Source organism: Salvelinus namaycush, chromosome 13, assembly GCF_016432855.1.
Source record: "Salvelinus namaycush isolate Seneca chromosome 13, SaNama_1.0, whole genome shotgun sequence".
NCBI lineage: Eukaryota > Metazoa > Chordata > Actinopteri > Salmoniformes > Salmonidae > Salvelinus > Salvelinus namaycush.
Window position 1 is genome coordinate 13,169,768 of NC_052319.1, and position 144,179 is coordinate 13,313,946.

The window sequence follows — 144,179 nt, forward strand, 5'->3', positions numbered from 1 at the left end:
TTCCAACTTTGTGGCAAAAGTTTGGGAAGGCTCTTTCCTGTTTCAGCATGACAATGCCCACATGCACAAAGCAAGGTCCATACAGAAATGGTTTGTCGAGACAATTGTGGAAGATCTTGACTGGCCTGCACAGAGCCCTGACCTCAACCCCATCGAACACCTTTGGGATTAATTGGACCGCCGACTGCGATCCAGGCCTCATCGTCCAACATCAGTGCTCGACCTCACTAATGCTCTTGTGGCTGAATGGAAGCAAATCCCCGCAGCAATGTTCCAACAGCTAGTGGAAAACCTTCCCAGAAGAGTGGAGGTTGTTGTAGCATCAAAGGGGGGGACCAACTCCATATTAATGCCCATGATTTTGGAATGAGATGTTTGACGAGCAGGTGTCCACATACTTTTGGTCATGTACTGTATCTCTAGGTTAAACTGATAGATTTTTTTTATTTTTTTTATTTTTTTACCCCCTTTTCTCCCCAATTTTCGTGGTATCCAATCGCTAGTAATTATTATCTTGTCTCATCGCTACAACTCCCGTACGGGCTCGGGAGAGACGAAGGTCGAAAGCCATGCGTCCTCCGAAGCACAACCCAACCAAGCCGCACTGCTTCTTAACACAGCGCGCCTCCAACCCGGAAGCCAGCCGCACCAATGTGTCGGAGGAAACACCGTGCACCTGGCCCCCTCGGTTAGCGCGCACTGCGCCCGGCCCGCCACAGGAGTCGCTGGAGCGCGATGAGACAGGGATATCCCTACCGGCCAAACCCTCCCTAACCCGGACGACGCTAGGCCAATTGTGCGTCGCCCCACGGACCTCCCGGTCGCGGCCGGCTGCGACAGAGCCTGGGCGAGAACCCAGAGACTATGGTGGCGCAGCTAGCGCTGCGATGCAGTGCCCTAGACCACTGCGCCACCCGGGAGGCTAAACTGACAGATTTTGATGGGAATGGTTATATTATGTTAATTAAGTTAACGCACGGGTCAAAAATGTCTTAAGTTAAGCTTTGGTGTAGCTTAACTTCTTCCAGTGTGAAGTAATTGGTAGCTTGGTAAACTACATCTTCATAGTTGATTTCCCAACACTGCAGTGGGAACAACACTAATGGTTCATTAACAAATTAAAACTTGTTACAAATGATGGAGTCACGCATGATTCACCAAATTATATTTTGAAAGAGGAAGTAAAGTACTTTAAGAATACCATCTCCACTAACTGAAACTAATTGTATGGATTTTTTCCCTAATAATAATGTAAAATTAACATCTGTACAGAAAGACTCATGTGAAGGCCAAATTACAGAGGAGGAACTGCTTGATGCAATTGGGGCCTTTAAGGATGGGAAAACTCCAGGGCTGGATGGCATACCAGTGGAAGTATACAATTTTTTTTTGATATACTCAAAGGACCATTATTAGCTTGTTTTAACCACTCCTATATAAATGGTAGATTATCAGACACGCAACAAGAAGGTCTGATATCATTATTACTGAAACAGGACCCAAGTGGTATATATAAAGATCCAGTCCATTTAAAAAATTGGAGACCTCTTACACTTCAGTGTTGTGATGCAAAAATCCTAGCAAAATGCTTGGTGCATAGAATTAAAAAAGTATTGTCAGATATTATTCATCCTAATCAGACAGGTTTTTTACATGGACGATACGTTGGAGATAATATAAGACAAGTACTGGAAACAATGGAACACTATGAAATATCGGGGACACCAGGCCTGGTTTTCATAGCTGATTTTGAAAAGGCTTTTGATAAAGTACGACTGGAGTTTATATATAAATGCCTAGAATATATACATTTTGGGGAATCTCTTATAAAATGGGTTAAAGTTATGTATAGTAACCCTAGGTGTAAAATAGTAAATAATGGCTACATCTCAGAAAGTTTTAAACTATCTAGAGGAGTAAAACAAGGTTGTCCACTATCGGCATATCTATTTATTATTGCCATCGAAATGTTAGCTGTTAAGATTAGATCAAACAATAATATTAAGGGATTAGAAATCTGTGGCTTAAAAACTAAGGTGTCATTGTACGCTGATGATTCATGTTTTCTTTTAAAACCACAATTAGAGTCTCTCCACGGCCTCTTAGAGGATCTAGATACTTTTGCTATCCTCTCTGGATTTAAACCAAATTATGATAAATGTACCATATTACGTATTGGATCACTAAAAAAATGCACATTTTACATTACCATGTAGTTTACCAATTAAATGGTCTGACGGAGATGTGGACATACTCGGTATACAAATCCCAAAAGAAAGAAATTATCTCACTGCAATACATTTTTATAGAAAGTTAGCAAAAATAGATAAGATCTTGCTACCATGGAAAGGAAAATACCTGTCTATTTGTGGAAAAATCACCCTGATTAACTCTTTAGTCATATCACAGTTTACCTATTTGCTTATGGTTTTGCCTACACCTAGTGACCTACTTTTTAAATTATATGAATAAAAAATATTAAATTTTATTTGGAACGGCAAGCCAGATAAAATTAAAAGGGCCTATTTATATAACGAATATGAATTCGGAGGGCAGAAATGATTAAATATTAAAGCATTAGACCTCTCACTAAAGGCATCAGTCATACAAAAGTTATACTTAAATCCAAACTGGTTCTCTAGTAAATTGGTACGAATGTCTCATCCTATGTTCAAGAAAGGCCTTTTTCCCTTTATTCAGATTACACCTGCTCACTTTCGGTTGTTTGAAAAGGAAATAATCTCCAAAATATCTTTATTTTTTAAACAAGCCTTAGAAAGTTGGTTGCAATTTCAGTTTAATCCACCTGAAAGGACGGAACAAATAGTACAACAAATAGTGTGGTTAAATTCAAATATAGTAAAAAAACTGTATTTATCAAAGAAATTTTTAAAAAAGGTATAATTTTAGTGAATGATATCATAAATAGGCCTGGTGGAGTTATGTCACACATGCATCTAACACAGACATATGGAAATGTCTGCTCTACCCAAAATTACAACCAATTAATTGCAGCATTACCACAAAAACGGAAGAGGCAAGTAGAAGGGGAAAAAAGTAAGGAACTTGTATATCGGCCCTATATTAAAGAACATAAATGGTTAAAGAAAAGTGTGATAAATAAAAACATATACCAATTTCATTTAAGGACCAAAAAACTGACAGCTGTGCCATATAAATTGCAAAATAGTTGGGGAGAGATTTTCGATGTACCCATTCCATGGCACATGGTTAATGAATTGATACGCAAAACAACGCCGGATTCAAAACTTCGAATTTTTCAATTTAAATTACTATACAAAATTCTTGCAACTAATAGAATGTTATATATATGGGGGATACAATCTTCCCAGCTCTGCAGATTCTGCTGTGAGGAGGCAGAGTCATTAGATCATTTATTTTGGTATTGTCCATATGTAGCTCGTTTTTGGTCACAGGTCCAGGAATGGCTGAAGAATTGCAACATTTGCCGAGAATTAACGCTACAGATAGTAATACTGGGTGATTTGAAAAGCCATAGTCAATCAATCAATAATAATTATTATTTTAGCAAAAAAATGTATTTTTAATTTACAATCTGTAGAAGCTATGAGAATAGGAAGGTTCAATTCTTTTGTGAAGCATCACAGCACAGTTAAAAAATATATGGCAAATAGAAATCCGAAATGGATGATGTTGAGAGATAGATGGGAGGGGTTGAATGGAGCTGAAGGGTGGGACTAATAACAAGATAAACAATGTAAAGCATAGGGGATCTGTAAAATGTATATACGTTCGGGAACTTTTGTGAAATAGCACAGTTACAAATAGAAATCAAACTGGATGGACATCAGAACTAGAGGAAGGACTAAGAACAAACAAAAGAGAACTATTGTAAAGTAGACTGTGTCTGTAAAATGTGTATAAGATGTATAAATTGAAGGTAAAAGCAGAAGTGTTTATTAGTTTACTCCAATTGGGGGATCGGTGGTAGGGTTTGCGGGCAATAATAATAAAGGTATATTCTTTAAAAAAGTATGTATGTCTATATAGGTATGTGTATGTATATATGTGTATATGTATGCATACGTGTATGTGTAACGGATGTGAAATGGCTAGCTAGTTAGCGGGTACGCGCTACTAGCGTTTCAATCAGTTACGTCACTTGCTCTGAAACCTACAAGTAGTGTTGCCCCTTGCTCTGCAAGGGCCGCGGCTTTTGTGGAGCGATGGGTAACGACGCTTCGTGGGTGACTGTTGTCGATGTGTGCAGAGGGTCCCTGGTTCGCGCCCGGGTCGGGGCGAGGGGACGTACTAAAGTTATACTGTTACATATGGATATATATATTTATCAAAAAATATGGGGGATTGGAAATGATGCAGACAATTACATTGGAAGCAACATTCTTTCCGCAATATTAAGCTGATCCACCCCTTAAAAAAAAAACTAAAAAAAAACACTAATGTTTCAGGAGTAGATAAAGATAATTCATTAGTGGTCGCTCTGGCAACACACAAGCATTCCAATGAAAAGTCTATAGTTATGTCAAAAAACATGTGTTTTTATGAGGAAGTTTGACGACTAAAGAGCTGGATTGAAGCTAGTGTGTAGATTTAATCTAGAAATATGTAGTAGATACAGCCCTTATGGGACTACCATGTAGGTCTCACTGATGTTCATTTTGCACAGTTGAGTGGTTTCAAATTATGGTATTCATCTCATACAACCAACAGGCTCAGCAGAAGCGAGGGGGATGGGAACCATATCTGTCCAGCCGCGCACTGAGGCAATTAAATACTGAGAGGTTTTAAAAAGGAAAATCAGTCATCAACTCAGAATTGTGACACACAATTAATTAGGTCGCCAATGAATAGACGCAGTCAACAGATCAACATTCTTCATCAGTGATCTAATAAAGCTGATCAGAGGTTGGACGTGGACAGATCACAGGATCGCTGAAAATCAACAAAATACATTATGGTCCATGAGCATGTCCCTTAAACTGGGAAAATGTCTGACTTCCAGACTTCCTAATATATGTTGTGCAATATTTAATTGTAGTAATGTATTTCTATTGTTGATAACCCATGTGACTCGGGCCCTGGCAAACATGACCCTTGATCCAAATTTGGTTGTCCCTGTTTGGAATTCCAGGTATCCAGGGTGACCAATAGTGCCTGTTTACACTTCCAATGTTCTTTACAAAAGCAGCCATTCCTCTCATCAGGCAGAGATTCGCAGTGGGAGAGGAGAGGGAAAGACCCCAATGCCTAAATGGGTAAGGTTACTTTTATTAGTATGTTTTCATGTTGTTTATTTATCCTTTAAATTATTCTGAAGTTGGACAATACAGACAAAGGAGGGAGATTCAAATGATTTTTCCTGGGGGTCAGGCCCATTTCAGTGAAGAGAAATCTGTTTCTGTTTAAACTTTCAACAGAGAAAACACACACACACACACACACTATACTTAGTTGAGTTTGCAACACTTCAGTGACCAAGGACTGTTCGTGCACCTAACAAGATTATAGAAGAAAGTGGAGGATATGACTTTCATTGTGGTGCATTGTGAGGCAAATCAACTGTGGGCAACCCCACTGTGTTAGCTGGGTTCTCCTGCTGCTCTGAATACTCACTCACTCAGTGCTGAGGGAGAAGTGGTGCACAGGATCCCCATAAATCAACTGAGCCTGCCTGGTGCTAAAAGGCTTCTCTCTCCTACTGTGGAGTTCAAATCTACCATAACCTGAATCATACTGTATGAGACAATGACTAAAAGACAATGACTATAAGACAATGTCAAACATTTATTAAGGTTGAGTAATCTATAAGTGAGATCACTCAATGAATGCAGGCAGCTTTCGAGTTCAGTAAAAGGGCTTTGGCTGCCGTGTGATTCGCTGAGCCTATGTCTTGCTGGGAGTGTTGCAGCTATAGAGATCCTGTTAAATTGCTAAGTATTCTAATTCCTAATTCTATGGTTGCAGCATTCATCACCATGGCAACTCACCCTTGGTCATCCCGATGTTTATACATGGTTGATTTTATGGTTATGATATCCATACGCAACTGGTGACTTATGTTTCCCTTTGTCTTAGCACACAAAATTCTGAAAATGTTCATATTGTTTTGTTGATTAGTCAAGCACCAACTGCCATTTGAAAATGCTATTCATATGATTGATATAACCATTGGTCAAGAAAAATGCATGAATACCATTAGTATATGGATTTTCCTCAATGTACCTCACATATTCATGCATCCTTTGAACGTGGATACGATTTCCTCAACTGGTTTTTAGCTTTGTAAGACCATTCCTGGTCAGACTCTGGCCAGGGTAGCTCTCTGAGACTTCTGAGTTCCTCTGCTAGGTGGAGGAAGAGACTGAAGTTAATGTTAGAACCATCCATACCCGGGCTCTCATGATTGAGCACCTGTTTCCTTTGAATAAGTCATGTTGCCTTTTTTCAGATTTTTTTTTTAACAACAATAGCTTCAAATGGGCAAGATGCAGCTGGAATAACAACTGGAAGGAAGTCTTCACTTTGAAACAACCCTATAATTTAGGTTACCTTCTGAAGATTAAGTGATGTGTTTGAGTGCATATTATACAGCAGATAGTGTCAATATTGATTGGATTTTTGTGTTTAGCCAATTGACACTTTGAAAATGTATTATTTATTCACACAGTGCATTCATTTTGTGTATTTAAATGGTGAATATGTCATTGCAGTGCACAGGATATAATTATGTTCTAAATGTATTATATATGTATTATCATTTAGAATTAGCACTTCTTGGGGATATTACAAATTGACCTTATTACCTGCGATGAGCCTTACGATGCTATGTCAGAACAACCTGAGAGACACATGGAGAAATGCATGGCTTTGTATCGAGGGAAACACAATCCTGCAGTTTGAAGAGAGAACAAAGGGGAGTCCCCCAGAATTCCCTGCGTCATCTGCTGGACCTGCCTGAGAAAGAATGCAGCAAGGTCCCACTCCCCTCATTGTTTATTCAGAGGCACACCACCCTCCCAGGAGTCATAAAAGGGAGGCAGTCCTTTGTGAGGGGGACCAGAGCAGATTTACTGCCAGGGGTTTCTCCACAAAGGGCTGTGCCACTGTCACAACAGGAGTAGATCAGGAGCTCTCCCTTTCACACAGTGTGATTTAACACCACGATTCACACAGCTACTGGTGCCTCTCTGGCCATAGACTTTTCACTGGGGCTTTTAGTGTCACACACACTCACTCACCAGACGTTCACACACTTTCAATGAAAAGCAGTAAGCGCTCTGCGGCTCAATTCTTAATAGCTGTGACTGATGTTTGTGTTTTTCCAACTGCATTTCCTAAAATGTATAACCTTGATAACAAGCTTCAGAGTTTAATATTTTTGTTTACATATTTTGGATTATCTCAGAAATCGATTGATTTGAAGTGATGCAGGGAGAACTGTGCAGTGGGGTCACAATGGTATGTGAGTCTGTGCTCTCTGGAGTTTCATGGTGAATTTGTCTCAGGTGACACTTTATATCGCCTGTTGGAGATGTCAGACTGAATTAAGATGCATATGCAAACATAAGGATGATAAATCTGTCCAAGTGATGTTTTTATGAGCCAAAAGAACCACCTGATATGCAAGTAGCCCCAATATCTCCCGAAACACAGATGTAACAAAATCCTGTGAGAAATCATTATGATGCGATCATGTGACCATTTATTAGAGCTACACCAAAGAATCAAACTTAAAATGGATGTCATCAATTAGAATGCATTTAAATCCCTTTGAACCACACTACACTCCCACTTCCTCATATTGAGACTTGAAGACACAGAATGACAAGAGGCTAAGTGTGTAATAAATGAGGTGAACAGATGGCGTGGTAATGAATGAGGAGTGCTGTACTCCTTAGTGGTCTAATGGTGCATCTGTCATTGCATTGCATTGCAGTGACTAGTCCAGGATTGTTAGATGGGGTGTAACGGCAGTTGTCTAAATGCCTTTATGAGTGCCATGCCTGCTGTGCTCTTTGGGCTCTGTCCGATAACTTCTGGGTTTGGTTTCTTCAGCCAGTCAGTTTTGATTTCACCACTGTAACTTCAGAAGCCAGCCCTCCAATCTCAAAAGCAGCTTGGGTTCCAAACAGCACTGGTATTAAGACGCCTTAACAAAGCAATAAAGTCTGGTGGCAAAACATATTTAAAGTGGTAAAAAAAATATATACATAATAAAAAATGTTTTATGGAATATAAAGTATATAAAATGTACAGTACCAGTCAAAAGTTTGGACACACCTACTCATTCAAGGGTTTTTCCTTATTTTTACTATTTTATACATAGTAGAAAAATTATGAAGACATCAAAACCATGAAATAACACATATGGAATCATGTACTGTAGTAACCAAAAAAGTGTTAAACAAATCAAAACATATTTTATATTTGAGATTCTTCAAAGTAGCCATCCTTTGCCTTGATGACAGATTTGCACACTCTTGGCATTTTCTCAAACAGCTTTACCTGGAATGTTTTTCCAAAAGTCTTGAAGGAGTTCCCAGATATGCTGAGCCCTTGTTGGCTGCTTTTCCTTCACTCTGCAGTCCAACTCATCTCAAACCATCTCAATTGGGTTGAGGTCGGGTGATTGTGGAGGCCAGGTCATCTGATGCAGCAATCCATCAGTCTCCTTCTTGGTCAAATAGCCCTTACACAGCCTGGAGGTGTGTTGGGTCATTGTCCTGTGAAAAACAAATGAAAACCAGATGGAATGGTGTGTCGCTGCAGAATGCTGTGGTAGCCATGCTGGTTAAGTGTGCCTTGAATTCTAAGTAAATCACAGTGTCATCAGCAAAGCACCCCCACACCCTAACACCTCTGTGCTTCATGGTGGGAACCGCACATGCAGAGATCATCCATTCACCTACTCCGTCTCACAAAGCCATGGCGGTTGGTACCAAAAATCTCAAATTTGGACTCATCAGACCAAAGGACAGATTTCCACTGGTCTAATGTCCATTGCTTGTGTTTCTTTACCTAAGCAACTCTCTTCTTATTATTGGTGTCCTTTAGTGGTGGTTTCTTTGCAGCAATTCGACCATGAAGGCCTGATTCACTCAGTCTCCTCTGAACAGTTGATGTTGAGATGTGTCTGTTACGTGAACTCTGTGAAGCATTTATTTGGGCTGCAATTTCTGAGGCTGGTAACTCTAATGAACTCTGTGCCTTCCTTTCCTGTGGCGGTCCTCATGAGAGCCAGTTTCATCATAGTGGTTGATGGTTTTTGCGACTGCACTTAAAGAAACTTTCAAAGTTCTTGAACTTTTCCGTATTGACTGACTTTCATGTCTTAAAGTAACGATCAACTGTCATTTCTCTTTGCGTATTTGAGCTGTTCTTGCCATAATATGGACTTGGTCTTTTACCAAATAGGGCTATCTTCCATATACCACGCCTACATTGTCACAAACCAACTGATTGGCTCAAACACATTAAGAAGGAAAGAAATTCCACAAATTAACTTTTAACAACGCACACTTGTTAATTGAAATGCATTCCAGGTGACTACCTCATGAAGCTGGTTGAGAGAATGCCAAGAGTGTTTTCAAGGCTGTCATCAAGGCAAAGGGTTGCTACTTTGGAGAATCTCAAAAATAAAATATACTTAGATTTTGTTAGCAGTTGATGTTACTCTTCAATAACACAAACCCCAAAGCAAATCAGGGGGAGGAAAATAGGTGTATTCAAAGAGAACAAATCATGCGTGGAGGTAGATGGTAGATGTTCATGCTCCCCTGTCCTCAGTGATCCTCTGAGGACAGGGGGACAGGATGTAGTTTTATAACCCAGCCCTAGCCTGTGGTTGACCAATTAGAATTCCTTGCAATAAAACTGGGCCAATGGCCAAACAACAAGTACCCTATTTCAGATTCAATGTATAAACAATGAGAACTTGCCATGTAGCTATGAGTCCCGGACTGAAATTCCTCCTGTGTCTCTGACCCATTGATATCACAGAAAAAACCCTATTTCCATTGATCGTTAATTCTAGTCCTCTCGTCCTCTGCATTGCGTACTTATCTTTGACATATTCTTACAATTTGTTTAACACTTTTTGGTTACTACATGATTCCATATGTGTTAATTCATAGTTTAGATGTCTTCACTATTATTCTACAATGTAGAAAACAGTAAACATAGAGAAAAAGCCTTGAATGAGTAGGTGTGTCCAAACTTTTGACTGGTACTGTATATAATGAACATTTACAAATATATATGATGAATGAAGTCCCTCATATAGCACACACTCATTTTCAAACATGTCTGACATTTTACTCCACAGCTTGACGACAGAGGGGCCCATATGAGCCTCAAAATGTAGCACACATTGATAAGAATGTTATAGCAGTTTACTTGCGGTCAACCTTTGCATTCAGGTCTGACAGTTTTATTTTGAGCATACAAAGTTGCAAATGTTATGAGAAAACAAACCACATGTAAAGGTAACAGTTTCCTCTTGCGCACCATGGGACTTTTCTTCAATGGTACCTTAAAACAGGAGGCGTTTTTCTTTTACTTATACAAATGACTCAAATGTCAAAGCAAATCTGTGAAGAAAGGCTTTCTCACCTGCGGAGATCCACCTGTCTCTCCCCAATATCTCTCAGGTTACCCCATACCGTTGACCTGAGACAATCTGGCATAGCAAACTGACCTCTTCTGACATCTCCTATTACATACCCACCCAGGGCTATACTGGACATGAAAGCCCTGCCTGCTGTTTATGTGGTTTCTTTTTTTGGTTTCTATACTAGTTTGGTAATGGGAGGCATACCTCATAGGTCAAAGGCCCTGGTGACTTCATGACCCTTCATGACCCTACACATTCATTTATCAAATCACAATTCTGGACAGTAACACAGAAAAATAGGCTATAATTCTTGATGAGGATGCATAACATACAGTACAGCACATAGGGCACTATCAGTCGCCTTTTTTTATGTCACAAAGCCATGAATTAATTTGCCACCAAATTTGGTAAATTGCCAACATAGATAAAGATAAATAATTTCTAAGCACATCTTCATTTACAATAGCAATAAATTCAGTTGCATATAGCATATGAAACCGTAGACTTAAAATCTTGTATTCTGTATGCGTGGCTTGATGGTTTTCTCATGGGCTGATACCAGCTGTATGACCGCTATCATTAGCTTTTTTTGGCACTTCCTCTCTCACTTTACCTCAGCCTCCAGCCTGGTATCAACACAGCCTTAGAGCTCTATAGCAGATTCAAACAACACTGTTGGAGAATCTGCACATGCCTAGACTATTAATAGAGATGCTGGTTTCACATCTGTATTTGACTTAACAATTCATAGGCCCACAGCAGTTTTCTGTATTGTTCTTAAACCAATTATCATAAAATGTGAGCCATTCAATTCTAAGCATATACAGTAATTATATTCAACTGGCCTGTCAATTCTGTGACATTACATATTTATACTGTACAGTTATTAATCATTGCTCAGAAAATATCACTGTAAAGGGTAGTACTGTACACAGAGTGTACAAAACATTAAGAACACCTTCCTAATATTAAGTTGCACCCCCCTGTATTGCCCTCGGAACAGCCTCAATTTGTCGGGGCATGGACTCTACAAGGTGTTGAAAGCGTTCCACAGAGATGCTGGCTCATGTTGACTCCAATGCTTCCCACAGTTGTGTCAAGTTGGATGGATGTCCTTTGGGTGGTGGGCCATTCTTGATACACGTGGGAAACCCAGCAGCGTCGCAGTTCTTAACACAAACCAGTGCGCCAGCAACCTACTACCATACCCTGTTCAAAGGCACTTAAATATTTAGTCTTGCCCATTCACCCTCTGAATGGCACAGATACACTATCCATGTCTTAATTGTTTCTAGGCTTAAAAATGATTATTCAACCTGTCTCCTCCCCTATCTCTGCACTGAGTGAAGTGGATTTAACAAGTGGCATCAATAAGGGATCCTTGCTTTCACCTAGATTCACCTGGTCAGTCTACGTCATGGAAAGAGCAGGTGTCCTGAATGTTTTGTACACTCAGTGTATGCCTGAGGTGAAGATGCACAGACCATGCCGGATCAATGGAATCTTAGAAATACCTACACTGAAAACTTATTTGACTCATGCTTCACTGCCACTGAGCCAAATCACATTCTCCCAGGTAATGTAGCGTAGCCGCAGTTGTGGTGTATTGGGGTTGTGCAGCAGAGCATCAACGGAGTTGTGTGTGTTGATATGATCACGTTCTAGAAAAATGGTTGAACTGAATTCCTGTCTCCCGTTTCATCATTGTTGAATTGTTATAAAGACATGGTTATGAAATCCACGAGACATAACAAAAGATTGGCGACGAGTAAGTCTGAACCTACAGTGACAATTCTGTCTGTGTCACGTTCCTGACCTGTTTTCTGTTGTTTGGTATGTGTTTATTGGTCAGGGCGTGAGTTTTGGGTGGGCAGTCTATGTTTTCTGTTTCTATGTTGGTTTTGGGTTGCCTGGTATGGCTCTCAATTAGAGGCAGGTGTTTGACGTTTCCTCTGATTGAGAGTCATATTAAGGTAGGTTGTTCTCACTGTTTGTTTGTGGGTGATTGTCGTCCGTGTCTGTGTCTGCGCACCACACGGGACTGTAGCGTTTGTTCGTTCGTTTGTTATAGTCTGTACCTGTTCCTACGTGCTTCGTGTTATATGTAAGTTCTTATGGTTTAGGTCAGTCTACATTCGTTTTTGTTATTTTGTATTTCTAAGTGTTATTTCGTGTTTCGTCGTTTTTGTTTAATAAATCATTATGAATTCACACCCCGCTGCACGTTGGTCCAATCCTTGCTACTCCTCTTCGGATGAAGAGAAGGAGGAAGCCCGTTACAGTCTGGAAGAAGTCCGTTTTTACAAGTTTAAAACAGTTATTTTCCATGGTACTGTCTAGGCTAATGTTAGCACAGTGTATTGATAGCAGTGGCAAGTGCATCGTCAAGCTAGCTAAGAGAGAGTTAGCATTGTCATGGATGGCAGAAAATGATTCAATATGGACATCGGAGCGGGAAATCAATGTGGTTAAAAAGGGAGGAATATACAGTGAGTAAAGGAAAGGAAAATGTATTCAACTGTGAAGACGAACATGGGAAGGAAAAAAAACTGCTAAATGAGCGAATTTGAGGATGAAACGCTAGTGAGTGAAGTGAATGAAGATCCCGTGACTGAGGAAACTCTTGCTGTGGTTGAGGACAATATTGAAGTGAGTGACAAACAGGAGCCTATTGAGAAAAAAAATGGCTGGAATTGTTGGAAACATTTGACAGTTTGATGAAAGTATTGAGCAGTGGAGCTCATATACAAAACGGTTTGAGTATTTTGTTCTTGCAAATGACATTAATGAGGACAAAATTGTGTTAACAATTTACCTCGCAGCCTGCTACAGCCAGAGAGGCCCGGTAATAAGATGTATGGGGATATTGTGGAAATACTGAAATGGCACTTTTCCCCCGAAACCACTAGTTATTGCTGAAAGGTTTAGGTTCCACAGAAAAAAAATCAGGAAGAAGGAGAATCAGTGACAACATTTGCTGCTGCGTTAAAGAAACTATCAGTGCACTGTGAAGTTAATGATGTTCTAAACGACACCATTAGAGACAAACTAGTATGTGGGGTACGGAGTGAAGATACGCAGAAGTAATATGATCTTGACAAAGACCATTGAAGTCAGTGTGTCCATGGAACTAGCAGCTAAAGAGGCTCAGCAGTTAAGTTCATCAGGAAAAGTGCATAGACTTGCAACTGAAAATCAGAGACAGGGAAATCAAGGCACATGCTTCCGCTGTGGCAAAGTGGGACATCAGGCGTCTACATGCTGGTGTAAGGACATGGATTGCAGAGCCTGTGGTGAACTATCACCGTGAGAGTCCTCACTGATGTCACAGTTCAGTTAAACGCACAAACTGAAAAGCTGCCACTCTACGTCGTAAAAGGAGACTATCCATCACTATTGGGACGTTCGTGGTTGGAGAAAATCATACTGGACATCACTACAACGACACATGGAGACACAGACCTATCCTCCATGTTAAAGAAACATTGAGGAGTCTTTAATGGAGAACTGGGTAGTATAAAATATATTAAAGTGAAGATTAGCATTAAGCCAGACAGCAAACCAAAGTTTCCTTATGCTATCAGACCAAAAGTTGAGGCTGAATGGACGCTTTAGTCAAGAACAAAGTACTGGAGCCGGTCAGCGTGAGTAAATGGGCGACACTTATCATACCAGTCCTCAAGAAGGATGGTGGAGTCAGGATATGTGGAGACTTTAAAGTCACAATTAACCCGAGTTGTCCGCTGAGCAGTATCCACTGCTACATATCAACAATCCTTTTGAGGACTTAGCTGGGGGTCAAACGTTCTGCCAAGCCTATTTGCAGATGCACGTGGATGAAAAGTCAAAGGAGCTGCTGACCGATGTGATACACAAGGGGCTCTTCAGGTACTGTCGTCTACCGTTTGGAATCACAAGTGCTCCAGCACTGTTCCAGAGGGCGGTGAACCAGATCTTGAGTGGATTGCCAGGAGTACAGTGCGACCTGGATGACATCCTCGTTAGTGGGAAGGACAAAGAAGACCAATTGCATATGGCAATTGATCTTCTTCAATTCGGTAAATGGCACTGTATGCTCTTTTCAAAGAATGGATCCCAGTCGGTTCAGGGCTATGGGATACAGGGGGTCGAGGGTGGTCTGCCGGGCATTGGGATGACAAGCCATCTCGAGATGAGGCCTTTTAGCGGGTGGAATAGTAGGGACCAATTGGAGGTTTACTTAGTAGAAATGCAAATATCATGGTACAACTATATAGACACTCAATCATTATGTTACTTTTTAATAGTACGTTTACAAAAATATATTCTGATTAAAAGAATGAAAGGTGTGTCTCATTATGGTAAGTGGTGAAATAAGTATAGCCAGTTACAATTGTAATGGCTTAGCAGATAATAAGAAAAGACGATCAGTATTTACCTGGCTAAAAGAGAAGGATTATAATATCTATTGTTTACAGGAAACCCATTCAACAGTTTTAGATGAAGTTTTGTGGAAAAAGAACTGGGGGGGCAAAATATATTTCTCCCATGGGCAAAGAAATTCAAAAGGGGTGATGGTTTTAATTAACAATAATTTTGATCCAAATGTGCAAATTGTCCAAACAGATCCTCAAGGTAGATGGATTATTTTAAATATGTTATTGGACAATAAACAAATATGGCTTGTTAACCTATACGGTCCGAATAATGATGATCCAAGCTTCTTTGAAAATATATATAAGAATTTATCAACTCTACAAGCAACACTAGACTCTATTATTATAGTGGGAGATTTTAATACGGTCTTAAATACCTCTATAGACCGGAAAGGAAATCACACTACAAACTATCACCCTCAGGCACTTAAGGAAATCATGAATGTCATGGATATATTGGAATTAGTGGATATATGGAGACTTAAATACCCTGATTTAGTGAGATATACATGGCGGAGGCTGAATCAAGCTAGTCGTCTTGACTACTTTCTTATACCATTCTCTCTGGCACCAAAAGTTAAAAAAGTGTTGATAGGGGACAGAATGCGGTCGGATCATCACATAATTGGCATATATATTTCTCTTACAGAATTTCCACGTGGGCGAGGATATTGGAAATTTAATCAAAGTCTACTAGATGATAAATTGTTTAGAACTAGGACAGAAGATTTTATAACTGACTTTTTCAGACATAACATAGGTACAGCAGATCCCCTTATTGTATGGGACACTTTTAAGTGTGCCTTTAGAGGCCATGCAATTCAGTACTCATCTATAAAACAAAGGGAATTTAGATCAAAAGAGTCCATATTAACAAAGGAAATTGAAGGACTAACAGTACAGTTAGATAGCAATAAAAACGGTACCATAGAGGCACAGAATAAGTTAGAGGAAAAACAAAAAGAAATGGAGGAACTTATTCAAGAAAGATCCAGTGTAATATATTATAAAAATAAAGCGAACTGGATGGAATATGGGGAAAAATGCACCAAATTCTTTTTCAATCTTCAATATAGAAATGCTACCAAAAAAAATGTATTAAAACTTGTTACAAATGATGGAGTCACGCATGATTCACCAAATGATATTTTGAAAGAGGAAGTAAAGTACTTTAAGAATATGTTTTCGTTTCAGGCTCCTCCATCTCCACTAACTGAAACTAATTGTATGGATTTTTTTCCTATTAATAATGTAAAATTAACATCTGTACAGAAAGACTCATGTGAAGGCCAAATTACAGAGGAGGAACTGCTTGATGCAATTGGGGCCTTTAAGGATGGGAAAACTCCAGGGCTGGATGGCATACCAGTGGAAGTATACAAAACTTTTTTTGATATACTCAAAGGACCATTATTAGCTTGTTTTAACCACTCCTATATAAATGGTAGATTATCAGACACGCAACAAGAAGGTCTGATATCGTTATTACTGAAACAGGACCCAAGTGGTATATATAAAGATCCAGTCCAATTAAAAAATTGGAGACCTCTTACACTTCAGTGTTGTGATGCAAAAATCCTAGCAAAATGCTTGGCGCATAGAATAAAAAAGTTTTGTCAGATATTATTCATCCTAATCAGACAGGTTTTTTACATGGACGATACATTGGAGATAATATAAGGCAAGTACTGGAAACAATAGAACACTATGAAATATCGGGGACACCAGGTCTGGTTTTCATAGCTGATTTTGAAAAGGCTTTTGATAAAGTACGACTGGAGTTTATATATAAATGCCTAGAATATTTCAATTTTGGGGAATCTCTTATAAAATGGGTTAAAATTATGTATAGTAACCCTAGGTGTAAAATAGTAAATAATGGCTACATCTCAGAAAGTTTTAAACTATCTAGAGGAGTAAAACAAGGTTGTCCACTATCGGCATATCTATTTATTATTGCCATCGAAATGTTAGCTGTTAAAATTAGATCAAACATTAATATTAATGGATTAGAAATCCGTGGCTTAAAAACTAAGGTGTCATTGTACGCTGATGATTCATGTTTTCTTTTAAAACCACAACTAGAGTCTCTCCACGGCCTCATAGAGGATCTAGATACCTTTGCTATCCTCTCTGGATTAAAACCAAATTATGATAAATGTACCATATTACGTATTGGATCACTAAAAAATACACATTTTATATTGCCATGTAGTTTACCAATTAAATGGTCTGACGGAGATGTGGACATACTCGGTATAAAAATCCCAAAAGAAAGAAATGATCTCACTCCAATAAATTTTTATAGAAAGTTAGCAAAAATAGATAAGATCTTGCTACCATGGAAAGGAAAATACTTGTCTATTTGTGGAAAAATCACCCTGATTAACTCTTTAGTCATATCACAGTTTACCTATTTGCTTATGGTTTTGCCTACACCTAGTGACCTGCTTTTTAAATTATATGAACAAAAAATATTCCATTTTATTTGGAACGGCAAGCCAGATAAAATTAAAAGGGCCTATTTATATAACGAATATGAATTCGGAGGGCAGAAATTATTAAATATTAAAGCATTAGACCTCTCACTAAAGGCATCAGTCATACAAAAGTTATACTTAAATCCAAACTGGTTCTCTAGTAAATTGGTACGAATGTCTCATCCTATGTTCAAGAAGGGCCTTTTTCCCTTTATTCAGATTACACCTGCTCACTTTCGGTTGTTTGAAAAGGAAATAATCTCCAAAATATCCTTATTTTTTAAACAAGCCTTAGAAAGTTGGTTGCAATTTCAGTTTAATCCACCTGAAAGGACGGAACAAATAGTACAACAAATATTGTGGTTAAATTCAAATATAGTAATTGATAAAAAAACTGTATTTATCGAAGAAATGTTTAAAAAAGGTATAATTTTTGTGAATGATATCATAAATAGGACTGGTGGAGTTATGTCACACATGCAGCTAACACAGACATATGGAAATGTCTGCTCTACCCAAAATTACAACCAATTAATTGCAGCATTACCACAAAAATGGAAGAGGCAAGTAGAAGGGGAAAAAAGTAAGGAACTTGTATGTCGGCCCTGTATTAAAGAACATAAATGGTTAAAGAAAAGTGTGATAAATAAAAACATATACCAATTTCATTTAAGGACCAAAAAACTGACAGCTGTGCCATATAAATTGCAAAATAGTTGGGAAGAGATTTTCGATGTACCCATTCCATGGCACATGGTTTATGAATTGATACGCAAAACAACGCCGGATTCAAAACTTCGAATTTTTCAATTTAAATTACTGTACAAAATTCTTGCAACTAATAGAATGTTATATATATGGGGTATACAATCTTCCCAGCTCTGCAGATTCTGTTGTGAGGAGGCAGAGTCATTAGATCATTTATTTTGGTATTGTCCATATGTAGCTCGTTTTTGGTCACAGGTCCAGGAATGGCTGAAGAATTGCAACATTTGCCTAGAACTAACGCTACAGATAGCAATACTGGGGGATTTGAAAAGCCATAGTCAATCAATCAATAATATAATAATTATTTTAGCAAAAATGTTTATTTTTAATTTACAATCTGTAGAAGCTATGAGAATAGGAAGGTTCAAATCTTTTGTGAAGCATCACAGCACAGTTGAAAAATATATGGCAAATAAAAATCCGAAATGGATGATGTTGGAAGATAGATGGGAAGGGTTGAGTGGAACTGAAGGGTGGGACTAATAACAAGATAAACAATGTAGGGCATACGGGATCTGTGAAATGTGTATAGGTGCGGAGCTTTTGTGAAATAGCACAGTTACAAGTGGAAATAAAATTGGATGGACAACAGAAATAGAGGAAGGACTAAGAACAAACAAGAGAGAACTATTATAAAGTAGTCTGTGTCTGTAAAATAGGTATAAGATGTATAAATTGAAGGTAAAAGCAGAAGTGTTTATTAGTTTACTCCAATTGGGGGAGCGGTGGTAGGGTTGCGGGGAATAATAATAAAGGTATATTCTTTAAAAAAGTATGTATGTCTATATAGGTATGTGTATGTATATATGTATATATGTATGCATGCGTGTATGGATATATATATTTACCCCCCAAAAATATGGGGGATTGGAAATGATGCAGACAATTACATTGGAAGCAACATTCTTTCCGCAATATTAAGCTGATCCACCCCTAAAAAAAAAAAGAAGAAAAAAAAAAGAAAAAAAAAGAAGACCATCTCCAGAACTTGGATGCGACCTTACAGAGATTGACAGACTATGGACAGTGAGTTTGTAAGAACATACGTGCATTCTTCCAACCATGGGTTGAATACTCCGGACATGTCATCACCCTATCCAAGGTCAAGGCTATCTTGGACGCCCTAGCTTCTCAGAACGGGAGCCAACTACTTTCTTTCCTGGGCTTACTATGGACGCTTTATCCCGAGCTTAGCAACAAAGCTGAAGCCACTGCATCAGTCGCTTTGTCAGGACAAAACATGGTAATGGACTAAACAATGTGAGGAAGCATTCATGAAAACCAAGGATGCACTCCTGAAACCTCAGGCACTGACACACTTTGACCTGTCATTGCCCATCCAACTAGCTTGTGATAGTAGTCCATATGGTGTGGTAGCAATCTTGTCCCATATCATGCCTTCCGGTGAAGAGAAGCCGATCGCTTTTGCATTGAGGACATTGAACGAAACAGAAAAGTAACTAGTTATGCACCGATAGAACGAGAAGCCCAAGGGATACTTTTTGGAGTGCGCAGGTTTCACCAGTATCAGTATGGGAGGAAGTTCACCCTTCTTACAGATCATCGTCCACTAAGGGGTATCTTTGGACCGTATACTGGGATTCTGTCACTTGCTGCAAGGAATATGCAAAGGTGGGCTTTGTTGCTGTCAGCACACACCTACGACATCAAGTACCGCAAGTCAGAACTGCACTGAAACGCAGATGGACTTTCCAGATTACCACTACCTGTGGTCAAACCAGAGTCACGCCAAGTGGACATCTTCTACTTTAGACAAGTGGAAAACGCACCATTCACTTTAACATAAGTGTGGAGAAACGCCAGAAACGACCCGTGTTTTCTGATGTGATGGACATTATCATCAAAGGTAAAGCTGCAGGAGATGCTCCGGACCTGAAACCTGAGCTGTCGGGTTGTCTGCTGTGGGGAGGAGAGTTATCATTCCGCTTTCGCAAAAGAAACCAGTGCTTCAACAGCTACACTCAGGTCCTTGTGGAATGGTTCACATGAAGGAAATCGCACGAAGCTACTTCTGGTGGTCTAGATTGGATGGAAGCATTGAGGAGAAAGCATTGACTTTGCAGGTCCAATCAAAGACAGAATGTTTTTCATGGTCATGGATGCTTATAGCAAGTGGCCAGAGGTTGCAATCATGAGGTCTACGACTACTGAGAAGACCATTGAGAAGATTGGAGAAGTGTTTAGTCGGTTAGGGTCGCCACTCCAACTTGTTAGCGACAACGGACCGCAGCTAGTGTCCCAAGAAATGTCCATGTTCCTACATGTGAATGGCAGACAGCACATCAGGTCTGAAATGTATCATCCATCTACCAATGGGCTGATGGAGAGGTTCCTACAGACCATGAAACATGCCTTGAAAGTGTCTTAGGGTCAAGGGACGCTTGAACAGCTTTATGCTATCCTACAGGAACACGCTGCATGCAAACACCAAGGCTTCGCCTGCATCGCTACTCGTGAAAAGAGAGCTACGCACAAGCTTAAACCTACTCAAACCTCAGAACGCAAAAGAGACGAAGTGCGAAGTCAACAGAAGAGTCATGTCATACATTGTGAACTGAGAGCAAAGGACAGAGCTTTCAATCCTGGAGAAACGGTCTAGCTAGGAACTACCTCAATGGACCAACGTGCGTTCCTGCTACAGTCATTGCTCAGACTGGTCCTGTGTCCTACACTGTTCAACCTGCAGAGGACGTCATCTGGAGAAGGCACACAAATCAGTTACTGTCACACCGACAGAACCACCAGTCGTGAGTGGTCCAGAACTGTTGCTGGGTGACCCTTTGACCCAGCAGTCATCACCTGGGGGCTCACAGTCAAATTCTCAGGACATTGACTCAGCTGCATCCACGCAAGTGTGTGACGAGACTGTGACACAGGCTACTTGCATGCCTACACCTGTGACAACGCCACAGTCTAAAGACATTGTTATTGAGAGTCAGATTGACCGCGGTTACCCTAAGAGATAGGCGGGCACCAAGACGCTTGGACTTGTAAGAGTTCATAATTGTTGTTCATAATGGGGACAATTTGACTCAGAAGCTATACAACAAGTAATCTGGAATTCTTGTTCCTGACTTAGAATGGTCATGTAATTGACTTTGTGTTTCACAAGATTGTAGTTTGAGAGGATAAAGAATCAAGTTCCTTAGTATTGGAAGTCAATATCCTGCTTTATTACAAATATAAAGCATACATTGACTTGATGGAAACTATTTTTATATTTTTGTTGAGTAAATGCTGAGCATAACGCTACATACATACATTTTTTTATTTTTTTATTCACCTTTATTTAACTAGGTAGGCTTGTTTAGAACAAGTTCTCATTTGCATCTGCGACCTGGCCAAGATAAAGCATAGCAATTCGACACATTCAACAACACAGAGTTACACATGGAGTAAAACAAACATACAGTCAATAATACAGTAGAAAAATAAGTCTATATACAATGTGAGCAAATGAGGTGAGATAAGGGAGGTAAAGGCAAAAAAGGCCATGGTGGCGAGGTAAATACAATATAGCAAGTAAAACTCTGGAATGGTAGATTTGCAGTGGAAGAATGTGCAAAGTAGAAATATAAATAATGGGGTGCAAAGGAGCAAAATAAATACAGTAGAGGAAGAGGTAGTTGTTTGGGCTAAATTATAGATGGGCTATGTACAGGTGCAGTAATCTGTGAGCTGCTCTGACAGCTGGTGCTTAAAGCTAGTGAGGGAGAAAAGTGTTTCCAGCTTCAGAGATTTTTGCAGTTCGTTCCAGTCGTTGGCAGCAGAGAACTGCAAGGAAAGACGACCAAAGGAGGAATTGGCTTTGGGGGTGACCAGTGAGATATACCTGCTGGAGCGCGTGCTACGAGTGGGTGCTGCTATGGTGACCAGTGAGCTGAGATAAGGAGGGGCTTTACCTAGCAGAGACTTGTAGATAACCTGTAGCCAGTGGGTTTGGCGACGAGTATGAAGCGAGGTCCAACCAACGAGAGCGTACAGGTCGCAATGGTGGGTAGTGTATGGGGCTTTGGTGACAAAACGGATAGCACTGTGATAGACTGCATCCAGTTTGTTGAGTAGAGTGTTGGAGGCTATTTTATAGATGACATCACCGAAGTCGAGGATCGGTAGGATGGTCAGTTTTACGAGGGTATGTTTGGCAGCATGAGTGAAGGATGCTTTGTTGCGATATAGGAAGCCGATTCTAGATTTAATTTTGGATTGGAGATGCTTAATGTGAGTCTGGAAGGAGAGTTTTCAATCTAACCAGACACCTAGGTATTTGTAGTTGTTCACGTATTCTAAGTCAGAGCCGTCCAGAGTAGTGATGCTGGACGGGCGAGCAGGTGCGGGCAGTGATCGGTTGAATAGCATGCATTTAGTTTTACTTGCGTTTAAGAGCAGTTGGAGGCCACGGAAGGAGAGTTGTATGGCATTGAAGCTCATCTGGAGGTTAGTTAATACAGTGTCCAAAGAGGGGCCAGAAGTGTACAGAATGGAGACGTCTGCGTAGAGGTGTATAAGAGAATCACCAGCAGCAAGAGCAACATCATTGATGTATACAGAGAAGAGAGTCGGCCCGAGGATTGAACCCTGTGGCACCCCCATAGAGACTGCCAGAGGTCCGGACAACAGGCCCTCCGTTTTGACACACTATCAGAGAAGTAGTTGGTAAACCAGGCGAGGCAATCATTTGAGAAACCAAGGCTGTCGAGTCTGCCAATAAGAATGTGGTGATTGACAGAGTCGAAAGCCTTGGCCAGGTCGATGAATACGGCTGTGCAGTAATGTCTCTTATCGATGGCGGTTATGATGTCGTTTAGGACCTTGAGCGTGGCTGAGGTGCAACCATGACCAGCTCTGAAACCAGATTGCATAGCGGAGAAGGTACGGTGGGATTCGAAATGGTCGGTAATCTGTTTGTTAACTTGGCTTTCGAAGACCTTAGAAAGACAGGGTAGGATAGATATAGGTCTGTAGCAGTTTGGGTCTAGAGTGTCACCCCCTTTGAAGAGGGGGATGACCGTGGCAGGTTTCCAATCTTTGGGAATCTCAGACGATACGAAAGAGAGGTTGAACAGGCTAGTAATAAGGGTTGCAACAATTTCGGCAGATAATTTTAGAAAGAGAGGGTCCAGATTGTCTAGCCCGGCTGATTTGTAAGGGTCCAGATTTTGCAGCTCTTTCAGAACATCAGCTATCTGGATTTGGGTGAAGGAGAAATGGTGGGGGCTTTGGCGGGTTGCTGTGGAGGGTGCCGGGCAGTTGACCGGGGTATGGGTAGCCAGGTGGAAAGCATGGCCAGCCTTAGAGAAATGCTTATTGAAATTCTCAATTATAGTGGATTTATTGGTGGTGACAGTGTTTCCTAGCCTCAGAGCAGTGGGCAGCTGGGAGGAGGTGCTCTTATTATCCATGGACTTTACAGTGTCCCAGAACTTTTTTGAGTTAGTACTACAGGATGCAAATTTCTGTTTGAAAAAGCTAGCCTTAGCTTTCCTAACTGCCTGTGTATATTTGTTCCTAACTTCCCTGAAAAGTTGCATATCACGAGGGCTGTTCGATGCTAATGCAGAACGCTACAGGATGTTTTTGTGCTGGTCAAGGGCAGACAGGTCTGGAGTGAACCAAGGACTATATCTATTCCTAGTTCTACATTTTTTGAATGAGGCATGCTTATTTAAGATGGTGAGGAAGGCACTTTAAAAGAATAGCCAGGCATCATCTACTGACGGGATGAGGTCAATGTCATTCCAGGATACCCCGGCCAGGTTGATTAGAAAGGCCTGCTCGCAGAAGTATTTTAGGGAGCGTTTGACAGTGATGAGGGGTGGTCGTTTGGACGCAGACCCATTACGGATGCAGGCAATGAGGCAGTGATCGCTGAGATCTTGATTGAAGACAGCAGAGGTGTATTTGGAGGGTGAGTTAGTTAGGATGACATCTATGAGGGTGCCCATGTTTACAGATTTGGAGTTGTACCTGGTAGGTTCATTGATCATTTTTGTGAGATTGAGGGCATCAAACTTAGATTGTAGGATGGCCGGGGTGTTAAGCATGTCCCAGTTTAGGTCACCTAGTAGCACGAGCTCAGAAGATAGATGGGGGCAATCAATTCACATATGGTATCGAGGGCACAGCTGGGGGCAGAGGGAGGTCTATGGCAAGCGGCAACAGTGAGAGACTTGTTTCTGGAAAGGTGCATTTTTAGAAGTAGAAGCTCGAATTGTTTGGGTACAGACTTGGATAGTAATACAGAACTCTGCAGGCTATCTTTGCAGTAGATTGCAACACCGCCCCCTTTTACAGTTCTATCTTGGCGGAAAATGTTATAGTTAGCGATGGAGATTTCAGGGTTTTTGGTGGTTTTCCTAAGCCAGGATTCAGACACGGTTAAGACATCCAGGTTGGCAGAGTGTGCTAAAGCAGTGAGTAAAACAAACTTAGGGAGTAGGCTTCTAATGTTAACATGCATGAAACCAAGGCTTTTACGGTTACAGAAGTCAACAAATGAGAGCACCTGGAGAGTGGGAGTGGGGCTAGGCACTGCAGGACCTGGATTAACCTCTACATCACCAGAGGAACAGAGGAGAAGTAGGATAAGGGTACGGCTAAATGCTATACGAACTGGCCGTCTAGCACGTTCGGGACAGAGAGTAAAGGGAGCAGGTTTCTGGGCTCGATAGCATAGATTCAAGGCATAGTGTACAGACAAAGGTAAGGTAGGATGTGAGTACATTGGAGGTAAACCTAGGCAATGAGTAATGATGAGAGAGATATAGTCTCTAGAGACGTTTAAACCAGGTGATGTCATCGCATATGTAGGAGGTGGAACAGCATGGTTGGTTAAGGCATATTGAGCAGGGCAAGAGGCTCTACAGTGAAATAAGACAGTAATCACTAACCAGGACAAGTAATGGACGAGGCATATTGATATTAGAGAGAGGCATGCGTAGCCAAGTGAACATATGGGTCCAGTGAGTGGTTTGGCTGACTGGGGACACGGCGATTCAGACAGTTAGCAGGCCGATGCTAACAGTTAGTAGGCCGGGGCTAAACAAGCTAGCAGTTAGCAGACCGGGGCTGGCAAGCTAGCAGTTAGCAGACCGGGTTAGCAAGCAAGCAGTTAGCAGGGGTTAGCAGTTAGCAGACCGGGGCAGGCAAGCTAGCAGTTAGCAAACCGGGGCAGGCAAGCTAGCAGACCGGGGCAGGCAAGCTAGCAGTTAGCAGACCGGGGATAGCAAGTTAGCCTTTGGGGGATGTCGCGATGGGGGTAAGTCTGTTTTTGCCTCTTCGTGTGGTGACGTCGATAGACCAGTCGTGGAATTAGTAGGGTTCCAGGTAGCTCTAGGTAGCTAGCAGGCCTAGCAGGTTAGCAGAATGGGCCTTCAGTGGGCGTCGCGCCTGAGTGGCCTGTTGGAGTCCTCGGGCAGATTATGACGGTATTCTAGTCGTAGAGGATCGGCGGGGTTCCGTGCCCCGTACGGCAGTAGAAGGGGTCCGGATATTGTAGCCCAGGAGTGGGCTTCGGTGGTAGCACAGGAGCCCTAGCCGGGCTAGCTTCAGGCTAATTGGTGCTTGCTCCGGGATGGAAACATACATGCACTGTACTATTTGTTCTACCTCATGAGATAACTGGATTACATTAGTAAAGAGACTTGCCTAATGGTATCTTGCTTTGCTCTTGTGATCTCCATTATTGTAATCCTTGTGTTCTGACACATCTTTGCTGTAACCAGTAATGCTTCCATTATAATGACCTGGCTGGCATAGGCGCCTCCCAGTCATAGGCACCTCGCCCCTCTCGATTGAATTCAAAAGGCTTTATTGGATTGGGAAACATATGTTTAAAGTGCCAAAGCAACTGATATGGATAATAAACAAAAGTGAAATAAACAAAAAATGAACAGCAAACATTACACTCACAAAAGTTCCAAAGGAATAGAGACATTTCAAATGTCATAGTATGGCTACTGTACAGTGTTGTAACGATGTGCAAATAGTTAACGTACAAAAGGGAAAATAAATAAACATAGGTTGTATTTACAATGGTGTTTGTTCTTCACTGGTTGCTATTTTCTTGTGGCAACAGGTCACAAATCTTGCTGCTGTGATGGCACACTGTGGTATTTCACCCAAAAGATATGGGAGTTTATCAAAATTGGATTTGTTTTCAAATTCTTTGTGGGTCTGGGTAATCTGAGGGAAATATGTGTCTCTAATATAGTTATACATTTGGCAGGAGGTTAGGAAGTGCAGCTCAGTTTTCACCTGATTTTGTGGGCAGTGTGCACATAGCCTGTCTTCTCTTTGGAGCCAGGTCTGCCTATGGCAGCCTCTCTCAATAGCAAGGCTATGCTCACTGAGTCTGTACATAGCCAAAGCTTTCCTTAATTTTGGGGCAGTCACAGTGGCCAGGCATTCTGCCACTGTGTACTCTCTGTTTATGGCCAAATAGTATTCTAGTTTGCTTTGTTTTTTTTGTTAATTCTTTCCAATGTGTCAAGTAATTATCTTTTTGTTTTCACATGATTTAGTTGTGTTGCTGTCCTGGGGCTCTGTTTGTGTTTGTGAACAGAGGCCAAGGACCAGCCTGCCCAAGGACCAGCTTGAGTTTGATAATTAGCGGGTATTGGCCTAATTCTGCTCTGCATGGATTATTTTGTGTTTTACGTTGTAGGACATTTTTGCATATTTCGGCATGCAGTCTCAATTTGGTGTTTGTCCCATTTTGTGAATTCCTGGTTGGTGAGCGGATCCCAGACCTCACAACAATAAAGGGCAATGGATTCTATAACTGATTCAAGTATTTTTAGTCAGATCATAATTGGTATGTCAAATTTTATGTTCCGTTTGATGGCGTCTCTCAGATCGTTCACAGCTTTTGGGAGTTACCTGTGGCGCTGATATGTAGGCCTAGGTATGTATCGTTTTTTGTGTGCTCTAGAGCAATTGTGTCTAGATGGAATTTCTCTCTCTCTCTCTTTCTCACTCTCTCTCCCTATAATCTTTGACTAGCTGAAATGGGGACAGATTTAGCTTTGAGGTCTCTACAATGCCCACATTGTTTTGTTCTCTGCAGTGAGAATAAGGCTCAGGTCAGTTCAATCTGTAAACCATCTTAAAGGCATGATCAAACACAATATTTTGTGAATGAGAAATAGGCGGCAAACATTCCATTGAAACATGTTAAGACCATGTGTGTTTGATATGTGTGAACAAATGTACACAGGGTTGGGTTATCAATAACTTTTTTTAAAGTATTCATTGAGGCTAAAGTACACTCTACTCATCAATAATATTTTCTTGCAGGACATGCCAACAAACTGTATTCACACCTTTGTCCAACAGAGAGAAGACTAATGCTCACACTTTGAGTCAGAAGTCTCCCAACAAGAGTGTTATGCACAGTGTTATCCTCTAGTTCATCAGACTGAGGGCAGAGTGCCCCTTACATGCTGACCACACCGCTCGCGCGCATGTTGATTTGGTCCACCCACACCAGACACAATCAGGACACGCAGGTTGAAATATCAAAACTAACTTTGAACCAACTATATTAATTTGGGGACAGGTCGAAAAGCATGAAACATTTATGGCAATTTAGCGAGCTAACTTGCTGTTGCTAGTTAATCTGTCCTGGGATATAAACATTGGGCTGTTATTTTACCTGAAATGGTCCTCTACTCCAACAATTAATCCACAGATAAAAGGGTAAACCGAGTTCGTTTCTAGTAATCTCTCCTCCTTCAGGCATCTTCTTCTTCTTTGGACTTTATATGGAGGTTGGCAACCAACTTTAAGATGCATTACCACCACCAAATGGACTGGAGTGTGGACCTCAGTTCATCTTTCAATCACCCACAATCACCCAATGGGAGAACCAAGTTCTATTTTAGTGCCTGGCTACGCAGACGCTCGTTGATGCGCTCAAGCAGTGTGGGTGCAATGACTGAATAACATGTATGTGTACATTTATTTTTCACCGCTCGCGCACGCGACGCGGGCGGTGTGGTCAGCATTTTAGGATGTCCTCAGCTCTGACCCACAGTTGCTCTGACTCATTTTGGTATTTTTGGTATTTGGTATTTTATTAGGATGCCCATTAGCTGATGCAAAAGCAGCAGCTACTCTTCCTGGGGCCCACACAAAACATGAAACATAATACAGAATGACATAATACAGAACATCATTAGACAAGAACAGCTCAAGGACAGAACAGCTCAAGGACAGAACTACATGCATCATTCATTTGTTTTATGTTCCCAAAATGTATTGAGAAGATAGCAGGGCATGGCTGGCACATTAGCTGTGTTCTTCCTGTAAGGGGATGTGCCAAGGAGCTGGCATGGTTCCCTGGGAGAGAAGGATGCCATTTCATTTGAGACATACTGTAAGTGTAGAGACCGCAACATTTAGGAATAATTACTTATTCATGAACATTGTGTCCGCCAGGTGTTATGAGTCAGAATGGTCATACATATTTTAGAAGCCATTCTCTTATTGATGAAGGATTAGGATCCTATCAAATTGACCATTGTCTATCAAAAGTATTCCTTGTTTTAAGAAGCTTTTAAAATGAAAATCTTTAAGTTTTCTTATGGAGCCTGAATTTGAGAAGCTCCAATCCTTGCAGCTTAATGAACAAAAAAGGCTTGAGGCAAAGACTGGACAAGTCAGATTGCCAATTCTACCTACAGTTGAAGTCGGAAGTTTACATACACTTAGGTTGGAGTCATTAAAACTCGTTTTTCAAACACTCCACAAATCTATTGTTAACAAACTATAGTTTTGGCAAGTCGGTTAGGACATCTACTTTGTGCATGACACAAGTAATTTTTCCAATAATTGTTTACAGACAGATTATTTGACTTATAATTCACTGTATCACAATTCCAGTGGGTCAGAAGTTTACATACACATACACTACACTAAAGTTGACTGTAACTTTAAACAGCTTGGAAAATTCCAGAAAATTATGTCATGGCTTTAGAACCTTGTGATAGGCTAATTGACATAATTTGAGTCAATTGGAGGTGTACCTGTGGATGCATTTCAAGGCCTACCTTCAAACTCAGTGCCTCTTTGCTTGACAAGATGGGAAAATCAAAAGACCTCAGAAACAAAATTGTAGACCTCCACAAGTCTGGTTCATCTTTGGGCGCAATTTCCAAACGCCTTAGGGTACCACGTTCATCTGTACAAACAATAGTACGCAAGTATAAAGACCATGGGACCACGCAGCTGTCATACCGCTCAGGAAGGAGACGCATTCTGTCTCCTAGAGATGAACGTACTTTGGTGCGAAAAGTGCAAATCAATCCCAGAACAACAGCAAAGGACCTTGTGAAGATGCTGGAGGAAACAGGTACAAACGTATCTATATCCACAGTAAAACAGCCCTATATTGACATAACCTGAAAGGCCGCTCAGCAAGGAAGAAGCCACTGCTCCAAAACCGCCATAAAAAAGCCAGACTACGGTTTGCAACTGCACATGGGGACAAAGATCGTACTTTTTGGAGAAATGTCCTCTGGTCTGATGAAACAAAAATAGAACTGTTTGGCCATAATGACCATCGTTATGTTTGGAGGAAAAAGGGGGATGCTTGCAAGCCGAAGAAGACCATCCCAACTGTGAAGCACGGGGGTGGCAGCATCATGTTGTGGGGGTGCTTTGCTGCAGGAGGGACTGGTGCACTTCACAAAATAGATAGCATCATGAGGATGGAAATTATGTGGATATATTGAAGCAACATGTCAAGACATTAGTCAGGAAGTTAAAGCTTGGTAGCAAATGCGTCTTCCAAATGAACAATGACCCCAAGCATACTTCCAATGTTGTGGCAAAATGGCTTAAGGACAACAAAGTCCAGGTATTGGAGTCGCCATCACAAAGCCCTGACCTCAATCCTATAGGAAATTTGTGGGCAGAACTGAAAAAGCGTGTGCGAGCAAGGAGGCCTACAAACCTGACTCAGTTACACCAGCTCTGTCAGGAGGAATGGGACAAAATTCACCCAACTTATTATGAGGAGCTTGTGGAAGGCTACCTAAAACGTTTGACCCAAGTTAAACAATTTAAAGGCAACGCTACCAAATACTAATTGAGTGTATGTAAACTTCTGACCCACTGGGAATGTGATGAAAGCTGAAATAAATCCTTCTCTCTACTATTATTCTGACATTTCACATTCTTAAAATATAGTGGTGATCCTAACTGACCTAAGACAGGGAATTTTTACAAGGATTAAATGTCAGGAATTGTGAAAAACTGAGTTTGAATGTATTTGGCTAAGGTCTATGTAAACTTCCGACTTCAACTGTGTCTCTTTTTCTGCCTGGATTTGGGAGGTTCATTATCCAACTGGTTAGCTTCACAGTTGACCTGCTGTCCATCCATGTCCAAACATTAGTAATACTAAAAAGCCCTGGCCACTTTGACATTATTAGCTAGATGCCCTAAAACATATGGACCTCTTTTGATTATAATTTGTCGGCATAAGAGTGTGATTATTGGTACATATACATTGATGAATTGTAACGTCCTGACCAGAGTTCTTATGTGTTGTGCTTGTTTTAGTGTTGGTCAGGACGTGAGCTGGGTGGGCATTCTATGTTGTGTGTCTAGTTTGTCTGTTTCTGTGTTCAGCCTAATATGGTTCTCAATTAGAGGCAGCTGTCAATCGTTGTCCCTGATTGAGAATCATATATAGGTGGCTTGTTTTGTGTTGGGGATTTGTGGGTGGTTGTTTTCTGTGTCAGTGTTTGTGCCACACGGGACTGTGACGGTTAGTACGTTTGTTGTTTTGTATTTTGTCTAGTTTTCATGTTATTAAATCATGGAAACTTACCACACTGCACATTGGTCCTCCGATCCTTCTCGCCTCTCCTCGTCTGAGGAGGAGGAAGAGCTAGACTGCCGTTACATGAATAGACTACATGTATCTCTCAGTCCAGTCTCGTTACCAAATAGCCATTTCTGATCAATATTGGCTACAGTGAATACCAGTGGTTCTCAAACCTCTCCTCGGGGACCCCCTGCCGGTTCATGTATTTTATCTATTCCAGAACTAGCACACCTGATTCAAATGGTCAACTAATCATCAAGCCCTTGATTAGGTCAATCAAGTGAACTAGTTCAAGGCTAAAACAAAATTGAGAAACATATGGGTGTCCCCGAGGAGAAGTTTGAGAACCTCTGGGCTAACCTAACCAGGTAAAACTCCGGACCCTTGTATGACATAGTAATAAATTAGCTGTAAAATGGTTTTATATGGGCTAGTCATACAAGTCATATGTATTTTTTTTACTAAACAACAAATGCGATTGGACAATAGAATTATCAGGGCATCTGTAATTAAAAAGTTACTCACATAGTATGTCATCACTATTGTGTTGATTGATTAATTCCAGTCAATAATTTTTGGATTGAAAAGGTCTAGGTAGTTTAGCCACCTGAAGTTTGAATATAAACAACATTTTATCACATTCCCATTTTTCTTAGCACAAATAAATAGGCCTTTTTTAGGCTATAAATGCATAGCTTAGGCTATAAATACATGACATTACCGCTTAATTTCCCCTGGCCAGAGGGATCAGAGCGCATAGGCTTCTCTAGGCTACCTGCAGCTGTGGTGGTTATCAGTAAACTACAGTTGATCAGACTGAAGCACAGATTAATTGCGCGTGAGTTGACAATGAGGCAAATCAGTCTAAATAACAATACTTGCTTTTGTGTCCATATTTTTTTAACCGAATAAAAGTGTTGGGGCATCTACATTTTTGTTGTTGTTAGTATCTCGAAATTTCGATTTAGTATGTCGAATTTTTGACTTAAGTACCTCGACATTTTGAGATAGTATCTACATTTTATATTGTTTTTGGTGGTGGGAATGGGCTTCCATAGTTATTTGACCATGTCAAGGGGAAAAAATATCTAAAAGTAATGGTAAATTTCACACTAATAAACCTCAAATGGAAACTGGAATGAATGACGACTACTGAATGGCCATTGCAGGTAAAATGTAATTAAAATCAAACCCCAGAAAACTGTTGTGGGGATTTGCAAGGTGACGTAAGTAAAGGGTGGAGGACAGCAAAGGAGTGTCACTAGTCAACACAGCCACAAATGGCTAAACCCCGTTTATTTCTACAATTTCTCTTCTTAAAATGTGATTTAAACATAACCCTAACCTGAACTCTAATCGTAACCACACTGCTAATACTAAACCTAATTCCAACCTTAAATGAAAAACAAAAAGCTGATTTTTGTTTTCAAGAATGTTTACCATAGCCAATTTTGACTTTTGTCGATGTGTTAAGTAGTGAAAACCAAGCAGAGGAGGGAGGGGCGCTGTACTGCACGAACTTAATCCATAACCCCGGGAAAACAACAGTACCATTCAGCAGAGAATCCTGAGCGAGGTGTAGTGGAACGTGGAGACAGCGGCACAACATTGGACTATAGTGGTACCATTAGGTCCTAGCGCAATGGTTCTCTCAATAAGATATTTTCCAATTCATGTGGCACTTTTTTGTTTGCTAGAATGGACTCATATATCAGCCTTCAACCTGGATACCTTGAATGTCCTGAGGAAAGACGGGGAACCCGGCAGTTTATTTGGATTCTCTCTAGCCATGCACCGGCAACTTATTCCTTCAGATAAGAGAATGTAAGTTTCGTCTGTTTTGTTGTTGATATTGTTGTTGAATTAGTTATGTGACATTTATTAGGCTTACACTTCGTGTGGGTAGGTTAGGCTACTTATTGTGCGTCTCCAGTCTCCATTTTACAGTAACGTTAGTTGGAGCGTTCATCACTTGATGCATGGTAGCAGGTCCATTGATCAAATTCCTGTGGGACCGTTTTCTTGTCAAGGGAGGAGAATATTGTGCATTTAAAACGATACTGTGTATTTAAAAACGTTTCCTATTAACGCAACGTTCCACAATTGTTTCGTTATGGAGATAAATTAACTATTGCTATTCGTACATGGTTTTTAAATATTTTAAGGTCTTAAACATTTTTTTTACTCTCTATGTTTTGGAGACCTACGTGTTGAATGCGTGTTAATAGGCTAGAAGCACAATGAGTATTTATATTCAGTAGTGCGTGGGTCCAGTCATTGTGTGTTTCAGAATGCCCTTTGACAGCGGCCTTGCTACAAATTAACAATGGAAAACCAGAGGTAACGAGCTTTGTCATTGGAGAAATCATGCATGTTAATGACATTTATTCAAAAGAAAGTGACTCTATCCCCCAAATGAGAGCTTGAGATGGGAGCCTCTGAATATGAATAGGAAATATGTAAGGACATTAAAAAGTGAATACACACGGGATATCATACGTTTTTTTTTCATAGTATGGGACACTGTATTGCACACCCAGATGTTTATTGAAAAGTATATTATCACTGTTATCATTTCAGAAGAATTTTGGTAAATTCAAGTAACCAACAGCATTACTTCTGCTGTTTTTCATTCTTAAAAATAGATCTGCCTGCAACTCCATTCTTGTGCACTTATTTAATGAGTTCATAACATGGTTATAACCCCGAGTTTATAACAAATGGTTGTCGTTCTACTAAATAGCAACTCAGGCATCTGCTGTGGTGCAACCATGGTTTTATCTATTCAGCTGTAATCCATTCTCTGATAGTTTAGATGAATTCCTGTGAAAAGTGGAATGATTGGTGACCTGGTGTAATTGTCCCAACTGAGAGTGGATGAGTGTGGCATGGGTCGGGGTGAATTATTGGTTTAGAACAGGGTGCTAAGGGCAGTGGCCCAGACAGAACACACTGTGTGTGTGCAGTGCACTGTGCACTATTTAAAAACATTGCAGCCATAAACATTGAATATATTTAGATAAAGAACAATCCATGAAGTCCAACTTCATCAAATAAAGATGTATTTTAACTATGGTCAGCATTGCTGTATTACCGAAAGAGCAAAATATATTGACATACCTGACATTCAATAATGATTAGTAATGGTAATGATAGATAGGATGGGCACCATCCGTGTGTAACCTGTGATTCATTTAATTTAGCCAACCCTGAGGTGGCAGGAAAGTTAGGGGTGAGTGCAATGATCCAGCGCGGGACAAAACCATGCCTCACAGGTGTGTGTTCCAGCTACCCACCAGAAGAACAGAGCAGGGGGATGGGCTCTGCTGCATGTCACATCCACACACATACTGTAGCCAGGGTGAGCTTAGCTGAGCTCCAACAAGCAAGCACACATTTGGTGGCAGCCAGAGGGCACTTGCTGCAGTACATTAGAGATGCAAAGGCCCAGTCTGCCATGCACTGATAACAACATTTAGGCCAGGATTCCTTAGATCACTCAGATTGCCCTTCTTTTGCTTAGATCCTCACTTAGATCCTGCTTTGAGGAATGCAATGAGAACCTCTTCAGGTACGGCAGTTCTTGGTATGATTATTAACAAATTTACTACATGTTTATCACCTTCAACGCCAGAGATTTTTAGGTCAAGCAATATTATAAGTTAAATTCTTATAATTAGCATGTATAGTAGGAGGATGCAGTTAAGCATAACCATAGTGTCATTTGAAAGGGAACATGCTTGAGGTTAAGTGCTTTGAATAAAGGTTAGAATAAGACAGTTAAAATGCTTATCGGTGACAAAATCATGCCTTTGTGCCCATAAATGGATAGGGAGTGGAAACAGATGAACAACACAACTTAAAAAAAAAAAATGTAATGCTATTTTCAAAGCACATTTTCACCGTAATGGCTGCTGTAAATTACTAGTTAAAAAAAGTTGAATGTCCTACTTGTATGTTAATGTTTTACAAGTGTGTGTATCTCTCTGCCTGTCCAAGAAATAAGTTCAAGAGAAGCCTGCTGATGGCCCAAAGCAGCAGTCTCTAAAATATATAGTGAATTTCATGGTATTTGTTGGACAAACAGAACCTTGGTATTTCTCAGGAGCCTGGCAGTTGGCTGTGTCCCAGTCAATTTCAAAGGGTGGCTAGAATTCCTTGGTTGGGTAGAGAGAGAGCCACTGATTTATTAGCAAAGATAGAAGAGCTCAAGTCTTAGTGTTTTGAAAAGCCACACACATTGGGATCAGATTTACTAAGCAATGTCATTTCGGAAGAATAACAATTCAAACAAAATTCAAGTCAATGTTAGGAGAAAGACAAACATTCTAGTAAATCTGTCCCTGTCTTCCACAGAACTCTAATGAAGGCTAAGAAGACCTGTGGAAAATGAACCATTTGCCTTTATGACAGTTTCCCTTCCCTGTTGGGTTCTTGTCCTTGGTTGGTTGTTACAAAGAAGATAGTATCATAAAAAAAATGTGTAGGCCTATCTGTTTTAGGTCATTGAGACCAGAAGGGAAACACAGTGTCTTGTAAACATTTTGTCTGTAATCAAATCAAATCAAATGTATTTATATAACCCTTCTTACATCAGCTGATATATCAAAGTGCTGTACAGAAACCCAGCCTAAAATACCCCAAACAGCAAGCAATGCATCCGTGCTTTACTTGAACTGAAATAGGTGCCGGTACAGTTTATCTTTAGGTGCAGGAGCTCCACTATACTTTTGATGTAATATTCTAGGAACAGGAGCTCAAGCAGTAGAACATTTGAGGTACCGGTACTCAGCTCTGGTGAGCTCCTGCCAAAGTCAAGAACTGGCTGTGATCTCAAATTTAGATCCTCATGTGATCTTAGATAATGAACAAACCAAGTGAAAGCAGAGTTGAGCACAAAGATAGTTAATGTGTAGCCCTGGCTAACAGCTGTGATGCTCATTAACCCGCTATGTCATTACACAGCTTAGAAAACCAAATGTCAACGCAAATATTTGTGAAACCAATCGACAATTGACTCTATTTATGTTTTCCCCCACCTAGAGCACCTGATATTCACAGTCAGTGGTGTTAATGGAAAATGCACATCTGGCCAAATAATCAGCAACATTTAATTGGGAATATGAATTAATTAATAATGTTAGCAAATCATTTATTGGCTATTGCTTGTACTGAGTGACCACTTCCTTTTTAGTACATTGGGGCTTGGAACTATTTTTTTAAAGGAGCGTATAGTCTATTATGATGAGTTGGCCATACTTATTGGAGCAGCGGGTGTGGCTATATAACAGACTAATATCCTCACTATCTGAACTCAACTCAACTCAACCAAAGGGATTAACTCACTTACCCTTCCTCTCTAGTTAGATAACCTTCGGTGTCTAGCAATGATTGTGTAAAACTGATTTGAACTCAAAACAACCTCAAGCCCTTCAGGGTTTATTGCCAATGTTTCTGTGCACTTAAAAAAAAATGTTGTGTTGAAAGCCGCCCATCTAAAGTGAAAGAAGTGAACAGTCATTGTGTATCTTTGCAACTCCCCAATGGTTGCATTGAAAGCACAACCTCGTTTTAAGTGTGATACACTAAAGTATTTTCCTTCCTTCTAATTATATAGGTTCCGAGGGAGTGGAAGTGATGAGTAGAGATCTACCTTTTTCCATCTGACACTGTATATTAGGGCTCCCAAGTGGCGCAGCGGTCTAAGGCACTGCATCTCAGTGCAAAAGGCATCACTACAGACACCCAGGTTCAAATCCAGGCTTTATTACAACCGGCCAAGATTGGGAGTCCCATAGGGTGGCGCACAATTGGCACAGGTTTGGCTGGTGTAGGCCGTCATTGTAAATAAGGATTTGTTCTTAATTGACTTGCATAATAATATACACTACCTTTCAAGTTTTTGGGGTCACTTAGAAATGTCCTTGTTTTTGAACGAAAAACACATGTTTGTTGTCCATTACAATAACATCAAATTGATCAGAAATACAGTGTAGACATTGTTAATGTTGTAAATGACTATTGTAGCTGGAACCGGCAGTTTTTTTATGGAATATCTACATAGGCGTACAGAAGCCCATTATCAGCAACCATCACTTCTGTGTTCCAATGGCACGTTGTGTTAGCTAATCCAAGTTTATCCTTTTAAAAGGCTAATTGATCATTAGAAAACCCTTTTGCAATTATGTTAGCACAGCTGAAAACTGTTGTGCTGATTAAAGAAACAAAAAACTGGCCTTCTTTAGACTAGTTGAGTATCTGGAGCATCAGTGTAACGATGTGCACTGAAAGTCAGGAAGCAAGTTCAGGGAGTGAGTGTTTTTATAAATAAATGCAAAATAATACAGAACACGAACAACGCACAGACATGAAACAGAAACGGAAACAATGACGCCTGGGGAAGGAAAGGGAGTGACATATATAGGGAAGGTAATCAGGGAAGTGATGGAGTCCAGGTGAATCTGATGACACGCAGGTGTGCGTAACGATGGTGACAGGTGTGCGCCCTAATGAGCCGCCTGGTGACCTAGAGGTGGGAGAGGGAGCACACGTGACAATCAGCATTTGTGGGTTCAATTACAGACTCAAAATGACCAGAAACAAAGAACTTTCTTCTGAAACTCGTCAGTCTATTCTTGTTCTGAGAAATGAAGGCTATTCCATGCGAGAAATTGCCAAGAAACTGAAGATCTCGTTCAACGCTGTGTATTACTCCCTTCACAAAACAGCGCAAACTGGCTCTAACCAGAATAGAAAGAGGAGTGGGAGGCCCCGGTGCACAACTGAGCAAGAGGACAAGTACATTAGAGTGTCTAGTTTGAGAAACAGACGCCTCACAAGTCCTCAACTGTCAACTTCATTAAATAGTCCCCGCAAAACACCAGTCTTAACATCAACAGTGAAGAAGCAACTCCGGGATGCTGGCCTTCTAGGCAAAGTTCCTCTGTCCAGTATCTGTGTTCTTTTGCCCATCTTAATATTTAATTTTTATTGGCCAGTCTGATATATGGCTTTTTCTTTGCAACTCTGCCTAGAAGGCCAGCATCCCGGAGTCACGTCTTCACTGTTGATGTTGAGACTAGAGGTCGAACGATTATGATTTTTCAATGCCAATACCGATACCGATTATTGGAGGACCAAAAAAAGCCGATATCGATTAATCGGTTTTTATATATATATTTGTAATAATGACAATTACAACAATAATGAATGAACAATGAACACTTTTATTTTAACTTAATATAATACATAAATAAAATCTATTTAGTCTTAAATAAATAATGAAACATGTTCAATTTAGTTTAAATAATGCAAAAACACAGTGTTGGAGAAGAAAGTAAAAGTGCAATATGTGCCATGTAAAAAAGCTAACGTTTAAGTTCCTTGCTCAGAACATGTCACGGCCGTTGTAAGGAGGAGACCAAGGCGCAGCGTGTTATGCGTACATACTTATTTATTTTAACGAATGAACACTGAACAAACTAACAAAATAACAAAAACGAACCGTGAAGCTATATGGATAGTGCAGACAGGCAACTAAACATAGAACAAGAACCCACGAACACCAAAGGGAAAATGGCTACCTAAATATGATCCCCAATCAGAGACAACGATAAACAGCTGCCTCTGATTGGGAACCATATTAGGCCACCATAGATATACAAATCACCTAGACCTACAAACACTCTATACATACAAAAACCCTAGACAGTACAAAAACTAACGTACTCACCCTAGTCACACCCTGACGTAACCAAAATATAAAGAAAACATAGATATCTCAGGTCAGGGCGTGACAGAACATGAGAACATATGAAAGCTGGTGGTTCAATATTCCCAGTTCTTCAATTTTTATTTATTTTATTTTTTATTTCACCTTTATTTAACCAGGTAGGCTAGTTGAGAACAAGTTCTCATTTGCAACTGTGACCTGGCCAAGATAAAGCATAGCAGTGTGAACAGACAACAACACAGAGTTACACATGGAGTAAACAATAAACAAGTCAATAACATGGTAGAAAAAAAAGAGAATCTATATACAATGTGTGCAAAAGGCATGAGGAGGTAGGCAATAAATCGAATAATTACAATTTAGCAGATTAACACTGGAGTGATAAATCATCAGATGATCATGTGCAAGTAGAGATACTGGTGTGCAAAAGAGCAGAAAAGTAAAAAAAAAAAAAAGGCAGTATGAGGGTGAGGTAGGTAAATTGGGTGGGCTATATACCGATGGACTATGTACAGCTGCAGCGATCGGTTAGCTGCTCAGATAGCAGATGTTTAAAGTTGTTGAGGGAGATAAAAGTCTCCAACTTCAGAGATTTTTGCAATTCGTTCCAGTCGCAGGCAGCAGAGAACTGGAAGGAAAGGCGGCCAAATGAGGTTTTGGCTTTAGGGATGATCAGTGAGATACACCTGCTGGAGCGAGTGCTACGGGTGGGTGTAGCCATCGTGACCAGTGAACTGAGATAAGGCGGCACTTTACCTAGCATAGCCTTGTAGATGACCTGGAGCCAGTGGGTCTGACGACGAACATGTAGCGAGGGCCAGCCGACTAGGGCATACAGGTCGCAGTGGTGGGTTGTATAAGGTGCTTTAGTAACAAAACGGATGGCACTGTGATAAACTGCATCCAGTTTGCTGAGTAGAGTATTGGAAGCTATTTTGTAGATGACATCGCCGAAGTCGAGGATCGGTAGGATAGTCAGGTTTTACTAGGGTAAGTTTGGCGGCGTGAGTGAAGGAGGCTTTGTTGCGAAATAGAAAGCCGACTCTAGATTTGATTTTGGATTGGAGATGTTTGATATGAGTCTGGAAGGAGAGTTTGCAGTCTAGCCAGACACCTAGGTACTTATAGATGTCCACATATTCTAGTTCGGAACCGTCCAGGGTGGTGATGCTAGTCGGGCGTGCGGGTGCAGGCAGCGAACGGTTGAAAAGCATGCATTTGGTTTTACTAGCGTTTAAGAGCAGTTGGAGGCCACGGAAGGAGTGTTGTATGGCATTGAAGCTCGTTTGGAGGTTAGATAGCACAGTGTCCAAGGAAGGGCCAGAAGTATACAGAATGGTGTCGTCTGCGTAGAGGTGGATCAGGGAATCGCCCGCAGCAAGAGCAACATCATTGATATATACAGAGAAAAGAGTCGGCCCGAGAATTGAACCCTGTGGTACCCCCATAGAGACTGCCAGAGGACCGGACAACATGCCCTCCGATTTGACACACTGAACTCTGTCTGCAAAGTAGTTGGTGAACCAGGCAAGGCAGTCATTAGAAAAACCGAGGCTACTGAGTCTGCCGATAAGAATATGGTGATTGACAGAGTCGAAAGCTTTGGCCAGGTCGATGAAGACGGCACAGTACTGTCTTTTATCGATGGCGGTTATGATATCGTTTAGTACCTTGAGCGTGGCTGAGGTGCACCCGTGACCGGCTCGGAAACCGGATTGCACAGTGGAGAAGGTACGGTGGGATTCGAGATGGTCAGTGATCTGTTTGTTGACTTGGCTTTCGAAGACCTTAGATAGGCAGGGCAGGATGGATATAGGTCGGTAACAGTTTGGGTCCAGGGTGTCTCCCCCTTTGAAGAGGGGGATGACCGCAGCAGCTTTCCAATCCTTGGGGATCTCAGATGATACGAAGGAGAGGTTGAACAGGCTGGTAATAGGGGGTGCGACAATGGCGGCGGACAGTTTCAGAAATAGGGGGTCCAGATTGTCAAGCCCAGCTGATTTGTATGGGTCCAGGTTTGCTGCTATCTGGATTTGGGTAAAGGAGAAGCTGGGGAGGCTTGGGCGAGTAGCAGTGGGGGGCGGAGCTGTTGGCCACGGTTGGAGTCGCCAGGAGGAAGGCATGGCCAGTCGTTGAGAAATGCTTGTTGAAGTTTTCGATTATCACGGATTTATCGGTGGTGACCGTGTTACCTAGCCTCAGTGCAGTGGGCAGCTGGGAGGAGGTGCTCTTGTTCTCCATGGACTTTACAGTATCCCAGAACTTTTTGGAGTTAGAGCTACAGGATGCAAATTTCTGCTTGAAGAAGCTGGCCTTTGCTTTCCTGACTGACTGCGTGTATTGGTTCCTGACTTCCCTGAACAGTTGCATATGGCGGGGACTCTTCGATGCTATTGCAGTTCGCCACAGGATGTTTTTGTGCTGGTCGAGGGCAGTCAGGTCTGGAGTGAACCAAGGGCTATATCTGTTCTTAGTTCTGCATTTTTTGAACGGAGCATGCTTATCTAATATGGTGAGGAAGTAACTTTTAAAGAATGACCAGGCATCCTCAACTGACAGGATGAGGTCAATATCCTTCCAGGGTACCCGGGCCAGGTCGATTAGAAAGGCCTGCTCGCAGAAGTGTTTTAGGGAGCGTTTGACAGTGATGAGGGGTGGTCGTTTGACCGCGGACCCGTAGCGGATACAGGCAATGAGGCAGTGATCGCTGAGATCTTGATTGAAGACAGCAGAGGTGTATTTGGAGGGCAAGTTGGTCAGGATAATGTCTATTAGGGTGCCCATGTTTACGGATTTAGGGTTGTACCTGGTGGGTTCCTTGATGATTTGTGTGAGATTGAGGGCATCTAGCTTAGATTGTAGGACTGCCGGGGTGTTAAGCATATCCCAGTTTAGGTCACCTAACAGAACAAACTCTGAAGCTAGATGGGGGGCGATCAATTCACAGATGGTGTCCAGGGCACAGCTGGGAGCTGAGGGGGGGTCGGTAGCAGGCGGCAACAGTGAGAGACTTATTTCTGGAGAGATTCATTTTTAAAATTAGAAGTTCGAACTGTTAGTTAGCCTTTGCAGGCTAACTCCTCCCCCTTTGGCAGTTCTATCTTGACGGAAAGTGTTATAGTTGGGTATGGAAATCTCTGAATTTTTGGTGGCCTTCCTAAGCCAGGATTCAGACACGGCAAGGACATCAGGGTTGGCAGAGTGTGCTAAAGCGGTGAGTAAGACAAACTTAGGGAGGAGGCTTCTGATGTTGACATGCATGAGACCAAGGCTTTTTCGATCACAGAAGTCAACAAATGAGGGTGCCTGGGGACATGCAGGGCCTGGGTTTACCTCCACATCACCCGAGGAACAGAGGAGTATGTCACGATCGTCATAATAAGCGGACCAAGGCGCAGCGGGATATGAAGACATCTTCTTTTATTAAAGATGACGAAACGAACACTTTTACAAAACAAAACAACAAACGACCGTGAAGCTACAAACGTAAGTGCATACACAAGCTACAAAACGTTCAACATAGACAATTACCCACAAACACCTAAAGCCTATGGCTGCCTTAAATATGGCTCCCAATCAGAGACAACAATAAACAGCTGTCTCTGATTGAGAACCAAATCAGGCAACCATAGACTTTCCTAAACACCTACACTGAACACAACCCCATACATACTAAAAACCCCTTAAACAATACACACACCCTAAACTAAACAAAACACACAAACATCCCCCATGTCACACCCTGACCTAACTAAACTAATAAAGAAAATCAATATAACAGAGGCCAGGGTGTGACAGTACCCGGCCGCAAAACCTGACACAGAAGGGGAGGGTCCGGGTGGGCCTTCCTATGGTGGCGGCTCGGGTGCGGGACGTGGACCCCCCTCCACCATAGTCACTAACCGCTTTGGTGGCACCTTTGGAACGGCGAGTCCCGGACTGAATACCATCCCAGAGGGCGCCACTGGACGGAGGGGCAGCTCCGGACTGAGGGGCAGCTCCGGACTGAGGGGCAGCTCCGGACTGAGGGGCAGCTCCGGACTGAGGGGCAGCTCCGGACTGAGGGGCAGCTCCGGACTGGCAGATGGCTCTGGCGGATCCTGGCTGACTGACGGCTCTGGCGGATCCTGGCTGGCTGACGGCTCTGGCGGATCCTGGCTGGCTGACGGCTCTGGCGGATCCTGGCTGGCTGACGGCTCTGGCGGATCCTGGCTGGCTGACGGCTCTGGCGGATCCTGGCTGGCTGACGGCTCTGGCGGATCCTGGCTGGCTGGCTCTGTCAGATCCTGGCTGGCTGGCTCTGGCGGATCCTGGCTGGCTGACGGCTCTGGCGGATCCTGGCTGGCTGACGGCTCTGGCGGATCCTGGCTGGCTGGCGGCTCTGGCGGATCCTGGCTGGCTGGCGGCTCTGGCGGATCCTGGCTGGCTGACGGCTCTGGCGGATCCTGGCTGGCTGACGGCTCTGGCGGATCCTGGCTGGCTGACGGCTCTGGCGGATCCTGGCTGGCTGACGGCTCTGGCGGATCCTGGCTGGCTGACGGCTCTGGCGGATCCTGGCTGGCTGACGGCTCTGGCTGGTCATGGCTGGCTGACGGCTCTGGCTGGTCATGGCTGGCTGACGGCTCTGGCTGGTCATGGCTGGCTGACGGCTCTGGCTGGTCATGGCTGGCTGACGGCTCTGGCTGGTCATGGCTGGCTGACGGCTCTGGCTGGTCATGTCTGGCGGACGGCTCTGGCTGATCCTGTCTGGCGGACGGCTCTGGCTGATCCTGTCTGGCGGACGGCTCTGGCTGATCCTGTCTGGCGGACGGCTCTGGCTGCTCCTGTCTGGCGGACGGCTCTGGCTGCTCCTGTCTGGCGGAAGGCTCTGGCTGCTCCTGTCTGGCGGAAGGCTCTGGCTGCTCCTGTCTGGCGGACGGCTCTGGCTGCTCCTGTCTGGCTGACGGCTCTGGCTGGTCATGGCTGGCTGACGGCTCTGGCTGGTCATGGCTGGCTGACGGCTCTGGCTGGTCATGGCTGGCTGACGGCTCTGGCTGGTCATGGCTGGCTGACGGCTCTGGCTGGTCATGTCTGGCGGACGGCTCTGGCTGATCCTGTCTGGCGGACGGCTCTGGCTGATCCTGTCTGGCGGACGGCTCTGGCTGATCCTGTCTGGCGGACGGCTCTGGCTGCTCCTGTCTGGCGGACGGCTCTGGCTGCTCCTGTCTGGCGGAAGGCTCTGGCTGCTCCTGTCTGGCGGAAGGCTCTGGCTGCTCCTGTCTGGCGGAAGGCTCTAGCGGCTCCTGTCTGGCGGACGGCTCTAGCGGCTCCTGTCTGGCGGACGGCTCTGAAGGCTCATGGCAGACGGGCGGCTTTGCAGGCTCAGTACAGACGGGCGGCTTTGAAGGCTCAGTACAGACGGGCAGTTCATGCGGCGCTTGGCAGACGGACAGTTCAGACGGCGTTGGGCAGACGGATGGCTCAGATGGCGCTGGGTAGACGGATGGCTCAGATGGCGCTGGGCAGACGGATGGCTCAGATGGCGCTGGGCAGGCAGGCAGCTCAGACGGCGCTGGGCAGACGAGCAGTGCAGGCGGCGTTGGGCAGACGGCCGACTCTGACCTGCTGAGGCGCACAGTAGGCCTGGTGCGTGGTGCCGGAACTGGTGGTACCGGACTGGAGACACGCACCTCAAGGCTAGTGCGGGGAGCAGGAACAGGGCACACTGAGTTCTCGAGGCGCACTATAGGACTGGTGCGTGGTACCGGGACTGGTGGTACCGGGCTGAGGGCACGCACCTCAGGGCGAGTGCGGGGAGAAGGATCAGTGCGTACAGGGCTCTGGAGATGCACATGAGGCTTGGTGCGTGGTGCCGGAACTGGTGGTACCGGACTGGAGACACGCACCTCAAGGCTAGTGCGGGGAGCAGGAACAGGGCATACTGGACCCTGGAGACGCACATTAGGCCTAGTGCGTGATGCCGGCACTGGTGGTACCGGGCTGGGGACACGCATCTCAGGGCTAGTGCGGGGAGCAGGAACAGTGCGTACAGGGCTCTGGAGACGCACATTAGACCTAGTGCGTGGTGCCGGAACTGGTGGTACGGGGCTGGGGACACGCATCTCAGGATGAGTGCAAGAAGCAGGAACAGGACACACCGGGTTGTGAAGGTGTACTGGAGACCTGGTGTGTATAGCCAGCATCAAATCTTCCGGAACTTTAACACAAGTTTCAGGCTGAGTACGAGGAACTGACACAGGTGGCATCGGACAGCTAACACGCTCCTCAGGGAAAATGCCATGCATACTCTGCCAAATCAACAGCTCTCTCTCTTCACTCTCCTCCAATTTCGTCAACAACTCCTCGAATGTCTCATAATCTCCCCTTCGTTCACTCTCCTCCAATCTGTCCAATAACTCCTCGACAATCTCAGACTCACCCCTCAACTTCGCCGACTGCTCCAAGTGCCCCCCCTCCAAGAATTTTTTTGGGCTGTCTCTCGGGCTTCCTACCGTGTCGCCGTGCTGCCTCCATCTCTGCCTTGGGGCGGTGATATTCCCCTGGCTGTGCCCAGGGTCCTCTCCCGTCTAGGATTTCCTCCCATGTCCAGAAATCCTGCGATCGCTGCTGTTGCTTTTTATTCCGCCGCTTGGTCCTTTGTTGGTGGGTAATTCTGTCACGATCGTCATAATAAGCGGACCAAGGCGCAGCGGGATATGAAGACATCTTCTTTTATTAAAGATGACGAAACACGAAACGAACACTTTTACAAAACAAAACAACAAACGACCGTGAAGCTACAAACGTAAGTGCATACACAAGCTACAAAACGTTCAACATAGACAATTACCCACAAACACCTAAAGCCTATGGCTGCCTTAAATATGGCTCCCAATCAGAGACAACAATAAACAGCTGTCTCTGATTGAGAACCAAATCAGGCAACCATAGACTTTCCTAAACACCTACACTGAACACAACCCCATACATACTAAAAACCCCTTAAACAATACACACACCCTAAACTAAACAAAACACACAAACATCCCCCATGTCACACCCTGACCTAACTAAACTAATAAAGAAAATCAATATAACAGAGGCCAGGGTGTGACAGAGTAGTAGGATGAGGGTGCGGCTAAAGGCTACCAAAACTGGTCGCCTAGAGCGTTGGGGACAAGGAATAAAAGGAGCAGATTTATGGGCGTGGTAGAATAGATTCTGGGCATAATGTGCAGACAGGGGTATGGTGGGGCACGGGTACAGCGGAGGCAAGCCCAGGCACTGGGTGATGATAAGAGAGGTTGTATCTCTGGACATGCTGGTCACAATGGGTGAGGTCACCGCATGTGTGGGAGGTGGGACAAAGGAGGTATCAGAGGTACGGGGAGTGGAACTACGGGCTCCATTGCAAACCAAAACAATGATAACTAGCCTGAACAACAGTATACAAGGCATATTGATATTTGAGAGAGGCATACAGTAATTGCAGGTCTTGATTGGGAGAGCTAGCTAAAACAACAGGTGAGATAACAGCAGCTAGTCAGCTAACACAGCAACAGCAGGTAAAACGGCGATGACTAGGCAGAGAGGGTCGGATTAACTACACACAGAGCCTGAGTTAAAACACAGAGCCGACAGATAAAACACAAATAAACAGAATGGAGTACCGTGAATGGACAGTCCAGCAGGCATCAGCTGTGTAGCCAAGTGATCATAGTGTCCAGGGGGCAGCCGTAGATGGAGCAGGGAAGCCGCCACTACGCTAGCACGCGGCATTTAAAGTTAGTAGCCCGGGGGTGGTCTGCTCAGACGGAGGGGGTCTGCTCAGACGGAGGCCGGTTGAGGGCACAGCGGATGGGGTATTCGTCGGCAGACCAGACGTGGTGGTACGGCGGGGCGCCGTGTCGACAGAGAATCCAAGCCAGATGGCGAAAGAGGTATTGTAGAATTTTGTTTGCTAACTGGTGCTAGCTTCGTGGCAGTGGTGCTAGCTGCAAGCTAGCTGTGAGGATCAGAAGTAGTGGCTCAGGGATTACGGCAGGAATCCGGCGTTGTTGTGGAGAGACAGTCCGATGCTGGTAAATTGGTGAGTAATATCCAGGCTAATAACAGGGCTGGTGTCTGTGCAGAAGGTAAAAGCTGCTAATAGTGGCTAAAAATGACTAAATAGCTTGTAGCTGATTAGCTGGTTAGCTACTGGGGGGTTCTTGAATGTGTTCCAAAGTTAAAAAATAATAGCGAATTCCGTATCACATTGGGTGAGGTAGGTTACCGGAAGGTATAATCGAATTAAAAATCGAAAAGAGATAGATTTTTTTTTAAAATATATACAAAAAATACGAAAATACAAAAATACACGAGAGGACGAAACAAAAACACGCCTACACTGCTACGCCATCTTGGATCTATATCAATATTCCCAGTTAAGAAGTTTTAGGTTGAAGTTATTATAGGAATTATGACGAGTTGACTATTTCTCTATACCATTTGTATTTCATATATCTTTGACTATTGGATGTTCTTATAGGCACTTTAGTATTGCCAGCCTAATCTCGGGAGTTGATTGGCATGAAGTCATAAACAGCGCTGTGCTTCAAGCATTGCTAAGAGCTGCTGGCAAACACAGTAAAGTGCTGTTTGAATGAATGCTTACGAGCCTGCTGCTACCTACCGCTTCTCAGTCAGACTGCTTTATCAAATATCAAATCATAGAATTAATTATAATATAATAAACACAGAAATACGAGCCTTAGGTCATTAATATGGTCAAATCCAGAAACTATAATTTCTAAAACAAAACGTTTATTCTTTCAGTTTAATACGGAACCGTTCCATATTTTACCGAACGGGTGGCAACCCTAAGTCTAAATATTGCTGTTACATTGCACAACCTTCAATGTCATGTCATAATTATGTAAAATTCTGGCAAATTAGTTCGCAACGAGCCAGGCAGCCCAAACTGTTGCATATACCCTGACTCTGCTTGCAGTGAAAGCAAGAGAAGTGACGCAATTTCCCTAGTTAATATTGCCTGCTAATATTAATTTATTTTAACCAAATATGCAGTTTAAAAATATATACTTCTGTGTATTGATTTTAAGAAAGGCATTGATGTTTATGGTTATGTACATTTGTGCAAAGATTGTGCTTTTTTTCGGCAATGCGCTTTTGTTAAATCATCACCCGTTTGGCGAAGTTGAAGTAGGCTGTGATTCGATGATAAATGAACAGGCACCACATTGATTATATGCAACGTAGGACAAGCTAGTTAACCTAGTAATATCATCAACCATGTGTAGTTAACTAGTGATTATGTGAAGATTGATTGTTTTTTACAAGATAAGTTTAATGCTAGCTAGCAACTTACCTTGGCTCCTTGCAGCCACAAGGTCCTTTTGACGCTGCACTCGTGCAACAGGTGGTCAGCCTGCCACGCAGTTTCCTTGTTGATTGCAATGTTATCAGCCATAATCGGTGTCCAAAAATGGCCAATGCCGATTAATCGGTCGACTTCTAGTTGAGACTGGTGTTTTGCAGGTACTATTTAATGAAGCTGCCAATTGAGGACTTGAGAGGCGTCTGTTTCTCAAACTAGACACTCTAATGTACTTGCCCTCTTTCTCAGTTGTGCACCGGGGCCTCCCACTCCTCTTTCTATTCTGGTTAGGGCCAGTTTGCGCTGATCTGTGAAGGGAGTAGTACACAGCGTTGTACGAGATCTTCAGTTTCTTGGCAATTTCTCACATGGAATAGCCTTCATTTCTCAGAACAAGAATAGACTGACGAGTTTCAGAAGAAAGTGCTTTGTTTCTAGACATTTTGAGCCTGTAATCGAACCCACAAATGCTGATGCTCCAGATACTCAACTAGTCTAAAGAAGGACAGATTTATTGCTTCTTTAATCAGCAGAACAGTTTTCAGCTGTGCTAACATAATTGCAAAATGTTTTTTTAGTGATCAATTAGCCTTTTAAAATGATAAACTTAGATTAGCTAACACAACTTGCCATTGGAACACAGGACTGATGGTTGCTGATAATGGGCCTCTGTACGCTTGTGTAGATATTCCATAAAAATCAGCCATTTTACAGCTACAATAGTCATTTAAAACATTAACAATGTCTACACTGTATTTCTGATCGATTTGATGTTATTTTAATGGACAAAAAATGTGCTTTTCTTTAAAAAACAAGGACATTTCTAAGAGACCCCAAACTTTTGAAAGGTAGTGTATATATTGAACATGTTAATGCATCCTTTTCAAAACAATGAGTTGGATACCTCCGTGAATAGCTATGTACGTCGATGATTTGGTTAGGATATCTCCACAGTGAAACCAGAGAGAAGGCCATTGAATTGTACATGCCAGGCCATCTGTGCACATGTAACCCAATAGACCGCTTGCAGCAGTTTTCTCTCAGACAAGACACTCAAAACCAACTATAAATCGTGGCTTTTCTAGGATCACACTGTACAGTAGTATGTCTATGAACTCTTTGCACCACATCTAACAGGGGTTTTGTTCCTATCTGAGCTTTCACTGAGCAGGATCTCTGCTTAAATCCAGCACGCCTAATTCTTGTAATGGCCTGGCTGATATAACAAGCCAACTCCAGGCAAGTGCCAAGTGTTGGTGTGGGTAAACGGACACAGTTAGAACAGCTGCAGGGGTCCTGGGGACTGTGAGTGCGCAGCGGTGGGGGCAGCGTCACACATGTGAACAAAGGCCACCACTATTAATTTCCTGTTAGTCTGTAACCAACCATGCTGTTGGTTGATCTGCCATGCTTTGACATGGTCTCTGTTTTGGCTTTCTTTGCTCTTCCTATTGTCTTTTAGACTTCTTGACAGGGATAGGGATATGGCTTCCCATGTATGCTTTTATTTACCTGTGGTAGTTATGCTGACTTGATACTATAACCTGGATGTTTTCTGTTTTAGGGAAACAGGGGCAGTAGATTTGCAATGCTATTTTTTGAATGTGTTCGAAAATGTCTCATTTCCCGCAAATGTAACTTGTTGGCAGTTTGCTACAAAGAAGGTAGCTTAGCGGTAGCTTATATCACATCACAGTGTTCCCATTACTTCTCTAGGGCATTCAGATCTATGAAGACCAGAGGGAAGAAAGTATCAGAAGCTCCAAGTAGCAGTTTTGACTTTTTGGTTCTAATTGCTTAGTCATTCCGAATGAGTTTATCTACATCAGAAGCTGTTTAGTAGTCAATATGACAGAGTGGATAAGGTGCTTGTCCATAAGTCATCAGAAATTAGCAGCTTGTTTACATGTGTGCACCAGACTTTGGATGCAAAGGCTGAAGTGTTGCGTGTTAATGTCAATATTACTCTTCAGTGATTTGCCGAATTCTACAACTATCACTGAGGAGACATACTGAAAACCTTTTCTTGCAGATACAAATCCCTATCTCTGTGTTACTATCTCTGTGTTACTATCTCTGCATTGATGTGTTGTTTCCCACTTAATATAGCTCTACACTCTGGGAAAAAAGGTTCTATCTAGAACAAAAAATGGTTCTTTGCCTGTCCCCATAGGAGAACCCTTCGAAGAACCCTTTTTGGTTCCATATAGAACCCTTTTGGTTCTACCCGGAACCCTTTTGATTCTACCCGGAACCAAAAAGACTTATCCTATGGGGACAGCCGCAGGAACCTTTTGGAACCTTTTTTTCTACAAGTTTATGGGGTTGTTTTCTCCAGGGTTAAGTGAGAGTGTGATGTGCAAGAGTAACATTACAATAAATAAATTGTGATTCTGAAAGCCCTCAACTATATACATTCTAACTGTGCCTAGCACTGAAGCTCAGCTGCACTGTGAAATTGTAGTTACGATCTTTGTATTGACTAAGCTCTTATTTGCATTTCACTGGCTGTTGATAGAAGGGAGGGGACAGAATTTGGGCCTCGATCTTCCTCTTTCCCAACAGGCTTCCTCTTGGGAGTCCTTGTTTGTTAATTGGAGGTCTATGACACTATCCAATGAATCAATAGGGGGTTTACGGAAGAGCCTGTGGAATCATGCAGAGTGGAGGAAGAGGGTGGAGAGGATTTCCTGACCCCTTTGAGGAAATTCTCACAACGTTTCCATTGGATTCACACTGTGGTCCACGATCACCCAAATGTGTTCTCCACTAGAACGGAGGTCCCTAAGCAGTTGAACATAGGACTTGTACTGTGTGGACTGTAATACATTTCCCTAATTGCATTACAAAACGACTTCCTCTAGGTAATATGCAATAGGCCTATGCAATATTTTCGCCCAGAGTGAGCCATTCTCATATTGATGCTTCTGCTCACGTTTTTCTCAGTGCTCCCTGGTATGGGCTGCGGCTCTCACTCACTGTCCAGGCTGGAAAATGTGACACAGAGTGGTCCTGCTGAAGTGTTTCTCTCACTGTGGTTGTTCAACAATGAGCAAGCTGCCTGTGTGTTTCCCTCTTTAGTGTTAGCCCAACAGGAACACTTTTTTATTTAGTGAAGTGCAAGTACAGCCAATTCCTAAAAGCCCTGCTAAGATATTACTTGAAATATTTCATTCCAATATCTCATTCAGTCACAGGTCTTATAAAGCATTGTGCATAAATATATGGTCTCCTGAGTGGGCAGCGGTCTAAGGCACTGAATCTCAGTGCTTGAGGCATAACTACACACACCCTGGTTTGATTCCAGGCTGTATCACAACCGGCCGTGATTGGGAGGCCCATAGGGCGGCACACAATTGGCCCAGCGTGGTTAGGGTTTGGCCGGTGTCGGCCGTCATTGTAAATAAGAATTTGTTCTTAACTGACTTGTCTAGTTAAATAAGTAAATACAAATGTAAATGGCTCTACAAATTATTCAAGCCTTAAACGTATTCACACAGGCCTATTGTCCCCCTGCGGTTGTTAGGATTCTCTGAGGGACTGGGGGTGATTTGGATAAGTTGTTGTCAGTGAGCTAATGTTGTACAGGACAATCACATTATTGAATAGGTTCCAAATTAGATTGTCGGCTCTACTGTTGCTCTGCCTATTGCTCATTGTATTGCACAATAGTCTACTCTACTACATACAGTTGAAGTCGGAAGTTTACATCCACTTAGGTTGGAGTCATTGAAACTTGTTTTTCAACCACTCCACAAATTTCTTGTTAACAAACCATAGTTTTGGCAAGTCGGTTAGGACATCTACTTTGTGCATGACACAAGTAATTTTACCAACAATTGTTTACAGACAGATTATTTCACTTATAATTCACTGTATCACAATTCCAGTGGGTCAGAAGTTTACATACACTAAGTTGACTGTGCCTTTAAACAGCTTGGAAAATTCCAGAAAATGATGTCATGGCTTTAGAAGCTTCTGATAGGCTAATTGACATCATTTGAGTCAATTGGAGGTGTACCTGTGGATGTATTTCAAGGCCTACCTTCAAACTCAGTGCCTCTTTGCTTGACATCGTGGGGAAATCAAAAGAAATCAGTCAAGTCTTCATAAAAAAATTGTAGACCTCCACAAGTCTGGTTCATCCTTGGGAGCAATTTCCAAATGCCTGAAGGTACCACGTTCATCTGTACAAACAATATTACCTAAGTATAAACACCATGGGACCACACAGCCGTCATACCGCTCAGGAAGGAGACGCGTTCTGTCTCCTAGAGAGGAACGTACTTTGGTGTGAAAAGTGCAAATCAATCCCAGAACAATAGCAAAGAACCTTGTGAAGATACTGGTGGAAACAGGTACAAAAGTATCTATATCCACAGTGAAACGAGTCCTATATCGACATAACCTGAAAGGCCGCTCAGCAAGGAAGAAGCCACTGCTCCAAAACCCCCATAAAAAAGCCAGACTACGGTTTGTAACTGCACATGGGGACAAAGATCGTACTTTTTGGAGAAATGTCCTCTGGTCTGATGAAACAAAAATAGAACTGTTTGGCCATAATGACCATCGTTATGTTTGGAGGAAAAAGGGGGAGGCTTGCAAGCCGAAGAACACCATCCCAACCGTGTAGCACGGGGGTGGCAGCATCATGTTGTGGGAATGCTTCGCTGCAGGAGGGACTAGTGCACTTCACAAAATAGATGGCATCATGAGGATGGAAATTATGTGGATATATTGAAGCAACATATCAAGACATCAGTCAGGAAGTTAAAGCTTGGTCGCAAATGGGTCTTCCAAATGGACAATGACCCCAAGCATACTTCCAAATTTGTGGCAAAATGGCTTAAGGACAACAAAGTCAAGGTATTTGAGTTGCCATCACAAAGCCCTGACCTCAATCCTATAGAAAATGTGGGCATAACTGAAAAAGCATGTGCGAGCAAGGAGGCTTACAAACCTGACTCAGTTACACCATCTCTGTCAGGAGGAATGGGCCATAATTCACCAAACTTATTGTGGGACACTTGTGGAAGGCTACCCGAAACATTTGACCCAAGTTAAACAATTTAAAGGCAATGCTACCAAATACTAATTCAGTGTATGTAAACTTCTGACCAACTGGGAATATGATGAAAGAAATAAAAGCTGAAATAAATCATTCTCTCTACTATTATTCTGACATTTCACATTCTTAAAATAAAGTGGTGATCTTAACTGACCTAAGACAGGGAATTTTTACAATGATTAAATGTCAGGAATTGTGAAAAACTGAGTTTAAATGTATTTGGCCAAGGTGTATGTAAACCTCCGACTAAATAGATCATGAGAAGATCTCTTTTTTTGTTGTCCCTAGCCACCAAAATAATTATTTTGAGGACTGACAGCCAGTTGATATACAAATTGTTTATATTTGTGTCTCAAAGGGCATGTTCCCAATTATTTGAAAACTCTTGAGACCGTATTATGAATGCTGGCAGTTTGTCTGGCAATTTGTATAGACACACAGTAATGGACATGTGTTTGCCAGTTTGACATGGTTTCTGTTATTCAGTGCAGTCCTGGGTACTAAACTGACTGCATGTAATCCCATGTCTAAAAATGGTCAGTATGAATTATTGAATAGAACAGCTGCAGTATAGAATTACCAAACATCTCTGACATCTGCTATTGTCACAGTACATTCATCTATAGACCATACATATCTTAAAGACACAGTCATTGGATTTTTCTTACAGACTGTTGATTGGAGCACCAAGAGCCAAAGCTCTGGCCAACCAGAGAGCCAACATAACCGGAGGCCTGTACAGTTGTGACATCACCACAGAATCTGATGACTGTGATCGCATCGATTTTGACAATGAAGGTGAGGTGTTACTCATATCGGTTTCTCAATCTGTTTCTCTCTCCTACACAACATATGAATTAACACGATGCTTTATTATTCACAATATACTAAATCATTCTAAAGCAAGAATAAAAATAACATCCTGATTCCCTCTGATGAATTTCCACAGAGGATGTGAGAGTTGAGAACAAGGAGAACCAGTGGATGGGGGTGACAGTTAACAGCCAGGGCCCCGGGGGGAAGATTGTGGTAAGTCAATGTCCGAGGGTATACTGGTTGGTTTCCTGACCAGGATCATTTTGCTTTGTAAATCTCACACGTGGAACTTTGCATTAGATCTACAGTATTCATTAGCTGAGGATCTGTCTTACTTGGTGGATGTTAACCTGATTTCATTATACCCTGATGAAGACAGCTTGTCTGTCGAAACGTTGGTTATTTAGGTTGTTCAATTATTGCATCGGAGCTCCTAGAGTGTACGGCTCGCCTTTTCTTTTTCAAGTGTTCTACTCCGCTAGCCAGCATCTCGCCTAGACAGGTGTGCGTTTCTTTCGCCTCCAGATTAACCTGATTCCACTGTCTTGTCTTGCAGACCTGTGCTCATCGCTACCAGAGACGTCTGTTTGTGGACACTGCTCAGGAGTCCCGTGACATCACAGGCCGCTGCTACGTCCTGAGTCAGGACCTAACTATTGATACGTCCTCTGATGAAGACGGAGGGAACTGGAAGTTCTGTGAGGGACGTGCCAGAGGCCATGAGAGGTTTGGCTCATGCCAGCAGGGTCTGGCTGCCACGTTCACCAAGGACTACCATTACGTGGTGTTTGGAGCGCCTGGCGCCTACAACTGGAGAGGTAGGAGTCTGTTCATAAGGCAAGAACTTAAGTTGTAGTGGCCAAACCTATTTACTTTGAAAATCAATGGGTGTTCAATGCATAGATTTGAATGTCAGCTGAATGAACCATGTAGTAATTGTGACTTACATTGCCCTCTAAAGGTAAAGAAAGGCATTGCAACATTCTTCATTTGACATTTCCATACTGTGCTTTAATAGAATTTTATTTTCACTTGAAGAATAAATTCACCCAATTACATTTAGCTTGTGTCATTATTGTTTTGTTGAGGGTCATATTTAAGCCATCAGCATTCCATTGACATCTTCACCCCTCACTCTCAACCACTCTAGGCATTGTACGTGTAGAGCAAAAGAACAACACTTTGTTGGAAAAGGGATTTTATGATGATGGGCCTTATGAAGTTGGAGATGAGAACCGCTTGGATCCTGACCTGGTGCCTGTGCCTGCTAACAGCTACCTAGGTGGGTACAGTAGGTCTGAACCTTGATTGTGGGAATCATGTGTTTTGTGTGCTTAGGTATCCTGTTCATGACCAGTTTGTCTGCTGCCAACCCTGATCAGTTTGTGTATAAGTCACCTTCTCTGCAGGTCAGCTTTGAGAGAACTCTAGATGTGACGACCAATACTTACTTAGGTTTGTGACCTTCGAGGTGCCTAAAACATTAACCATTCCATCTCCATGATGGCTAACTAGTGAATGGTTTATAGTGTGAATATTTAGCATGTCATTATTTTAACATAATGCTTGAATGCACTGCAGTTATTATTACTGGTATACTTATGTGTGCATCAACATGTGTTTTCTAGGTTGCGTCAAGATGACATGACTAGTATATTTATTAGTGTTTTTCTTTACATCCCAAATTCACTCATTTATCCATGAATTATGCATGATCTGTATTATAGACAGTGTAAGAGATATACCTTGATTCCTGTTATTTCATGTTCCAGGATTTTCCCTTGATTCTGGCTTTAGCATCACCAAGGGGCGTGGCCTAACTATTGTGTCTGGAGCACCACGAGCCAATCACTGTGGGGCTGTGGTCCTGTTGCGAAAAGAGAATGAAGCGTCAGCAAGACTCTCCCCAGAGTACATTCTAGAAGGGCCTGGACTGGCATCGTCTTTTGGATATGATGTAGCTGTGGTCGACCTGAATGGAGATGGGTATGTCACACAAGTTCACTTCTACTTCTCCAGTTGTGGCTTATCCATACATTATGTAATCAAACCTACATGGATATTGTAAGATATGCTTACATTTTTTTGGTTTTGTTTTTTGCATCCCAGGTGGCAGGATATTGTAGTGGGAGCCCCTCAGTTCTTCATGAAAGAGGGAGACATTGGAGGAGCTGTTTATGTCTACATCAACCAGGCAGGAAAGTGGGCCAAGATCACCCCAATCCGCCTCAATGGAACCAAAGACTCAATGTTTGGGCTGGCAGTGGAGAACATCGGTGACATCAATCAGGACTCCTATCAAGGTGGGAACCTGGTATCTGTTCTTGTTTCTGGCCTTTTCTGTGCTTTTCCCATCAAATTCCATAGCTAAATGGCTTCTCTTTTACAGACATTGCCGTTGGAGCTCCCTACGCTGACACTGGTGCAGGAAAAGTGTACATTTACCATGGTTCTACTAATGGAATCAACACCATGCCTGCACAGGTTGGTTTTGCAGTGTTTTATTGGTTAAGAATATGCTTGTTGACATAGTGAAATGACATCACTGCTGCATCCTATTTTTATTTGTAATTTCAGATCCTTGAGGGAAAGCCCAACAACATCAGATTATTTGGATATTCTCTGGCTGGGAACATGGACTTAGATAAGAATTCCTATCCTGATATAGCCATTGGGTCGCTCTCAGATACAGTACTCGTTTACAGGTGATGATCTTGTTAGGCTATCTATAGCAATCTAGTTTCGACCTCACAAATTAATTTCAAGATAACACATAACTCACATAACAACATTTTTTTTTTAGGGCAAGGCCAATTATTAGTATCAAGAAGGATGTCAAAATTACTCCGAAGGAAATTGACTTCACAAAGAAAACCTGTGGCAACAGTATCTGGTAAGGTTTTGATGGGATTTGATAACTACTCATGTTTGAAAATATGTCTGACATCTTTATACTTCTGTGGATTTGTTTGCTAATTTAATTGAATGACATCCATTTGTTGTCTACAGTTTGACCGTGGAAGCATGCTTCACCTATAAAGCAAACCCTGCATCCTACAGCCCAAAACTAAGTAAGCGAAGCTTCTCTCTCCTGTAACCCCACCCCAATTGGGATAATTTGTCGTAGTCCCGAAATTCCTGAATCTATTTGTCCTTACATAATACATACTGTTGTTCTGCAATGTTTCCTTACAGCTATCCGCTATGCATTTGAGGCTGAAGCAGATCGCAGGAAGCAAGGGCTGATCTCTAGGGTCCTGTTTCTGAACAAGTCTCGCACCGACCAGGACTTCCAGTCCACCGGAATTCTGGACCTCCGGGGACAAAACAAAAGAGCGTGTACCAAGACAAAAATCAGACTGCAGGTACAGTATTTGGTCTTCGTCTAGTCCTCTTGAGATTTTAGAATAACACCTAGAATGTGGCGAGGGAGACAGTGTACTCATCATGGTTGTGTTCTCTGTCTGTAGGATAACATTAGGGACAAGCTGAGTGGTATTCCCATTGAGGTGTCAGTGGGGATCCTGGGCACCAAGCGTCAGAAGAGGCAGAATGCTCTCCCACAGCTTGTGCCTATTCTTGACAACTCCCAGCCAAGCAAGGTCGTCACTGAGGTAATCATACTGCTTCAGTCAGAGCTGAGAGAGGATCTCCGTGTCCCCATTGTTGCATATACTTCACGATGCCATTGAATGTCTCAGGGCGAATGGAATTCAGTAAAGTTTAGAATGGACTTACTGTCAGATGCATTAAAAATAAGCTTTTTTATGTATTGTGCTTCATTACAGGTTAACTTCTTAAAGGAAGGATGTGGAAATGATAATATTTGCCAGAGTAATTTACAACTGGAGTACAGATTCTGTTCCAAAGAGCCCAACCAAGAGGTATTCCCTCCATTACAGATGTGAGTATGAACAAACATTCTCAGTGCATATACATTCTGGGACGTTCATGCTAAGATTTGGAAAAGGAAACCATGAACCTGAGGAAGAGGTTTAAGGCAATGTTTTGTTTTTGTTTTTATCCAGGCAGAATGGGCTACCAGTGATCTCCCTCAGTGATCAGAAGGACATAGCTCTGGAGGTGACAGTGAAGAACAGAAATGGGGATGATGCCCATGAGGCTAAGCTGGTGGGGATGTTCCCTAACGCTCTCTCATTCTCCGGCTTTCGCTCTCAGAAAACTACGGTAAGTGGAGGGACTCTGGTTTATTTCAGCATACTCAGATTTGCTATCAGTCAAGTAACAACATTGTAATGGGTTCTTGTTCTCCAGAGGGACAAACCAGTGCTTTGTTTAGCCAATCAGAATGGCTCCCAGACAGAGTGTGAACTGGGGAATCCATTCAAAACAGATTCAAGGGTAGGCTATGAAGTAGTTTTCTTTACAGTATTTTTCTTATTCTGTCATTGTGTGGCTCACTCATGGTGAATGTTATTTAATATTTGGATGCAATGGGTTTCCAGGTTACTTTCTACATAATCTTGAGCACTGCTGGTATCTCTCTCAATACCACAGAAATCGACATTGACCTTGAGCTTCAAACGTAAGTAGCACTATAGTTTTCGCACAAACGTGATTGATGACTGACTTGCTGGCCTTGTAAAACACTTTTATGTGTCATTTCTCTTCTTTCAGGACCAGTACACAGGAAAACACGGGCAGTGTGAAAGCAAGGGCAAAAGTAGTGATTGAGATGTTACTTTCTGTTGCAGGGTAAGTATTCAAACATTTACACTTTTTGACTACTGCATCAATTAGTTCTGAAAGCTATTGTGTGCAATGTGGTCCTCTAATATGTGGTTTATCAACAGAGTTGCGAGACCCTCCCAGGTGTATTTTGGGGGCGATGTGAAAGGAGAGAGTGCCATCAAGACAGAAGAGGAGATCGGCAGTTTGATCGATTATGAATTTAGGGTAATTATCGTTGTCTGCTTATCTCACTGAGTTTCTCAATATAACTTGATCTGAGGTTTGACCGTGATGTTGAAAATGTTAATATTATACCTCCAGATAATCAATTTGGGTAAGCCGTTGAAGTCCTTTGGCACAGCCTCGTTGAACATCCAGTGGCCCAAAGAGAATGTGGATGGGAAGTGGCTGTTATATCTGGTTAAGATCAGCACCACTGGCCTGGAAGAGATCCCCTGCTCCCCAGAAACTGAGATCAACTCTCTCAAACACATTCAGGTAATACTTTCCTAATGCAGTTTCACTGTATTCTATGCATTTGTTCAGAAGCAAAAAACGTCCAGAGAAGGCGTTTTAAAACACTTAATGAAATTATAGTTTGAAACACTAACTTGTGATAATTTTTAGGAGTCTAGCACATCTAGGAAAAAGCGTGAAGCTGGAGGCCAAAAATCTGGAGGCAAAATCTCTTTGTTATCAGACCAAAGAAAGCACAAGATTTTGGTAAACACACTTTAATTTGCATTTTTTTATTTTTATTGATCAATAATGACAGCTAGGTTGTCTGACAAAAAAGTATTTTCCTCTCAGATGTGTGGCAATGGCTATGACTCTAGATGTGTGGTGATCAAGTGCCCTCTACTGGGCTTGGACAGTAGTGCAGTGATTTCTCTAAGGACCCGTCTGTGGAACGCTACCTTCCTTGAGGTGAGAAACAACATGCCTGTTGCTATTTGCTTTTCAAAATAGTCCTAAATAGCCGACACGATTGATTCGGACATTCTCTAACATTGAAAACCTTTATTTTGAAACAGAATTACGCGTCTTTGAACTATCTTGATATAATTGTGAAAGCTTCCATCAGCCTTGATGCTCCTGCAAAGAATATGGTTCTCAGGAATGCTGAGACTCAGGTGAGTGGCACAGTCCACTCACACAATGACTCCTTCACTGATCAATACAACTAAGAGTTTCTATGTAATAAATCAAAATAAACATACTGTTTCTTCTTGTGCCCATGCAGGTGAGAGTCACAGTGTTTCCAGAGAAGGCAGTAGCCCAGTTTGGTGGAGTCCCATGGTGGATCATCCTTGTGGCTGTCCTGGCTGGTATTCTGATGTTGGCGTTGCTAGTGTTTCTACTCTGGAAGGTAAAGACAGTCTAGCTGCAACACATTTACTAATATATTCACTGTGTTGTACTCTGAGCTATTAGTAGACGCATGTAACAGTGAATCATTATTCATTCAGGTGGTAATCATAACATACAGTGATTATAACGTATCTTTCTGATAAAACAGATTTTATTCACACTTGCGGTGTTACAGTATATTTCCAGTCTCATATTGATTCTCATCACCCTTGCTCTCCTTAAGTGTGGTTTCTTCAAGAGAGCCCCACAGTATGATGCAGCGTATCACAAGGCACAGATCCATGTTCAGCCCTCTGACAAAGAGGAACTCACTACTGAGGCATAGTGCCTGATCTCTGCACTCAGACCTGGGGTAAAATGGACATTGCAGTCAGCATGGAGTGTGGGCTTAACAAAGACTAACTCACTTTGGCTTTAAAGGAAATGCTTACTTCCGAAGCTACTTCCGAACGTCTCGTGTGAACATTTTTGAATGGACACACACTCCCATACGTATTGATTTGGACAGTGAAGCTAAAACTTTGAATTTGGCTCTGTACTCCGTCATGTTGGATTTGAGATTAAATGTTTATATGAAGCAACAGTAAAGAATGTCACCTTTTATTTGAGGGTATTTTCATACATATCTGTTTTAGTATTTAGAAATGAATGCACTTTATGTATCTTGTCCCCCCATTTGAAGGTGTCATAAGTATTGGACAAATTGACTTATAATATATTAAGTAGTCAAAACATTAGTATGTGGTCCCATATTCCTAGCACGCAATGACTACATCAAGCTTGTTACTCTACAAACTTGTTGGATGCATTTGCAGTTTGTTTTGGTTGTGTTTCGGATTATGTTGTGCCCAATAGAAATGAATGGTAAATAATGCATTATATCATTTTGGAGTCACATTTATTGTCAATAAGAATAGAATATGTTTCTGAACATTTCTACATTAATTTAAACGCCACCACGATTACGGATAATCATGAATGAATCGTGAATAATGATGAGTGAGAAAGTTACAGATGCACAAAGATCATGCCCCCAAAACAATTTGGTGAGAAAGTTACAGAGGCATAAATATCATACACCCCCCCCCCAAAAAGCATGATATTTATGCCTCTGTAACCTTCTCACTAAAACTTTTGACTAAATTGAATACACTATAAGCGAATTTGTCAAAATACTTATGATACCTTCAAATGGGGGGACTAGATACATAAAGTGATTTTATTTCTAAACTGTTAAACAGATATGTATGAAAACACCGTAAAAAAGGGGAAAATCTATACTGTCACATCATAAAACATTTGATCTCAAAACCATAATGATGGAGTGTGACACCAAATTAAAAGTTTTAGCTTCACTGTCCAAATAAATACGTGTGTGATTGTACTATATCTGGTCATTGGAATTGATCTAATTTGAATATGTGCAAAGAGTATGCACTATTCAGATACAGTATTTGTGTGTTTGAATTTGGTCAGCATTTAAAGTTTTTTCCCCCGAATGAGCAGTTATTCGATTTCCCTTATTTTCAAACCTATTAAACTTTTTATTCCAGAAGTAATTCTGGAACTATATCTTGTGTTCTATGAAGCTTCTTTATGTTTCTAGGTTTCTGCTTTGCCCGCCTGGCTGTTTGGAAATGCTATTTTGAATATTACTCTTTCCAAGGGAAGCATGCTCTCACACAAATCACTCTCTTTGCATTGCCTCTGATTTGCTTGAGCATTATATTTTGTAAGTGTTGTGTTTATATGTGCAGGTTGATACAAGTCTCATTTATAATAATGTATATTTTCTCTTGCCAGTGTGGATTTTTCAAACGCTCAAAACATGATGACAGCGTTCCAAGATACCATGCCGTACGGATAAAGAAGGAGGCTTGTCAGTTTAAAGACGGAAAAGCCAAGCTGGATTCCTTTGAGAAAAAGCAGTGGATGACAAGCTGGAATGAGAACGAGAGCTACTCATGAGACACTTGACTGTTGGGATACGGTCAGATACATTAGTCTCCTATTTTCCTAAACATCCAATGACTGCATTTGGGAAGCAAACTACAAAATAAACGTTTTCTATTCTCCCCAAGGACTCTCAGATGAAAATCTATCCCGTGTCGTATCTGAGGAAATGAGAAGCATCACGTCTTACATTTGGGTAGAGAAAGGAAATTGGGAATTTGAAATCCATTATCTGCCACTGATACAGTTTTTAATGACATGATGAATTGAGTTTCAATCTCCAATGTTTAGCTGTAGATAATCTTTCTGCTGTGTTTTTTTGCAGTCAGTTTTATCCAATCTCTATGTTGTATTATCCCTGCAATGTATAGACTGGAACATTCTGTATGTTTTGTATATATTTAAATACTTTAGCACACTGTATATTTATTTTTGTCATTATCTGTACAAAGAAAACAGATATGCATTGGCCAAAGTCTTTTTAAATGTTTTATCTAAAGTTACTTTTCAGTAGAATAAGTAAGGGTAAATGGTACTGCTGATTTTCTAGTGCTGCACAGACTAAAAAGTAGCTACAGGTATTATGTGAATAATATTGTCATTGGGACTCATTCTTGGCACTTGTTTTGATTATTAAAAAAAGGTATGTCATTTCTACACAAGTCATAAGGTACAATGTTTATGCAATGCTTCTCAATTCCCAAATTAGAAAAGAATAGCACCTTTATGAATATTTCTAAGACAGTTATATGTCAGTTATGAGTTGGAGATATATAACGGATTCACACCAAACCTCTGTTTATCCATGGCTTTGACAGTGCCCCTGTCAAAGTCATTTCATATGCGCAAATACTGTACTGGGTGATACTTCAGTAGCATGCAGCTGGGACAACTGGAGTCGAAAGAAGCAGTAAAATGCAGTTTATTGTTTTGCTAATTTTATTTTAGCATTCCTGAGTAAGAAGGAAGGCACTCAGTAATGGTATTTGTAATGTGTGTCTTGAAGGTTAAGATGCCACCTGACATAAGAATCATAATACAAACCCCCAAAATGCCGACTTCGGAAAGTGATCTTGTTGATGAATGCTCTCTGTAGGCCTATCAGACTTCATTTTATATGGAAGCTATTCAAAGGGTAATTGCTGTGGAATGGTGATCAATGAGAAGCATTAGGCGCTTTCACACTGCACCTTAGCTCAGGGTTAACAAATGCTTGTGTGAACACCGACTAAGCTAGCCCAGAGCCAGTCTAGCCTGGGGCTAAAAACAATGCAGTGTGAAAAGGCCTATTTAGTACTAGGCCTACCTAAAACATGTTTTGAAAAAAAAATAATGTAAGTCTCATCACTGGCTCTTCATTCATTCCTCTATTCAGATGTTTTGAATACTGTGCTTTGTGACAAATTGCAATAAAAAGAGAATAAATGGCTCAAAGTTCTACAATTTCGTCTTCTTTTTCTTCTTTTTCCATAACAGTTGTTATGGGGTCACTGAAACTTGTAATTGACCAACTACAAGCAAAAAATATGAGGGATAGACAAAGATTGTCTATTATATTGACAAGATATTTGAGTGACCGCTCTAACAATGGAAATACATGTCCTCAAAGATGGAAGGCTGGCTGGATGAGGAGATCAGGTGATTTTAGGCAATGAGAGGGCAGATACATGCTTGAACAGGCCATAGAGATAGATAGAGGACTCATCTTTGTATAGTGCCATTAGTGTCTGTGACAGCATCGGCAGCGCTATTGAGGCTATCTCCATTTTAAAGTAGTGAATTTTATCATTCATTGGCTGATTCTCTCAACTCATAGGAATCCCCACCCAGTTGACTACTTTAAAATGAAGCCCTCAAATGGCAATGTCCATGCTAAAACGGGTTATATCCACGATGAGTCCCATTTTTCGATATGACAACAGGCAAAATTCAGATATAAAGTCATTTTTTTCAAAGTTGCCGAAATGCCACGTGGCCACTTAAATTAGTGATAAAAGTCACCTTGTCCGAGAGAGATTTTCATAGTTAGCAAAACGTCAAGCCAGAGTAAGCCTAACTGAAACACAGCCCATATTTTAAGTGTTTCTAAAATCCCCTATGGGGAAAATGAATGGTGGAAAAACAATTGGAACCATTTCCCTGTTTAACTGCTAGGTTTTATTGGTATTATGACACCTCCACTGTGGGGCTTTATACCTCTGGTTCATTCAGCCATTCCTATGGGGGAAATAATGGGGTTTTGGGGATAAATGCTGAAAAGAATGTCTGAGGTTAACACAGGCTTAGGAGATCTGATACATGTTGTTCTATGAAATAATATTGTTTTTGGGAAATGTGTTTTTTGCATATTTTACTCTCCCTGAGACAACCTCTGAGAATGAGGGGACAGTCAGTGTCTGCCATTATCAACAGTGACTCTGGAGCATAAGGTTTAACTGCTTTGCTCAAGGGCACGTCGACTGATTTTTTACCTTGTCGGCTTGGGATTCGAACTAGCGACATTTCGGCTACTGGCCCAACACTCTTTATGTGCTTGTTTTGATTAAATAAATGCTTAAAAACTATATAGACTAAGGAAACAGGCACTTCTGAGTCTACTAAAGTGGCATGTGTGACATCAAGGACCCTGAACCAAAGAGGAAGCTCACGCTTGGGGTGTACTTTGACACTAGGCTGACCTGGGCAGAACACATTGAGAGAGTGGTGGGAAAGTAATGAGCTAAATGTCATGCGCTGTCTGATGGGGAAAGAGTGTGGGGCTGGGCGTTCCTCATTGAGGACCATGTACCATGCCTTCGGAAAGTATTCAGACCCCTTGACTTTTTCCACATTTTGTTATGTTACAGCCTTTTTGCAAAATTGATTACACCCCTCCAGATCTACACAATACCCTATAATGACAAAGCAAAAACAGGTCTAGACATTTTTGCTAATTTATAAAAAATACAAATAAATTAAATATCACATCTACGTTAGTATTCAGATCCTTTACTCGGTACTTTGTTGAAGCACCTTTGGCAGCAATTACAGCCTAGAGTCTTCTTGGGTATCACGCTAAAAGCTTGGCACACCTGTATTTGGGGAGTTTCTCCCATTCTTCTCTGCAGATCCTCTCAAGCTCTGTCAGGTTGGATTGGGAGTGTCGCTGCACAGCTATTTTCAGTTCTGTCCAGAGATGTTTGATCGGGTTCAAGTCTGGGCTCTGGCTGGACCACTCAAGGACATTCAGAGAATTGTCCTAAAGCCACTCCTGCATTGTCTTAGCTGTGTGCTTAGGGTTGTTTTCCTGTTGGAAGGTGAACCTTCACCACAGTCTGAGGTCCTGAGCGCTCTGGAGCAGGTTTTCATCAAGGATCGCTCTGTACTTTGCTCCGTTCATCTTTCCCTTGATCTTGACTGGTGTCAGTCACTGCTACTGAAAAACATCCCCCACAGCAGGATGCTGCCACCACCCTGTTTCACCGTAGGTATGGTGCCATGTTTCCTCCAGATGTGACGCTTAGCATTCAGGCCAAAGAGTTCAATCTTGGTTTCATCTGACCAGAGAATCTTGTTGGTCTGAGAGTCTTTAGGTGCCTTTTGGTAAACTCCAAGTGGGCTGTCATATGCCTTTTACTGAGGAGTGGCTTCCGTCTGGCCACTGTACCATAAAGGCCTGATTGCTGGGGTGCTGCGGAGATGGTTAACCTTCTGGAAGGTTCTCCCATCTCCACAAAGGAACTCTGGAGCTCTGTCAAAGTGATATTTAGGTTCTTGGTCACCTCCCTGATCAAGGCCCTTCTCCCCCACTGCACAGTTTTGCCAGGCGGCCAGCTCTAAGAAGAGTCTTGGTGGTTCCAAACTTCATCCATTTAAGAATGATGGAGGCCACTGGATTCTTCGGGACCTACAATGCTGCAAAAATGTTTTGGTACCGTTCCCCAGATCTGTGTCTCGCCACAATTCTGTCTCAGCTTTCTACAGACAATTCCTTCAACCTCATGGCTTGGTTTTGGCTCTGACATGCACTGTCAACTGTGGAACTTATATAGACAGGCCTTTCAAAATCATGTCCAATCAATTGAATTTACCACAGGTGGACTCCAATCAAGTCGTAGAAACATCTCAAGGACAATCAATGGAAACAGGAGGCATCTGAGCTCAATTTCGAGTCTGATAGCAAAGGGTCTGAATACTTATGTAAATAAAGTATTTCAGTTTTACATTTTTATAATTTAAAAAAAAAATGCAGTGGGTGGAGGAAGTCATTAGATACAGTCTCAAATATTTTGTTATATTTTTTAAGAGAAAAAGGGCTGACAGGTAGGATTTCGTTTTTCCCTGTCTCATGGACCACACTCTAGTACAGTAGGTGGCGGTAATACACCATAACGTTGGATGCCAACCACCGATAAACCCCACCGAAGAAGAAGATGAAGCTCGTTCGTGTTTGTTTTGACTGCTAGCATGCTGCTGGAAGTTAGCTAGCACAACAAAACCAATGCACGATTCTTGAAGCGATATATGATTGTTTAATGTAGAAAGTAACGTTATAATACGCTGAACTAATACGTATAAATACAAGTTTTGAGAATGTAAGTAGCTCACTTTCTGGAACGCTTGCGAACAGTTCCAGTCGACTTGAATGAATGACATGCTGGAGTACTAACGTTAGTTAGCTAAATAATCTGGCAAACTCCACCAAGATATTGTCATTTATTGTAAACTGTAACCGTTACCTAGCCTATTCGTTTACTTGTGGACCGTGATGGCTGCAAACGAACTTCATAAAAGCTACCTAAGCTAACTAGCTAGCTGTTAAAAGCTAGCTAGTAACGTAGCTAGCTTAGCTACATATCTCGCTGCGTTCATCAGATGTCAACAATGCCATGGGCAATCAGCTGTTCAACACCGTCAACTGAATCATTTCTATCCATGCCCGTTTATCAACTGTAAGCTAAGTCGATCAAAATGAGGATTCTAAGGGCCTTGATGAGTAACGCCGCCTCCATGGGAAAGCATATTGATTACTACTCCAGGTTCTCCCCTTCTCCCCTCTCAATGAAACAGTTCTTGGACTTCGGTAAGTGTACTTGATTTTCAATGTCTTTAGCCAACTGTTGACTAGCTTTATTGAGACATGTGGCACATAGGCTTTATATGGCTGCTTCATATCTTTCATCTAACTAACCAACAGTCATGTTTGTTCTGTTCCACATTCAGGGTCTGGTGAAAATGCATGCGAGAAAACATCGTTTGCATTCCTCAGACAGGAGCTACCTGTGAGGTTGGCAAACATAATGAAGGAGATCAACTTGTTACCTGATAATCTGCTAAAGACTCCATCAGTCCGGTTGGTACAAAGTTGGTGAGTACTGTCATTTTAGACCCAACGGACCCCCATCTAGCCTGGTGGAACCAGCCTGAATGCTGCTTTTACCATTGCATTTCACTTCAGTAAAACAGGATGGTGAATGCAGAAATCAGGCTGGTTCCACCAGGCTAATTCCCATCTTCTCCTGTTATGCATTTTCATCAGGCCTATGAATAGCTTAACCATGTATTGGGTCATTTTCTCTTTTTAGGTACATGCAAAGTCTTAAAGACATTATTGAGTTCAAGGAGAAAGATGCTGATGATGAGAAAGTAACATATGAGTAAGATTATAATCACGTTTCGTTATTCATGGTGACATATCACTAACATAAACAGGGTCTATTGTGGATCATAATTCCTTTTGGTGTCTGTCTTCACAGTTTCACTGACGCTGTTATAAAGATCCGAAACCGTCACAATGACGTCATCCCGACAATGGCCCAGGGGGTTGTGGAGTACAAGGAGACCTATGGCACAGACCCCATCGTCAGCCAGAACGTTCAGTATTTCCTGGATCGCTTCTACATGAGTAGAATATCCATCAGGATGCTGCTTAACCAGCACAGTGAGCATGTCACCTGTTATAGCACCCACACTGACATCAAAAGCTGCAGCATTGCTCAGAAGAGGAACATTTGAAATGGATACTGTTTCTGGCAGTTTAAAGACATTCTGTTTTAAGGCAAAAAATATCTTACATCCTACGGCCAGAATATGTGAAAGAAATTGACAAATAACGGGCCCAGAGCTGTGAAACTTGTTATATAAACATCTGTGAAATGTTAGCGGTGACGGTTTTTCATGTATTTGTCCGTCTTCTATTTTAGCCCTGCTCTTTGGTGGGAAGGTGAGGGTAAACCCAGCGCATCCTAAACAGATTGGCAGTATTGATCCGCACTGCAGTGTTACTGAAGTAGTCAGGGGTAAGTGCTGCACAATTTTAAACAACTGAAATAGGCCTAAATTGATAGCAACAATTTAGTATTACTTTCCTAACTGCTTTGCCTTTACCCCAGATGCGTATGAAAATGCAAGAAACCTTTGTGATCGGTATTATATGAACTCTCCTGAGTTGGTACTGGAAGAATTCAATGGTAAATGTTTGGATTTCATTCCTGACTTATGCATAATAATAAACTTGGTGGACTTTTTATGATATTAGACTGCATTTACATGTATTTTCCAAAATGATTGCATGACACTTACAGTTCCTACATTTTCCAATTGTCCCTACAGTGAAAGATGATGGAAAGCCAGTGACTGTAGTGTATGTGCCATCCCATCTCTACCACATGGTATTTGAACTTTTCAAGGTATGCCTTATTTTTTATTTTTTTACTTAATGACTTATGAGCTTACGTTTTTTAAGTTCTGAGACATTTCTTGGACCTTAAATCTGGATTTGATCTCCAGAACGCCATGAGAGCCACCATGGAGTTGTATGGCGACTCTATGGACTATCCTCCTGTACATGCCCAGGTTGCCCTGGGGAGTGAAGACCTGACAGTCAAGGTACAACTACTCTGCAGTGCTGCTTCTCATTTGTCCTCTCTTATATGGCTAGAAAGACATCATATCAGGCTTATCAGTGCATCTCTAGTCGATGCTATTTACTCTTCCAGGTGAGTGATCGTGGAGGAGGGGTCCCTCTAAGGAAGATTGAGAGGCTGTTCACCTACACCTACTCCACTGCCCCCCCACCCAGCATGGATGGCCAACGCAGCCCTCTGGTGAGACTTTCCACTTTATAACAAGGAGCACATACTATTAATATTCATTACAATATTGTAAGCATTCTCTTATCTGTTCTGTTGTAGGCTGGATATGGGTACGGCCTGCCCATCTCTCGATTATATGCCAGATACTTCCAAGGTGATTTGAAGCTGTACTCTCTGGAGGGTTATGGCACCGATGCTGTGATATATATCCGGGTAAGTCACAAAAATGAGACGTTAAAAGCATTGTATACAAGTGCTGATATTTTTCAGAGTAACTTGAAACCCATTTCTCCCATTATTCCCTCTACAATTGTGTTCAGGCTTTGTCTACGGAGTCCATCGAGCGGCTTCCTGTTTACAACAAGTCAGTCTGGAAGCACTACAAGACCATGCACGAGGCAGACGACTGGTGTGTTCCAAGCAAGGAGCCCAAGGACATGACAACGTTCCGTAGTTTTTAGGCCTAGATGCCTCCTGGTTAGACGAGCGTCATTTGCTAGATTTACTGTACATGAATTGTGGTTGCTGAAAGAATTGCTTTGTGTGAGTGATGCTATAGCTGTTCCACTGTGGGAAGCAATAGGTCAAAACCCTTTGCACCTTTACTGGTTGTATGTATACATAACTAACAAAATTACAGAGCAAAGTTCTCGTGCCATACATTTCATGTGAGCAATAGGTTTTGGTGTTTCTGGGAGTGTTGTTTTTTCAAAACTGACATGTTTATACCATGTGTATTATGTGAGAGGATTGCTTGGTTTCTAGCATTTTGCTGAAAGGGAAAAAGAGTGAATGTTGCTTGTTATTTATACTGAGTGTTCTCCACGGGCTGAAGATGTTTGTTACAAAGTTGTGCAGCTATGAGGTCTTTTTCCATGTCCTCCGCTATCGTTGAAGGAATGTTCTTTTATCTCGACGAAGTACATGTCCTCCAGTGATACACGACGTTAGAGAAATAAAGATATAGTACTTGTTCTAACCATTGAGATACTTTTTAGGTGATATGTGTTATTTCTGTCAAGTGTTATTGACCTTATTAAAGTGTACAATAGTGGGCCTTCCATCTCATGATTGCGGAAACCATTAGACCTCCCAATAAAGCACAAAATACACCCACAAAAGAATCTGATGTGAGAATTTGTTTATTTTATGCACCCATCATTCATGTTGACAAAACAGCCAACTATTCAACTGATTTACTGTTCATAGGCACACACACCTCGTGTTATCATGGATCCCACACTCTGTCAGCAAGGAGTGCATGCACTGTAGAATAATATTGCATGTCTCGGTACCATTTCAGCAACACGTCAAATTCTCCGGCTCAATAGGACCACTGAGTAGTACCTCCTCCATTCTCAAAACAGGCACAGTTGGGAAGGGGTTATATAAACAGCATTTACGTTGTCGTTACTGGATTCTATTTGCCTTTCATTTAGCAAAGATGTTGTCATCCTAGTGGCTATTCTACTTAGTAGAAAAAGTATATGTAAAATGATGAACCTTTAATAATTTGATTTTAAAAAGTTATGCAGTTAATTGATATGTAGAAAAGTTCATTTATACACTTCAAACCTTGTCACCCATTTAAGCTTAAAAGATTATATAGTACTTAAATCTCAACTGTACAAAGTTCCTGCAACAAAATATCTGTACATGGCTACAGGAAAGTTAAGCTAGCAAAAATACACTATAAAACATGTAAAAAGTAGTACTGAACTCATTCCAATTGTTGTATGGGTAAATGTACACAAATCCTCCAACTACATATCTGGAACCTCAAAAGGGATAAAAGTACTGCTTCTATAGCTGTATAAAGGTTAAAAAAAAAAACATGTTGGGTTTTGTTTTTGGTCATGTCCCTAACACTTGTCATTACAGTATCACTTTCCCCCCGTCCCCCCAATCTACCACAATGATGATGTGATACAGATACTGCTGGCGACAGGACTGTCAGCGTGTTTGATTTGATTAAAAAGCAGAGCCAGCTCTTGTGTGTTCTTGTGAATAACCCAAAACTAGGAAACTAGGAAAAGTATCAATAGCCAACGACAAATCGGGGTATTTTCAGATGATTCTTCCAATTGGAATGGTAAATCAACCCTGGTGCGCTAACATTGGTGTTACTGGTCATTATAAACTCACATGATGAGTGACTGCTTTAGTGCTCTCTTAGTAACTGCTGTGAACTGAGGTGGATGGCACTTACGTAGGCCTATATGTGAAACAGAACAAATACAAGGGTCCTTGAATGCCCTGCCTCACTCGAGGGAGAATGTGTTGGGTTACGTTCAGAGAGAGAGAGAGTGGGTCACCTCTGGGGCAGTTCAGCAGACATAGTCAGTGTTGGGAGGCAGTCTCCCGCTGCGCCGTGATTCCTTCTCCCTTTTTTCCCTCTGTTTCTCCAGCTTCTCCTGGGCCTTCCTCATGTCCTTCAGCTTCTTCTTGATGGTGGCCCGGTCACTTTGGCTGGACACACCTAGGGCCTGAGGGGACAAACATCACTGGTCACATTCTAGAACACACCTCTATGAAATGTATATACACTTCGGACAATATCCTCTAATTTATTGTGTCGTTTTCCATATGTACCATTTTAGTGTAAATCATTGTGGAATTCAGCCGGTTTATTTGGGGCTATAAGGTGGCAGTCTATGGCATATAAACCTGACTGCTGCTGTAAATGGAAGAGCTTGCATTCGGATGATATGAAAATCACTTCAATTGTACTTTCTGACTGAAACTGTGTGTGGCCTACATACGAGTTCTGAACTGTGGTCTTGTTGCTTGTGATGCCCTCGTACCTTCAACTTGTCACTGTCCAGGTGCATGAGCTGATGGCCATCCACACCCTTGGCGGTGAACTCAGGTGTGTATTGGTCCATGTTCATGCCCATCAACCAGTGACAGACTTGCTGATTGTTCCACTCGAGGACAGGGCGGTTCTGCCATTGATATTCCTTCCCTGTGGGCACTGGCTCATCATCCAGGTTCTACGGAACGCCAAGAAACACATGACATCCCAAGAAAACTAACAAAAAAACACTCACCTACAGCACAGTATAACGGATGAAATAGCAAATTCATGTTTTAAGCACAATATCAAAACTTTATGGCACAGTGCAAAGCATTTGGTACATGCATTGCACATCCAGTGACTGAAATCACATTTAAAAAAAGCTGTGTCCAATGGTCCATTCAGAGTTTGTCACAACTCCGTTAAGTGGAACAGGCCAGAACATGCAGCGGGAGCATGTCTGTTTTGTTCTACCTGGCATACGTCTGCTTGTTAAAGTATAGTAGGCAGGGCTTAGGTGTAGTGTTTATCAGAGTAAAATGAATCACTTATCACTTATCAACTGAAACACCAACAAGATAAGCCAAACAGTCATAAAACACAATTACACACACAATCCAAAACCATATGAAAAGGAATGTAAGACAAGCTCCACTAAACAGAGACAGGAGCGGCACAGATCATTTTATGGCTGGGTTCCCCAACTGGCGGACGGCCTGCGGTGTGGTTGTATTTGGCCCCAAAAAACATATATTTTTTTATTGTTGTGGATGTTGAATGATCATTGATGGACATAAAAACTATAAAAACACCAGGAAATCAGCTCCAAGTGATTTAAATTTGGGAAATCTGTTCCCAAGTATTTCTACGCATATTAGGAATACACGCGACCATGTACAAATGTAAGCAAGGTTTGAAATGATTAAGTTTTAGTCAAATATTATTTCTGTTTGGGCTTCTACAAATTATTTGTAATTATGTTCCGCCCCACCGACCATCCACTCAAGTAAAAGAAAAATTGGCTTGTGGCTGTATCTAACTGATGATCCCTGTTCTAAGGTCTATGAGAAAAACAGAAGACCACTGGAGTAACTAAGTAGCCTCTACTGCTAGTTCAGCTGGTAGTAGCACAACAAGGACCCAAAGCTAAAGACAGACACTTGTTTTAACACCACACAGACAACTTCAGCACACACATGCAACTTCCTTCTCCGGTGGTCATTCACGATTCCATCATCACAGCCACGAGGGGGGTAAACTCAAAAAACATGCTTGAGACTGTCCCCTTTCAGAGACATCTGAGCAGCACCATCCCGCACAGGGGTTTGTGGAACAAAGAGAGAGATCACTCACCTCACTGGACGAGAAGACTAAAGTATGTGAGCGCCCAGGCAGATTGGGCTCTGCAACTAAGCCTGAGATGTCTGAACTGGGGCTGCCAAGGTTTGAATCATCTATGACTGACAAATTCTGGAGCAGTGGAACAAGGAGGAAACAAGGAAGAACGCATTAACTAGACAAACACATGGGTGGGTACACGACAGTTCTGTGGCCTAAAGCTCTAGGGAGGAAGGCGATCAGCAGTTGTACTGTAAACGTGGAATTTGAGGTTGAGAATTAAATAGGGATTATCATTGACATGATTTGGTCTATGGTGATATCAACACTGGGAATACTGTGTCAAATACATTATCAACATAACAGACGGGAAGAAGAAGATATCAGGTCAATGATTTCACATTCATAAATCCAACTGGATTTACCAAAGTACAAGACAAACATAACTCGACAGAATTGCTATCATGACAAAACGACTTCTACTATGACATTTATGACACACAATTTCTATTGGTACAGCACTAATAGCAGCACTCAAAAACCTTTGTGGTACTGTGTCAGGAGTATGTTTTTCAATCATTTGTGATGAATTCCGACCGATAATATTCATCATATCACGTGTGATATGAAAGGTATGGCGAGGAAGCATAAATGTGAAGTTAGATTCACAGAGCCTTCAGAAAGCATTCATTGTGTTGTGTCACAGCCTGAATTCAAATTCAACATTTTCTCACTCATCTTAGACAATACCCCATTAAACATGTTTTTAGACATATTTGCACATTTTTTGAAAATTAAATCAGAAATATCTCATTTACATAAGTATTCACACCCCTGAGTCAATGCTTTGTAGAAGCACCTTTGGCAGCGATTACAGCTGTGAGTCGTTCTGGGTAAGTCTCTAAGAGCTTTTCACACCTGGATTGTGCAACATTTGCCCATTTCGTCAAGCTCTGTCAAATTGGTTGTTGATCATTGCTAGACAACCATTTTCAGGTCTTGCCGTAGATTTAAGTAGAAGAAAATCTACTTAACTAGGACACTCAGGTACATTCACAGTCTTCTTGGTAAGCAACTCCAGCGGAGATTTGGCCTTTTGTTTTAGGTTATTGTCCTGCTGAAAGGTGAATTCATCTCCCAGTGTCTGATGGAATGCAGACTGAACCAGATTTTCCTCTACGATTTTACCTCTGCTTAGCTCCATTCCATTTATTTTTATCCTGAAAAACTCCCCAGTCCTTAACGATTACAAGCATACCCATAACATGATGAGGCCACCATTATGCTTGAAAATATGGAGAGTGGTACTCAGTAATGTGTTGTATTGTATTTGTCCCAGACATAACACTTTGTTTTCAGGACAAAAAGTGAATTGCTTCGCCACATTTTTTACAGTATTACTTTAGTGCCTGTTGCAAACAGGATGCATGTTTTTGAATATTTTTTATTCTGTACAGGCTTCCTTCTTTTCACTCTGTCAATTATGTTAGTATTGTGGAGTAACTACAATGTTGTTGAGCCATCCTCAGTTCTCTCCTATACCAGCCATTCAACTCTGTAACTGTTTTAAAGTCACCATTGTTTTAAAGTCACCAAAGTCACTGTTTGACTCAAGTACCGTAGAGATAATTGTATGTGTGGGGTTATAGAGATGAGGTAGACATTCAAAAATCATGTTAAACACTATTATTGCACACAGACTAAGTCCATGCAACTTACTCTGTGACTTGTTAAGCACATGTGTACTCCTGAACCTATTTAGGCTTGTCATAACAAAGGGGTTGAATACTTATTGACTCAAGACATTCCAGCTTCTCATTTTTAAATCTTTTGTAAACACTTTGAAAAACATAATTCCACTTTGACATTATGGTGTATTGTGTGTAGATCAGTGACACAAACATCTAAATGTAATCCATTTTAAATTCAGGCTGTAACACAACAAAACGTGGGAAAAGTCAAGGGGGGTGAATACTTTCTGAAGGCACTGCAAGTGCTTGACACACTACCACAAAACCCAATTCCACTACAACAACAACACAAATCAATGTTGGGGTATTAGTACAATCTAGATGTGAAATGAACTATCACAACACGAAACTAGATGACTGGTTAGTTCTAATCTACCAGCTCCTCTAAGATTGGGGTTGTAAAAAGGAAATCATACTGTACCAAATCTAACGAGCGACTGAATAAAGAGGACCAGGAGAGATTTGTCTGCTTAAAAGAAGGACGGTTGGAGAGATTGTCAAGTCGTTCTCCGTACTGTACACTGGGGTTGACACCCACCTCTAGCTGCCACAGGACCACACAGAGTAGAATTCCAGCCAGAGGAACCAGGGAGGCCCTGTTTGTGGCACACATCACCCACTCCCCACAGCCCTCCGTCTACTCCCCAGGCAGTCTGGTTGGGAATTACTCAGGCCTATTTGTGCAGATGCATTTAATGGGGATAATTATCTGGTTGCTAAGCCATTGAAATGCCAGTGAATCCTCCTCCTCTTGGTCTCAGATTAATGACGGGGCAGCTTCTCAAATGGCACCCTGTTCCCTATATAGTGCACTACTTTTGACCAGGGCCCATAGAGGAATAGGGTGCCGTTTGGGACGCAGCCACGGCCCCCATATGGTTCCACAGGCAGCAGCAGGAGCAGCAGCAGTACAACCCTGTTCTGCTGTCTTCCTGAATGGGAGGAGCTATAGGAGACAGACCAGCCACTCCACAGCAATGTCATCGTCACGCTCTGGGAAAAATGTTACCGGCCGGCTGCTACACATCTCTTGACTGGATGTGGTATTTCCAGTGGATTACTGGCCAACTCACCATGAAACGGTTCGGAAATGACAGAGAGGTCAGTTCAGTGACACAGGATTCCACTTAGTAGTAGCAAATGAAATCTAATTCGAATCCCAGCTATATTTTTCATTCCAGTAAAATGGCCTAATGCAATCATTCCTTTATGTGTTCTGCTTCCGTTTGTTACTGGTGATTCTGAAGTGACTGGAAATCTCTACCTCTTGGATAAAGATCTCTAGATGATGAGGGCTTTTTCGTTCTGTCTTTTGATGGAGTTGGCACTGTGTGTGTGTGCACTCACCTTGTTCTTGCGGTCCTGGCTCTGCTCACTGCTGGTCTCAGTGGCTGCGTATGGTAGGCTGCTGCTGGTGGACAAAGGCTCCTTGTCCCTGTCTCGGTCCCCAAACCAGGAGAAGGGCATACATGTGGGAATAGAGGTCATGGACTCAGAAGGGGACAGGTTTCCCCCAGATTCCTCCAGGAGCTCGGCAGAACCCCTGGACATTAGGAAAATGAAGAAAAATAAAAGTCTCCAAGTTACGTATTGTCCCTTTATTAGCAGAAAGGTCCTCTGCTAGCAGAGCTGTGAGTGTACGGTGATGACGTATCTAGGATGTGGTGAAACAGTCAGCCTGGTAACATGACATGTGACATACCTGCTGTCCAGAGATGCTCGCATCACCTCCTTGTCATGTTTCCTCCCTTTGCCACCAGACTTCCGAAGGCCACTGTTGGTTTTCAAAATCTTTAGATTACGCAGGGACTAACAGGACTGTCAAAATGGGAACTAATCTTTATCGCAGGCACTTACCCAAAAATCGTCTTTTTGGGTTTTCCTGCTGAAGAACTCTCATTTGTCTCATCTGTAACAGAGTCCATTTTATATTTTTTTTTACAAAGTAATGAACTGCCACAAGCAGAGAGCCAGTAAGAGGCATATCAATATGGTGATAGTCAGTGGAGGTAGCAGCAACAACTTGTTTTGTAAATGTACTGTGTAAACATCATATTGTGGGTAGCAGTTTAATGGCAGTACCTTTGAGCTCCTTGCCCTTCCCCTTGGACTCCCTCTTCTTGACGTTGCGAAGGAACCCTGAGGGGGAGTGTGGCGAGGGCAAAGAGGTGTCTTTCGGCATGGACAGGGAAGGACTGCCCCCGCTTTCGACACTATCCCTCTGGGACGGGGGCAGGAAGGGGCTGCTGGAGAGCTTCAACTTGCTCCTGGATCTCTCCGCAGCCTCGGGGGTGTCGTCCCTCTGGCCGTTCCTAGGAAAGCAGATGGGCCCGGGCAGGGACAGGCTCTCTTGGATGCACCTCCTCCTGCTGGTAGAGTCCTCCTCCGCATCTTCCTCCTCCTCCTCCTCGTTCTCCTGGAGGGGAAAAACAGTCAGCAGTGAATTGAGCAGACAAACAGTGGCTCGGAGATAGAACTGAAACATGTGAATATTGGTATTGAACATGCATCCATAGAAAGAGATGCGGGAGAAGAAATCTTTGAAATAGCTAGTACTATTGAACCCTGAAATTGTTTTCAAAACGAATGAGAGAACTTTCTGGGCTGACCTGTGAGTGGCAAGGGGACATGACGAGGTTCTCCTTCAGTTTGTTGCGAGACGGACGATTCCTCCTTGGAGCCAGTAGGCACTTGGCTTTGTGTGCACTGGTGTCCAAGCGCTCAGTCTCCGGAACCAGCTCGCTCCAGTCTGTATCTGTGGAGGAGAGACAAAACAGCTCAGTAAACACAACATAACAGCAAACTGTACACTATTCTCAGACATACTGGTGTTCAGAGACAGTCACAGAGACAGTCACGCTTTCCAATGGTAGTAAATAATGGGTGGCTTCTATCCTGTTCGTCAAGTGTACGTTGGAGCCCTACCTAGCGCTAGAGAGTCCACTGACTGTGTGTTGATGACAGGGCCTTCACTCCCCTGGGTGCTCCGTCTCCTCTCCACAGCAGAGTCCTGACCCGCCTGGGTCTCTTCACGGTCAGCAGGTGGACCGCTGCCCTCCAGGACCGCTATCTGAGGAGAGAACCATAGAATGGCCAGTCAACTTCTTCTCCACTAGGTCTGTTCTAATGTTGAAGCCTCTTTCTTCCAATATGTCCCTCTTACCCTGTCCTGCAGGCTTTCAAGCTGCTCCTTGTACCATCGATCCTTCTCGTCTAGAACTTTCCTCATCTCCTCCTCCTTCTTCACAAAGTCAATCTCCCTGGAAAGGAATCAGAGCATTAAACTTCAGAAATCATTCCATTGACGCATAAACATATTGTACTTTCTACACAACATGACTCATATCATAGTGGAAGGAAGCATAGTGGAAGGAAGGTCAACACAGAAACTCACTCAGCTGAAGTTGCGACTTCTAAATAATGAAAAAATGCACGTCTAACTTAGTGAACTCAACTCAAACTGCAAAACGAACTGCAAAAATCACTGAAGCTGATGACTCATATCTCCCTCACTAGCTTTAAGCACCAGCTGTCAGAGCAGCTCACAGAACACTGCACCTGTACATAGCCCATCTGTAAACAGCCCATCCAACTACCTCATCCCCATACTGTATTTCTTTTTTCATCTTGCTCCTTTGCACCCCAGTATCTCCACTTGCACATTCATCTTCTGCACATCTACCATTCCAGTTGCTATATTGTGATTACTTCGCCACCATGGCCTTTTTATTGCCTTACCTCCCTTATCTTACCTCATTTGCACTCACTGTATATAGACTTTTCTTTTTTCTACTGTATTATTGACTGTATGTTTGTTTATTCCATGTGTAACTCTGTGTTGTTGTATGTGTCGGACTGCTGTGCTTTATCTTGGCCAGGTCGCAGTTGTAAATGAGAACTTGTTCTCAACTAGCCTACCTGGTTAAATAAAGGTTAAATAAAAAATACATTTAAAAAAACCCACTTCTGCTGGTAGTCTTTGAGCAGTTTCTTGGCCTTGTTGTATTTCTTGTCCAGCGTCTCGTACTGGCTCTGGGTCTCCGACAGTTGCTTGTTGACAGTTTTACACAGAGCCTGGGCCTCCAGCCAGTACTTCTCCAGCTTCAACATCTTCTCGTTATTCTCCTCAATCTTCTGCTCCAACTCAACCTCCATGGACTCCCTGGATGCTTTGTCCTCCTCGGACGCCCTTAGCTGTAAAGGAAGAGTGAAAGGTATTTATACTACCTAAACGTAAGGGCTTCTCGTCTACGAGTACAATCAACATATTCAAATCATTACGGTCAGTCAGGTGACTGACAGGCAGAGACAGACAGTGTGACTGATGACATTTATGGTTAGTCACCGGGCTGGCGTCAGGTTACGCTCCAAGCATTTATCCAGGAGTTCTCGTGTTTATAAAACAATCGTTTGTTCTTCAGATTGACCTACCTTTTCCTTCAGTTGGCTTATTTCAGCTGTTGCTATGTTGTGTTTCAGCTGGAGCTAAGGTAAAGAAAGAAACAATTTTATGTAACAAAAACAAGCACATATCACACACATAATTACACAGCCACCAAACTGTAAACTTGTGATAATTCTATCATTTGAAATACCTCCTTGAATTTGAAGCCCATCTGTGTGGAGTCCACGTTGGAGGGCATGAACACGGCCTCGGTCTTCGGCAGGTCAAACACCTCCACTGTCCTTCCGCCGGAGAAACTAGACCCTAGGACACCTCCCTCCTCTTCCTCCTCTTCCTCGTAGTGCTCCTCCTGAAACACAAAACAACCACAACCACACAATCACGCAGCCAATCACCTGCCCACGTGGCGCCCAGCAGCTCGGCTCGGAGCCCAGGGGAGAGGTATGGGTAATCACTACATCATATCTCAGTGTTACCGTGGTAGCCTGCAGAGAGCTCAGCAGGAGGCCTGTATCAGCAGGAAATTCATATCTTCTGCTCATCAACATGTTCCATCACACACACACAACCCCAAACATGAGCCACCACACACTTAGAAAAAAACAACACAAAAAGCCCCATCACACTACTGCACAGATTAATTGCATACCCACATTGAAATGGCCAAATTTGTTCACCACTACCAACAGCTCCTTGGACAGGAGTAGTCCGGCATTCGGAATGTATTCAGACCACTTTACTTTTTCCAGATTTTGTTACGTTACAGCCATATTCTAAAATTGATTAAAATATTTTTGTTCCCTCAATCTACACACAATACCCCATAATGACAAAACAAAAACAGGTTTTTAGAAATGTTTGCACATTTACTCAACAAAAAAACCCAGAAATACCATATTTACATAAGTATTCAGACCCTTTGCTTTGAGAGTTGAAATTTAGCTCAGGCGCATCCTGTTTCCATTGATCATCCTTGAGATTTTTCTACAACTTGATTGGAGTCCACCTGTGGTAAATTCAATTGATTGGACATGATTTGGAAAGGCACACACCTGTCTATATATAAGGTCCCACAGTTCACAGTGCATGTCATACAAAAACCAAGCCATGACGTCGAAGGACAATTCCGTGACAGGATTGTGTCGAGGCACAAATCTGGGGAAGGGTACCAAAACATTTCTGCAGCATTGAAGGTTCCCAAGAACACAGTGGCCTCCATCATTCTTAAATGGAACAAGTTTGGAACCACTTCCTAGAGCTGGCCGCCCGGCCAAACTGAGCAATCGGGGGAGAAGGGCCTTGGTCAGAGAGGTGACCAAGAACCCGATGGTTACTCTGACAGAGCTCCAGAGTTACTCTGTGGAGATGGGAGAATCTTCCAGAAGGACAACCGTCTCTGCAGCACTCCATCATTCAGGCCTTTATGGTAGAGTGGCCAGACAGATGCCACTCCTCAGTAAAACACACATGACAGCCCACTTGGAGTTTGCCAAACGGCACCTAAAGGACTCAGACCATGAGAAACAAGATTCTCTGGTCTGATGAAACCAAGATTGAACTCTTTGCCAAGAGTCACGTCTGGAGAATACCTGGCACCATCCCTACGGTGAAGCATGGTGGAGGCAGCATCATGCTGCGGGGATGTTTTTCAGCAGCAGGGACCGGGAGACTAGTCAGGATTGAGGCAAATATGAATGGAGCAAAGTACAGAGAGATCCTTGATGAAAGGGCGAAAGTTCACCTTCCAACAGGACAACTACCCTATGCACACAGCCCAGACAACGCAGGAGTGGCTTCGGGACAAGTCTTTGAATGTCCTTGAGTGGCCCAGCCAGAGCCCGGACTTGAACCCGATCTAACATCTCTGGATAGACCTGAAAATAGCTGTGCAGTGACGCTCCCCATCCAACCTGACAGAGCTTGAGAGGATCTGCAGAGAAGAATGGGAGAAACTCCCCAAATACAGGTGTGCCAAGCTTGTAGCTTGAGGCTGTAATCACTGCCAAAGGTGCTTCAAAGTACTGAGTAAAGGGTCTGAATACTTACATTTGCAAACATTTCTAAAAACCTGTTTTTGCTTTGTCATTATGGTGTATTGTGTGCAGATTGATGAGGGGGGAAAAACAATTAAATCCATTTCTTAATAAGGCTGTAACGTAACAAAATGTGGAAAAAGTCAAGGGGTCTGAATACTTTCCAAATGCACTGTATCTATATGATATGCTCCACAATGAGACATGTACACTGCGTGTACAAAACATTAAGAACACCTTCCTAATATTGAGTTGCACCCCCCCCCTTTTGCCCTCAGAACAGCCTCAATTCGTCTGGGCATGGCCTCTACAAGGTGTCGAAAGCGTTCCACTGGGATGTTGACTCCAATGCTTCCCACAGTTGTGTCAAGCTGGCTGGATGTCCTTTGGGTGGTGGAACATTCTTGATACACACGGGAAACTGTTGAGCGTGAAAAACCCAGCAGCGTTGCAGTTCTTAAAACAAACCGGTGCATCTGGCACCTACTACCATACCCCGTTCAAAGGCACTTAAATCTTTTGTCTTGCACATTCAGCCTCTGAATGGCACACACACACTATCCATGTCTCAATTGTCTCAAGGCGTACAAATTCTTCTTTAACCTGTCTCCTCCCCTTTATCTACACTGATTGAAGTGGATTTAACAGATGACATCAATAAGGGATCATAGCTTTCACCTGGTCAGTCTATGTCATGGAAAGAGCAGGTGATCATAATGTTTTGTATAATCAGTCTATATCGCCTTTTAGCAGATCCAATAGGTTTAAGCTTTGTCTCTTTTCTAGGAGCCCTACCTTTTCATGCCCAGTTCCCTCTACAAATAAAGGCCTGTGGTTGCCTGTGCTTTTGAAAAGCAAACATTGCACAATTCCAGCAGGCTCCAGCAGCCACCCCACCCACACAGCATCAGGGTTACTCACTGCTCCCTTCCCGGATGGAGTGTAACTGGATTGGGCTAACCAACTGGATTGACTCACCTCCTCGGTGGACTGTTCATAGGGGTCGTCCAGGTCCTGCTGCTCCTGCTCGCTCTTCTCCTGCTCCAGGGTCTCACTGATCAGACGTGCCACCTCGCTCTGCGTCCCCGGCTTCTCCCGGCCAATCAGAAAACTGTTTGTGTGAGAGTGCAGCGGGTCAGCGTGGAGAGTGGTAGTACCAGCAGACACCTTAGTACCTGGCAGACGCCTTGCCTAGTCAATTTTATTTCCTTTGCTCTAAAGGCATACAAGCATAGTTTCAATCATAATAGCGGGCTCATACTGATATGAGTCGTTGCAATGTAGGGCAAACGGGTGAAGCCTGTTTATTGAACTCTTCTTAGAGTGTGTGCGCGCGTTTCAATTGCCTACAGTGAATCATTAACATATTCACCCGTGTCCCATGTGGGCTACTCTCTGTGTGGAGGCCTGAGGCACATGCAGTAGACAATAATAAAAACCAACCGATTTATTCAATAGTTCTACATTTCTCAAGGATATTTATTTTATTCCAGTCATACCTAATCACTTGAAGAAAGCTATGAGGTATTTTGTGGGTCGTTCCATTACTGTCACACCTTAATCTCGTGTTGCCAGACAACCTAGAACTCTGGGGGCGAGGCGAGCCACACCTAGGATGATTACGACTTATTTCAAAATCAAATCAGCTCACATTTTATTTGTCACGTGCGTAGAATACAACAGGTGTAGACCTTACAGTGAAATGCTTACTTACAAGCCCTTAATCAACAATTCAGTTTAAAGAAAAACAAGTGTTAAGAAAGTATTTACTAAATAAAACTGAAGTAAAAAATAAATACGTTTTTAAAAAATAAAATAAAAAAAGAAGAAAATAACAAATAAATAAAGAGCAACAATAAAATAAGAGTAAAGAGGCTATATACTGGGGGTACCGGTACAAAGTCAATGTGCGGGGGCACAGGTTAGTCGAGCTAATTGAGGTAATATGTACAGAGGTAAAGTAACCATGCATAGATAATAAACAGAGAGTAACAGCAGCATGAAAATGATTAGCTGGTCAGGAGTATTATGACTTGGGGGTAGAAGCTGTTAAGGAGCCTCTTGGAACTAGACTTGGCGCTCCGGTACCGCTTGCCGTGCGGTAGCAGAGAGAACAGTCTATGGATAGGGTGGATAGAGTCTTTGGCAACTTGTAGGGTCTTCCTCTGATATCACCTGGTATAGAGGTCCTGGATGGCAGGAAGCTTGGCCCCAGTGATGTACTGGGTCGTACACACTATTCTCTGTAGTGCCTTGCGGTCAGAGGCCAAGCAGTTGCCATACCAAGCAGTGATGCAACCAGTCAGGATGCTCTCGATGGTGCAGTTGTAGAACCTTTTGAGGAACTGAGGACCCATACCAAATCGTTTCAGTCTCCTGACGGGGAATAGGCTTTGTCGTGCCCTCTTCACGACACCAAGGAACTCGAAGCTCTCAACCTGCTCCACTACAGCCCCATCGATGAGAATGGGGGCGTGCACGGCCCTCCTTTTCCTGTAGTCCATGATCATCTCCTTTGGTCACTTTGAGGGAGAGGTTGTTATCCTGGCACCACACCACCAGGTCTCTGACCTCCTCCCTATAGGCTGTCTCATCGTTGTCGGTGATCAGGCCTACCACTGTTGTGGCATCAGCAAACTTAATGGTGTTGGAGTCATGCTTGGCCATGCAGTCATGGGTGAACAGGGAGTACAGGAGGGGGCTGAGCATGCACCCCTGAGGGGCCCCTGTGTTGAGGATCAGCGTGGTAGCTGTGTTGTTACCTACCCTTACCACCTGGGGGCGGCCTGGAAGTCCAGAATCTAGGGAGGTGTTTAGTCCCAGGGTCAGCTAAGTGAGAGCACTATGGTGTTGAACGCTGAACTGTAGTCAATGAATAGCATTCTCACATAGGTGTTCCTCTTGTCCAGGTGGCAATAGAGATTACACTCCACACCGCCCTGGGATAATGGTGTTGATGTGAGCCATGACCAGCCTTTCAAAGCACTTCATGGCTACAGACGTGAGTGCTACAGGTCGTTAGTCAATTAGGCAGGTTACCTTGTTGTTCTTGGGCACAGGGACTATGGTGGTCTGCTTGAAACATGTTGGCATTACAGACTTGGTCAGGGACAGGTTGAAAATGTCAGTGAAATCACTTGCCAGTTGGTCAGCACATGCTCGGACTACACGTCCTGGTAATCCGTCTGACCCTGCACCCTTGTGAATATTGACCTGTTTAAAGGTCTGACTCACATCGGCTACAGAGAGCATGATCTCACAGTCGTCTGGAACAGCTGGTGCTCTCATGCATGCTTCATGTTGCTTGACTCAAAGCGCGCATATACGTCATTTAGCTCGTCTGGTAGGCCCGTGTCACTGGGCTTCCCTTTGTAGTCCGTAATAGTTTGCAAGCCCTGCCCAATCCGACAAGCATCGGTGTAGTAGGATTCAATCTTAGTCCTGTATTGATGCTTTGCCTGTTTGATGGTTATAAGCGTCCGGGTTAGAGTCCTGCTCCTTGAAAGCGGAAGCTCTACCCTTTAGCTCAGTACGGATGTTGCCTGTAATCCATGGCTTCTGGTTGGGGGATGTACGTACGGTCACTGTGGGGACCACGTCATCGATGCACTTATTGATGAAGCCAGTGACTGATGTGGTGTACTCCTCAATGTCATCGGACGAATCCTGGAACATATTCCAGTCTGTGCTAGCAAAAGAGTCCTGTAGCTTAGCATTTGCATCATCTGACCACTTCCGTATTGAGCGAGTCACTGGTATTTCCTGTTTTCGTTTTTGATTGTAAGCAGGAATCAGGAGGATAGAGTTATGGTCAGATTTGCCAAATGGAGGGCGAGGGAGAGCTTTGTACGCCTCTCTGTGTGGAGTAAAGGCAGTCTAGAGTTGTTCTTCCGCTGGTTGCACATGTAACATGTTGGTAGAAATGAGGTAAAACGGATTTAAGTTTCCCTGCATTTAAGTCCCCTGCCAATAGGAGCGGCGCCTCTGGATGAGCATTTTCTTGTTAGCTTACAGCTACGAAGCTGTATGTTATCCATGTCGTCATTCAGCCACGACTCCGTGAAACATAATATATTACAGATTTTAATGTCCCGTTGGTAGGATAGTCTTGATCGGAGCTCTTCCAGTTTAATATCCAATGATTGCACATTGGCTAATAGGACGGATGGTAGAGGCGGGTTACCCAATCGCCGTTGGATTCTTACTAGGCACCCCGACCTACCCCTATATCTCTGTCTCTTCTTCATGCGAATGACGGGGATTTGGGCCTTGTCCGGTGTCTGAAGTAAATCCTTTGCGTCCGACTCGTTAAAGAAAAAATCTTCGTCCAGTACGAGGTGAGTAATCGTTGTCCTGATATCCAGAAGCTCTTTTCGGTCATAATAGACGGTGGAAAAATACGTTATGTACAAAATAAGTTACAAATAACTAAAAAAAAACACACAATAGCAGAACTGGTTTGGAGCCCGTAAAACGGCAGCCATCTCCTCCGGCGCTATTCTATCAAAGGGTCTATTAGAGCTGGACTCTGAGCTCACCTGACTGTTCCTTTAGTGTTCTTCAGAACTGTAGCAGCAAACAGCTGGGTCACTCCTACCAGACTGATCCCATCCACCTCCACTATCTGGTCATTCACCTGGATTCTAGTTGGAAAGGACAACATGCAATCATAAGGCAAGACATTTGAGACATATTGTACATTAGAAAGAGGGAGTGTAATCAACAGGGGAGGATATTTGAGAAATGTACTGTAACTATGTTATAGTGACGCTTTTCCTTTATTTTTTTCAAATGCACACATTCTTCCAGCTGGCAGCGCAACATAAGGCCATATTCCCTGGGAAACAGAAGGAGCCATTTTCTTTCGGTGCCTCATAGCATAGGGTTATAAATACAGCCAGTTGTCTAGAAATGGTGTACGAACACCCGTCGGAAATGAAGCATTTGTACACTTTGACATCCCGACAGTGTTGTGGATCATCGTGATACGCCTATAACTTACAACACATTTTAAATGCCAAGGTTAAAACTGTAATTGTTCGGTTAAGCACAGTGGAGCGGAGCACGTTTCCCCAAAGGCATCACCTGCCATCCCGTTCAGCTGCTCCACGCTCAGATATGGTCTTCACAAAGATTCCTAGTTTCTCCAGGCCCTGGTCAGCTCCCACTCCCATCCCTATGATACTGATGCCAAGGCCGTTGTCTCCTGTGGGGCAAAGAAAGATGGGGAGTTAGAATGGATGGGTGGGACTGCATTCTCTGGACCCTTGTGATGATGTTGACGATGATGTATCTTGGCCAGGGCTGCCTTGTAAAAAAAAATCTCAATGGTACTCAAAGGGATTCATAAAGGAAAGATGAAAGACAGACAAGACGACGGACCCTTTTCAATTTCCACAGGGAACACGTCCATCTTCTCCACCCTCTTCTCCAGCTCGTACTCAGCCGACGCCGCCACGGGGTCCACCTCATCGTTGCGCCGGTCGTAATCCTCGTTAGAGTAGGTGCTGAACACCTGCAGTGTGGGAACACAAGCACAGGGGGCTCACAACTAGGTAAACCACTCCCCACACTCCAACAACAAGCAACGGACCTAATATGGGACAGACACATTTTCTGTCTCTGTACTCATAGAATTAGCGATATTCTCTAAAATAAGTCTGTTCTGCTCAGAACTATTCTATTTTTTTGGTCTCTACTGTGGTTATGAGTTTAAATAAATATTAAGCAGACTAGGCCTTGATGTCGCGAACTCTAACCCTCCATTAATTATCAATAAAGAAAACACTCCCTGTGCCATCAACTCTTGTTCACCCTTTGCCAGTGAAAGAGGCTTCTGTGTCTTAGTTTTCAGACAGTGAGGTAACTTGCAGTCTCCCTAGTTTACAGCAAACTAAAGCACTGAGGCATGCAAATGCCAGTAAGCACCAAGACACACTGTTACAGGGATTTCATTAAGGTTTACAGAACCTACGATTTCAGCAGACATAACATCAGAGCACTAGTTCAGTCTCCGCTCAGTTCAGAGCCGATGTAGCGGTTTCCGTGTCAGGATCCTAGTCGCACACCGTGTGGCAGGCAAAGCACGCCTTGCCTCGAGAAAAAGCAGGCCACAGCTGGAAGGAAAAGAGTGGATGTGGCAAAGATCATTGCTCTGTGGCGACAGGTGGCAATCCTCAGTGCTAAAATGAATAGCTCACAGAAAGCCTGTATTCAGTCAGCAATCTCCTGCCCTTTGCCAGCTTTCATTGCAGGTGGGCGTTATCCCGCCATATCGTGATTAAATCAAACATCACACAGTTCATTTAGCCAGCATACCGCGTGTATTAGTCAGCTGGCATGGCCGCCTTCCATAATCTAATTTGTGAAACACTCTTACAACCATCTGCTGGCAGTGACTACGTTACCAGGATGTAGTAAAAAAGGTATGAATCCAGTCTATCTAAAGCGGCTTGGGCTGTGGGCTCCCAGATCTGTATGGTGTCCTCTCCTCAGTCACAATGTGATATCCAGCCAAAGAGACAGAGAGCCAGAGCAAGCAGCACAGCCAGCTGGGATTTCAAAGCTTCTTTTTGTCAGATGATCTCAGATCTGCTCTGAGAGAAGGGAGCTCTACTGATGGTGGGGATGGAATAGAGCGGACCACACATTAGTCTTCAGCTTTGATATTCTTCGGACATCCTATGTCAAGAACTGCAGGAAACTCACTGAAAATGAAATGTGTTGCTGGCTACAGGAAACGGAGGAAAGGGAAGATATGTCAAGGTTTAAAAGAGTGGGAATGCGGAGTCTACAACTGCAAAGCCAAGGGAATGAACTCTAGTCTAGAGTTGTTCTGTTCTCCCTCATTTTTAAGGCATGGGGTCAGCTTCAAGTGTGACCTCACTGTAACAACAGCACTCTCCATACATGGACAGAGCAGTTGTTACCTCATGTCACTAGAGTCTTAGACATGACCCACTGTGTTATTACAACCCAATGACGAGCTCAGAAAAGTGGGGCCCAATGTTAGTCAGAGCACGCACTATATTGAACAAAATAAAACACAACATGCAACAATTTCAAAGATTTTGCTGAGTTACAGTTCATAGAAGGAAATAAGTCAAATGAAATAAATTCATTAGGTCCTAATCTATAGATTTCACATAACTGGGCAGGGGCGCAGCCATGGGTGGGCCTGGGAGGGCATAGGTCCACCCACTTGAGAGCCATGCCCACCTACTTGGGAGCCAGACCTAGCCAATCAGAATACGTTATTCCCCACAAAATGGCATTATTACAGACAGAAATACTCCTTAGCACCCCCCCCGATTGTGAGGCCATTCTCTAAAACGATGTTGGAGGCAGCTTATGGTAGAGAATAGAACATTCAATTCTCTGGCAACAGCTCTTTTGGACTTTCCTGCAGTCAGCGGGCCAATTGCACGCTCGCTCAAAACTTGAGACATCTGTGGGATTGTGTTGTGTGACAAAACTGCACATTTTAGAGTAGCCTTTTATTGTCTCCCAGCACAAGGTGCATCTGTGTAATGATCATGCTGTTTAATTAACTTCTTGATATGCCTGACCTGTCAGGTGGATGGATTATCTTGGTAAAGGAGAAATGCTTACTAACAGGGATGTAAACAAATTTGTGAACACAATTTGAGAGAAATAAGCTTTTGGGGATCTTTTATTTCAGCTCATGAAACATGGGACCAACACTTTACATGTTGCGTTTATAGTTTTGTTCAGTATAGTAGCGAACACCAAAGACAGACACAAAACTGGCTTACTCATTCTCCAGAGGATAGATGTATCCTAGCCTGCTATCTACTAACGGGAATTTTCTCACACAGTTCTGAGCAATAGTTCGAAGGAGTTCCCACATATGCTGAGCACTTGTTGGCTGCTTTTCCTTCACTCTGCGGTCCAACTCATCCCAAACCATCTCAATTGGGTTGAGGTCGGGTGATTGTGGAGGCCAGGTCATCTGATGCAGTACTCCATCACTCTCCTTCTTGGTCAAATAGCACTTACACAGCCTGGAGGTGTGTTGGGTCATTGTCCTGTTGAAAAACAAATGATAGTCCCACTAAGCGCAAACCAGATGGGATGGCGTATCACTGCAGAATGCTGTGGTAGCCATGCTGGTTAAGTGTGCCTTTAATTTTAAATAAATCACAGACAGTGTCATCAGTGTCACCAGCAAAACACCCCCACACCTCCTCCTCCATGCTTCACGGTGGGAACCAGACATGCAGAGATTATTTGGATGCCGATTATGGCCGATTACATTGCAATCCACGAGGAGACTATGTGGCAGGCTGACCACCTGTTACGCGAGTGCAGCATCAAAAGGACCTTGTGGATGCAAGGAGCCAAGGTAAATTGCTAGCTAGCATTAAACTTATCATATAAAAAACAATTAATATTCACATAACTACACATGGTTGAAGATATTACTAGTTTAACTAGCTTGTCCTGCATTGCGTATAATCAAAGCGGTGCCTGTTAATTTATAAACAAATCACAGCCTACTTCAACTTCGCCAAACGGGTGATGATTTAACAAAAACACATTCGCAAAAAAAGCACAACTGTTGCACAAATGTGCCTAACCATAAACATCAATGCCTTTCTTAAAATTAATACACAGAAGTATATATTTTTAAACCTGCATATTTAGTTAAAATAAATGCATGTTAGCAGGCAATATTAACTAGAGAAATTGTGTCACTTCTCTTGCGTTCTGTGCAAGCAAAGTCAGGGTATATGCAGCAGTTTGGGCCGCCGGTGTAACGGCTTTCCTCCTCCTCTTCATCCGAAGAGGAGGAGCAGGGATTGAACCAAAATGCAGCGTTGTGTGATGACATATTATTTATTTAAACAAGACACAAAACGAACTATACTTGATTAACTACAAAACAACAAACGACGTAGACGCACCTGAACATAAGAACTTACGTATAACGAAGAACGCATGAAAACAGGAACAGACTACATAAACCGAACAAACGAACAAACAAAACCGAAACAGTCCCATGTGGCGTAACATAACACAGACACAGGAGACAACCACCCACAACAAACAGTGTGAAAACACCTACCTTAATATGACTCTCAATCAGAGGAAATGAAAACCACCTGCCTCTAATTGAGAGCCATATCAGGTCACCCTTTAAACCAACATAGAAACAGAAAACATAGACTGCCCACCCAAACTCACGTCCTGACCAACTAACACATACAAAAACTAACAGAAAATAGGTCAGGAACGTGACATAACCCCCCCCTTAAGGTGCGAACTCCGGGCGCACCAGCACAAAGTTTAGGGGAGGGTCTGGGTGGGCATCTGACCACGGTGGTGGCTCAGGCTCTGGGCGAGGTCCCCACCCCACCATAGTCAATCCCAGCTTACGTTTCCCCCTACGACTGACCACCCTCCTATTCCACCCACTTAATTTTTTGGGTAACATCGAGACAAGGGGCAGCACCGGGATAAGGTAGCTCAGGACAGAGATATAGCACAGGACAGAGAGGTAGGTCAGGATAGAGAGGTAGCTCAGGATAGAGGGGCAACTCCGGACTGAAGGGCAGCTCCGGACAGAGAGACAGCTCTGGACTGAGGGGCAGTTCTGGATAAATGGCCGCTCTGGGCTGAGGGGCAGCTCATGACTGGCTGACGGCTCTGGACGCTCATGGCTGGCTGACGGCTCTGGACGCTCATGGCTGGCTGGCGGCTCTGGACGCTCATGGCTGGCTGGCGGCTCTGGACGCTCATGGCTGGCTGACGGCTCTGGACGCTCATGGCTGGCTGACGGCTCTGGACGCTCATGGCTGGCTGACGGCTCTGGACGCTCATGGCTGGCTGACGGCTCTGGACACTCATGGCTGGCTGACGGCTCTGGCAGATCCGGTCTGGTTGGCGGCTCTGGCAGATCCTGTCTGGTTGGCGGCTCTGGCAGATCCTGTCTGGTTGGCGGCTCTGGCAGATCCTGTCTGGTTGGCGGCTCTGGCAGATCCTGTCTGGTTGGGGGCTCTGGCAGATCCTGTCTGGTTGGCGGCTCTGGCAGATCCTGTCTGGTTGGCGGCTCTGGCAGATCCTGTCTGGTTGGCGGCTCTGGCAGATCCTGTCTGGTTGGCGGCTCTGGCAGATCCTGACTGACGAATGGCTCTAGCGGCTCCTGACTGACTAACGGCTCTGACGGCTCGGGACAGACGGGCGGCTCTAATGGCTCTGGACAGACGGATGGCTCAGACGGCGCTGGGGAGACGGATGGCTCAGATGGCGCTGAGGAGACGGATGGCTCAGATGGCGCTGCGGAGACGGATGGCTCAGATGGCGCTGCGGAGACGGATGGCTTTGGCTGCTCCTGTCTGGCGGAAGGCTCTAGCGGCTCCTGTCTGGCGGAAGGCTCTAGCGGCTCCTGTCTGGCGGAAGGATCTGTAGGCTCATGGCAGACGGGCGGCTTTGCAGGCTCATGGCAGACGGGCAGTTCATGCGGCGCTTGGCAGATGGACAGTTCAGGCGCCGTTGGGCAGACGGCAGACTCTGGCCGGCTGAGACGCACTGTAGGCCTGGTGCGTGGTGCCGGAACTGGAGGCACCGGACTGGAGACACGCACTTCAAGCCTAGTGCGGGGAGCAGGGACAGGGCACACTGACCTCTCGAAGCGCACTATAGGCCTGGTGCGTGGTACCGGCACTGGTGGCACCGGGCTGAGTGCACGCACCTCAGGGCGAGTGCGGGGAGAAGGAACAGTGCGTACAGGGCTCTGGAAACGCACTGGAAGCCTGGTGCGTGGAGTAGGCACTGGTGGTACTGGGCTGGGGCGGGGAGGTGGCGCCGGAAATACCGGACCGTGCAGGCGTACTGGCTCCCTTGAGCATTGAGCCTGCCCAACCTTACCTGGTTGAATGCTCCCCGTCGCCCGACCAGTGTGGGGAGGTGGAATAACCCGCACCGGGCTATGTAGGCGAACCGGGGACACCATGCGTAAGGCTGGTGCCATGTAAGCCGGCCCAAGGAGACGTACTGGTGGCCAGATATGTAGAGCCGGCTTCATGACATCCGGCTCAACGCTCAATCTAGCCCTACCAGTGCGGGGAGGTGGAATAACCCGCACCGGGCTATGCACACGTACAGGAGACACCGTGCGCTCTACTGCGTAACACGGTGTCTGCCCGTACTCCCGCTCTCCACGGTTAGCCTGGGAAGTGGGCGCAGGTCTCCTACCTGCCCTTGGCCCACTACCTCTTAGCCCCCCCCCAAGAAATTTTTGGGGTTTCTTCTCGGGCTTCCTTGCTAGCCGCGTACCTTCATATCTCCGGTCTTGAGCTTTATTCTCCGGCTTCCAGCCACGTCTCCTTGCTGCCTCCTCATACCACCGCTCTTGGGCTCTCGCTGCCTCCATCTCCTCACGAGCGCGGCGATATTCCCCAATATGTGCCCAGTGTCCTTTTCCCTCCAAGACTTCTTCCCAAGTCCACGAGTCCTGATTATTTGGTCGCTGCTCGTAGTCACACTGCTTGGTTCTGGTAATTTGGTGGGTGGTTCTGTAACGGCTTTCCTCCTCCTCTTCATCCGAAGAGGAGGAGCAGGGATTGAACCAAAATGCAGCGTTGTGTGATGACATATTATTTATTTAAACAAGACACAAAACGAACTATACTTGATTAACTACAAAACAACAAACGACGTAGACGCACCTGAACATAAGAACTTACGTATAACGAAGAACGCATGAAAACAGGAACAGACTACATAAACCGAACAAACGAACAAACAAAACCGAAACAGTCCCATGTGGCGTAACATAACACAGACACAGGAGACAACCACCCACAACAAACAGTGTGAAAACACCTACCTTAATATGACTCTCAATCAGAGGAAATGAAAACCACCTGCCTCTAATTGAGAGCCATATCAGGTCACCCTTTAAACCAACATAGAAACAGAAAACATAGACTGCCCACCCAAACTCACGTCCTGACCAACTAACACATACAAAAACTAACAGAAAATAGGTCAGGAACGTGACATAACCCCCCCCTTAAGGTGCGAACTCCGGGCGCACCAGCACAAAGTTTAGGGGAGGGTCTGGGTGGGCATCTGACCACGGTGGTGGCTCAGGCTCTGGGCGAGGTCCCCACCCCACCATAGTCAATCCCAGCTTACGTTTCCCCCTACGACTGACCACCCTCCTATTCCACCCACTTAATTTTTTGGGTAACATCGAGACAAGGGGCAGCACCGGGATAAGGTAGCTCAGGACAGAGATATAGCACAGGACAGAGAGGTAGGTCAGGATAGAGAGGTAGCTCAGGATAGAGGGGCAACTCCGGACTGAAGGGCAGCTCCGGACAGAGAGACAGCTCTGGACTGAGGGGCAGTTCTGGATAAATGGCCGCTCTGGGCTGAGGGGCAGCTCATGACTGGCTGACGGCTCTGGACGCTCATGGCTGGCTGACGGCTCTGGACGCTCATGGCTGGCTGGCGGCTCTGGACGCTCATGGCTGGCTGGCGGCTCTGGACGCTCATGGCTGGCTGACGGCTCTGGACGCTCATGGCTGGCTGACGGCTCTGGACGCTCATGGCTGGCTGACGGCTCTGGACGCTCATGGCTGGCTGACGGCTCTGGACACTCATGGCTGGCTGGCGGCTCTGGCAGATCCTGTCTGGTTGGCGGCTCTGGCAGATCCTGTCTGGTTGGCGGCTCTGGCAGATCCTGTCTGGTTGGCGGCTCTGGCAGATCCTGTCTGGTTGGCGGCTCTGGCAGATCCTGTCTGGTTGGGGGCTCTGGCAGATCCTGTCTGGTTGGCGGCTCTGGCAGATCCTGTCTGGTTGGCGGCTCTGGCAGATCCTGTCTGGTTGGCGGCTCTGGCAGATCCTGACTGACGAATGGCTCTAGCGGCTCCTGACTGACTAACGGCTCTGACGGCTCGGGACAGACGGGCGGCTCTAATGGCTCTGGACAGACGGATGGCTCAGACGGCGCTGGGGAGACGGATGGCTCAGATGGCGCTGAGGAGACGGATGGCTCAGATGGCGCTGCGGAGACGGATGGCTCAGATGGCGCTGCGGAGACGGATGGCTTTGGCTGCTCCTGTCTGGCGGAAGGCTCTAGCGGCTCCTGTCTGGCGGAAGGCTCTAGCGGCTCCTGTCTGGCGGAAGGATCTGTAGGCTCATGGCAGACGGGCGGCTTTGCAGGCTCATGGCAGACGGGCAGTTCATGCGTCGCTTGGCAGATGGACAGTTCAGGCGCCGTTGGGCAGACGGCAGACTCTGGCCGGCTGAGACGCACTGTAGGCCTGGTGCGTGGTGCCGGAACTGGAGGCACCGGACTGGAGACACGCACTTCAAGCCTAGTGCGGGGAGCAGGGACAGGGCACACTGACCTCTCGAAGCGCACTATAGGCCTGGTGCGTGGTACCGGCACTGGTGGCACCGGGCTGAGTGCACGCACCTCAGGGCGAGTGCGGGGAGAAGGAACAGTGCGTACAGGGCTCTGGAAACGCACTGGAAGCCTGGTGCGTGGAGTAGGCACTGGTGGTACTGGGCTGGGGCGGGGAGGTGGCGCCGGAAATACCGGACCGTGCAGGCGTACTGGCTCCCTTGAGCATTGAGCCTGCCCAACCTTACCTGGTTGAATGCTCCCCGTCGCCCGACCAGTGTGGGGAGGTGGAATAACCCGCACCGGGCTATGTAGGCGAACCGGGGACACCATGCGTAAGGCTGGTGCCATGTAAGCCGGCCCAAGGAGACGTACTGGTGGCCAGATATGTAGAGCCGGCTTCATGACATCCGGCTCAACGCTCAATCTAGCCCTACCAGTGCGGGGAGGTGGAATAACCCGCACCGGGCTATGCACACGTACAGGAGACACCGTGCGCTCTACTGCGTAACACGGTGTCTGCCCGTACTCCCGCTCTCCACGGTTAGCCTGGGAAGTGGGCGCAGGTCTCCTACCTGCCCTTGGCCCACTACCTCTTAGCCCCCCCCCAAGAAATTTTTGGGGTTTCTTCTCGGGCTTCCTTGCTAGCCGCGTACCTTCATATCTCCGGTCTTGAGCTTTATTCTCCGGCTTCCAGCCACGTCTCCTTGCTGCCTCCTCATACCACCGCTCTTGGGCTCTCGCTGCCTCCATCTCCTCACGAGCGCGGCGATATTCCCCAATATGTGCCCAGTGTCCTTTTCCCTCCAAGACTTCTTCCCAAGTCCACGAGTCCTGATTATTTGGTCGCTGCTCGTAGTCACACTGCTTGGTTCTGGTAATTTGGTGGGTGGTTCTGTAACGGCTTTCCTCCTCCTCTTCATCCGAAGAGGAGGAGCAGGGATTGAACCAAAATGCAGCGTTGTGTGATGACATATTATTTATTTAAACAAGACACAAAACGAACTATACTTGATTAACTACAAAACAACAAACGACGTAGACGCACCTGAACATAAGAACTTACGTATAACGAAGAACGCATGAAAACAGGAACAGACTACATAAACCGAACAAACGAACAAACAAAACCGAAACAGTCCCATGTGGCGTAACATAACACAGACACAGGAGACAACCACCCACAACAAACAGTGTGAAAACACCTACCTTAATATGACTCTCAATCAGAGGAAATGAAAACCACCTGCCTCTAATTGAGAGCCATATCAGGTCACCCTTTAAACCAACATAGAAACAGAAAACATAGACTGCCCACCCAAACTCACGTCCTGACCAACTAACACATACAAAACTAACAGAAAACAGGTCAGGAACGTGACAGCCGGGCTCGTTGCGAACTGTGTGAAGACCATTTCTTCCTAACAAAGACCGTAATTAATTTGCCAGAATTGTACATAATTATGACATATCATTGAAGGTTGTGCAATGTAACAGCAATATTTAGACTTAGGGTTACCACCCGTTCGATAAAACGGTTCCATATTTCACTGAAAGAATAAACATTTTGTTTTAGAAATGATAGTTTCCTGATTTGACCATATTGATGACCAAAGGCTTATTTCTGAGTGTTTATTATAATTAAGTCTATGATTTGATAGACCAGTCTGACTGGGCGGTGGTAGGCAGCAGCAGGCTCGTAAGCATTCATTCAAACAGCACTTTATTGCGTTTGCCAGCAACTCTTAGCAATGCTTGAAGCACAGCGCTGTTTATGACTTCAAGCCTATCAACTCCCGAGATTAGCCTGGCAATACTAAAGTGCCTATAAGAACATGCAATAGTCAAAGATATATGAAATACAAATGGTATAGAGAGAAATAGTTGACGTGTCATAATTCCTATAATAACTACAACCTAAAACTTCTTAACTGGGAATATTGAAAACTCATGTTAAAAGGAACCACCAGCTTTCATATGTTCTCATGTTCTGAGCAAGGAACTTCAAAGTTTGCTTTTTTACATGGCACATATTGCACTTTTCTTTCTTCTCCAACACTGTGTTTTTGCATTATTTAAACCAAATTGAACATGTTTCATTATTTATGAGACTAAATAGATTTTATTTATGTATTAAGTAAAAACAAGTGTTCATTGTTCATTCTGTATTGTTATAATTGTCATTATTACAAATATATATATAAAAATCGTCCGATTAATCGGTATCGGCTTTTTTTGTGTCCTCCAATATACGGTATCTGCGTTGAAAAATCATAATCGGTCGACCTCTAGCAGAGATCATCCGTTCACCTACTCTGCGTCTCACAAAAACATGGAGGTTGGAACCAAAAATCTCAATTTGGACTCATCAGACCAAAGGACAGATTTCCACCGGTCTAATGTCCATTACTCGTGTTTTTTGGCCCAAGTAAGTCTCTTCTTCTTATTGGTGTCTCTGGGTAACTCTAGGTCTTCCTTTCCTGTGGCAGTCCTCAAGAGAGCCAGTTTCATCATAGCACTTGATGGTTTTGGCGACTGCACTTGAAGAAACTTTCAAAGTTCTTGACAATTTCCGGATAGACTGACCTTCATGTCTTAAAGGAATGGACTGTCGTTTCTCTTTGCTTATTTGAGCTGATCTTGCCATAATATGGACTTAGTCTTTTACCAAATAGGGCTTCTGTATACCACACATACCTTTTCACAACACAAATTATTGGCTATAACGCATTAAGAAAAGAAATTCCACAAATTAACTTTAACAAGGCACACCTGTTAACTGAAATGCGTTACAGGTGACTACCTCATGAAGCTGGTTGAGAGAATGCCAAGAGTGTGCAAAGCTGTCATCAAAGCAAAGGGTGGCTACTTTGAAGAATCTCAAACATAAAATATATTTTTGATTTGTTTATTAACACCTTTTTGGTTATTACATGATGCCATGTGTGTTATTTCATGGTTTTGATGTCTTCGCTATTATTCTACAATGTAGAAAATATATGTCTAACTGAGAGAGACTAATCCTCTCCCTTCATGGCGGTTCATGGCCGTTGTGATCTCCAAGTCCTCCCCAAATGTTGCGAGTGGTAAGGAAGTACGGTCCAGGAGACAACACAAGCCACCCTCAGAAAGAGGCAGAGGTTTGCTGTCTGCCGAGGTAGCCAGAGAGTGACTGAGGAAAGCTACATGATTAGAAGTAGATTCCTATGGAAGCTTGGATGGAGGAGTAGTGTGAAGGCTGCATGATGTAATCCAGTAAACATTTCCACTCCGAGAAGCCCGGTCTGAGGTCTGGGTGCTGGAGCATGTCAGGACTTGAGGAACCTGGCAGGCGCTCAGCGGGAGTAGGAGACGACCGACCGTCCGTCTCCGTGTAGACCGCTATGGGTTCTCACAAGCACATTCCCATGTAAACAGATTACAATCCAAAGGGTTTGTACACACTATTGCAATTTTGTGGTGAAGGTAAGAATGGCACTCATTTTACTAGAGGTAGATCTAGATTTTGACCATGTCCGTGGGTAGAATCTCATAGTTGAACACTATATCCCCTGCTTTGGCTTCATTCTCCTAGCTGGACAGACATTGCTTAAACTTGGACACAAGCAAAGCCATCTCACTTGGTATTGAGATGAGTGAATTTGCCAATTAATACAGGATGTACAGTACAAGTGCTCTCCGCCATTTCAAATGAAAATAGTTTAGTCCAAGCACATCAGTCCTTGGATTATCTGACACGCACACATTTACTAAGGCTGAGAACAGTGTGCTCTAGAAAAAGTCTGTATGTGAACAACCGAACCAGATTGGTTTGGGATTTAATAGCCTGTTAAAATCCAAAAAAGAATCAATAAAACCGAAGCAGACAAAAGTCATTAAGGATAAAAAGGCCTGGTTTTGGGGGTGTACACTAATTAAGTGGAGAAATGTTAATAGAAAATGTAAATTGTAGAACGGCGGGAACACACTGATGCATCCCAGGCCTCAGTTGGACTCTGCAGTAGTGCTGCAGTGGTTTTGCTTGGCTTCTCCCCTCTCACTTCTTTTGTTCCATTTTCCTGTTGCCATGGAATTGTCCAGCTATTCAGAACAATGTTCCTTTCTCTGTTGCTGAAACCTAATCACTCAAGCACTGTCTTCCACACAAGATAGAGACTCTGGAAGCAATGGCTTTATTAACCTCCCAAAAAACACAGCTTGCTGTTATCACCAATCTCCAGTTACCATGTGAAACACCCATTTACCTTTATCTCTGTGTGCAGGCCTGGTGGTTGGCCAGGTAAGAGTTGCAATTTGTTCAATTCTGGAGGGCAAGGACAAGCAGATTCAGATCAGTCAAGCGCATAGTATTCTCTTTGACTACTGAGCTGAAAGCTTGGCAATTAATGTAGCATTTTATTTTTGGTAATTTTGTGCCACTAAATCTTTAATGGAGTGGCAGACGCTGTGATGTGGCTTGGTAAACCGTAGGGCCATCTGCTTCATATTTTCTGTTTCTCCATGGCTTGTGAAAGCCTGTCTCCCAGCACGCCTGGCGTGACAATTACGCTTCATCCACCTTCAACCACCACAGAGGCCTGCCTGCTGTACACACACACACACACACACTTTCCCCCTCTCCCGTTATCCCTTCCCCCAAAAACATACCACTGTGGGAAATGAGTCAGCAGCTGGGAGGGAAGCTAACCAGAGAAGCCCGCGCTACGCAAGGGCACCAAAGCGAGCACCGAGCGCTGGATCAGGACGAGCACATAATGTAAGCAGCTCTACAAAGACAACAAATGAAAACATGCTGTGGGAGCAGGGCAGGGGCCTGGTGCAGATCATACAGTAATTAGGAAAAAAAGCATGCCGCCAAGTTATTCAGTCCTGAATAAACAGAGCACGGAATCGGTTCAATACTTCCTGCTAGCATGCTCTACAAAAAGATAGGACCAGATTAAAAAAATATATACATTGGTTCAACAACAAAAACATTTGTCAAATAGGCCTCCTTTTCCACTCTACCTTCGAAGAAATGAAACAATGAATCACTCGGGAAAAGCAAAGTGACTGACTGTTTAATTGCGAGAAAGAGGCCATACCCTAACCTTGTGTTTGGTGATGTGGAGTCAGATGGATAGAATGTGGCTGGGTTCCATTTTGGAATCATATTCAAAGGAGCGTGGAGTAAAGACAGGTTGAACGGGTTTTCTTCTAAACGGCCCACAGACTCCGATTAACAGGCACCTCTCGTGCCCTGCTATGGACAGCTGTTAAAAACCCTCCGATACCACTTCATCTTCTGTCAACCAGCTAAGTGAAAACAGTTATTGATGTACTTACTTTTAAATCACACAATGAAATGCATTATGAGGCAATCACAATCAGCCCCAGACTAGTCGGAGTCTCCCTGTGCCAAAGAGCGAAAAGGCAGCTGTATTAGTATTCAGGTCCATCCCCCAGTCTCCAGCCCAGGTGTCTGGAGGGAGCACAGATCCTGGCAGGCCGGGCCTCCCTCTCCTCACCTCTCCTCTCTGGCTTCTCTGCTGGCTGGGTAAGGGGTGGAGTGCAATGTTCCCTCAAAATATTTTCGTCACTGAGCAAATTTCAGGTCTGCTGAGCGCAAACTTGAACATTATGAAAATTCTGTGCAACTTCCAGCGTGTGTTTACTGTGAACACTGAGGCTGTACCCGCTTTAAGTTACAGTTTAAGCAGTGGCCAACTAGGCTACTGTGGCTATTTGATCATAATGTAGGCCTACCAGAGTGGCCGACCATCAAAAACAATGGAGAAAATGATGCATCCCACAACATTTTAAACATGGAAATAGCTGTTCTATCATTCAGCTTAAAGTAGCAGAGAATGTGTTGAGTTCAACGTAGGCCTACATTCCATGAGACTTTTGAGAAGAAAAGAAAAACATGCAGGGCTTGACATTAACCTGTTTATCCACTTGTCCTTCAGACAAGGAGATGCCTGAAAATGTTTGTGTTGCTAGATGCAAGAAACCACTTTACAAAATAAAATAAATTATTATTCCCATACCATTATTACAGAGAATCAGACAAATTATGCTACCCTCTGCCTACTGGCTACTTTAAGCCAGTCTAAAAATACAACACTGCCCCTTTAAGACAAAAAAGCTCTTTACCTGACTCGCTTTTCAAAGATGTCTAGAGATGTACACATTTTGTGCTCTTGTAGGAAGCAATCACTCCCCTATTGCTGACTACAAAGTATCTATAACTGGGCTAATAACTCACTAACTAGCAAAATATATGAACAAAATGTCCACACGTGGCTACATGCAGCTCTTGCTTTGATCTCAAAACAAGCTCATCTCTATCACGACCACAGCTGTAAACACAGTCCAGTTCAAAGTAAATGGCACAGATCCATATATGGCAATGGTTGATTTGCATTTAGGCCTACTGCAGCTCTGATTGGTTATGCCGCACGGGTCTGTGTAAAGTACGGTCTGAGTTGTGCCCAATAAAATCCTACTCCGATTCGTTCTGCCTACAACAAACTCTCTTGCATAATTTGTTTTGTTTCGGTATGTCGTATTGAAAGTGGCTAATATTGCATCGATTCGCTCACAATTGCCACGGTAAAGGGAAACGTTGATAGTGTTAACAGGGAAAACTCGAGAAAGTTGAGTGAAGTTCAATCTCGTTCCTCTCTCCGTGGGCTGATATTTCTTCTAAGCTTTGCGCGGCAGTCTCGGGGCTACTGCGCGCACAGCTTCAAGGGAACATTGGTGGAGTGTGTCAGACACATTCCTCTGGCAACCAAAGAGAACGAAACAGAAACAGGAAATTAAAGTATAACATTTTGTGGAGGGGATGTACAAGAGTCGCCCCTCCTTGAGTGTCCATGACTAGAGTAGTGGGGCCGAATGGTATCTACGTTCACTTCTCTCCACTTTCCAGGATTCACACACAGGAAATCGAGCAGGACAAAGGGCATGCTACAACATAATACTTTTTTTTGTAGAACGACTGAGAAAGTCACTTCTGGTGACTTAAAAAAAAATGTCAACTTAATTATGTTGACACCATCTGAGATATAACTGATTCACGTCTCTCATTAGCGCCACTGCTCATTCTGTTTGCAACAAATATACATTGTAACTTGTCACTGATTTAAAGGGACAGTGCAATATTTTGTCAATCAAGCCCTTCGTATACTTACCCAGACTCAGATGAACTCATTGATACAATTTGTCTCCGCGTGCAGTTTGAATTAACTTCTTTGGGGTAGACGGTAGTATTTTCACGTCCGGATGAAAAGCATGTCCAGAGTAAACGGCCTGCTACAAAGCCATAAAAGCCGTATATTTGATAGAAAACAATCTGAAGTTTCTAAAACTGTTGGAATGATGTATGTGAGTATAACAGAACTCATCAGGGAGGCAAAAACCTGAGAAGAAATCCAACCAGGAAGTGAGAAATCTGAGGTTGGTCGATTTTCAACTCAGCTCCTATTGAAGATACAGTGGGATATTGGTAATGTTGCACTTCCTACGGCTTCCACTAGATGTCACCAGTCATTAGAACCTTGTCTGATGCCTCTACTGTTTAGTGGGGCCGAAGGAGAGAGGAATGAGTCAGGTCTGCCATGACCTGAACATGCTTTGACCATGCGCGTTCACGTGAGAGCGAGCTCTGTTCCATCGCAATTCTGAAGACACAGGAATACTCCGGTTGGAACATTATTGAAGAATTATGTTAAAAACATAAAGATTGATTCAATACTTCGTTTGTCATGCTTTTTACTTTTTAACTTTTCGTCCGTACTTTCCGCTGGACCTGCCCGCGCGTCGTGAGTTTGGAAAGTGTACTGAACGCTAGAACAACAAGGAGGAATTTGGACATAAATGATGGACATTATCGAACAAAACAAACATTTATTGTGGAACTGGGATTCCATTCTGATGAAGATCATCAAAAGGTAAGTGAATGTTTATATTGTTACTTCTGACCTCTGTTGACTGCATAATATGGCGGCTATATTTGTGTCTTGATTGGGCTCTGAGCGCCGACTCAGATTATTGCATGGTTTGCTTTTTCCGTAAAGCTTTTTTGAAATCCGACACAGCAGTTGCATTAAGGAGAAGTGCATCTAAAATTCCATGCATAACAGTTGTATCTTTTAGCAATGTTTATTATGAGTATTCCTGTAAATTGATGTGGCTCTCTGCAAAATCAAAGGATGTTTTGTGACTTCTGAACGTAAGGCGCCAATGTAAACTCAGATTTTTGGATATAAATATGAACTTTACCAAACAAAACATACATGTGTTGTGTAACATGAAGTCCTATGAGTGTCATCTGATGAAGATCAAAGGTTAGTGATTCATTTTATCTATATTTCTGCTTTTTGTGAATCCTCTCTTTGGCTGGAAAAATGGCTGTGTTATTCTGTGAATAGGCACTCACCTAACATAATCGTTTGGTTTGCTTTCGTCGTAAAGCTTTTTTGAAATCGGACACTGTGGCTGGATTTACAACAAGTGTATCTTTAAAATGGTGTAAAATACATGTATGTTTGAGGAATTTTAATTATGGGATTTCTGTTGTTTTGAATTTGGCGCCCTTCACTTTCACTGGCTGTTGAAGAGGTGGGACACTAACGTCTCACGTACCCTAGAGAGGTTAAGGAAGTTAAAACTCGTTTTGTGAAACTTTGCTAACTAGCGTTAGTGCAATGACTGGACATCTATAATAGCTGCTCCTACAGACTTGCTAGCTGCTCGCATAGACTTCCAGTCATTGAGCTAACGCTAGTTAGCAACTTCCTACAAACTGCGCGCAGAGACATAAAAATGATACCCATGAGTTCATCTGATTCAGGGTAAGTAGAAAAACAGCTTATTTGCTCAAATCTAAATTTAAAAGTGCATCTGGGCAAAACAAGTATATGTTTAACAATTATTTATTTTAACCCTTTACACGTGGGAATTGGCCTATATGGATAGGGCTAAATGTAAATGTTTCTTACGGAAGAAACCTGAAATTAATGGTAGTAATTGAAAGGCAACAGTTTGGAGATTATGCGAAAATTATTAGACCAAAGTTGAGGACAAAACAGTTTTTATTTAACTAGGCAAGTCAGTTAAGAACAAATTCTTTTTTACAATGACGGCCTACCAATAGGCAAACAGCCTCCTGCGGAACGGGGGCTGGGATAAAATATAAAATATAAGATATAAATATAAATATCGGACAAAAACACACATCACGATAAGAAAGACAACACAACACTATATAACAGACCTAAGACAACAACATAGCAAGGCAGCAACACATGACAACACAGCATGGTAGCAACACAACATGGTAGCAGCACAAAACATTACTGGGCACAGACAACAGCACAGAGGGCAAGAAGGTAGAGACAACAATACATCATGAAAAGCAGCCACAACTGTCAGTGAGTGTCCATGATTGAGTCTTTCAATGAAGAGATTGAAATAAAACTGTCCAGTTTGAGTGTTTGTTGCAGCTCGTTCCAGTCGCAAGCTGCAGCAAACTGAAAAGACGAGCGACCCAGGGATGTGTGCGCTTTGAGGACTTTTAACAGAATGTGACTGGTAGAACGGGTGTTGTATCTGGAGGATGAGGGCTGCAGTAGATATCTCAGATCAGGGGGAGTGAGGCCTAAGAGGGTTTATAAATAAACATCAACCAGTGGGTCTTGTGACGCGTATACAGAAATGACCAGTTTACAGAGGAGTATAGAGTGCAGTGATGTGTCCTATAAGGAACATTGGTGGCAAACCCAATGGCCGAACAGTAAAGAACATCTAGCCGCTCGAGATCACCCTTACTTGCCGATCTATAAATTACGTCTGCGTAATCTTGCAAGGGTAGGATGGTCATCTGAATCAGGGTTAGTTTGGCAGCTGGGGTGAAAGAGGAACGATTACGATAGAGGAAACCAAGTCTAGATTTAACTTTAGCCTGGAGCTTTGATATGTGCTGAGAGAAGGACAGTGTACCATCTATCCATACTCCCAAGTACTTGTATGAGGTGACTACCTCAAGCTCTAAACCCTCAGAGGTAGTAATCACACCTGTGGGGAGAGGGGAATTCTTCTTACCAAACCACATGACCTTTGTTTTGGAGGTGTTCTGAAGGGCAGAGAAAGCTTGTTGGACACTAACAAAGCTTTGTTGTAAAGCATTTAACAAAAAGTCCGGGACAGCTGAGTATAAGACTGTATCATCTGCATGTAAATGGATGACAGAGCTTCCTACTACCTGAGCTATGTTGTTGATGTAAATTGAGAAGAGCGTAGAGCCTAGGATCGAGCCTCGGGGTACTCCCTTGGTGACAGGCAGTGGCTGAGACAGCAGATGTTATGACTTTATACAGAGGTAGTCAGCAAACCAGGCCAAAACACCCTTAGAGACACCAATACTCCTTAGCCGGCCCACAAGAATGGAATGGTCTACTGTATCAAAAGTTTTGGCCGAGTCAATAAAAATAGCAGCAGAACATTGTTTGAATCAAGGGCAATGGTGACATCATTGAGGACCTTTAAAACTTCTTAAGACTAGGGGGCGCAGTTTTCGCTTTTGGCTAAAAAGGCATACCCATTTGAAACTGCCTATTTCTCAGCCCCCGAAACTAGAATATGCATATAATAGTCAGATTAGGATAGAAAACACTCTGAAGTTTCCAAAACTGTAAATTTTTTGTCTGTGAGTTAAACAGAACTGATATTGCAGGCTAAAACCTGAGGAAAATCCAACCAGGAAGTGGCCCTGTTTTTGAGACCTCTCTGTCTCCTCTCTGAGACCTCTCTTGCCCATATAAAGGGATATCAACTAGACTTCTTTTTCTATGTCTTCCCTAAGGTGTCAACAGCCTTTAGACATAGTTTCAGGCTTTTATTTTGAAGGATGAGCGTGAACGACCACATTGCGTAAGTGGATAGGTTCGGTCTCTCCGAGTGATTTTTGCGCAAAAGTGAAAGGCAGTCATTGTTTCTCTCGGTCCTAGTGAAAAGCCAACTGTCCCGGTTGATATATTATCGAATAGATATTTGAAAAACACCCTGAAGATGGATTATAAACAACGTTTGACATGTTTCTGTGGACATTATGGATATAATTTGGATTTTTTTTCCCGGCGTTGTCGCGAACGCTCTTTCCGGTGGATTCCTGGGCATAACGCAGCAAACAAACGGAGGTATTTGGATATAAAAAATATCTTTATGGAACAAAAGGAACATTTGCTGTCTAACTGGGAGTCTCGTGAGTGAAACCATGCGAAGATCATCAAAGGTAAACGATTAATTTGATTGCTTTTCTGATTTTCGTGACCAAGTTACCTGACGCTAGGTGTTCTTATTGTTTTGTCGAGCGATCGATAAATTTACACAAATGCAAGTATTGCTTGCGCTGTAAAGCATAATTTCAAAATCTGAGGCGACAGATGGATTAACAAAAGGCTAAGCTGTGTTTTGCAATATTGCACTTGTGATTTCATGAAATTATATTTTATTATATACCGTTCGCGCTAGGCTAAACTATGCTAGTCAGCGTTTCTGATGACAATTATCCCGGATCCGGGATGGGTGGTTCAGAAAGGTTAACGTTGCAGTGACATCCATAACCTGAAGCGGAAACCAGATTGCATACCAGAGAGAATACTATAGACATCAAGAAAACCAGTCAGTTGATTAGACAAGTTTTTCCCAACACTTTTGATAAACAGGGCAAAATAGAAATAGGCCTATAACAGTTAGAATCAGCTTGATATCCCCCTTTAAATAAAGAACAAACCGTGGCTGCCTTCCAAGCAATGGGAATCTCCCCAGAAAGGAGAGACCGGTTAAAAAAGGTCAGAGATAGGCTTGGCGATGATAGGGGCAGCAACCTTAAAAAAGAAAGGGTCTAAACGAGTGAGCTCCCGAGTGGCGCAGTGGTCTAAGACACTGCATCTCAGTGCAAGATGTGTCACTGCAGTACCTGGTTCAAATCCAGGCCGCTCCATAGGGCGGCGCACAATTGGCCCAGTGTCGTCTGGGTTTGGCCGGGGTAGGATGTCATTGTAAATAAGAATTTGTTCTTAACCTAGTTAAATAAAGGTTAAAAAAAAAATCTGACCCAGATAATTTTTTGGGGTCAAGTTTAAGGAGCTCCTTTAGCACCTCGGACTCAGTGACCGCCTGCAGGGAGAAACTTTGTAGCGGGGCAGGGGAAAAAGAGGGAGAAGCGTCGGGGATAGTTGCATTAGAAGGGGTGGGAGATTAAATGTTGGACGGGCAAGGGGCATAGCTGAGTCAAATATGAATCCTGACTTAATGAAGTGGTGATTAAAGAGCTCAGCCATGTGCTTCTTGTCAGTAACAACCACGTCATCAACATTAAGGGACATGGGCAGCTGTGAGGAGGAGGGTTTATTCTCCAGGTCTTTAACCCTTTTCCAGAACTTCTTGGGGTTAGGACCCACAGAGAGAGCACTGCTCCTTAAAGTAACTAACTTTGGCCTTCCGGATAGCCTGAGTGCACTTATTTCTCATTTGCCTGAACGAGAGCCAGTCAGCCTGAGTTTGCATGTGCCGAGCATTTTCGTCAAATGCAATTGTTGAGGTGGAGTAACTCTGCCAGATCACGGTCGAACCAGGGGCTGAACATGTTTTTAATTCTCATTTTCTTTATGGAGGCGTATTTGTTAACAATACCACTGGAAATATTAAAAAAGAAGGTCCTAGTGTCTTAGACAGACGACAGTCTCTAAGCTGATTCTATACCATTTTATTAAGTTTTTTAGCAAGTGTCTATGACAAATCAGGACAGGTCATTTCACTGAGCAGCCATTACAAACACAGGCTGTAAAATAGTGATCACTAAGGTCATTAGAGAAACCACTGGACTGATACCTATCAGAATTATTTGAGAGGATAACGTCGAGGAGAGTAGCCTTTTCTGGGTATTTGGAGTCATACCTTGTGGGATTGGTAATAATCTGAGAAAGATTTAGGGAGTCCCATTGCTTTAGGACTTGGTCAGGTGGTTTAAGCATGTCCCAGTTTAGGTCACCTAGCAGGACAATTTCAGTGTAAGGGGCTAGAAGACAGTAAGACAGTGTAAGGGGCCAGGAGAGATCTTAGGGCAGGTGGGGTACAGGCCGGTGAGGATGGAGGACGATAGCACCCAGCAACAGTCAACAAAGAACTACTTGAAAGTTTAATGCTTAGAACCAGAAAATCTAATTGTTTGGGGACAGTTCACCTGACAGAAGACTGAATCCAAACATTACACTGTTGATTTGAGAATTTTACATTTACTCTACGTTTCGCCGCATTTGTTGATAACAAACTCAGAAAATATACTGGATACATTGAGTAAAATCATAAGAACATTCCTGAAAATGTGGTGTCGGTGCAACATAAGACAAAAAATGTCAAGGCTTGAGTGAGGTCTAACTGGTGTCTCCAAGTGGCCACACACCTTTTCAAAGTGTGCACAGTAATCTCAATGCACTTTTATGACTCAAAGAGTCGTCTTCAACTATAAGGTGCTTTTTTGAGCTCACCTAGCTGTGCCGTTGAGGAACTACAGCAAGCACACTTGTAGTTTTGTTTGGAACACAGCACTGCACCCCTGCCATCACACAATTCCGGTTGTTGTTTACGCTATCCAAAAACAGCCCATTATAATTGGCAATCTGGGTCATAGATTCATTCTGTTCATAATAACCCATGTCATCTTGTAACTGTACATCAAACATAGTGATCCTAAAACATTGACACTGTACAGTGCCTTCAGAAAGCATTCATAACCCTTTACTTATTCCACATTGTTACAGCCTGAATTCAAAATTGATGAAAGTTATGTTTTTCTCACCATCTACACACACACACAACACCCCATAACGACAAAGTGAAAATATGTTTTAATTTCTTTTTGCAAATTAAATACAGATATATCTCATTTACATAAGGAGTCACACCCCTGAGTCAATACTTCGTAGAAGCACCATTGGCAGCAATTACAGCTGTGAGTCTTTCTGGGTACATCTGTAAGAGCTCTCCACAGCTGGATTGTGCAACATTTGCCAATTATTTTTTTCAAAAATGTTCAAGCTCTATCAAATCGGTTGTTGATAATTGCTAGACAACCATTTTCAGATATTGCTATAAATTTTCAAGTAGATTTAAGTCAATTCAAGATTTAACTCAGCCCCTCAGAAACATTCACTGTCTTCTTGGTGAGCAACTCCAGTGTAGATTTGGCCTTTTGTTTTAGATTATTGTCCTGCTGAAAGGTGAATTAATCTCCCAGTGTCTGGTGGAAAGCAGACAACCAGGTTTTCCTCTACGATTTTGCCTGTGCTGAGCTCCAATCCATTAATTTTTTTATTTAATTCCGAAAAACTCCCCAGTCCTTAATGATTACAAGCATACCCATAACATGATGCAGCCACCACTAAGCTTGAAAATATGGATAGTCATATTCAGTAATGTGTTGTATTTGTCACACATATTCCCGCTCTCCCTCTCTAGCGCTCGAGGGCGCCAGGCTGCCCTTCATTACGCACACGTCACCATCAATACGCGCATGAGCACTCATTGGACTCACCTGGACTCCCTTACTTTATTGATTGCCCCTCTATATCTGTCTGCTCCTCAGTTTGTTCCCCATGTCAGCATTGTCGTTTCCCCTGTCCGTATTCTGTTCTGTTTGTTGGTTATTAAATGTTCACTCCCTGTACCTGCTTCTCATCTCGAGCGTCTGTCCTTACAGAATGCTGACACCAATATGTGAAGCATCAGGGAGTTTTTGTTTTTGCTGGTGACGTCAGGTCCGGGTGCCGTCGCCGATGGAACTGGGGGTGCCTCAGTTGGCTCGTCGGGCTTCCACGCCTTAGCTGGCTCTGGTTTACTTGCCTCGGTTGGCTCGGCAGGCGCCCATCCCACGTCATGCCTCAGCCAGTTCATCAGGCTCCACGACTCAACTGGCTCGTCGGGCTTCTACGCTTCAGCCAGGCCCGTCAGGCTCTCCCAGGTGAGACGCCGGGTGGGGGGGTACCGTCATGCCTGCTCCCGCTCTCCGGTGCCAGGCTGCCCTTCATTACGCACACCTGTCACCATCATTACTCGCATCAGCGCTCATTAGACTCACCTGGACTCCCTTACTTTGTTGATTGTCCCTCTATATCTGTCTGCTCCTCAGTTTGTTCCTGTGTCAGCATTATTGTCGTGGATGTTTCCCCTGATTAGACACTGTCCGTATTCTGTTCCTGTCCGTTGGTTAAATGTTCACTCCCTGTACCTGCTTCTCGTCTCCAGCGTCTGTCCTTACAGTATTGGATTTGCCACAAACATAGCACTTTATATTCAGGACAAAAAGGTAATTGCTTTGCCACATTTACTGCAGTATTACTTTAGTTCCTAGTTGCAAACAGGATCCATATTTTTTCCTTCTTTCCACAATGTCAATTAGGTTAGTATTGTTGAGTAACTACAATATTGTTGATCCATACTCAGTTTTCTTCCATCACAGCCATTAAACTGTGTGTGTATACAATGTCTGTTTACTTGACCGAGTCAGTGAGTGGCGCTTCCTGTGATAGCGTGGCGGTGGGTGCAGGTGCAGGTGCACATGCTGGTTCCTGCTGCCATTTTCCTTTTCTCTTAAGATTAACTCATTCCCAACTCCAAAATGTCTACCCAGACTCTAACAGCAATGAGCAGCACAGTACAATAGTTTAGTCGGCCTCTCCGGACAGTGAATTAACTGGACAAACTACAGTGTACTTACCTTTGTACTGCACACAGTATCTACAACAGGATAATAACACATCTGGAACTGGGGAGTGTTACCGCTCTCTACTATAATTCTACAACATGTGGTCATAGCATTGGTGTCAAGGTGAATGTGAATTTCAGCAGATACAGATTGCCGGGTGTGCTGTTTGTTAGACCTGTGGTTCACAGTTTGAACATAGCTCTGTGTGTCACACCACTCCATCATTTTCTTCAGATTAGGCCACACCTAGGAAACACAATTCCAACTGTACGGAGAACAGAGGAGTTAACCCTTTCCTTTCCTCTGCCTACGACACAATCAAACGTTTCAAAAGCCCCTTGAAGTAGGGCTGGGCGACATGTCCTAAAAATCATATCCTATTTTTTTCTAATTTATGGTTGATTCAAGATATCTAAATAAGCTTTGTTGCACAATTTAAAAAAAAAAGTCAATACACTGCATTTCAAACAGTCAGGTATAATCAAATCAATTCAGGGCTTGTAAAATTATATCTAGGCTAAATAAGCCTTCCAAAACCATAAGACCCACTAATCGTTTTATTTGATCAAATTAGTTTAACCTGCTTTTTTTGCAATAATCACCAATCTGGCTTTCAAATCACTAGTCTATGATTTGATTATACCTGACTGTTTGAAATGCAGTGTATTGACTTTTTTTTTAACCTACTATCCCTCATAGTAGAAAAGATGACCTATTCTATTGGTCAGCTTGGCGAGAAAGAAATAGCCTATTCCAAACAGACTCTGGGACAGTTGTGAGATGATAGAGTCCAAATTCATACAACCAGTTACCTTAAAAAGCAATTAGTCTGATGCAACAGATGAGAATGTTTATGATTCTTGCGATACAGGCATTTGGAAGAGCGCCAAAACATGCATTCAAATTAATTCGATATATCACCCAGCCATTCTTTGAAGTAAGAATAAAAGCTACGCAATATGACATAAAACGCAAGAGATATCTTGAAGACAAAATGTGTGGAAAAGACTAAGGTATAACCCCAGTGTTTATGTTGACCATTTATCATGAGGCCTGTACAGAAGGTTTTGAGACTGCTGCAGCAACAAGACTACTACTGACTCAGCTGCTATGGGAATGCAGTATATCGTATCCAACGCCCCATCTAGGTGCTCTGTTATCCAAATATTAACATGAAGATATTTCCCCCACCATTGCATTAATGCATTGACTGACTGAGGAACCTGCGGCAATACAGACATTTAGACTACAGTAAATCAAGGCGCAGAAGTGGTCTGCCCTATATTATCTGGCATACAAAAATATGACAGTGTGCACGTGTCAACAAGCCAGTGGGTAGTTTCCGGGTAGTATAGCAGGCAGTAAACAAAAAGGTCCAACGTAACTTTGACGTAATTGTCACCTAGTAATTAAGCCTAACCTTCAAATATCCATTATGGCACTTCAGGTTGGAATACTAAGCGTCTTTGTTTTTTTTACAACTTTACTCTCCACAATTTTGTGATTACAATCTGGTCTCATCGCTGCAACTCCATAACTGGCTGTGGAGAGGCGAAGGTGGAGTCATGTGTCCTCCACCACTGGTCAGAGGAAACACAGTTCAACTGATGACCGAGGTCAGCCTGCAGGCGCCCGGCCCGACACAAGGAGTTGCTAGAGCGAGATGAGCCAAGTAAAGCACCCCTGGGCAAACCCTCCCCTAACCCGGACGACGCAGTGCCATTTGTGCGCCGCTCTCTGGGATTCCCAGTCACGGCCGGTTATGAACCCAGGCTGTTGTGATGCCGCAACACTGCGATGCAGTGCCTTAGACCGCTGCGCCACTCGGGAGGCCCGGAATACTCAGCTAATGATGGGTACAAAGCATCAACTTAAGTTGAGATTCCTTAAGTAAAGCACAACCTCTATTTTTAAAGATGCATCAAGCAGAACAAGCAGATTAAGTACAGAGCTAATGGGATAGGAGTACAGGTGTCTGAAAATCAGTCTCAATGAATTTACAATCCATTCATTTGCGAAACAAACAGTAACTCTCCATATGTGCAACTGCAAACTGTCTTTTGAGCCTCGGTCAAGGGACATGTTCAGAATGGAAGTCTCCTGCAGCAGCTTGACAAAGAAGACCTTTCTTCCTCAGACGACAGGTCCCCTTGTACAGGCTCAGGTTGCACACAAAGACCTAAATTCTGCTGCAGGCTGTAGCACAAAGCACTTCAACTCTCCTCTGATAGCAGGCAAGGGCTCCAGAGTGGCCCACCATGCCACGCCAGCCAGCTCAAACCAGCACACTGTCTGAGGCATTGTCGACTGAATACCCTAGTCAAGCACTACTAGTGAGGTAAACTAAAATCATTCTGTATTGTGCCACTAGAGGTGAGGACAGACTGGTGTTGAAAATGAAATGGAAAGACGCTTCGGTTGAAGACCAAACTGTCAAATGCAAATCTTTCTGCTTTCCAGATAACTGGAAAAAGACAACAGTTGTGAGTAGACAGTCAATCCCCTTTTTCAACTGATATTCAAACACCAACAGCAAGAGCCAACCTGTCACTGAAATTACCCCTATTGTAAAAGGAGCGTGTCGTTTCTCCTGAGAGGCCTGTTTGAGAGGGAAAGAACACCGCTTACATAACTTTACTCTCTAGGCTAGTAAGGCTACAATTGTGGAAACAAATGGATAAGTAGTGTAACAGAAGCCATTCCTGCTTGCAATATCATCGTTGACGTTTAAAGGAAAGACCAGAGGAAGCGTTCCACTTTCGAGTCAACACATAGCAGGAGACGCATCTCATCCTTGTGTTGTTAAGAGATACTCCAGGGTGGAGTGTTTTCAGGAAGTGCATGCTTCAGGAAAACCTAAAGTGCCATGCCCACTTCAAACTGTCTGGAAGCAGTTCAATCATGACTCATCTAAAATAGGACACCCACCATTTTACAGATGGCACCCTAAGGAGTATAGAAGGGAAAAAATGAAGGGTGCGAAAAAGATTGCGGAAAACAATCTTTCATTAATAACTAGTAAACACTTTGTCCCAGACACATGGCATGCTATCTACCTTCAGCCTGTTAGAATTGAGAAACAAGGAGGGAAGAATGATGAGCAGCACATGCCAGGGCAAGACTGAAACGAAGAATCCACCATTTCACAACCACAGGAAGAACACTGTCAACCAACAGATGTTACGTCACACTTACGACCTAGTCCTAACAAGGAGAAGCCCTTTAACCTTAGCGTTACCGGGACAAAAAGACTGGTGATCATAAATTGATTCATCGTTAGTACAGGAGTTTAGGAGTAATGCATTCTTCACTGAAACAGTGTTTGATAATGGAGTTTGCAATGGCTTGAATTTCTGAAAGCATTTGTGTATCTCTCTTCACTCACACTGTTACTGAGCTCTATCAATATGTGAACTGCTCCTGTAACACAATGACGTGAAGTGTAAAGCTAGGCTAATCTCTGCTATGTCGTCCCTAGGACAGATGCAGCACACTGTGTCGTCCGCCAGGTCAGCTACTGGCCGCCTCTCCCAGGACCCCCTAGGACCCCATGTCAGGCCAATTGGGGCCATCCACACCCTGAGATAACACACATTTGAGGCCCTGGATAAACATTGACTAGTATATAGGCTGTGGAATGCCCTGAAGTGATTTTTCCCCCCTGATCTGCCAAAATTGTTGATAAGCTGTGTTGATGGGAGACATCACCCAACACCCCCACGCCCAGCCCACTTCATTTTGACACCTTTCACAAATTAGTTTTAGGCCATATGGCCCAGCCCTATCTCAATATTTTTCAAACCTATGGGCAATTCACAATTTTTATATATATATGTTTTCTATAAATAAGCTTTGTTGTACAATTAAAGGTCAAATACACTGCATTTAAAAACAGTTAGCAATAATCTAATGAATTCGGAGCTTGTGAAATTAGGCCGAATGTACACTACGTTCAAAAGTTTGGGGGTTCGATTACAGGCTCAAAATAGCCAGAAACAAATAACTTTCTTCTGAAACTCGTCAGTCTATTCTTGTTCTGAGAAATGACGGCTATTCCATGCGAGAAATTGCCAAGAAACGGAAGATCTCATACAACGCTGTGTACTACTCCCTTCACAAAACAGTGCTAACTGCCTCAGAATAGAAATAGTGGGAGGCCCCGGTGCACAACTGAGCAAGAAGACAAGTACATTAGTGTCTAGTTTGAGAAACAGACACCTCACAAGTCCTCAATTGGCAGCTTCATTAAATAGTACTTGGATTAGCTAACACAACGTGCCATTGGAACACAGGAGTGATGGTTGCTGATAATGGGCCTCTATACGCCCATGTAGATATTCCATTAGAAATCAGCCGTTTCCAGCTACAATAGTCATTTACAAAATTAACAACGTCTATACTGTATTTCAGATCAATTTGATGTTATTTTAAAATGGAGGGGGAAAAAGTGCTTTTCTTTCAAAAACAAGGACATTTCTAAGTGACCCCAAATTTTTTGAACGGTAGTGTATGCATTCCACAACCATAGACCCACTAATAATGTAATTATTTATCAAAATAGTTGTATCTACTTTTGTTTCTTTTTTTTCTCTCCAAACAATCACTGAATTAGCTATCAGGTTGGTCTATAAATAAAATGTCCTTTTTGTTAGAAATTTTACCGTTCACTAATAATGTAGCAGGCATTCTAGAAAATTAACACCAGTCTCATAAACAAGCCCGCGTGCTAGTGAGTAGCCAGCTAATATTTATATTTCAAGTTTGGCCAACTTGGATCTGAATTCAGCTAACAGTTGAATTGTTATGAACACAACCTTCTGTCTGTCTCCAACTGTTTGAACAGCGTGCTAGCCTGTCCACTTTGTTCAAATGTTGAAATCAAGTGGCCTACCTTATTTCTAAAGAATGAGAACAAGTTGCCAATTCCTTACATAAATTGTTTTACACTTATTGCACATTTATAAAACACACACTACACAGCTAGTATAACAATCTTTATTTGACAAAAAATCTGCTAGCGATACGTGGTACCATAATGCGCGCGCGACTAACTGAGCATTCATTTTCCAGAATGTTCATTGGTACATCTGTTTCAGTAGTGTCTGCTCTGTTCGAAATATGAGGAGTTGAAACATTTAAAAAAAGGGTATGGTTCGAAACTTCTCATCTATTACAGTAAAATAATGTCTCCATGTGTTTTGGTGTCCATATGACCCATTCTGTTGGACAAAATCTCAAATGCAAATAGCGAGTTGAAACCATTTGCCAGAGAAGAAGAAGTGATCTCTTATCTGTTGTTGTGAGTGGTAGGAGGAGAGGCTTGGGAGAAAAAGGCGAAGCAAGAGGTTTCCCTCTCGCCAAATTCTGTCCAAAATAAGCCCAATGCATTTCTATGCTCTTATTTTGAACCTAAGCTTGTCACCTGCCTTCCCGCCTTTGGGACAACGACTCCCATTGTTAGGGCGGAGACATGAGCATCTCGTCATTATATACAGATCTCTGGTGGAAATGGGAAGGTGCACAGCACAGAAGGAGCGAACGAGACCGAAAAGACAACGTGAGAATAAAAACAAAATACTATTCTGCGATACAGGCATTAGGAATGAACATAAATTGAACATAAATTCAAATTAATTTGATATATCGCCCAGCCCTACATTCACATGAGTGCCAGTGGTAAAGGAGAATGCCATGCACAGCCACAGATAAGAATACCTTCTAGCTTACCATCTTTAAATCACTCACCAGCAGCGAACTGAGCATATTGACCAGGCGGATCATTAACACAATAGATAGGAGGGAGTTCTGAGGGCAGGAATGCGTTTGGTCCCAAAAGGATTTAAGTTCCGCTCGTAAAAGGTAGAGTAAATAGGGAATTCTTGGTTTTACTATCCCCACCATTATCATGAAATGACTTGGCACCGGTCAGTAAAATGAGATCATACGAGTTGAATTAGTATCTACACGTCTTGTTGGTCAAGAGTCCTTACATGTTCACTAGGCTTGGGTGATATACCGTTTATAGCGTATACCGGGGTATTTTGAAATACCGACGGTATGATTTTCAATACCATTTGGGTTGAGGACACCCTCGCCTTGCGGTGGCGAGGGTTACGCCACTGCTTTTACCCTATATAAGTTAAGTATAACCATTTTTTTTTTAAATCCAAGACGTGTCAAAAAATTATATCCAGCTCAGGGCTCCAGCTATGCATTTGATTTGCTAACTAAGTGGCTACATGTCAAGATGAAGCTTCTTGGTTACAGCAGAGACATTCAATCCCCTCCTGGATTGCCTAAATTCTTGTGCGTAAATTAAAAAATAAACAAATACATACAGTACCAGTCAAAAGTTTAACACACCTACTCCAAGGTTTTTCTTTATTCATACTATTTTCTATAATGTAGAATAATAGTGAAAACATCAAAACAATGAAATAGGTTGCTTTGCTGGTGACACTGTCTGTGATGTATTTAAAATTCAAGGCACACTTAACCAGCATGGCTACCACAGCATTCTGCAGCGAAACGCCTTCCCATCTGGTTTGAGCTTAGTGGGACTATCATTTGTTTTTCAACTGAACAATGGCCCAACACACCTCCAGGCTGTGTAAGGGCTATTTGACCAAGAAGGAGAGTGATGGATTGCTCCATCAGATGACCTGGCCTCCAATCACATGACCTCAACCCAATTGAGATGGTTGGACCACAGAGTGAAGGAAAAGAAGCCAACAAGTGCTCAGCATATGTGGGAACTCCTTCAAGAATGTTGGAAAAGCATTCCAGGTGAAGCTGGTTGAGAGAATGCCAAGAGTGTGCAAAGCTGTAATCAAGGCAAAGGGTGGCTACTTTGAAGAATATAAAATATATTTTGATTTGTTTAACACTTTTTTGGTTACTACATGATTCCATATGTGTTATTTCATAGTTTTGATGTCTTCACTATTATTCTACAATGTATAAAAATAAAGAAAAACCCTTGAATGAGTAGGTGTCCAAACTTTTGACTGGTACTATAGAGATATATATATATATATATATGTATACAGTATGGTACAGAAACAGTATGAAAGTCTGAATACTGCCTAACCCTAATGTTCAAAGGCTGATTCACAGTGAATGGATATAATCATTCCCCAAAAGTAGGCCTCCAACCAACCATCAACAAGTCACTGGAGGAGCCATGATGAGGTTGTTTATACTGTACAGTACAGTTAAATCAGGGTTCCACCACGTCACTCCAGTTCCCTCCCAACTGTCCTCATTCAGCTGGGGCTCACACAGACCCCTTACTTAATGTCAACAATGTTTCCATAAATACCGCTTGGAGCATTCTGGACTAACATCCGGAAATGTCTCCACTACTACTAGCCTAGATAAACCACATTGTTAACAAGAGAAAGATGTGACCCTCAGACACACCAGCTTTAGGCAATGCCTCAGTAATTACAGAAGCTTAGACACCCCATAGTTTGGGTTCTCATCCATGACACGTTTCACCTGATACAGTGCTACAGCAGCCATAACATCATCATGTGTAACAAAGACACTAATTTCCTATGTGTGATCTGTCAATCAAGGCACCAAAGAATGCCCTCCACAAATAAGTCAACAACCTGAGCGAAAGCAGACTTCCTTGGTTAATAAGTTTGATCCAAAAGGGTGACATTGTCCAGTATATTACCACATATACAATTGACCTCTCTCAGAACTTTTAGGCCAGACAAAAGCTAGCTAGCTACCATGAATAGAACCCATATAGTAAGGTTCACATTCTTTAAGACCCCAAAATGAAAGCAATTATCATCAACTTCACTTCAGATTATCAATGTAACATTTCCTCTTCTCACTGCTTACCCGTATCGGTGACGTTGAAAACTTGATCTTCCTCAGTGGTTCCGGTTCCTCCTCATCATCTGAAAGCCCAGGGGCCTCCTCATACTCCTCCTCACAGGGCTGCTCTTCCTTCTCCTCCTCGATGGTCTGGTCAGTATCCCTATCATCCACAAATGCTGTGTTCTCTCTACCATATGCCACTGGGGAAATCTTGCCCCTTCTGCCCTGTTCCTCCTGCTCCTCCTCAGCAACCTCCTCCTCCACATTTTCCTCCTCGTAATCCGCGGTTTGACTTAAAGGATTCGTGTCTTCTCTCCACTCCTCTTTCAACTCATGCAGTGACTCCTCAAATCGACTTCCTTCTTCCTTCTCCAGTGTAATCTCGGTCTCCTTGCCGTCATCTTTCTCTGAGATCTGCTGCTGATGGCGTTCATCCTTCTGACTGATCGCCTTTGGTGGCGATTCTTTTAGCTCAACTTTGATCTCTTTTGGGGGTTGAACATGCACTTCCTCAAAAACATCGTCTTCAATATTCTCATCTTCGTTCTCCTCGCTCTCTGATGACTCATTCTGTACCACTACGAGCTCAGCCCGGACCATGCCAGGCAGAGATGAGGCCTGGGTAGGTGGCTTTTCCCTGCTGGGACTCTGTGTCACATGCCCATCACTCTTGGCACTGTTGGAGGTTTTGGCCCTGTTGCTACTGTAAAAGCTATTGGCAAACACAGTAGGCTGTTTTTGATCCCTGGGGGGTGGACTGGAGGGTTTTACTCCATCGCTACCCACAGATGGTCTACTGAAACCGTCACTGGTTGAGTGGGAGACCTTGTAAGCGCTTTGGCCACCTGGGGATACGGGCTCTGGGGAGATGGGCTTTGGAGTGGCATTGGCTGTTGGGGGGAATGTTTTGTGAGTAGTGTTATTGAATGGGGAAGTTGGTTTGAGAATGACACCGGAAACTATGGAGGTGGGTTTGTTAGTGGCATCATTAGTTGGAATGGTGGATTTGTAAAAACTGTCCCTTGTCGGAGATGTGGGCATTGAGCGATCTGAGAGACTGCATACTTTAGACAACATCTCTGTGGCTTTTGCCTCATTGTCACTGTCCACAATGACGTTGTCTAGCCGCCTGGACATGGGTCCAGCTTTCAGTGACACCCTGGACACATGTTTAGTCTCCTCAGTATCGCTCCTCTCATCTGGCTGGCTTCTCATCACTGGAGTGGGACAAGGCTCTGTTTTGATGTTGCTAGTTTCAGTGGACCCTGACAATCTCCTGGTACTTTTCCCCCCATCAGACACACTGCCCAGGGGCACCTGGCTTACAACTCTGTTGGGAGACTTCTCCGCTGCTGGTTGTTCTTTGATAGTCCTCTCAAAGAGTTTCCTGGTCGAAGAAAACTTCTCTGCCAAAGCTGTTTTGTCACCCTCGACATCTTCTCCCTTGGGGGTTTTGTCTAAACTTGGAGATTCTGGGCTAGTGGCACTGCTCAAACTTGTTTTGTGTGTGGTGACTGCAAATGGCACATTTGGTGGGGAGACAGGGGACAAATCAGCTTTCAACGTTGTTTTCACCTCTTGAATCTCTTGTTGCTGGCCATCCATCTGGAGGAAAATATTCTTTATCTTGTTTATCCGATTGCCAAAATGCCTCCCCCTCGTGTCCTCCTGTGTGTCGTTAGAGCCATTTGCATATGACTTTGCAGCGCCGTCGGATTTCGTCCCATCAAAAGTACACTTAATAGCGTGGAAGTCCGACTTGTAAGCATTTCTATGCGGGGACGCACTCCTCAGCGCTCTTTCTCCTTTGCTCTCGGCTTTTATCATTTTCAAAGATTTACTGGGAGTATTTTGGGAAGAGGCGATAGAAGTTAAACTTCTGAGTGTTTCTTGTTCCACTATTGTTGTTCTCAGTCGACCAGTGCCATGGATCCCTCAGATTATTCGGCGTCTTGGTCAGGGAGTCTAAATCATGCGTAATGTGGTGGTCATCTACAGAGACAAGAGGAAAATACACTTTCAAAACCTAGCTGTTAGTACTATTCGAGCTTATCCAAAGCAACTTCCTATATACCTTACAATCGCATTATTCCGGCTGCTATAAAGCAAATTACTTTCCCCTCACCGCTACATTGTCGTAGACCAACTTCTTTAATTATTGAACCTGAATGGGCTTTTAAGAGCCTATGATAATTCGTAGCCGGTCAAACACTGACAATATAAGTCAGCTAAAGATGAAACACAGAAATAAGTTAACTGTGCAAATAACGTTAGATACCAAACGTATTTTGTGATCAGTTTCATTGTAACAATTACAAGTAAACCGTGAGCAAAACATTTCAGAGCTTTACCGCACGCAAATTAACTTCCATTGTATTTTACCTCTTACGATACTTGTTTCTTCATCCTAGGTGCTGAAGGCTCCTCATAATGCAACTCTTGTGTAATTTATTCTCCCGAACTTGTCATTTCTTTACCGCCATCACTCCCCTTTCCAGTTTTCCTCCTTCCTTGTACTCCAGATACAGACAAATCGCGCTTCCGCGCGTACGTACCCTCGCTCTCTGGCGTGCCATACGATCAGACACAATCGGGGGCGCGCACACCAAAACATTCCAGGACTACAAACCCCCATCCTTCTTGAGTGCGTGGTTGCGCATACACATGAAATATTTGAGGAATAGATTCCTTGAGAAGCTCACCCACCGCTCTGCCGCATGTGAAAGAAGAACATTTAAAATGTCCTCAAACAAAGCAACACCTATCCCACCAGGTAGCTACTGTATGTATCTTCAGCAGCTGCTCTATCTGATAGTGATAGTTTTGGTGTAAATGTCTCAACAGAAATATGGCTATTTGATGTTCCAACAACTGGCTGTGATTTTGGTGAACAGTCTAAGAGCTTGTGTGAAATAGGCTTGGCATGATGCAACGCAGATACCTTACGACCAACCTTAACTTGGTCTATTTTGCCTCCCGAGTGGCGCAGCGGTCTAAGGCATCACTACAGACCTGAGTTCGATCCTGGGCTGTATCACAACCAGCCGTGATTGGGAGTCCCATAGGGCGGCGCACAATTGGCCCAGCATCGTCCCGTCCGGGTTAGGGGAGGGTTTGGCTGTCATTGTGAATAAAAATTTGTTCTTAACTGATTTGCCTAGTTAAATAAATCAATCTTAGCGATACTACCACTGCAGAACAGTAATGTATGTGTCATAATTTGACTGTGTCCATTGTGTAACATTGTTCCAGAATAGCTGACCTGTAAAGAAACTCAAAAAGGTACATAAATGGCACTATATTACCTCACTGAGGAACTGTGCTGCCTTGCAGAGAAGCCAAACTAGTTTCTCTAATGCAAATTCTCTCTCTTGTATTCTGCCACTGTGTACTCTGTTTAGGGCCAAATGTGTCAAGTAATTATCTTTTTGTTTTCTGATGATTTGGTTGGGTCTAATTGTGTTGCTGTCCTGGGGCTCTGTTTGTGTTTGTGAACAGAGCCCCAGGACCAGCTTGCTTGGATTTTTGTCCCATTCTCTCGGTCTTTCTGTAGCAGCCAGACTATGCAGCCTGTCTCAGAAAACAGTGTTTGCCTACGGAGGATGGAAAAGTACACTGAAAATGATGAGTGCAGTTTTACAGGAGAACATCAACACTGGTGGTGTTTGCACAGGTAAGGAGAGCTCATCTTCTCTGTGAAGAACACACCGTAACACTTAGTAAATCGAGAATATTACTTCAGAGTTGACTACTCATTGAGATCTGAGTAAAATTTACATGGTAAATTATGCCAAATGTTTCCACACAATCCAAACAATGGCAATCGTATTATTTTATGATTTAACACTACAATATATTGTAATGCAATGACTGGATTCTTTTATAGGAATAAGAGTGAATACAGTAATTATTTAATATGGAAAATGGAGCAATTACTTACCATGCAGCACTTAAACTGGTTCCCTCCTTTAGGGACAGTAGCCCTGCACGAAGTAGCACAAAAGTTCAAGTTAACTTCTACTCTATAGACAGACATATTTGATGTGTTAATTCTAATCTAAAAATAACAAGATAGCCTTAACAGGATTTGTTGATGTTCTTGAGATCAGCCAGACTCACTGGAAGAGAGTTTAGTGACATTTCCCAGGTGGCATGAGGACCTAGATTTCAAAAATACCAACCAATCAAATAGAAAGGGGGACAGAAGGGGTGAATAGAATTGAAGAAAAAGGTGCTTTGCACTCCACCCTCAGACATTGTATAGGATAGATTAAGTAGATGTTCAATCCAATAAAGAACAAACTTGATAAAATGTGTTAACCCTGCACAGGCCCTGATCACTTTGCAAGTCAATGTACAACAGTGGAGGCTGCTGAGGGGAGGACGGCTCATAATAATGGCTGGAATGGAGTCAGTGGAGTGGATCAACCACATGGAAACCACGTCTTTGATGTGTATGTGTAACAGTATAACTTTAAACCGTCCCCTCGCCCCGACACGGGCGCGAACCAGGGACCCTCTGCACACATCAACAACAGTCACCCACGAAGCGTCGTTACCCATCGCTCCACAAAAGCCGCGGCCCTTGCAGAGCAAGGTGCAACACTACATCTAGGTTTCAGAGCAAGTGACGTAACTGATTGAAACGCTACTAGCGCGTACCCGCTAACTAGCTAGCCATTTCACATCTGTTACACTCACCCCCCTTTCAACCTCCTCCTTTTCCGCAGCAACCCCGGTTCGGATCCGGGTCACGGCACCAATGTAACAGTATAACTTTAAACCGTCCCCTCGCCCCGACACGGGCGCGAACCAGGGACCCTCTGCACACATCAACAACAGTCACCCACGAAGCGTCGTTACCCATCGCTCCACAAAAGCCGCGGCCCTTGCAGAGCAAGGTGCAACACTACATCTAGGTTTCAGAGCAAGTGACGTAACTGATTGAAACGCTACTAGCGCGTACCCGCTAACTAGCTAGCCATTTCACATCCGTTACATATGATACCATTTCATTGACTCCCTTCCAGCCATTATTATGAGCCGTCCTCCCTTCAGCAGCCTCCACACGTATACTAGACTAACTAGATGTCTTAACGTTGATAAGTGGAAGTTAATGACATCTGAATCCTCTTGAAAATGTTTTCATGAAAGCAAATAGGCTTCTGTGCTGAGCCACGATATATTCAAAAGTAGTTCCTTTGTAGAGCAAAGGAACTACACTCATCTTGGTACCAGTAGACCACACTAATCATAGAAAATAATGGACAAAATGCATTTAGAAGGCACTTCATTAGGTGATCATTCCAAAATCGTTGTGTAAAACAAAAGTTACTGATCAGTATTTAATGAAATTAACTTGGCAGCTGATGCATAAACAGATGGCGATCTATTTGTCATATGTTGAGCTTTGTTATTTTCTCAATCACCCCAGGAGTGAACCCATACATATTTAAAATGTTTGAAACATGAAAAATGTACCTGACCCAAACACTACATTAGATTGCAGAAAAATTGCCACCCCAAAATGTGTAGGTCTAACAACATGTCTTAACTCCAATTGAATGGATTGAAGAGCTACTCCAAACATTTTATGACTTACAGTGCCTTCAGAAAGTATTCAGACCCTTTTTCCCACATTTTGTTACGTTACAGCCTTATTCTAAAATGTATTAAATCGTTTTTTCATCTCAAATCTACACACAATACCCCATAATGACGAAGCAAAAACAGGCAAATTTAAATAAAATAATTGAAATATCACATTTACATATGTATTCAGACCCTTTACTCAGTACTTTGTTGAAGCACCTTTTGGCAGTGTCTTTAGGTGCCATTTGGAAAAACTCCAAGCGGGCTGTCATGTGCCTTTTATTGAGAAGTGGCTTCCGTCTGGTCACTCTACAATAAAGGCCTGATTGGTGGAGTGCTGCAGAGATGGTTGTCCTTATGGAAGGTTCTACCATCTCCACAGAGGAACTCTAGAGCTCTGTCAGAGTGACCGTCGGGTTCTTGGTCACCTCCTGACCAAGACCCTTCTCCCCCGTTTTAGGCCAGCTCTAGGAAGAGTCTTGGTGGTTCCAAACTTCTTCCATTTAAGGATGATGGAGGCCACAGTGTTCTTCAATGCTGCAGAAATGTTTTGGTACCCTTCCCGAGACTTGTGCCTCGACACAATCATGTCGCGTGCTCTACGGACAATTCCTTCGACCTCATGGTTTGGTATCTGCTGTGAACTGTGGGACCTTATATAGACAGGTGTGTGCCTTTCCAAATCATGTCCAATCAATTGAATTTACCACAGGTGAACTCCAATGAAGTTGTAAAACCATCTCAAGGATGATCAATGTAAACAGGATGCACCTGAGCTTAATTTCGTGTCTCCTAGCAAAAGGTCTGAATACTTATATAAATAAGTTGTAATTTTTTTTATTATTAATAAATGTGCAAAAATTTCTAACAAACTGTTCTGACTCATTATGGGGTATTGTGTGTAGATTGCTGAGAATTTAAAAAATAAATCAATTTTAGAATAAGGCTGTAACGTAACAAAATGTGGAAAAAGTCAAGGGGTCTGAATACTTTCCGAAGGCACTGAATGTAGAAGTTAAATTACGCAAATCATATATTTTTTTAATTCATATATAAAAAGAGTGTGGCTAATGGTAGGTAACTGATGGTGTAGACAGATTCAATTGAGATTACTTCAATACAGCCTTTGTGTAACTATTCAAGTAGGCTACCTCACAGTCAACATGTCAGAGCATATTCATAAATAGAAATTAACACAAACAGCTTAGCAGTAGCTACATTTAGGGAAGCAATCTCTGCAGTCTTACTGGAGAAATTCTGCTCCTCAGGCATTTCCTGGGGAGTAATCTCTCACATTCCATTTGGGACATAGTTATCTGATGTATGAGGGTTTATAAATCTTCTCGCAGAAACTCACATGTGCTTCTGGTTTAATAGTTAATTTGATTTCTATAAATACATTACATTGTGGTCAAGAGATTTGTTGTGGGTTCAACAAGGTGAAGGGTTAAAGGTTTCAATGATCGGAATTATGAAACAGATTGATGACTGACTTGATTTCCCTTGACATTTAGCGCTCGGCTTATTTTTCAGTGAAAACTCATGTCTAGATCCACTGTGTGTGGAGCCTTTAAAAAATGTAAAATACTCTTTGTTGTAGCCCTTTTTCAGTAGTGGGAAACTTTGAAAGTCATCTACATACCAGCTGCAACAAAGCAGCTGCCTGAATGCTAGTTAGCATCTGAAATGATGCTGTGTGTGCGCACATGAGGTCTGCATGTGTGTTTACTATTACAAGCTCACTGGATTATCTCCGAGCAACGGTGGGCCTTTAGGCCCTGAAAGGCATACAGGCAGTCAGTGGGACAGCATACCTCCCAGGGGTAAAATCACAGCAGGCCAATAGCCCACAGTCCCCATGACAACACCTCAAACAATGTCTGAACGCACCAGTACCTTCAAATCAAGGGAAGACAGGACATTGTACAGGCAACAAAACACTCTAAAATCATACTACAAGGTGAACAGCTTACATGATATCATGAAGATGTTCAGCCCTCTGAGGGGCCAGGAATCACAACAGATATGTTTGAATCATAGCACAGCTGCAACACATTTTTCACTAGGCTATATACAGGGAACTGCCCAAATAAACACCAATGTAAAGTTTTTTAATAGGGAGTTGGGCTATCACAAGCCGCCATAACAGCTTCAATGCGCCTTAGAATAGATTCTACAAGTGTCTGGAACTATATTGGAGGAATGCGACATCGTTCTTCCACAAGAAATTCCAAAATTTGATGTTTTGTTGATGGTGGTGGAAAACTGTCTTTGGCACCGCTCCAGAATCTCCTATAGGTTAAAGCCTTGTTCATACTGCAGGCATTAATGCTCAAATCCGTTTTGGACTACTGACTGCCCAAACAGCAAATTATAAGTGACCAAATCGGTGAGAGTGTGTTCAGACAGCAGTCACTTTCTGACAAGGCTACGCTAGTTGTCATTGTAACAACGGGTACAGTTGAGGACAGAAGTTTACATACACCTTAGCCAAATACATTTAAACTCAGTTTTTCACAATTCCTGACATTTAATCCTAGTAAAAATTCCCTGTCTTAGGTCAGTTAGGATTACTACTTTATTTTAAGAATGTGAAATGTTAGAATAATAGTAGAGAGTGATTTATTTAATCTTTTATTTCTTTCATCACATTCCCAGTGGGTCAGAAGTTTACACGCACTCAATTAGTATTTGGTAGCATTGCCTTTATTGTTTAATTTGGGTCAAATGTTTTGGGTAGCCTTCCACAAGCTTCTCACAATAAGTTGGGTGAATTTTGGCCCAATCCTCCTGACAGAGCTGGTGTAACTGAGTCAGGTTTGTAGGCCTCCTTGCTCACACACGCTTTTTCAGTTCTGCCCACAAATTTTCAATAGGATTGAGGTCAGGTCTTTGTGATGGCCACTCCAATACCTTGACTTAGTTGTCCCTAAGCCATTTTGCCACAACTTTGGAAGTATGCTTGGGGTCATTGTCCATTTGGAAGACACATTTGCTACCTACCTTTAACTTCCTGACTGATGTCTTGAGATGTTGCTCCAATATATCCACATAATTTCCCTACCTCATGATGCCATCTATTTTGTGAAGTGCACCAGTCCCTCCTGCAGCAAAGCACCCCCACAACAGGATGCTGCCACCCCCGTGCTTCACAGTTGGGATGGTGTTCTTTGGCTTGCAAGCCTCTCCTTTTTCCTCCAAACATAACAATGGTCATTATGGCCAAACAGTTCTATTTTTGTTTCATCAGACCAGAGGACATTTCTCCAAAAAGTACGATCTGTGTCCCCATGTGCAGTTACAAACCGTAGTCTGGCTTTTTTATGGCGGATTTGGAGCAGTGGCTTCTTCCTTGCTGAGTGGCCTTTCAGGTTGTCGATATAGGACTCGTTTTACTATAGATATAGATACTTTTGTACCTGTTTCCTCTAGCATCTTCACAAGGTCCTTTGCTGTTGTTCTGTGATTGATTTGCACTTTTCGCACCAAAGTATGTTCATCTCTAGGAGACAGAACGCATCTCCTTCCTGGGCGGTATGGCGGCCCCATGGTGTTTATATTTGCGTACTATTGTTTGTACAGATGAACGTGGTACCTTCAGGCGTTTGGAAATTGCTCCCAAGGATGAACCAGACTCGTGGAGGTCTACAAGTTTTTTCTGAGGTCTTGGCTGATTTCTTTTGATTTTCCCATGATGTCAAGCAAAGAGGCACTGCGTTTGAATGTAGGCCTTGAAATACATCCACAGGTACACCTCCAATTGACTCAAATTATGTCAGTTAGCCTATCAGAAGCTTCTAAAGCCATGACATTGTTTCTGGAATTTTCCATGCTGTTTAAAGGCACAGTCAACTTAGTGGATGTAAACTTCTGACCCACTGGAACTATGATACAGTGAATTATAAGTGAAATAATCTGTCTGTAAACAAATGTTGGAAAAATTACTTGTGTCATGCACAAAGTAGATGTCCTAACCGACTTGCCAAAACTATAGTTTGTTAACAAGAAATTTGTGGAGTGGTTGAAAAACGAGTTTTAATGACTCCAACCTAAGTGTATGTAAACTTCCGACTTCAACTGTATGCGTGTGGTGGTGTATGCTGATTGGTGGTGGTGCTCAAGCTTCCTATCACTCAGGAGTTATGTAGCAAGGTAAGATGACAACAATGCCCGCCATGGATGTTTCCCAGTTCAATCAATCAATCAAATTTATAAAACTCTTCTTACATCAGCTGATGTCACAAAGTGCTGTACAGAAACCCAGCCTAAAACCCCAAACAGCAAGCAATGCAGATGTAGAAGCACGTGGCTAGGAAAAACTCCATAGAAAGGCCAGAACCTAGGGAGAAACCTAGAGAGGAAGCAGTCTATGAGGGGTGGCTGTGCCGGGTGGAGATTATAACAGAACATGGCCAAGATGTTCAAATGTTCATAGATGACCAGCAGGGTCAAATAATAATAATCACAGTGGTTGTAGAGGGTGCAACAGGTCAGCACCTCAGGAGTAAATGTCAGTTGGCTTTTCATAGCCGATCATTCAGAGTATCTCTACCGCTCCTGCTGTCTCTAGAGAGTTGAAAACAGCAGGTCTGGGACAAGGTAGCACCTCCGGTGAACAGGTAAGGGTTCCATAGCCGCAGCACCAGTTGAAACTGGTGTAGCAGCACAACCAGGTGGACTGGGGACAGTAAGGAGTCCATCAGGCCAGGTAGTCCTGAGGCATGGTCCTAGGGCTCAGGTCCTCTGAGAGAAAGAGAGAAAGAAAGAAAGAAAGAAAGAAAGAAAGAAAGTAAGAAAGAAAGAAAGAAAGAAAGAAAGAAAGAAAGAAAGAAAGAAAGAAAGAAAGAAAGAAAGAAAGAAAGAAAGAGAGAAAGAGAGAAAGAGAGAAAGAGAGAAAAAGAGAAAAAGAGAAAAAGAGAGAAAATTAGAGAGAGCATACTTAAATTCCCACAGGACTCCGGATAAGACAGGAGAAATACTCCAGATATAACAGACTGACCCTAGCCCCCCGACACAAACTATTGCAGCATAAATACTGGAGGCTGAGACAGGAGGGGTCGGGAGACACTGTGGCCCCGTCCGACGATACCCCCGGACAGGGCCAAACAGGAAGGATATAACCCCACCCACTTTGCCAAAGCACAGCCCCCACACCACATGAGGGATATCTTCAACCACCAACTTACCATCCTGAGACAAGGCCGAGTATAGCCCACGAAGATCTCCCCCACAGCATGAACTCAAGGGGCGGCACCAACCCGGACAGGAAGATCACGTCAGTAACTCAACCCACTCAAGTGACGCACCCCTCCTAGGGACGGCATGGAAGAGCACCAGTAAGCCAGTGACTCAGCCCCTGTAATAGGGTTTGAGGCAGAGAATCCCAGTGGAGAGAGGGGAACTGGCCAGGCAGAGACCACAAGAGCGGTTCATTGCTCCAGAGCCTTTCCGTTCACCTTCACACTCCTGGGCCAGACTCCACTCAATCATAGGACCTACTGAAGAGATGAATCTTCAATAAATCAAAATCAACTCAAATCAAATGTATTTATATAGCCCTTCTTACATCAGCTGATATCTCAAAGTGCTGTACAGAAACCCAGCCTAAAACCCCAAACAGCAATCAATGCATGTGTAGAAGCACGGTGGCTAGGAAAAACTCCCTAGAAAGGCCAAAACCTAGGAAGAAACCTAAAGAGGAACCAGGCTATGAGGGGTGGCCAGTCCTCTTCTGGCTGTGCCGGGTGGAGATTATAACAGAACATGGCCAAGATGTTCAAATGTTCATAAATGACCAGCATGGTCAAATAATAATAATCACAGTAGTTGTCAAGGGTGCAGCAAGTCAGCACCTCAGGAGTAAATGTCAGTTGGCTTTTCATAGCCGATCATTAAGAGTATCTCTACCGCTCCTGCTGTCTCTAGAGAGTTGAAAACAGCAGGTCTGGGACAGGTAGCACGTCCGGTGAACAGGTCAGGGTTCCATAGCCGCAGGCAGAACAGTTGAAACTGGAGCAGCAGCACGGCCAGGTAGTCCTGAGGCATGGTCCTAGGGCTCAGGTCCTCCGAGAGAGAGAAAGAAAGAGAGAAAGAGAGAATTAGAAAGAGCATACTTAAATTCACACAGGACACCGGATAAGACAGGAGAAGTACTCCAGATATAACAAACTGACCCTAGCCCCCCGACACAAACTACTGCAGCATAAATAATGGAGGCTGAGACAGGAGGGGTCAGGAGACACTGTGGCCCCATCCGATGATACCCCCGGACAGGGCCAAACAGGAAGGATATAACCCCACCCACTTTGCCAAAGCACAGCCTCCACACCACTAGAGGGATATCGTCAACCACCAACTTACCATCCTGAGACAAGGCCAAGTATAGCCCACAAAGATCTCCGCCACGGCACAACCCAAGGGGGGCGCCAACCCAGACAGGAAGATCAGTCAGTGACTCAACCCACTCAAGTGACGCACCCCTCCTAGGGACGGCATGAAAGAGCACCAGTAAGCCAGTGACTCAGCCCCTGTAATAGGGTTAGAGGCAGAGAATCCCAGTGGAGAGAGGGGAACCGGCCAGGCAGAGACAGCAAGGGCGGTTCGTTGCTCCAGAGCCTTTCCGTTCACCTTTACACTCCTGGGCCAGACTACACTCAATCATATGACCCACTGAAGAGATGAGTCTTCAGTAAAGACTTAAAGGTCGAGACCGAGTCTGCGTCTCTCACATGGGTAGGCAGACCATTCCATAAAAATGGAGCTCTATAGGAGAAAGCCCTGCCTCCAGCTGTTTGCTTAGAAATTCTAGGGACAATTAGGAGGCCTGCGTCTTGTGACCGTAGCATACGTGTAGGTATGTACGGCAGGACCAAATCGGAAAGATAGGTAGGAGCAAGCCCATGTAATGCTTTGTAGGTTAGCAGTAAAACCTTGAAATCAGCCCTTGCCTTAACAGGAAGCCAGTGTAGGGAGGCTAGCACTGGAGTAATATGATCAAATTTTGGGGTTCTAGTCAGGATTCTAGCAGCCGTATTTAGCACTAACTGAAGTTTATTTAGTGCTTTATCTGGGTAGCCGGAAAGTAGAGCATTGCAGTAGTCTAACCTAGAAGTAACAAAAGCATGGATTAATTTTTCTGCATCATTTTTGGACAGAAAGTTTCAGATTTTTGCAATGTTACGTAGATGGAAAAAAGCTGTCCTTGAAACAGTCTTGATATGTTCGTCAAAAGATAGATCACGGTCCAGAGTAACGCCGAGGTCCTTCACAGTTTTATTTGAGACGACTGTACAACCATCAAGATTAATTGTCAGATTCAACAGAAGATCTCTTTGTTTCTTGGGACCTAGAACAAGCATCTCTGTTTTGTCTGAGTTTAAAAGTAGAAAGTTTGCAGCCATCCATAAAGACTTAAAGGTCGAGACCGAGTCTGCGTCTCTCACATGGGTAGGCAGACTATTCCATAAAAAATGGAGCTCTATAGGAGAAAGCCTTGCCTCCAGCTGTTTGCTTAGAAATTCTAGGGACAATTAGGAGGCCTTTGTCTTGTGACCGTAGCGTACGTGTAGGTATGTACGGAAGGACCAAATCGGAAAGATAGGTAGGAGCAAGCCCATGTAATGCTTTGTAGGTTAGCAGTAAAACCTTGAATGTTCAAAACAATAGTGTAAGAACACTTTTAAAGCCTCTAAGAATAAGATGATCCAACTTTCAAGTCCTTTTCGGCTAGCCACAGCAGTCAACTGGCTAGCTAGGTAGCAGTTTATCTTCATAACAAATTCACTAATTTGTTTGTAAACAATTAACAAGCTAGTTAGCTACCACATATTTTTGTCACTGTCAACAGAGTAGCTAGTAGGCAGCAAGATATGGCAAATAACAGTCTATAAACCTTTTGAGGGCTAAATAAATCAGATTTGTATCGGATTTCAAACCACCTACAAAGGTGGTTTGAAATGTGGCTTGACCTATCCCATCCGTGCTTTTAGGCTGTTCAGACTGCAAGAAAAATAAGAGATTCTTATCGGATATGAAAATAAATAAGATTTGTGTCACTTCAAACTGCCAATGTGAACAGGGCTTTAATGGTCAATTGGGTTTAGATCTGGTGACTGACACACACCCTTAAATCCCCCTATGCTTCTTTGAGATCCCTCTTTCAAAGTCAATTACAGTGTCTGAATACCCATACATACCGTTTGAGTATGTGGGGGAAAAAATAAAGTTTCATAGTATGTGACATTTCAAAAACAGAGTATACTTTAAATGCCCGGATGTCATACTCATTTTAGCTTTGACAGCTGCTAATAATCAGATATGGCGATGTGCTACCGATATTAACCAACAACGCAATCGTGCATGACTCATTCTCAGTATTCGAAAATAAAGTTTTTCAGGATTGGACATTTAAAAAAAATCTAGTATGGTTTAATTGCCAAGATGTTATACTCATTTTAGCCCTTCATCTAGAATTCAATACACTGGAAGAGGTGGGCTGCGAGTAATAGGCCCTAGTTTTCTTCAAGTAGCCAAACAACAAAACTAGGCTACTTAATTGGGAAGATACAGAATAGCAAAGCTTATGCCGTGGTGTTCAAATGTAGACCAAGTCGTTTTTGATCACGAGTAGGCCTATTGCGTCGCAGGCTACATCTTTGAAAAAGGTTTTTAAAATGTTTCTTACCCAAAGTGGATTTTTGTTTTCTCATTGAAAAGTGTTTATTGTTATCTTGGGCTTCATCAGAGCTTTTAAACATCATACAAACGGGGACAGCTTGGTCTGACGAGGAAATCACAACTATTGTGAAGTCCTTGCAGAGAAACCACATGATAAAAATCACATCCATTAATTTGTGTGACATCAAAGAGGGTTGCAGTCCAAGTAAGCTTCAAACAGGGAGCTCACCCCGCAAAGCACATGGTAAGATCAGTGACATAACATCAAAACAGGAAGAAAAAAAAGGTAAGGTTAAATAATGCACTGTGCGAAATTGTGATGTAAATGTGCATACTATGTATTGGTGCATCAAAATACATGAAGTTGCCAATATTATGTTTCAATAGAACAGCATGATGGAGTAGCTAAAGTGGAACAGTATTTTTTAAATGTTTTATTTAACCTTTATTTAACTAGGCAAGTCAGTTAAGAACGTGAATTCAGAAAACGTGGGAGACTTGCGTTGAAATCTTCTGTAACCTCTTCAGACATCGATCCAACATATTAGCCCAACTCATGATGCATTTCTGAAATCCTCAATGCTTCCTAATCAAACAAATTGATTTGTCATTGGGGTACAATTAGGACTATAATGGTGTCCCAGTTTATCTATCCTGCTGTCTACCAATTCCAAACTGAAAACGTGTTTTTTACTCAGTGCACGCAAATGGGTGTGTCATGCCTCCTGTGAATATGATATCAACACTTGTTTTTTTGTGTGATTAGGAAACATCTTGAGGATTTCAGAAATGTATAATTTGTTGGGATAATATGTTGGATAGATGTCTAAAGAGGTTACAGATGATCGTCAATGTAAAAAGCGTCCCACTTAGTCTTAATACACCGTATTAGAGGAGTTGTCATAATGCCCATAAAACCTAGCGGTCAAACAGAGAAATGGTTCCAATTGTTTTTCCACCAATTATTTTTCCCATAGGGAATTTTAGAAATACTTTCAAATATGGGCATGCAAATCTCTCTTGGTCAAGGTGACTTTTATCAATATATTAGTCTATTTACGCTCAGATTTGAAAATGCTAATTAGCCTCAAAGTAGACATAATGTTAGACTACAAATCCCTGCACGTCATCTTTGTGTCAATTTAAAACTTGCACAAGTTTTACTAAATTTCATTACTAAATTAACATTAGATAGTTAATCCAGAGACCCTTTTTGAAAAAAATTATTTGTTGTTTATTTTGTTTAAAAAAATGGACAACTTTAACTTCCCAATTTCGTGGTATACAATTGGTAGTTACAGTCTTGTCCCATCCCTGCAACTCCTGTACGGACTTGGGAGAGGCGAAGGTCGAGAGCCGTGCGTCCCCCGAAACACAACCCAGCCAAGCCGCACTGCTTCTTGACACAATGCCCGCTTAACCCGGAAGCCAGCCGCACCAATGTGTCGGAGGAAACACCATTCACCTGGCGACCGTGATGGCGTGCATTGCACCCGGCCCGCCACAGGAGTCGCTAGTGCGCGATGGGACAAGAATATCCCTGCCGGCCAAACCCACCCCTAACCCAGACGACGCTGGGCCAATTGTGCGCCGCCCCATGGGTCGCCCGGTCGCGGCCGGCTGCGACAGAGCCTGGACTCGAACCAGGATCTCTAGTGGCACAGCTTGCACTGCCTTAGACCACCGCGCCACTCGGGAGGCCAATAATGTACAGTCTTATGGCAAAAAAAAGAAACCAGATATGCCTCAATCCTTTTCTTTGGTGCCATTTACACTGGCAGCCCAATTCTGATATTTTTTCAACTAATTGGTCTTTTGACCAATCACTTCAGATATTTTTCAGAGCTGATCTGATTGGTCAAAAGACAAATTAGTTTAAAAAAATCACAATTGGACTACCTATGTAAACGTAGCCCATTGAGCAGAGGCCCTCTCGAGTGAACTACTTTCCATGCCAGCACCACCGATTTTTGAAACGGCCTGTTTTCTGTTAAAGTTCTTAGTCATGTAATACAAATCTCTGAGGTCTTCACAGATCAAATCTCTGAAGTGTTTACTGATTATTTTCCTCAATGTTTCATATTTGCCAGAAATGATATTATATTCCATCAGTCAAACTTCACAGACCTCATCCAGATTTCCACTTTTGACTCCATGACTGGAAATATGTACCATATTCTGAGACTTTAATGTTACATTACATTAATCAAATCATATATTCTATTAATTCTGAACGCAGTATGTCCTCAGCAGTTCACAGTGTTATCCATGGGTTATTCATTAAGCCATTTTTTACATGATTTTGTCTATACTGTATTTTAAACATAGTATATAATATGTAACAATGTGGATAAATGTTTTATTGAAAGTAAAAACTCGTCGACAGTGGCCACTAATTCTTAGCCTATAGGGAGTGTGGCATAGTGTTAATTGGCAGGGTGTGTCTTTCATATGGTGGCATGTTGCAGCTGGCGGTATGCAGTATTAGCGGAATGTGTGCTGTGTCCACGCACTGCATGCCTGAGCAGGAGAAGCTCATATGACCCCATCCTCCTGACCAATTCCAAATTCCACCTCCAGAAGAGAGGGTGTAACTATGGTGATGGCAGCAGACTTCTCTTCAGATGATGGCAATTACAGTTTACAAACACAAACTGTGGTTTGTCACCACCGCAGATAGACCCAATCTCTATAACAGTGGATCAAACTTGACAGTGGTATGTGAGCTGTGGCCTGTGCGCAGTTGGATAAGTATACAGTATTCAAAAGTTGGAAACTAAAGGATGTCATGATGTTACTGGACAGGATGCGCGCTGAATGCTGCCATCTTCTGACAGAAAAGTAAATGGCTGTGAACAAAAGTTGAGAGCAGACATTTTCCTAAATAAAATCAGCACTGTGATGATAATCGCAAGTCAAAATAGTAGCTTTTAAAACAATGTATACTGTGTTCCCCACATTGTTTTTATTCCCAATTCAGTGAGGTCATTATGGACTAAAAGCAGTAATCGGATGACACTTTCAAACATGTATTACAGTCTTGTTAACAAACACATAGTGGATTCAGGAAAATACCGCCACAGCTAGTGAGGCAAGATAAGATAGCCATTACTTTTACATTCCCATGTCTCCGTTTGTTACCAAGGCAACTCTAAAGGGAAAGACAAGAAACAATCTATGTAATAAAAGTTTAACTGTATTTGAACTGAAAAACATTCTATGGCCAATATAGCAGCCAAAGTACACTAGAGCAGGCATAAGTGAATGTTATTCCCTATCTGTCTTCACTTCTTGCTACATGACTTCAACGTATGGAACTTCAAATGTCACACTATACTCCTGCCTGCATAACATACTAATATCCTGCAGCACAGAATTCCCCTGATGTGCTGACTGGCCATTTAAATCATGCTGTTTGGCACATCTGTCTTCAGCAGCAGCTGCCTCTTGACTTCCTGGGTATAGCACACACACACACCGTCTGGACTTCGGATATTGTATATGGGAGACATCTGCAGGAGTGTGGAACGTTCCCCTGCTGCCAAACCATAGACCCAATTGGGCTTGAGTTGCTTTTTCGGTGTTGTAGTCAGTGTATTGAATGAGAGTGACAGAGCCTGCAGCTAGCTACCGTAGGGCTCCTATGGCTCGTTTTCATCTGAATGTCTGAGCACAGAGTGCATGAGGTTCTCCAAATCAATCAGAGAGATGGTTGGAAACCAGAGGACTCTGGTTCACTCAAATAAATGTTAATGAGTGATTTTTGCAAAATTACAAAACCGCAATCTCTCTCGGGTTGCCAATTGAATAGCACCATAATTGTCCTGTGATCCACAGCTACCAGTGTGGAATTCCAACAGTGACTATTCCACTCCCATGGGCAGACTGCAGGTATTTTCTTACAGTGGATATAAAAGCATTTGACTGTTTCCTCCCACTCATTTTGCTGCAGTGCTGTCACTGTAGTGACTGGCCTTCACAGCTCCTGTGCTGTTTATTGCTTGTCTGCATTGCTTTATATTTAGTGTGTTTGTATAATCTACTGCAATCGAACCTCCATAGTCATAATGGCTTTGAAGCCTATTCCAAAGTCTGCACATATCCGAGCTACAGTACCTTCCTTTCCAGAGGAAATAGCTGCCTTTAGGTCTCAGGTAAGGTTATTCATCATCATTAAGGTGACAGACAATCCAGAACATTACCTCTGTTACATTCACCCTTATATTCACCTTTGGTTGACCTCCTCTCCCTATCAACCCCAGCAGCTGACTGATACCAGCTCTCTGGTGATAGGAGTCAAGGCACCACTGTAACCGATTTCCATCAAACCTTGGTCATCAGGCAAGGTTATACACCACAAATGTCTGGCTTTAAAATGTGGTCGTCCCCCATTACTTTTGGTTAACAGTTGAGGGATGGTTCTGCAGATATATAAACATTCTCAAATTCATAGACAGAGCTTCAGATGCAAGGACTGACCATCCATCATATAAAAATTCTAGTTTTAACCATGTTTTGATGCTATGGACTATACAGTGTTTGTTTGCAAGCAAAAACTCCCAGGTCTGTATTGTTTTTGGAAACCTGCCAAATGTACAGTTGTAATTCATAGCCCCAAAAATATACACTGCTCAAAAAAATTAAGGGAACACGAAAATAACACATCCTAGATCTGAATGAATGAAATATTCTTATTAAATACTTTTTTCTTTACATAGTTGAATGTGCTGACAACAAAATCACACAAAAATGATCAATGGAAATCAAATTTATCAACACATGGAGGTCTGGATTTGGAGTCACACTCAAAATTAAAGTGGAAAACCACACTACAGGCTGATCCAACTTTGATGTAATGTCTTTAAAACAAGTCAAAATGAGGCTCAGTAGTTTGTGTGGCCTCCACGTGCCTGTATGACCTCCCTACAACGCCTGGACATGCTCCTGATGAGGTGGCGGATGGTCTCCTGAGGGATCTCCTCCGAGACCTTGACTAAAGCATCCGCCAACTCCTGGACAGTCTGTGGTGCAACGTGGCTTTGGTGGATGGAGCGAGACATGATGTCCCAGATGTGCTCAATTGGATTCAGGTCTGGGGAACGGGCGGGCCAGTCCATAGCATCAATGCCTACCTCTTGCATGAACTGCTGACACACTCCTGCCACATGAGGTCTAGCATTGTCTTGCATTAGGAGGAACCCAGGGCCAACCACACCAGCATATGGTCTCACAAGGGGTCTGAGGATCTCATCTCGGTACCTAATGGCAGTCAGGCTACCTCTGGCGAGCACATGGAGGGCTGTGCGGCCCCCCAAAGAAATGCCACCCCACACCATGACTGACCCACCGCCAAACCGGTCATGCTGGAGGATGTTGCAGGCAGCAGAACGTTCTCCACAGCGTCTCCAGACTCTGTCACGTCTGTCACGTGCTCAGTGTGAACCTGCTTTCATCTGTGAAGAGCACAGGGCGCCAGTGGCGAATTTGCCACTCTTGGTGTTCTCTGGCAAATGCCAAACGTCCTGCACGGTGTTGGGCTGTAAGCACAACCCCCACCTGTGGACGTCGGGCCCTCATACCACCCTCATGGAGTCTGTTTCTGACCGTTTGAGCAGACACATGCACATTTGTGGCCTGCTGGAGGTCATTTTGCAGGGCTCTGGCAGTGCTCCTCCTGATCCTCCTTGCACAAAGACGGAGGTAGCGGTCCTGCTGCTGGGTTGTTGCCCTCCTACGGCCTCCTCCACGTCTTCTGATGTACTGGCCTGTCTCCTGGTAGCGCCTCCATGCTCTGGACACTACGCTGACAGACACAGCAAACCTTCTTGCCACAGCTCGCATTGATGTGCCATCCTGGATGAGCTGCACTACCTGAGCCACTTGTGTGGGTTGTAGACTCCGTCTCATGCTCCCACTAGAGTGAAAGCACCGCCAGCATTCAAAAGTGACCAAAACATCAGCCAGGAAGCATAGGAACTGAGAAGTGGTCTGTGGTCACCACCTGCAGAACCACTCCTTTATTGGGGGTGTCTTGCTAATTGCCTATAATTTCCACCTGTTGTCTATTCCATTTGCACAACAGCATGTGAAATTTATTGTCAATCGGTGTTGCTTCCTAAGTGGACAGTTTGATTTCACAGAAGTGTGATTGACTTGGAGTTACATTGTGTTGTTTAAGTGTTCCCTTTATTTTTTTGAGCAGTGTACTATAAATATTTTGTTTTTAGAAAACACCTCCCAAATATCAGCTTTTTATATATATGAAAAAAATATGCTTCAAAATGTTCCACTCTAGTAAACTATTGCGCTATAAAGATCACGAAAGGGCACCTTGCATGTTAGACTGACCGAGTGAACAGGGGACAGTTCAATTCAGCGATGCATCAGCACCTCTTTTTATTGGTCGATATGCCCCTTTCGCTCCTGTTCTTTAATGCAGGTCTTTATTTCACCAGGTCTATGATCTCGCCGAAAATAGTAGCAGCGCACACTGGCCATTCCTCTGCGTCTGCAGAATGGATTATTTGCCTTGATAAAAGGTAATTCCAAATTTCTTTCAATTTTTTTGGGGAAACCAACTTCTCACTTTTCACAATACTCAATTTATTTGTAGGCATTTCCTTCCAATGGGACCAGTGAAGCCTGTGTTTACTTGCCTTACAAAACTAGGTTATCCTCCACATTGCCATATGTTGCCGAAATAGTACATTCTATACGTAGTTAGCCAGCGCAGCAGTGAATATCGCTTGGTTTCTGCCTTTATAAATTGTCTTCATAAATATGTCGTCTGAAACACTGCTCTAGGCTCCGTTTTATTTTATACTTCCAGTCCATTTATTCTTAAACAGCTATGAACGGACTCGGCGTGGATGTTCATTCATTTCTCATTAGCATATTACAGTACTAGCTGATGATTCTGAAATAAATAGTGGGCCAGTAGTTTACATCAAATGTCACAAGGAGGGCGTGATGTTTTACTGTTGATTTGCTCTAGAGCTTTAAACTTGCCATTCTAGATTTGCCCAGAGTAACATGATGCAAAGCTACCTGTCTGAAAGATTATTTCTAACACAGAAAGATAAGGTGGGGACAGACATGGATTTCCAGGCCCTCTGGCGGCTGCTCTGATTACTGGGCTGTGGATAAGGCTGCAGGAGACCTGAAGGAGAGAGGCCCCAGCGCACCAGGGAAACCTCCTCTGTGGTCTCTCCATTCGGCACGTTCACCACCATGAGAGAGTGGGAGAGAGAGTGCATTAGCCACACGGCCGTGTGACTCGCTTGTCAGATGTGTTTACAAAGTAAATGTCCCTTTGTCACTGTAGAGCGTACTAGGCACTTTAGGCAGTCCAGCTTAAAGGAGTTGCTTTTGGTGTGGCTTATCGTCAACCTGCAGGCAAACATGGCTCACCTTATAATGTAGTTTTTTGACATTTACAGCACAGACTTTTTGACTAGATTTTGGTTGGTTGTATAATTGTAAATTCGTCTGTTAATTCGTTCCCCACCAAAAGTAAGCGCAAATACAATGTGAATGGCTAAATATAGCATTTCATATTTTCACTGTTCTACTCTTGCATTAACGTAACAGGAAGAAAAAGGCCTATACCAACTACCAAGACAGGTAGTCTCTCAAATATGTATTATGTGATACCATGGTTGGCAAGTAGGGTACAGAAAAAGCAGCCATAATATGTCATGATGAAAAGTTTTGGCACACTTCCCCTCAGGCTACAGCTCGATGAAATATTCGGCTGCTTTTACTGTTGAAAGTGACTCCACAAAGTAATGTGACGGTAAGATAGTGGACCCTACACAGTCTTGTCAGTGGGTGTGAAGCATCAGGAGTCAGACAGAGTCACGTGGAAAATAGTTGTAGTGATTTGCAGGTGCAGAAGGTGAGCTGGATCCATGAATATTTACAAGACTTTGATGAGCACTGACATTTTTATCTAACCTTTATTTAACTAGGCAAGTCAGTTAAGAACACGTTCTTATTTACAATGATGGCCTACACCGGCCAAACCCCGGACGAGGCTTAGAGAACACTGGGACAACATATCACTCCAGCCCTTCTTAAATGAGCACCCTGAACAGGTTAAATGCCCAAACCCATCTGGGATATTCCAAAATGCACCTAAACAGGTAGGCCTATTTCATCAATTAACTTGAATTTCTCACTTAATAATGCATCCTTTTCACTGGTTTCAATATCAATGGCCAATACATAATACATTTGAACATATCAGGGCGTAAAATCACATTTAACGATACAGGTATAGAAAAATGCTTGAAAACATTAGCAACATGAACAAACAGTAGCAGACATTTGCAATCTGTTTTTTGGCACTAAACGAGAGGATATGAACGGAGGGGAATGTTTAAGGTGACAGGAGCTCTCGCCAGTGCTCAGCGTCATACAGGGTTATTTTCCTAATTCTCTAATGTTGTGCTGAATAACTGACTGATAGGATATTTCCTCTCCGTTCAGACCTGCTGAGTGCTCTGGGGAAGATGTGGACATCATACTGGCCAGGCTGAAACGAGTGAAGGCCTTTGAGCGGTTCCACCCTAGCCTCCTACAACAGATATGCCTGTGTGGATACTACGAATGTCTGGAGAGAGGCGTCACATGTAAGTCTTGCAATTATGTTCAAAGACCAGTATGTTAGCGAGACTCTTACTCTGTGCATATCTAAAAATATGTTCTCACATCATGTATTTTCTTCTCTAGTATATCGTCAAGGAGATATTGGTACCAGCTGGTATGCTGTCCTCTCTGGCTCACTTGATGTCAAAGTGTCAGAGACAGCAAATCATCAGGTAAGAACGGTTGACTTTTCCTGTAATTACACCCCTTTTAAAGAAAAGCAATAGTATTTATTGAGTAGATGCCATAAACAGTCGATGGCGTAAAAGATTGCAAGTGAACAAGATTGCAAAACGAAATGGCATATTAAAACCACTTCCCTGACTTACTGTGAATTACTTTTCTGTACAATTTAAATCACTCGCCCCGTATCCAATCGATTCATTGGTTCCAAAAATAAATTGTACTATAGCTAATGTTCATATTTTTTCATCCAATCGTTAAATACCAAATAAGATAGGCGTATCAGAGGTGTGTCCACTTTCCTGCAAAAAAAATAATTGGTATTCCTTATGTATTGCCTGAGATGGGTGAAAATCTTTCCAATAATCCTACCTTTAGTTCTATTAGTCTCCTCTCACGTCAAAAAGGATGAACTGCTCTGTAGCATGTGCATGAGGAGATCAAGATGCACATTAACCCTGGAGCTCATCTGAAGAGCCAACTAGAAAGGGCACTCTACTTCACAATGATTTATATCTGAGATTGCTAACCTTGGGAACACCAGGAGTCTTTTCCTATCATTACCAGTGACCCGTATGTCCAAGTCTGCCTGACCCTGTGTTGATTGGAGTGATTTTAGAAGCCCTTTGTCTAATGCAAGTGTTCAGTGCTGCTAGATTGCGCCCCACCGTTGGGCGTGATCTGATCACTACCCGTACCTAGCACTTTGAGTGCCTCTCAATGAGGCCCATTTTTAAGGGAATAAACACATTTGATTAGCGTAGTCCTTCCTACTTCCTCCCTGTGTCCTCCTATTGAAAACAACGAGGAACCATCCAAGAAGAGATGCTTTTTGGTGTCTCTTGTAGGATGCGGTTACGATTTGCACTCTGGGGATTGGGACAGCATTTGGGGAGTCGATCCTGGATAACACCCCACGGCACGCCACCATTGTTACCCGGGAATTCAGTGAACTCCTCCGCATCGACCAGAGGGAGTTCAAGTCTCTGTGGGAGGTAAGCACCTCTGCAGTACTCCTCACTATTGTGGATTCATGCTTTCAATACACCATCCAGTATGACTTACCTAGATAGTAGCTGTAGTTAAGTATCAGTGGACTGATAATACCCACGTTGGAAATAATGAGGCTTTGTGGGGGTTCTATACTCTGGGATTTTCTTTGATCTCTGCAAAAGTGAGCGTGCAGAATTGTTGGTAAGTTGTTTACCCTTTGAGGTGTGCCTCTGAGGCATTGGTTTTTACTTGTGTTTATACACTGTGTATAGATCACGTGAGCAGGACATGAATGCTTGAAGTAGACCACAAGAAATAGCCTTTCTTTTTAAAAATATATTTTAATTGGGATAGTATTTCTTGAGCGGTAGCTCATGAAGCATCTGTTTAAAGTTTCATTAGACCGTTTGACCACTAGGGGGAAGTGCACTTCTTCATATTGTGTGGATACATTTACAATTGTGGTTAGATCGCTCGCTTCATCATTTAAGTCAACATTTGGAGCCATTCTCCTCTTCAATTAGTCTAGGAAAAATAGTGCTCCTGCGAAGATTCTTTGCCATATCTGTGAAACATTGTTCCTTGTACTCAGGGCATGATAATTCCATGGGAAATTATTTTTTGAAGAGCAGTAATGATATCTGAATGTCTCCGCAGCAGGTTAGACAGTTATATCCCTTGCCACTGTGTCCCTTCCTGCTCCACTGAGCCCCCCCCCCCCCCCCCCACCTTTCAACCCCCCCAGCAGTACAGGAAGGTACTAAGGACTGAGTTGGCCGGGATGGAGGTGCCACACTGTCCAGAGGCCCCTGTCTGTCCTGGTGGAGCCACTACACTGGCTTCCTGAGTGAGAGAGCTGGTTTCCTCTGAGAGCAGAGGGCAGGCAGGGGGCTGTTAGTGTTAAAGCTATGGACTGTATGTCACTCGCTGGTCCTCCTCACTTGAACTGGAATCTAAGCCTTGTCTGGATGTAGCCTACTGTGTTTAGGCTGTGGACAACCACATGGAAATACTACTATCTCTATCCAGAGAATAAGCTCTTCTGAAAGGTTGGTCTGAGGTGAGCCTACCGAAAAAGGCTTTTAACTGCCAGGCAGGAACATCATCATTGTACATTTGCTCATGCTTCACTGATGGGGCATGTTTTTGTTCTGTCTTCAGATAATATTTAATACCCACGGTTGCAGTTAGCTTTTTAGAGCAGGGATAAAAGGAGTACTGAGTGATATAATGACCGACTATATAGCTTTCAGTTTGATTTAAAGATGGTTTCAGCTCAGGACTTTGGATGACTATGTCGTTATGTTCCGGGATTTTCGTTTCAAACTATTTCCGCTTTACAATGATATCTACGGATGAATCTACTTGTTTGATGAGTTCAAACTTTTCAAATGGGAAGGAAGCTTGTGATGTTAGTGATGGTGAAACAACAGCTTGTCTCGGCATACAGCAATTTTGGCTGTTATCAAATCTGATTGGTCACATACACATATTTAGCTGACGTTATTGCAGGTATAGCCAATTGTTTGTGTTCCTAGCTCCAAAAGTGCAGTAGTATCTAACAATTCACAACAATACACACAAATCTAAAAGTAAAAGA

At 43.1% G+C, this 144,179-nt stretch overlaps 3 protein-coding genes across 7 annotated transcripts; 2 read left to right on the forward strand and 1 right to left on the reverse strand.

The window, feature by feature from the left end:
• Nucleotides 1-5,203: 5,203 nt before the first annotated feature.
• LOC120058250 (integrin alpha-6-like) lies at nt 5,204-63,549 on the forward strand. 2 transcript variants are annotated; one of them, XM_039006772.1, is made up of 25 exons: nt 5,204-5,258; nt 53,963-54,090; nt 54,242-54,321; nt 54,665-54,926; nt 55,259-55,390; nt 55,881-56,094; nt 56,218-56,411; nt 56,498-56,592; nt 56,686-56,813; nt 56,912-57,001; nt 57,118-57,179; nt 57,304-57,473; nt 57,579-57,722; nt 57,897-58,012; nt 58,137-58,296; nt 58,384-58,470; nt 58,575-58,654; nt 58,747-58,824; nt 58,923-59,025; nt 59,122-59,298; nt 59,428-59,523; nt 59,611-59,727; nt 59,835-59,933; nt 60,044-60,169; nt 61,975-63,549. In XM_039006772.1, exons 3-25 carry the CDS (start codon nt 54,277-54,279, stop codon nt 62,137-62,139), a joined length of 2,940 nt encoding a protein of 979 aa, XP_038862700.1. In that variant the 5' UTR covers nt 5,204-5,258; nt 53,963-54,090; nt 54,242-54,276; the 3' UTR covers nt 62,140-63,549. The 2 variants fall into 2 exon arrangements, with proteins under 2 accessions (XP_038862700.1, XP_038862699.1); XM_039006771.1 differs by lacking the exon at nt 5,204-5,258 and adding an exon at nt 32,711-32,958.
• Nucleotides 63,550-66,535: 2,986 nt separating this feature from the next.
• On the forward strand, nt 66,536-70,308 carry pdk1 (pyruvate dehydrogenase kinase, isozyme 1). 3 transcript variants are annotated; one of them, XM_039006773.1, is made up of 11 exons: nt 66,536-67,186; nt 67,327-67,471; nt 67,689-67,760; nt 67,860-68,044; nt 68,307-68,402; nt 68,496-68,573; nt 68,716-68,792; nt 68,893-68,991; nt 69,102-69,209; nt 69,297-69,410; nt 69,518-70,308. In XM_039006773.1, the coding sequence occupies exons 1-11, from the start codon at nt 67,075-67,077 to the stop codon at nt 69,656-69,658; spliced, it is 1,227 nt and encodes a 408-aa protein (XP_038862701.1). In that variant the 5' UTR covers nt 66,536-67,074; the 3' UTR covers nt 69,659-70,308. The 3 variants fall into 3 exon arrangements, with proteins under 3 accessions (XP_038862701.1, XP_038862703.1, XP_038862702.1); XM_039006775.1 differs by lacking the exon at nt 68,496-68,573; XM_039006774.1 differs by lacking the exon at nt 67,689-67,760.
• A 13-nt stretch (nt 70,309-70,321) lies between these two features.
• Nucleotides 70,322-120,994, reverse strand: LOC120058252 (neurabin-1-like). Of its 2 annotated transcripts, XM_039006776.1 has the most exons (19): nt 120,869-120,994; nt 118,508-120,478; nt 86,904-87,036; nt 86,607-86,727; nt 86,060-86,164; nt 82,500-82,632; nt 79,679-79,837; nt 79,515-79,568; nt 79,048-79,277; nt 78,247-78,343; nt 78,009-78,153; nt 77,693-77,838; nt 77,166-77,499; nt 76,941-76,992; nt 76,786-76,857; nt 76,431-76,626; nt 73,348-73,464; nt 72,002-72,190; nt 70,322-71,683 (listed from the first exon to the last, which is right to left on the reverse strand). In XM_039006776.1, exons 2-19 carry the CDS (start codon nt 120,311-120,313, stop codon nt 71,525-71,527), a joined length of 4,248 nt encoding a protein of 1,415 aa, XP_038862704.1. In that variant the 5' UTR covers nt 120,314-120,478; nt 120,869-120,994; the 3' UTR covers nt 70,322-71,524. The 2 variants fall into 2 exon arrangements, with proteins under 2 accessions (XP_038862704.1, XP_038862705.1); XM_039006777.1 differs by lacking the exon at nt 73,348-73,464.
• Between the last annotated feature and the right edge of the window lie 23,185 nt (nt 120,995-144,179).

Bases quoted from the DNA above. Each gene is read 5' to 3' on its own strand.
- LOC120058250 (XM_039006771.1), top strand. From the start codon at position 32,777: ATGGTTCTCTCAATAAGATATTTTCCAATTCATGTGGCACTTTTTTGT. The intron at 54,322-54,664 runs GTAAGTCAATGT...CTTGTCTTGCAG, and splicing joins GCCCCGGGGGGAAGATTGTG to ACCTGTGCTCATCGCTACCA. The intron at 56,095-56,217 runs GTATGTCACACA...TTTGCATCCCAG, and splicing joins GTCGACCTGAATGGAGATGG to GTGGCAGGATATTGTAGTGG.
- pdk1 (XM_039006773.1), top strand. From the start codon at position 67,075: ATGAGGATTCTAAGGGCCTTGATGAGTAACGCCGCCTCCATGGGAAAG. The intron at 67,187-67,326 runs GTAAGTGTACTT...TTCCACATTCAG, and splicing joins GAAACAGTTCTTGGACTTCG to GGTCTGGTGAAAATGCATGC. The intron at 68,403-68,495 runs GTAAGTGCTGCA...CCTTTACCCCAG, and splicing joins TGTTACTGAAGTAGTCAGGG to ATGCGTATGAAAATGCAAGA.
- LOC120058252 (XM_039006776.1), bottom strand. From the start codon at position 120,313: ATGATAAAAGCCGAGAGCAAAGGAGAAAGAGCGCTGAGGAGTGCGTCC. The intron at 76,858-76,940 runs GTAAGTGCCTGC...GAAAACCAACAG, and splicing joins CCCAAAAAGACGATTTTTGG to TGGCCTTCGGAAGTCTGGTG. The intron at 76,627-76,785 runs GTATGTCACATG...CCTAATGTCCAG, and splicing joins CGAGCATCTCTGGACAGCAG to GGGTTCTGCCGAGCTCCTGG.